This window comes from Sapajus apella, unplaced genomic scaffold (genome assembly GCF_009761245.1).
Source record: "Sapajus apella isolate SASKATOON/1434 unplaced genomic scaffold, GSC_monkey_1.0 scaffold39, whole genome shotgun sequence".
NCBI classification, from domain to species: domain Eukaryota; kingdom Metazoa; phylum Chordata; class Mammalia; order Primates; family Cebidae; genus Sapajus; species Sapajus apella.
Window position 1 is genome coordinate 4,946,885 of NW_022436979.1, and position 144,179 is coordinate 5,091,063.

Genomic DNA, 144,179 nt, shown 5'->3' on the forward strand with positions numbered 1-144,179 from the left:
CATCAACAGCACACCTCTCCTACCAGAAATGTTTAAAGAACTTATTGTAGTAGTGGTATAACCACAGCTACCCAGGTGGTTGAGATCAGAGGATAGCTGGAAACCAGTAGTTTGAGAATAGCCTGAGCAACATAGTGGCAAGACCCAATCTCTAAAAAATTTTTTAAAAAAGTAGTCAAGAGGCCCGGCAGAGTGGCTCATGTTTGTAATCTAAGCACTTTGGGAGCCTGAAGCAGGTGGATCACAAGATCAGAGGTTGGAGACCAGCTTGGCCAACACAGTGAAACCCTGCCTCTACTAACAATACAAAAATTAGCCAGGCGTGCTGGCGGGAACTTGTAATCCTAGCTACTCTGCAGGCTGAGGCAGGAGAGCCACTTGAACCTGGGAGGCAAGGGTGCAGTGAGCTGAAATCATGCCACTGCACTCCAGCCTGGGCAACAGAGCTAGGCTTCGTCTCAAAAAAAAAAAAAAAATGTAATCAGGAAATGGCACATACCTGCAGACCAGCCACTTGGGAGTCTGAGGTGGGGAGATCCTTGAGCCCAGGAGTTTGAGGTTACAGTGAGCCAGCTTGTGCCACTGGATGTCAGATTGAGTGACAAAGCAAGACTTTCTGTCTATACATATATATACTTTAATCTCTGGAATACATGGGCAGATCCTGCAGGATTGTTACACAGGCATATACATGACATGGTGGTTTGCTGCACCAATCACCACATCATCTACATTAGGTGTTTTTCCTGCTGTTATCCTTCTCCAATCCCCCCACCCCCTGCTATCCCTCCCCTAGCTCTCCCACCCCACACCAGGCCCCAGTGTGTGATGTTCCCCTCCCTGTGTCCACGTGTTCTCATGGTTCAACATCCACTTAGGAGTGAGAACATGCAGTGTTTGGTTTCCTGTTCTTGTGCCAATTTGCTGAGAATGATGATTTCCAGTTTTATCCATGTCCCTGCAAAGGGTGTCAACTCACCCTTTTTTATGGCTGCATAGTATTCCATGGTGTATATATGCCACATTTTCTTTATCTAATGTATCATTGATGGGCATTTGGGTTGGTTCCAAGACTTTGCTATTGTAAACAGTGCTGCAATGAACATATGTGTGCATGTGTCTTTATAATATAACAATTTATAATCCTTTGGGTATATACCCAGTAATGATATTGCTTGGTAAAATGATATTTCTAGTTCTAGATCCTTGAGGAATGGCCACACTGTCTACCACAATGGTTGAACTAATTTACACTCCTACCAACAGTGTAAAGTGTTTCTATTTCTCCCCATCCCCTCCAGCATGTTGACTCCAGATTTTTTAATGATCGCCATTTTAACTGGCTTGAGATAGTATCTCAGTGTGGTTTTGATTTGCATTTCTCTAATGACAGTGAAAATAAGCATTTTTTTCATATGTTTGTTGGCTGCATAAATGTCTTCTTTTGAAAAGTGCCTGTTTATATCCTTCGCCCACTTTTGGATGGGGTTGTTTGTTTTTTTCTTGTAAATTTGTTTAAGTTCTTTGTATTAGCCCTTTGTCAGATGGGCAGATTGCAAAAATTTTCCCCATTCTGTTGGTTGCCGGTTACCTCTTATGATGGTTTATGTTGCTATGCAGAAGCTCTTAAGTTTAATTAGATCCCATTTGTCTCTTTTGGCTTTTGTTGCCATTGTTTTTGGTGTCTTTTTCATGAAGTCCTTGCCTATGCATATGTCCTGACTGGTATTGCCTAGGGAATTTCTTCTAGGATTTTTATGGTGTTAGGTCTTTAATCCATCTGGAGTTAATTTTTGTGTCAGGTGTAAGGTAGGGGTCCAATTCCAGCTTTCTGGAACATGGCTAGCCAGTTTTCCAAACACCATTTATTAAACAGTAAATCATTTTCCCATTGCTTATTTTTGTCAGGTTTATTAAAGATCAGATGGTTGTAGATATGTGGCATTACTTCCAAGGCCTCTGCTCTGTTCTATTTTTCTATATCTCTGTTTTGGTACCAGTACCATGTTGTTTTGATTACTATAGCCTTGTATTATAGTTTGAAGTCAGGTAGTGTAATGCCTCCAGTTTTTTTTGTTGTTGTTGTTTTGTTTTTTTGTTTGTTTGTTTGTTTGTTTTGCTTAGGATTGTCTTGGCTATGCAGGCTCTTTTTTCATTCCATGTGAAGTTGAAGGTGGTTTTTTCCTGTTCTGTGAAGAAGGTCAATGGTAGCTTGATGGGAATAGCATTAAATCTATAAATTACTTTGGGCAGTATGGCCATTTTCACGATATTGATTCTTCCTAACCATGTGCATGCAATGTTTTTCCATCTGTTTGTGTCCTCTCTTATTTCCTTGATCAGTGGTTTGCAATTCTCCTTGAAGAGGACTTTGTTTCTTAAAAAAATAAATTTAAATTTAAAAAGTTCTTCAGCAGAAGAAAATTATATCAGATGGAAAACTGGATTCACAGAAAAGAATGCAAAGCACCATGAATGCCAAATATGCCCATAAACATAAAATACTTTTACTATTTAAAAAAAATCCTTAAATTATAATAAACTATTAAAAAACAAAAATAATAATGTATTATGAGATTTATAACATTAAAGAAGTGAAATGTGTGATAACCATAGCAGAAAACCAAGAGAAGGAAAATGGAAATATTGTATTAGAAGGTTTCTATATTATACATTGAGTGATATAATATTGTTTTAAGTAAGTTTTCAATAAGTTTTCAAACTATCATCCAAACAATGAGTTCGTGTCCTTTGTAGGGACACGGATGAACCTGGAAACCATCATTCTCAGCAAACTGACACAAGAGCAGAAAATCAAACACCACATGTTCTCACTCATAGGTGGGTGTTAAACAATGAGAACACATGGACACAGGGAGGGGAGAACTACACACTGGGGTCTGCTGGGGGGAAATAGGGGAGGGACAGCATGGGGTGGGGAGCTGGGTAGAGATACCATGGGGAGAAATGCCAGATATAGGTGATGGGGAGGAAGGCAGCAAATCAAACTGTGACGTGTGTACGTATGCAAACAATCTTGCATGTTCTTCACATGTACCCCAAAACCTAAAATGCAATCAAAAAATTGAATTAAATTAAATTAAAAATTAAAAAAAGAAGAAAAGGGGCAAGCAAAATAGCTTAATATCCCAATAAAAGAAATGAAAGGGAGTAATTTATAAATATTTAAAAAGAAGGCACAAAAGAGAGGAAAAAGGGAAAAACTGCAGATGAAACAAATGGAGAAAGAAAAGATCGAAATGGTAGTTTACATATATGTGAGTACTCCTTTTATGTATATTGTCTAAGTACTTCAAATAAAAGTCATCATTAGTCAGATTTGATTAAAAAATAAGACCCCATTATATGCTTTCTCTAAGCAGCCCACTCTAAATATAAAGACAAAAAAATACATTCGAAATAAAATAATGAACATAGACTTAGTAATGAATAGAAATCTTGTCAAAGTAGATTTCAAGCAAATATTGTTATCTAGGATAAAAAGGAACATTTTCATAATGTTGTGTCAAATTATAAAAAGGACAAAAAATCCTAAATGCTAATTCACCTAGTATAGAGCTTCAAAATACATAAAGCAAAGTCTGGGAAAACTCAAGACAAAATTACAACTATTTTCTAAGAAGCAAATAGCAGAACAATATTAAACATGTAAGAATCGTATTTGGAAAAACTTCTTTAAAAGAAATGTGCATGAGCTCAGGGAAGACTAAAAGAAGCATCAGACCTTGACTTGTGTTTGACCCTGAGTGTGGAGAATGGAATAAAGTTGTGTGAAAGCATCTTGGAATATCATGTAGCCTGGGGAAGATTCATACAGGCCATCAGACTAGTCCAATATTTTCCAGAAGTTGTAATGCTTAATATTTCTGCCACACTGCATTGGTTAGCCCATGGGGGTGTACAATAACACATTGTGTAGTTCATCAGCTGGGGCCCTTGCTTAATTAAGCTCCCTCAAGTTGGGGGTGTACAAGGTGCATTCACATTGGTTGCACACTGGTCAACCCAGTTCAGCCATTTTGCCACACAGATCTACGTATACAAAAAGACTGTGTGACAGCAACACTGTGGTTCCCGTACATACTTCATTAGGTAAAAGTAGAAAGAAGAAAGTTAGTGGAATAAACTACACCTCCATCAATACAATTGATATTGAGGTTTCTCTCTCTTTCCTTTCTCCACTATCTATTCTAAAGTTCTACTCTAAATTTCTCCTTATCCTCGGCTATTACTTGGCATGTTTTGGTGGCCTATTTTCACTTCGTGGAAGAAATTATCATTCTTTATTATCATCCACTCCTCAGTCTGTAGTACCTGCCCATAGTCATTTACATTTACAATGAGGCATGGGATTGGTAAGGAGAATCTCCTGGGTTTCACAAATGCTCTCCCTCTTCCACTCTTAAGAAAAGCCCTTCCTCTTCCTTGCCAGTTTGGCGATTCCTCTGCTCCCTGATAGTACACAGAGTTCAAAGTGCCCTGGCAGACATAACTTGTAGTTCAGTGGGCCCATTATAGTGGCACATAACAAGAATGCATCAGTGTTGAGCAGGACCTCCAGTTCTGCAGAACCCATAAAGGAGATGGGGAAAAAAATATTCCCTAGTTAGTCATTGGAGCTTTTTCCAATGGAGTAGATGGTAAGGGAGTCACTACTCTTTCCAACCATTGGTTCCCAGTTCCATGCATGTATCCTTCCTATTGGAGACTCAGTACCCTATAGTAATCTCTTCCTGATTAAATATAGTGTGCCCCAAAGAATGGCACTTCACATGTCAGAGTTTTTTCTGAGGTGATGCTTTATTTGCACCTTTAGAAAGCCTTATGTTCTCTACGACTGGCTTCTTTGGGATGGTGCAGTACTAATATGACCTGCAGGTCGTATGGGTCATACGTTTACCCCTCATGTGTTCTTCAATGTTAAGCAGCTCTCGTAGTCAGATGTCTTATTTCTTAGGATTGTCTGGCATCAGGTCTTCTTAAAGCCCTGGGATACTGTGGTTCTTCTACATAGTCTGTGTGTTAAAAAAGCAAATTCCACCTGACTTCTTTCCCTTTAAGGATAAGCCAAGTGACCTATTATGGAAAGAGAATGAGGTATCTCCTTAAAGCAGTTGAGATCTTTGAGGGATAATGTCATGTCAAGAGGTCAAAGCAAGTCTCTTGTTGGGAAGTTGGTTATTCAGTAGTAGTAGCTAATCAGCCTTGGTAAGTCTGTGCTGTCAGTCTCATAAGCAGCTTCCCTTTCTGACACCATTACGTTACATTAACGTGCCTGTTGTACCATTTCTGCAGTGACTGACAATGAAGATCAGCTTCCATATATTGGCTGAGTCATTTTGTCTACCTGGCTATTCAGTGACTTGGTCATAGTAGATATTTTCTTGTGGGAGTTAATAAGTGACACAACAAACTTTATCCTCTTCCATAGGTAAATTAGCAGGATCTAACCTAGAAGCCCTTATCTTTAACTTCCTAGTTATTTCCTGTCAGGGGTCTGCATATAAACTCAACACGGGCCATTCTTCTGCCACACAAAAGGATGAACAGGTGCAAAACTTACAGTTAGACTCATTAGAAATATTATTCTTTTCCACCCTCTTTCAAGTCTGCCCTCAAATGTAGCTGTAGTTCGGTTGTTGTCCCTCTTCAGGTTGTACCCATGTTCTGAGATAACTTGCCTATAAACCCTACTTACGCTGTTCCTCATCTTTCAGATGGTCACATAGGCCTTCCTATATAACGTATACCCAGGAAGTAGTATGCATGCAATGGGGATAAGTGACATGGAGGTCTGAGAAACCTGCTAATGCAGCTCACTCATGCTTTCTGGTCTTGCTCAGGCTTGAGGCTGAATGTAACACTTCCGTCTTACTATGGACTGCTACTGGGTTCATATGACTTTAGGAGTTGATAGGCTTGACAGAATCTAGCTCACAGTGGGAAGTTTCAGGCATAGTTACTTGGTATCCTATGGTCAAATATTTGGCCTCAGTAACACGGCAAAAGCTGTTTCTCAAAAGGTGTGTAATTATTGCATACGACATAAACCTACTCCAGAATTTCAAAGAAATGCACTCTGATTCTTTCCCGATCTTCTCATCAACCCTATCATTCACTCTTTTATCACACCTCCACTGTGACATGGTGTACTGGATTGTATATAGTCCAGACAGCAGAAATGGAAACGTGGTGACTTAGAACTTCTGCAAAAAAAATCCATTCCTACTAGAAGACACTCAAAATTGGCAGTTCTCCAAATAATTTTAGTATATGAGCCAAAGTAGTGACCCTATGTGGGAAATATGATAACTCTAACCCAATGGGCATGAGGTGCTGTTTCTTTCCTTGTAGGAGGGGATATAAGTTGCAATAGTTTTAGTTCACTTTGCATGAGGTATACTAGCATTGTCTTTGACTCCTAAAAACTTCACTAAAGTGGCTAGTACCTGAGTCTTTGTAGAGTGTATCTCTTATCTTAAGGGGGCGCATGTATTTCAGCAAGACATTTAACATACTAACCCCTTCTTGTTTTTCCTATGTAAAAAGCTCATGCTGTTGATGTAATGAATCAGTGTTATGTTCTGTGAAATGTTCAGGGTGCCCAGATCCACTTGGATTAGATTATGACAGAAGGTAGAAGACTTAACATAGTTCTAAGTCAAAACTGTAAATAAATACTGTTGTCCCTTCCATGTTAAATACAAACTGCTTCTGGTCCTCTTATATTTGAAATGGAAAAGAACGCGTTCACTGACTCGATGTCTGCATATCAGAAATATTCATTAAGAAATGATACGATGTATTGCATAGCCTGTGTAGTCAGAACTACTGCCTCGTTAGGTCCTCTGTAGGCTCTAGTCATTCTTCAGACTTCATTTGGCTTAGGCTGGCTAAACTGACATATTAAATGGAGATAAATTATAGACAACCACATCTATATCCTTTATTTCTTTAATATTGTCACATCTCCTCCACTGCCTTCCCCAAAAAGAATACGATACTGCTTTGGATTTACTATCTTGGTTTTGGGGTGGAAAGAGGAGGCAGTTTCATAGGCTTCTTTTTAATCTCCCTCTTCATGATGGCCTTTCCTCCACAGATCAGAGATCCAATGAGGCAATTACTCCGGTTACGAAGCATGTCATTTCAAAACATGTAGATTGGAACTGGGAAGAGGACCACTGGGTGGATACCCAGACCCATTGTGAGGTTGACTTTTGCCGGGACTAGTCCCAGGGAAGCCCAGTGCAGCACAGGGCTGTGATAATAGCATGAGTCCTGTGGTATTAATATCCATTTGTAATTTGTATCTAAGACTCCTTGAAATGCCTGTGTATTCCCTTTGTCTCAGTTTACCATCAGCCAAGGAAATGGTTTTAGGACACTTTGGAAAAGAAATTAGGAATTGTCACAATATATTCTGTCACTGGTGTTACAGAGCCCTGTGTTCCAGAGACCGATTCCTGCCTTTGATCAGTGAGTTCAGGAACTCAATATCATCTCAGGTCTATGATCTGAACAGAGTCATGGCTTTTTAGTTAGGCAATTACATTCAGATTCTTGATTCTCTAATCTTTTCATCATTTGTTACCTGTTAAACTATCTTGCCTCTGAGGACAATGGTATTGGTCAAATTTCCTTGGCCCCATTTCTAATTCTAGCAGTCATCATAGAAATTCCAGTCTTTTGGATGCCAGCAGTAAGGGCCACCACGAGCCTTTATTATTAATAGGCATGAAGGGATCCATGTCTTCCCAATAGATATAGATGAACTGGCTCTGTTACAACCTCAGTTTCTGTCATCCATGGTCTTCAGGGTAGACATCAAATAATTAAGTGATACTGTTGCCCCCCACCCTCTCTTCTGATAGTCTTCGTGAACTATGTAACCTCTGAGACTTTCCATGGAAACTAATCTTCTGGGGCACTTTGGGACTTACATAATACGTCCAATTTAGCATGCCCATATCTTTCAGCCTCTTCACTTCTTCCTCTACCATCTGCCATGGCACCTGAGGCATTTCCACTTGGGAGAGATTTAGACATTTTTTAATTACACTTCTAATAATTACACTCAGCAGCAAGTTTGTCATATTCTCTGGAATTCTTACTAAGATGTTAAGAATGTCATGTCAAGAGGTCAAAGCGAGTCTCTTGTTGGGAAGCACTCTCAAGTCATTACATTCTTGCTTATCTAGTCTTACACTCCAGTTCTCCTTTATCAGGCACCCTCAAAAAAAAAACAATAAATCCCAAGGTTAATCTCCCAGTGACTTAGTGTCAGCCAGCTAATTATGGCAATTATTTAATTCCAGAGTCTCTTTCCTCCTTTATGAAGCCCAACACACTGCTAGCTTGATTATGCTGAAATTTAATCTTAGGTATCAAGCTGACAATCTGGAAGTAGGTGGGGTCAGCCTCTGAAGGGTTTCATATTGCCTTGCCAGAGAAAGATTTATGCAGCAGCTTCCAGCACAGTGGAAGATTCAGCTCTTTTTAGAGAGGATAGATATTCTCTTATTATTATTTATTTATTTATATTTTTAATAGAAACAGGGTTTTGCCATGTCGGCCAGGTTGTCCTTGGACTCCTGACCTCATGATCTGCCTTCCTTGGCCTCCCAAAGTGCTGGGATTACAGGCATGAGCCGCTGCACCCGGCCATGTCTTCCTCATATATTCTGGTATCCAAGTTTTCCTTATTAGGACACACACATTCACTTATCAGACTGCCATGATTGAGTGTTCCAATATCTCTGGACTTCTATTACTTTAGAGTCTTCCACTTGCCTTTAAACACCATATACCCTTTGGTTATACACATAAAGGACACTTTGTTACCTATTAGGAGTTCTTTGACTCTCACGCAGACATAAACTGCTTAAGAGTTCTGTTATTATCCTTCTCCACGTTCTCCTACAATATAAAGGGTAACCATCAAACCTACTATCCTTGTAGAAATTATTTCCTCGTATTTTTCAGATGCCTGTGTTATTGCTCCAGTCAAAGAATCCTTCTCTACAGGTATATTTTTTCCAGGTTACCACTGGTGAAATCTTTTGCAACCGAGCCACTCCCTTGCGCTAGCGTGGGGCACTATCTGTGCCCCATAAACCAACCAAGACAATGTCTTCTTCGCTTGCCATGGGCAGGTGAGTCACTCCAAAATTCCTGCCTTACCATCTGTTTTCTTGGTACTACTTGGGCTAGTTTGGACACTGTAAGAAGAAGAATCTATGATAGGAATAAACATGAAAAACTTTAATTAGAGAAAACAGCTGTGAGAGAAAGAATGGCGCAAACAAGGAAAGGCTTCGAGAGACATTGGATCACAATGCAAATCTGAACCTGAGTGAGTGAGAGACACAAGGGAAAAAGTCTGGTGAAAGAATGTTACATTGCTGCATAATCTAAAAAAGGTCTAGCAACACTATCAGGAAGTTGTTAGCAAAACATAGAAGTCAGAGAAGGTCTTTGTCCTTCAAGAATAAGCCTCCCTTAACCTTGCTTCACCCAGCCACTGACAAGGAGCAGCCAGTGGGAATCATGGCCTTGGCACAAATGTGGAGATGGATTTTAGGGCAAAGCAGCAGCTAGGGCATCTGGTCCATTAAGTTCTCTGTGGCTGGATGTCTGTGAGGCACGTTATTGTTGCGAACATTACCGATACAGTCAAAGATTTAAACATATCTGTACATATATTAAATATAAAATATATGTATTATGTACATAATAAAGAATATAATTAAGAATATAGAACTGAAAAACACAATTGAAAGATTGAATTCATTTAAAGTGGAAAATTTGATGAGTTTTGACATATTTATTCATCTTTGAAACCGTCATCACAATCAATAATATGAATAGGTGTGTGTGACGCCCCCTCCCAAATTTTCTCATTCTTCTCTAGATTAATTTGCATTTTCTAAAATTGTAAAAAATGAAATAATAGTACAAGTGCCCTTTTATTGTTTTCACTGGCTTCGTTTCCCTCTGCATAATTATTATGAGATTCTTCCATGGAAGATACCTGTGCTCCTATGCCTCATTTATTTCCACATCCTGTTTGTGTAATGCAGTTACATGGATACATGGTCTTGAAAGTTTCTCTTTCCGTAGGAACCCAGAAAAATACTAAACATTCTTAGAAACCTAGTAAATGTTACTTACATGTGATGCCTTCCATAAAACCTTGTTCTCAAATTAAACCCCTTCTCAGTTACTCTACCTTTTATGAACTTTTATTTTAAAGTTAATGTGACTTTGTAATTAAGAGATTTATTTTTTATTCCTAAAGAGTAATCTCACTGAAGGCAGAATCCAATTGTTTTATCACGTTTCCATCCTCAGAGACTAGCATACTTCGTTTTATACAAGTAAACTCAGATGCTTTTCAAACTCAAATTGAATGAGCTGGTGTTAAAAGGATATAAAGTTTTTTTTTTTTTTTTTTTTTTCTTTTTTGTAAAGAGAGAATTATGCCCTAAATTGTGTTCTCTCAAAATTCATATTTTGGATTTCTAACCCTCTCTACCTCAGAATGTGACCATATTTGGACACAGGACCTTTAAAGAAGTAGTTAAGTTTAAAAGAGGTCATTATAAGGGGCCCTAATCTAATGTGACTGGCATCTTTATATTATAAACATATTTTTAAAATGTTTTAATTAAAATATTAAAATTTTTAATATAAAATATTTTATACATAAAATATGATATTAAAATCCATATTTTTAAAAATTCTTATTTTAAAATAGGAACACAAGTACATTCAGAAGAAAGACCACATGAAGACTCAGGGAGAAGACGGCAATCTACAAGCCAAGGCGAGAGGCCTCAGAGGAAAGGATCCCCACCGACACCTCTTTCAGGCTTCCATCCTCTAAAATGATGATAAAATGAATTTCTACTGTTTAGACTCATTTCATGTATGGTTTTTTTTGTAGAAGTCCTAGTAAACTAACACAGGAAGGATCCACTGTAGGCCACCAATCACATGATAGATTTTCTCTTTTGTCAATATTTAGCTGTGAAGAACCATCCATAGCCACAGTAAGTTTCTGCTTCCCTTTTGTGATCATCTCAGTTAGCTAGCTATAACACACTGACTTTTGCATACAAATTCTTTCATCCAATATTGCATGAAAATCTAGTGTTTCATTAAGTCTAGGTTGGAGTAATTGGAGCAATTATTATGTTTTGTAGAATAAGCTGCCCATTACAATAATTTATAAAAATATAATGCATGCTTTTGTTGCCACTTTCAAAAACACAGATAATCTCATTTATATTCAGTAGCCATGTCTGAATTAACATACCTGGTTGAATTTAGTCTCCATGCTCAAAATACTTTCTTGTGTCTCTTTAAAACTAAAGTCCGATTACTGTTTTGTGAGTTTGCTTCTAATCATATTTACTTTCTTTACCTGATCAAAATTAATCTTCAGTTAATCAAGGACAATTATTAACCATATGATTTAGAAGAACTTCATCTTGCAGATTATCATACCAATCAACTCGCACTATGAGGACAAGTACCTATGATTTATAATAACTATAAATTAATCAGTATTTACAATGAATAATTCATTCCTGGTAGAGCCCTTGGATTGGGATTCTTTCCTTTCTCTCAGTTCGGTGCTCTGAGAACCCCTGAAAAGGGATTTCACATAGCCTAGCACACCTTTGTCCCCATGAGGGAGTCAAGGTGGTCTCTCAACAGCAAAATGGCCTCAGATTGACTTGTTCTCATTTCTAGCTCCTGAATATTTATGGGAACTAATGCTTTTTCAGTGTCTCCTGTGTATGATCCACTGGCCTCCTTTGATTTAATACATGTTTAATTCATTTTTATATGTCTAATATAGAGAATTTGTATTAAATATCAACATCAGTTAAGGAGGTATAACAGAATATAAAGGAGAGAAAACTCTTCTTCTAATATTACAATGTAATAATTAATATTTATAAGTTAGTTTCTTCCTGAGAGACTTCTCCACTGACCATAACTGATACAGCTGATGGGGTAACCGAGAACATAAACCATGGCTGCTATGTTAAAACCATGACTGCTATGGTTTGAATTTTTGTCTCCTCTAAAATTCATGTTCAAACTTTATTTTCAATATGGCAGTATCGAGAGGCAGGGCATTTTAGAAGTGATTGAGTTATGTAATTTCTATCCTCATGAATGTATTGTTTCATCCCTGCATTAATGGATTAATGGGTTATAGAAGAGTGAGACTGATAGATTGGATTTCCAAGAAAAAGAAGAAGACAGACCTGAGCTAGCATGCTCAACTCCTTCACCAGGTGATACCCTGCACCATCTCAGAACTCTGCAGAGAGTGCCTGTCAGCAAGAAAGTCCTCACCAGATGTGGTTGCTCAACCTTGGACTTCTCAGCCTCCATCACTGTAAGAAATACATTCCTTTTCTTTATAAATTTTCCAGTTTAAGGTATTATGTTGTAAACAACAGAAAACAAACTAGGACAGTGACCACAGTGCAAATTATAAAGTGAGCTCAGAGAACACAAAATCTATAAATGCATCAGGAATAGGTGCCTATACACTGGGTACAGAAATAAAATCATGTGCAGGCGTTTCAAGCTAGAGCAGGAAAAAAAAAAAAAAGGAGCTATATTTATATACAGTCATAAGTATTCAGAATAACCAAGAGACCCCAGTATCGAATTCTGTATACTGTACCTGATGATCAGAACAGCCAGTGAGCAGACCAGGATAGCAGAAGTATGAGGCAGGTTTGAAGGGGGATTTAAACACAAACGGTTCCTTTCCCGAACACATTGTACTTACCACTAAGTGAACACATACTTAAATTCCAGTTAAGCAACTTGGCATGTTAGTCCATTTTCACACTGCTATAAAAACTGCCCAAGACTGGGTAATTTATAAAATAAAAAGAGGTTTAATTGACTTACAGTTCCATATGCTGGGAGGCTTCAGGAAACTTACAATCATGGCTGAAGGTAATGGGGAGGCAGACCCTATCATCACAAAAGAGTGAATGAAGAGAATGAACGAAGGAGAAACTTGCCGAACAGTCATAAAATCGTCAGATGTTGTGAGAGCTCACTCACTATCACAAAAACAGCATGCGGGAAACCACCCCATGTTCCCCTCAGGGCCCTCTCATGACAAGTGTGGATTATTGGGGATTACAATTCAAGATGAGATTTGGGTGAGGACACAGTCAAACCGTATCACTTGATAAATCCATTAAACTAAAAAGTGGAAATGCCTTCCCCAGCTTTTAGTTTTTGCTATTTTTACTATGCTACACTATATATACTCTGAATGTATTTAAAAATATTTAATGTAATGTATTTCCTAGGTGTTGCAAATACAAGAAAAGTGATAAAATAGGAGTTTTAGGGAAAATCATGGCAGATTTTTGACAGTTTTTAATTAATATGTCTAATAATTATATCTCATGATAAGATATTCTCAAGAATATTAATAAGCATTATATATATATGTTTGAGACTGAGTCTTGCTCTTCCATCTATCTCTATATATGTAGCAACAGGAAATATATATATATGGAATATCAGAAACAACAAAAATAGAAGTAAAGTTGAAGCAATTATTAAATCGTAGACACATATGTTTCTTCATAAACAAAAATATTACTTTTGAAAAGATACCTCTAACAGAACATTTTGAGTACAATAGTAAAAGTTGTTATCATAAGTGATTATTTTCTGAGACAAATTGTAGTTTCAGACATTGGTATTAACTCCTACTATGAAATATGAGGTTATATGCACTTCTGCTTTACTTATGTAAACTACAAATATTGATTGTTTATTAGAAAACAGATGTTATTTGCCTACTTTCTAGAATTATAATGCTTAGAATTTTTTCACTTTTAATCTATATTTTAAAAGTCACTGCTCAAAACCAGTGTTTTCCCCATAATTTTTCTATTCCTGAGTTTTTGCTTTGGTTCATCTCTTGATTGGCTAAGTTCATTGTTATTTTTTGCGTGCTGATAATTTTTTATATTATTTCTTTTTAAGGTCCAGGGTATATGTGTGGGATGTGCAGGTTTGTTTACGTACGTAAACATGTGCCATGGTGGTTTGCTGCACCTATCAACCCATCACCTAAATATTAAACCCAGCATCCATTAGTTATTCTTATTGATGCTCTCCCCAAGCCCGCACCCCCCACCGCAGGCCCCAATGTGTGTTACTTCCCTCCCTATGTCCATGCATTCTCATTGTTCAGCTCCCACTCGTGAATGAGAACATACGGTGTCTGGTTTTCTGTTCCTATGTTAGTTGGCTGAGGATAACAGCTAAAGGAGGATAACAGCTAAGTTGATTATCAAAACAAAAGGTTTGTGTTTTTTTTTTTTTTTTTGTTATCAAGACAAGCTTAAATATGCATTATTTCTTGGAGTATTAAAAGTCTAAATATCTGTTATCAATCTTTGCACTTGAAATAAATTTTTGGGTCATATTCTCCTTTATCTAGAATTTTGTATATACTTTTAAATAATCTTCTTTCACAAAATCTTATTAAGGGAAAATCTAGGCCAGCTCAGTTTTATTTTACTTTAGTATTTATTTTCCTGCCTAGATGTCTATATTGCTTATTCCTTATTCTATTTCAGCAGCTTCATCTCTATATATTTAGATGCCAATCATTTTGTGTCTTTTTGTCCTCATAGAATGGGTATTGTTTTGATCCACAGTTTTAAAAATTTGTTTCAGGAAATTGGAGGTAAACTTTCTTCCACAGTACTATTGACTACACTTTGTGTTGTTCTGTTCCTCTAAACATAATTTTTATGAATATCAGATCTTTCAAATCTTTCATATTTTAATCTTATTTAATTGTATCCTTTTCTGTTTTGTGTATGTATACATTAAGGTATTTCTCCATTTACTTAAATGTTTTGCTGTTCAGTATTTTAAAAATTATTTTTAACATTTTACAGCAAAAAATTCCAGCCATATACAAAGTAGAGAGTCTCGTATAATGACCCAGCCTATTTTTGAAATGTATTAGTTATTTCTTTGTGATATATTTTCCATTTATATAGTCATGAACCCCATTTGGAATATTTAGAATTAAATATATAAGTCCAGGCCAGCTCCATGAGGGTATGATCTGTGTGGCCACAAGTCTAGGTCTTTATGCTTTGAAGGACCTCACACTTGGTTGAATGCTCTGATGTCACTGTCTTGAAATTTGTAATAGTTTTCAGAGGAGAAACTCTGGAGCCAGTCTTGATCCCCATTCACTTTGATCTCAGATTCCTTGATGCTTTTAGAGCATACCAGTAACCCCAAAGTTAAAGCTAGTCCTATAAAATATACTGATAATTATATTAAGAGGGAATTAGAAAAGAATTTATAAGATTTGAATGTGTCATCTCTTACACACACCTTTAATTTTTACACACCTTTAATTTTACACATCTCTTACACAAACCTTTAATTTTTACACATCTTTAATTTTCACCCATGACCTGTAAGGAAATATAAGATTAAATATATTTGCAAATTTAAATGGGGAAAGATAATACAGTTTAAATTACATTAAGTAAGGGTCAGATACTCTAGGTTACATTGGCTTTGTTATTTACCCATGAATCTCAGAAATCATTTCCCCCTGTTTGATATTCTCTATTGAAAAGAGGGCAGCATAATTCCTAGTACATAAAAATTATTAGAAGACATTGTATAAAGTATCTTGAAAAGTGCCTCACAAGTGGTGGATGTATGAGTTTTCTTATCTCATTTTCTTGTGTTTAGTAATAGGAAATGTTGTGTGGCTTGAGTACTCTGGAGAATAAAAAGGGTAGAACTTTTCAGAAGGGTTGACCATAAAATAGATTTTGAGATGCTGTTAACTACGTGCTGTGTTAGTGATAGCAAATACTGGAAACTGGAGAAATGGAATGTGTGTTATAGAGAAATGTTCTTAGTTATTTACCTGACCTTTCCATCTCTTCCAACTTTCTAACAAAATACCGAAATGAGAAGCCAGAATAAGAAGCATTTTTTAGAAGAACAACAGAAAGATTGAAGTAAGTAATTATAAGTAAGATTTTTTAGTTACAGGAAAAAAAAGAACTTAATTTAGTTAAGTTAAGCAGAAAAAGGAATCATGATTGGAAAGACATTTGGGGGCTTATGTAATTCCTTTGGAGGCTAACAAGTTTGTCTGAGAAAACAGGCAGAAATGAAGACAGGCTTGCCAATGGCTAAGAGAAGGGCATGTTTAAGAAGAATTTGCTGAGGATGCCATTTCTAGCACATGTTGTCAACGCTAATGTTAGTTTCTTCTGTCAAGAAGCATTCAATATCTCAACCATGAACTTTGTCATAGGCATTACCAAAAATGATAAACTTTAATAAAACAGATAAAAAAATTCATATCAACCTACTTGTGTGTAAGGATGCATATATTGTGAAGAAATATATGATAGAGCATGTATCAAAACATAATTACGTTTAGTCTCAAAGTGATAGAATTTAATATTTCTTCACTATGTTTATCTGTATATTATTTATAAGAAGGTAATATAAAATTTGAATATTAATCAAATTCACTCTGTTGTAAAGAAAAATAATTTGTGGCTTTTAAATTAGCCATTTATTACAAGTACTGAACATATAAATACACGATTACATTTTGACATTTATAATTATAACCTTCTATTACATAACTCTCTAGAATTTGGGTGTTAACCGAGTGTAGGCTTACTGTGCAGATACGTTAGAATTACTAATAAATCAAGGACAAGATAGCAATGTTCTTTCCCACTGTTCCACTGTTCCCTGTGTCAGAAAATTCTGCTGGGCATGGAAAAGAAAACTGGGGACTCCAAAGGTAGGTAAAACTCTTTTCTTTTTAATTTTTAGAGATAGGATCTTGCTCTGTTGCCCAGCCAAAATGTAGTGGCACAGTAAGCTCATGACAGCCTTGAACTCATGGACTCAAGGGATCTTTTAGCCTCAAGCCCCCATGCAACTGAGACTACAAGTCCATGCCACCACACTTGGCTAGTTTCTAAAATATTTTGTAGAGACAGGGCTTGTTATGTTGCCCAGGCTGGTCTGGAACTCCTGGGCTCAAGCAATCATCCCACATTCTAAAGTACTGGGATTGTAAGTATAAACCACTGCACCTGGCCAGGTGAAATAACAGGGTATTGTAATTGAGGTTTTTTCAGCTGACACCAAAACATCTCTTCTGATTGTTATCACCTATATTTCACTTAGTACATGCCTATTTTATGATGGACTGTGGAAAGTTGACTAATAGAAGCAACAAATGGGAAGATGTAAACATTATTACCATGTGTCAGTTATTACTGAAGGAATTCACTATTGAAAACTATGATCTGAGCGTTGCATTACTTCCATTGTAGAAAAATTTTGAGAGCAGAGTATGACCACATGGGTCCAAATGGGGAGTGAAAAAGCTTTAGAAATAATCTTAGCTTAAGGATTTATTTGACCCATATGAATGCAAAGGCCACTTCCAAAATATAACCAGTGACCACCGCCTCGAGCAGCTTAGGGGAGATTCCTGCAAGATTTAGAGCCATAAACGTATTTAAAGTCATAAGTTTTATGAGATATTTTGCATTACCTCCCTGACATTAAACCCTGATGGCCAAACTCTAGAAGAAATATGGGTCACACCTAATAACCTCACAAGTAAAGAATGAGTATATCTGATGTGGGGTCATAAGTCATGTGCCATTTCTCAGGCACTTTGAAAATGATAATTTTATTATTAATTCAAAATTTGCAGAAACTTCTGCCACAGTAAGAATTTCAGGCCTCTGAAGTAAAGAAATTCAACACTACCCCAGTCATCTCCAAAGGAAAACACCGCAAAGGATCTGGGAGTTTAATTAAATGCTACGGAATATACTGTAGAAACTCTGTCCCAGAGGAAGAGGGACACGGCAACCAAGCAGAATTCCCATTGTGTGCCTTGATGGCATTAGGAATGCAGTTATTGATTTTCCTTCTTGTTTCGTGACATTTGACCAGGAGTCTAGGCTACATATTGATCACCGCTTTGAGCTGCATGAGGGAATTCAGGCATCGAGAGATTTTACTCAGTACGCAGATAACCAGAGGGGCAAGTGGTAAGAATAATTCTGGTTAGTTACTCTGGTTAAATAATGTAAAATGGAAAAAAAATGGAATAATGTCAGATTGATATTCAAAGCAGAGAAGAGAGTATCTTATTTGAGACGGTCTCCAGATTTTACCTTGGTAACCAATCACCTCAACATCTCAGCAGCCGAAAGTAACACTTATTCCCAACTCATGATACACGTCCATTGTGCCACCTGCTAATTTTGCTCTGCTCCATCTGCCTCCTGTAATTCAGGCTGAGGAAATGGCCACAGCGGAGTATACTGTCCACCTTCACTTTAGAGGGAAAGAGCGCACCAGACCTAGAAGCATTTTATACCACTTTAGCCCATATCTCACTGGTCAAACGAAGTAACAAAGCCATAACTAATCTCAACGTGTCTTGTAAGTACAATTCTGCCACATCCTAAAAGGGCAACTGGAATATTTGAAAGAGTCTTTATGATGATTGTTTCTATTACAATTGTAATTTCAATTACAATGCTGTAGGATTCAAGTAAAAGAAAGATATCTGAACATCTACTTTCTTTCTTATGTTACTAGTATACAAAATGGTAGAAAAGATTGAGACAGGCTAGTCTGCTTTCTATAGAAAAATTGATTTCCCACATATGAATTCCAAGAGGAATGTTCTTTTAATCGTCATTTATTCCATCTTGTTCAGAGAAGACGTGCCCAAGAGCAGATACAGTTGCTCAATGAGAAAGTATATGTTTTATCTCTAAATCGCCAGGAATAAAGAAAGGATTGAACAATGAGTTACTTTCTTAAAAATGGATGTTTTTGATGGCACCATGGCACACATTTACCTATGTAACAAACCTGCACATCCTCTGCATGTATCCCAGAACTTAAATTTTTTTTTAAAAGATGGGAACAACAGACACTGGGGACAAGTAGAGTACACGGCCGGGGAGTGCGGGGAGTGGAAGGGGAGCAAGGGTTTAAAAACTACCTACTGGGCACTATGCTCACTACCTGGGTGATGGATCCCTTGTACCCCAAAACTCAGCAACATACAACATACCCATGTAACAAACCTGCACATGTACCCCTTGAACCTAAAATAAAACTTGAAATAAAAATTAAAAAAAAATGGATGTGATTTTCTACTAAGTTAGGGAGAATGCTTACTTAAGCCACATGGTACATAGAAGCTCCTGCTCTGAAGAAATATATATTCCATCCAAAAAAAAGTCTTGTTTATCTTAAGCATGGTGGAGAAAAAACATGGAGTATGGCAGAAAGCTTAGTGAGAATACCAGTGCTGTAGAAGTTATAAAATGGAGTATAACAAAACTATCACTTCAATATTGTTTAAGGAGAAGGAATCATAAATCATAACATTTAACATTTCCCAAAAAGAATCAACATTGATATATCAGAAATTTAAAGAGAAAAAAAATTCTTTTTCAACTGAAATGTATTAATAGTTGACATAACAAAACCATACAGATATCAAGTTATCCATTCAATGAGTTTTGGTCATTGTTTACATCTGTATAACCATTATCCAAACAAGATATAGTATATTTCCTTCCTCCTGGAGTGTTTCCTCATACCTCTTTCTAGTAAATATCCTCCTCCGTACCCAAAGGAACAACTTACTCACTTCCATTACCACTGATTAGTATGCTTTCACATTTTTGCACCTCATCTGTGTGTATTATTTGCCTTTGGCTTCTTTAGTCAATAACATTTATTCATATTGTTTAATGTATCAGTAGTTAGTTACCTGTACCCCTGAGTAGATTTCCATTTTACCATTATGTCACAGATTTACTTGTAGCTGGACATTTGGGTTGTCTCCCCTTGGGGAACATTATGAATTAGCTGCAATGGTTATTCTCATACAAAACATTTTGTGGACTTTTTTTTTTTTTTTTTGAGACAGAATCTAGCTCTGTCACCAGGCTGGAGGGCAGTGGCGAAATCTCAGCTCACTGCAATCTCCTCTACCCTAGTTCAAGTGTTTCTCCTGCCTCAGCCTGCTGAGTAGCTGGGATTAGAGACACATGCCCCTATGCCCAGCTAATTTTTGTATTTTAGTAGAGATAGGGTTTCACCATGTTGGCCAGGATGGTCTTGATATCTTGACCTTGTGATCCACCCACCTCGGCCTGCTGAAGTGCTGGGATTATAGGCGTGAGCCTCTGTGCCTGACCTGTGGATACATCTTTTATCTTATCATGGAAATATACTTAGAATGGAATTGCTAGATCATCGTGCAGCTGCATATTTATCATTATAAGAATACTGTTGTCTTCCCTACCTTCAAAAATAGGCTCACAAATTCCATATCAATGTATATATTTTGTTTTCACAGAGTTTTGTTAAAAGAAAAAGAGCAGTCCTAGCTACTCGAGGGGCTGAGGCAGGAGAATTGTTTGAACCCAGAGGGTGGAGGTTGCAGTGAGCCAAGATCATGCCACTATACTCCAGCCTGGGCGACAAAGTGAGATTTTGTCTCAAAAAAAAAAAAAAAAAAATGCGAAAGATTTATACTGTCTTAAGAGAAACCAGAGTACAGAAAACCAAACACGGATGTTCCCACGTGTAAGTGGGAGTGGAACAATGAGAACACATGGACACAGGGAGGGGAACAACACACATCACAGCCTGTTAGAGGGTGGTGGACAAGGGGAAGGAGAGCATTAGAACAAATACTTAGTGCACACAGGGCTTAAAACCTAGATGGTGGGTTGATTTGATGGATGCAACAAACCATCATGGCACATGTATACCTATCTAACAAACCTATTTGACAAAACTGCTCTTTTTCTTTTAACAAAACTCTATGTAAACAAAATGTATACATTGATGTGGAATTTGTGAGCCTATTTTTGAAAGTAGGAAAGAAAAAAGTATTCTTATAACGATACATGTGCACATTCTGCACGTGTATCCCGGAATTTAAAGTAAAAATAAAAAAATAAAATAAAAAAAGAACAATGAATATTAAAAGGAACCCCTCCCCCAGAAAAGTAGGTTATTGTATTTCTACCTTAATAATGAGCTGGAAAGAGACTAGAGGAACATTCCATGTAGCACATTTCTGGGGACAATAGATGAGAGTCATCTGGTCTGAAAAGTGGGAAGCACTTAATGGGATTTGTCTTTAGTGGAAGTTATTAGGGCTGGAGACAGAAGAGTTTGCACTTTTTGGGGATGTATCTCATGGGAAGAATTACAGCAAGGGGTAAAACACAGGGGCACAAAATTAAACTGATGTCAGTTGACTGTTGCAAACTTGCCCAACCCATGGCCTGAGGGCTGCAATGTGGCCCAACACAAATTTGTAAACTTTCTTAAAACAAGATAAAGGTTTTTTTTCGTGATTTTTTAAAAAGCTCATCAGTTATTGTTAGTGTATTTGTCGTGTGATCCAAAACAATTCTTCTTCCAATGTGGCCCAGGGAAGACAAAAGATTAGACACCCTTGGTCTCTAGATTTTACCTGCCTAGTGAATTATACCTATCACTAAGGTGATCACTAGGTTTTTCATTCTTCTCTTTAGTGAAAGAATACACTGTCAGCAGCTTCCAATTCACACACTGCCCTAAGTCATTCAGCAGAAATGATTGTCACTTGCGTACTGAAATTTTCAGATCCCTATCCCTATTTTCCTATCTGGAGCTTCTGTCTTTCAGTGACTTGGAAATGTTTACCTGTCTAACCTTCAACATAGAAAAAGAGGTTGTGGACACTGAGAGGAGCAGTGGTGGTTTGAAAAAGGAAGTTCCCATCACTGGTGCTTAACTGGGATTACACTGTGGCACTGTGGGTAAAATGTAACCCCATTTTACCAAGCTTTCGTACTTGGCTGGTATTTCTGGGTCCTGGAAGTAAATACAAAAGGCTCTGAATGACTCTTATAACATAGCCTTTCTTAAATATTGAGTCTTCTCAGTTGCATTGCAGAGATGTGTTTTTTGCTTGGTCGATGTAGCCACTTTTGCTTTCTTTCTTTTCCATGGTACAGAGTACTCAAAAAGTATGTGTCAGCTGAAAGATGAACGTTTTTTATGGCCAACTGCAAGACTTTTGTTTAAAAAAATCTAATTACCAACTAGTTTCTCCGTATCAATTCGATAATACAGTATAGGCTAGTTTTTAATTTAGAATAGTAATTGATCTAGTCAACAACCGTTTTTGTCATTGGAAGAAGGTTCCTTTTAAACTATAAAGTTTTGGATTATGTAATACAAAGTTCCTGATATTGTAAAAATAATTCTAAAGCAAGCTAAGGCAACATTTCCTAGCTATACCTGAGAAATTAGGTATATTCATGCCACTAGTTGGCTTTTGTCAAAAGAATAAAATTCAATGAGGCATCGCTATTCACTGAGAAGGTAAGGATATTTAACACTAATGAGATCATTTAACAAGAAGCCACTCTAGCAGTTTAATCCGGCATATATGAATGGAGCTGAATGAAAACCAAAAATATCTACTATACATAGAAGACTGCAGTCATGGTTGGATTTTTATAATCATAAATAATTTTAATCTTCTTGAGATGAATTGACCCTTATCAGATTATAAATGACTTTCATACTGAAAATGTAGTGGTTATAGCTCATTATATTATTCAACTTTTTAACAGCCAAATTTGATTCAGTAGACCACTTCTTTCTAAAGTCACATTCCTCCATTTGTCTCTTTACCTCACACTCTTATCTTTTTCAGATTACTTTATTATGTCCCATGTCTTGGCCCAAGTTCTCTAGAAACAGAACCTAACACAAAGATTATTTGCTAATGTTTTATTAGGAAATAGCCTTCCAGGAAAGTAAGACTAAAGGAAATCATTATTTATTAATAAGGAAAAAGAGAAAAGCAAATACAAGTTTCTAAGCTGAACACAGTTTCTCAAGAAACATTGCTTCCTATTCCATTCCACCACCTCCAGCAAAATAACATAACACAGAAGAGTTTTATCTGAGTTTGGTACATTGTTTAGGAAAAAAAGGAGAGAGAACAATTTATCTATCAGTTTATCCCACCTATCATTGCTTAAAGTCTGCCCTAAGGCAAATTATCCTCCCCTGCACTTAGAATGTGCTAACCAGTCTTTATAGGCAGCTGTTGGAGAAGATAGAGCTGCCATGGTTACAGTCAAGTCTGAATGGACACTGGAGTTTCTGCGGTCACAAGTTTATCAAGTACAACAGAAGTCATGCTAAACCCGCACTAGACTATAAGAAAGGCCAAAGCACACTGAAGTAATATTATGACAAAAGTGGCCAGAGTTTTTCCCCTTAGGTCCAGAAGCATGGCAAACAGTTAAGAACAGATAGGTAGACTCAGGTAGTGTGGATAAAGTGAGTCATCGCTTTAGTATTCTATTTTATTTCCTTGTTGGCTTTCTAACTACCACTCATCAATTTTTTTTTTCAATAGTAGTTGATCTAGCATTTGAAATCCTCATTTGTTGCTTAATACACTCCATGTTGGTAATGCAGGCCCATAGATCTTGGCAAAGATTAAAAGTGGAGAAACTCTGACAAATTCTCATTTCTGAAGGTCAGGCATTGAGGGATTACTTAAGATTGAGTCTGGAACAAAATACAAAGGATAAGGAGAACTCTTCTGTTCTCCACAAGCCAGGCATGCAGAAACAACAGTAGACTGTCATTGAAGGAAACATCAGAATGTAGAGAGAAACCCTTTCTATGACAAATGTTTGCAAGATCTACTGAAAGCTAAAAGTGAGCAGAAAAATTGCATTAAAAACTCACCAACATTCCATGACCAACACTAAGAACAAGGCAGCATCAATTAACAGTGGAAGGGATTTGAAGATGGTAATACTAAAAGAAACCATAAAAACAAATACGCAAACCCAGCTCAACTCAATTCCCCAGCTAACAGACAACAGAAAAAGAGATACCCCAACATTCAGTCAAAAATCTTACTTACGTCTATCTCTATTGTTCTTTTACAGATAATTTCTAGGATTCAAAAAAAATTACTGGACATGCGTAAAGCAGAAAGAGGAGTTGTCCATTGTTAAATGATGAAGCAGTCAACAGAACTAGACCCGAACATGGCCTGGGTGTTGAGACTGACAAACAGATATTAAAATAACCGTCAACAGTAAATGAAATATATTGTGAAAAATGTGGACAACATTCAAATAGGTGGGAAAACTGTATCTGCAAAGCCTTACCCCTTGTGGCTAGCACCATCCCATGCTTGTCCCCACTCAAAACAGGAAAATACTCACTACACATTGCTCACCAGTGAAAGGCTTGTCTTTCTCTAGAATTCTGTTTATTAAGATTTTCTTTACCCTGGATATGTATTTATTTATTTATTTGAATTTATTTTAGCCAACCAAGAAATGAACCCCTGGCTCTCTGATAGTACTCTAGAAAACCTGGACTTTTATTGTAACTGGTTTTATCTTGTTGAGGACATGAAAACAAATAACTTTTTTATCTTTTTTCTCTGGGGCAGAGGGCTGGCCTGTCTTTGAGTTTGGGCATGACACCAATGAATAAGACCATGCTAATGAAAATGAAGCAGGGATGACCCAAAGCACCCACATGACGGACTTCTACATGTGCTGCTCCAGCTGCTCTGACTCCATCTTGAGCTTCTCCAGGATTTGTTTAGCCATAGTAAGTGAGTGTGACAGGGTCAGATTGTCTTTGATGATGCTCTGCATGGCCAGTGTCTTGAGACTCTTGGCCAGGCCTAGCACCTCCTGCACCAGTTTTTCCTGGAGTTTCTGATGTTGCAGCAGGAGAAAATCTAGTTCACCACCAAATGCTTCTACTCCGCTGCTTCTGTCCTGCCACTCCGGTCCTCTTTCTCACATTCTGCACAGGCTTTGCTGAAGAGCCAATTCTGGCAGCTCACTCCACATCTCACTGGTGTACCCCGCAGTGACCACACATGCACTATTGGTGCAGCAAGCAATCTCTCTGGGCTGTGGGCTGCACATGGCAGGGGCCAGACACTGGTTGACTGGTGCCTTCATGAAAAAAGGAGGTCAGATTCTCTGCCTGCAACACCCCCTCTGGAAAATCCACCATGTAGAGATATTAATGAGTCACCTTGGAGATTCATTTACGCCTTCAAGACCAGTACTATGTCCTTAGGGGACCCATGTTCTTTTGCAGATGACATTTGTGCAATTGCTGTTCTCTCCCAGTGCATAGTAGCCATACCAGGTTCAACCCCAGCCTGGACCCCACCATTGCCTCACATTGGTACTCCATACAGTGTGTCATTTTTTATACTAACAAAACTTGAAATTATGAACTAATTGAATCAGGAGATATACATATGAGGAATGCAGTGTTATCAGCTTCTCAATTATCTTTTGAAGTTACTTTTACATTATCTGGCCAGGTAACCTCATATAGTCATGGGGCTTGTAATTTCATATATATGTTTATTATTCCTAAATATGTTTAGGAATAATTTCATCTCTATGTTTATGACTTCATCTATATGTTTATGATCCCTAAATATCTTTTGTCCTGATTTTTCTCCTGTATCCAAGTCTTATATATCTAATTGTTTATTAAGGTCCCTCATTTAATCTTCTAAAATGCATGAAACAAATTTAATGTAGATTATAATTTTTCTTAAATAGCCCCTTAACTTGTTATTTCTTTCAAACTTTCTTACCTTAATAAATAACGCTACTTTCTGTCTAGCCATGAAACTCAAAACCAAATAATTCATTCCTGATGCTCTTTTATGCTACTTTTAATTTCATTCATCAGCATATCCTTTATATTTCAACTCTGATCATATTACAAATCCATTTTTCTGCATTTGCACTTCCAGTTTCACCTGGAGAGATGCAGTAATGGAATTTGTTTTCTTGTTTCTATTTTTGCCTCATCCCTTCCTTCTCCAAATACTTGCAAGAGTGATTTATAAAATATGTGAGTCAAATTATGTTGCTCTCCGGCTTAAAAATCCATCTTTTGCTCCCTTCTAAAATTAGGAGGAAACTGTTCATATCCAGTATCGAGACTTTACAGTGAAGATTTGAAGCCCGCTTAAGGTTCCCAACCATATGAACTTACTTGCTGCCTTCAATCCGGCCACACAAGCTATCTAGTTTCCTAAAACTACCAAGACATTTCTGGGTTCAAGCCTACTCAAGAGCTCTTTACCAACAAAGGTGTTTTCCCTATTTTCTTATTTCGATTTTTTGTTTGTTTGTTTTGTGTTTGCTTGTTTGTTTTTGTGGTTAGCTCCAGGTCTGTTGGTTGAAGCTGCTGAAAGACCTTTACTGGCCACGAAAGTAAAGCTCTTCTTTAATCACTGCTTACCTCATATATACAACCACATCATTAATACTTTGCTTTTTTGCTTTTTATCCCTATTTTACATGTTTTTAAGCATATGCATTTAATTGTTTATTGTGTGCTACCGTGCTATTGTAGGTAAGTTTTCACAAATATTAAGACCTCCTATGGCATTTTTAGGTCTGTGTCTTTTACAGGTAAGAACAGTCCCTGACGTATACTGGTTCTCAATCAATGTTTAGTTATTAAGTTTTAATTATTTGAAAATCATACAATGTGCTGGAATCTTTGAAGTAATTCTCACTTCATAAAGTTGTTCTACATTGCTTTATTCACTTACTAAATATTCCTCCAAAACACCTTTGGATTTTAAAAATAGTACAAATTTTGAAATCTTTGGAGGAGGCTCTAAGAACAAGTTATTTTCTCAACTGGACAATAACCTCCTTTACCATACAAACTGTGCATCTCTGGGAGAGGTAGAATGAAAAAATATATAAGCCTTTGGTATTTAGAAACTCACTTATTAAGCACTGTGGAATATTTATTGACATCAGTAAAAATACTTGGTTGTTAGTCTTTGACCTCACATTGAAGTGACTTTGATTCAGTGTGTTTCTATCCCAATAGCTTAAATCAAATATCCAAGCACAGACTAACATTACTGGCAAACAGTAAATTATACTAATGACAAATTTTTATAAAGACTTAGAATTAACTTCATATATTTACAATGTTAAATCAAATTAATTTTCCTTAATAAAATACGGTCCTCAATTAGAGTAACTCTGGTCTTATTTCAGCTAGAGACATAATTATTGCATTTTAATTATTATATTAGGACTCCAATTTATTACTGGAACCTAAATATCTACTTAAGTATGCACTTACTTATATTTGTTAGAGAATTAATGAGAGAAATCACTACATACCAAATAACTTCCAATAAATCCAAAAGTATACATGTCCTGGAAAAGGGATTTTTATAAAATAGTGATAGCATTGAAATGGGTTATGAAAGTCTAACTTTATTTTCCCTTTATTGTGATGTCATTGATAAAAATTATGTATATGCAAGGTATACAATGTAATGTTTTATATAGGTATACATTGTGAAATGATTACCACAAACAAGCTTATTAATATATCATCTCACACAGGTACCTTAAGTAGAATACTTAATATCTACTCTTAACAAATTTCTAGTGTACAATACATTATTATTAACTATAGGTACCATGCTGAACATTAGATCTCTAGAACTTTGCATCTTATAATTGCGGGTTTGTAACTTTGCACCAAAATCTCATTTCTCCCTCACACCTGAACCCATAACCCCTGATAGCCATCCTTCTTCTGTTACTATAAATTCAACATTTCTAGATTCTACATAGAATAAGATCATTTGGTATGTGTCTTTCTGTTTCTGATATATATCACGTAGCATAATACCCTTCACGTTCATCCATGTTGTTGCTATGGCAGAATTTTTTTCTCCCTTAAGGTCAAAAATTATTTCAATGTTTATATATACCACAGTTTCTCAATCCATTCATCATCCGTGGGCACTTAGGTTGTTTCTATGTCTTCATTGTTAGGAAAAATGATGCAATGAACATGGGAGTGCAAATATCACTTGGTGGTAATGATTCTGTTTTCTTTGGATGTACACCCAGAAGCAGATTGCTGGATCACACAGTCATTCTATTTTTAGTTTTTGAGGAAATTCCATACTGTATTTTGTAATGACTATAGCCATTTACATTCCCACTCACAAAGTAGAAGGGTCACTTTTACTCCACATCTTTGCCAACACTTGTTATCTTTTGATTTTTTTGATAATGGCCATTCTAACAGGTGTGAGGTGATATCTCATTATGGTTTCCATTTCCATTTCCCTGAGTATTGAAGTTCAGCACCTTTTCATATACCTGTTGGCCATGCCTTCTCTTAAAAAATCTGTTCAGGTCTTCTGCCCACTCTGAGCATGTGATTTGTATTTTTATTATTAACTTGTGGAAGTTCCTTATATATTTTGGACATTCACCCCTTATCGTATATAGTTTGCAAATGTTTTCTCCCATTGCATGGGTTCCTTTTTATTTTATTGATTGTTTTATTTGCTGTGCAGAACCTTGTTAGTTTTACATAGTCTCATGTATTAATTTTTGCTTTTGTTGCCTGTGAATTTGCTCTTATACCCGAAAAATCATTGCAAAGACCAGTGTCATGGAGCTTTTCCCCTATGTCTCTATGTTTTCTGCTTTTATGGTTTTCAGCCTTAGATTAAATATTTTAATCCATTATGAATTGATGTTTGTGCATGGTGTAGAATAAGGATTCAGTTTAAATAACCAGTTTTCCAAAGACCATTTATTGACAACACTCTCTTTTCCTAAGCGTGTATTCTTGGCACTTTTGTCATTGATTAGTTGATTTTATATGCATGGACTTATTTTTTAGCTCTTTCTGTTGGTCTCTGTATCTGTTTTAATGGCAGTATCATGCTGTTTTGATTACTATGGTTTTGTAATTGAATTTGAAATTACAGTGTTTGTAAACTCCAGCTTTGTTCTTCTTGCTCAAGAGGGCCTTTGCTATTCACATTCTTCTCTGGCTCCACAGTAATTCCATGAATTTGTTTTCTATTTTTTTGAAGAATGCCATTGAAATTTGGATAGAGTGGATTGACTCTGTAGATTACTTTGCATAGCATAGACATTTTGATGAAATAGTTTCTCTTGACCCATAATTTTTTGTGTCTTCTGCAATTTTTTTTTTTAATCATTGTTACACGTCTTTCAGTGTACAGGTATTTACCCACTTTGGTTAAATTTTTTCCTAATTGCTTTATTTCTTTCGATGCTATTACAATTGGGATTCTTTCTTCTTTTTTTTTTTTTTTTCTGAATAGTTAATTGTTAGAGTATAGAAACACAAGTGATTTTTGTACGTTGGTTTTGTATCTGTGACCTTACTGAATGTTTATTAGTTCTAACAGTTTTTTCTTTTTTTGTTGAGTCTTTAGTTTTGGCAGTTTTCAAAATTTTAAGGTTTTGTTTACTATATTTTCCTTCCTTATTTGGATACCTTTTATTTCTTTCTCTTGCCTAATTGCCCTGGCTAGGGCCTCCAGTATAAGGTTGAATAGAAGATGCCAGGTTGGGCATCCTAGTCTTGTTCCTCACCTTGGAGTAAAAGCTTCCAACTTTTCACAATTGTGATGTTAGCTGTGTGCTTGTGATCCATGGCTTTTATTTGAAGGCTTAATATTAAGCAGGAGAGACGGCAGTTTTTCATAACAATGGTCCACTTTCCAATATGCATATGAAAATCATTGTATAACAAGGAAACATATCTTTGATTTCTCTAGAACCTTGAGAAGACACATCTTAGTCCACAGCATACAACAAATATTTAAGTGTCAGTAATATTGCTATAGTAGCTCATACAATTTTTCTTTGTTCTCCAATTGATTTTAAATATTGGAAAGGATTTGTATATATTTAAAATATACTCAATCTACACTTATATTATCAAGAGTTTAGTTCAATTATATATATAATTTTAGTTCAGAAATTACTAAGCATATAATTGTGGATTTTAAAAAAATTAAATTCAAGAAGTTACATTTTATTCTTTCAAAAAATTCAAAATAATAAATATCTGAGAATATCTTGTCCTCTGAATACTCAGAAGACTATTAGTGATTTATGCAGTCTGCTGAGGTAATAAATATCAAACAATGGGCAAGTAGAGAATGAATTTGGTAACATGATGTAAGCACTGTGATTTTTTTTTTTTTTGCCTCAACTGTTAGGTGTTCTTTTCAAATCTTGACTATTTCCTATTCTCTAATAATATTTAATTTGTTGTTATTCTAGTTAATGCTGACACTCATCTTCTTAGCCATAACGACCATGGCTTATTCATAGCCTTTATTTTGATCAGCAACTGAAAAGCAATTGCAATATTTTGCAAATGATAGACTAACAAGAAAGGGAAATTTGCATAAGAAGGCTTTTATCCTTTTCTTAAGTCAAGGGTCTTGGAAAGGGACTTTGGAGCCTTATAAACATAATAACACACAAAATATTATTCAGATTTCCTGTAATTGTCCTTCAAATTTTATAGCTATTCTAATTAAAAAGAAATTTGAGGAAGGAAAAATAATCTCTTCATATAAGTACTGTAATAAAGGTAATAGAAAACAGGGTCTCTGCCAGCAATTTTGCTCTTTTTGAAGGTAAGGAGAGCGTACAATGCACAGTAACTTTAGGTTATCCTAGCAGTAGCTTATGAAGCCCTTGACACTAAATGCTTCATTGGCTATTTCTGTAAACCACTTTCCACCCAGCATCATGTTGTTCTCTACATCATGAAACTCTGAGTCCTTGTTCTATTTTACTACATGAGAAATTATTCAAGTGAGATAATGAGCAGAAATTTGTGCTTTCTACACAGAAAGGCCCTTTATTTAGTCACTGATGCAGCTGAATTCCATGCTCTATTTTAGTAGAGTATCCTAGGAAAAGGAAAACATTATATTGTCCAACCAATTTGCCTGAATTTTAAGGGCAAATTTTGGATGAGGTGGTAAGCCAAAGAGAGGAAACATTAGGGAAGAGAAGTGAATGGGAAACTGATAAATTTATATCCCATTGGATGTTTCAGGGCCTTCCAAAAAGGCCCTTCTCTTTTACATGTAATACCATAATAATTTTTTTTAAAAACCTGTAACCTTTAACTACAGAAGTATTTTTACAAGGACTTATACTGACTATTTCAATAGTTAATCCCACCGTTTCCTTTTACAAAAGTAAACTCTATGTTATGGATTTTATGCTTTTTACAAATTAGTTCTGTTTAAAAGCCTACAAAGGCTTATAGTGGCATTAATATGCCGCTGTTATTTGAATTATATGAGTTCATTTAACATCATTTAAATTGTCCATAAATAAATTATATGCCCAAGATATGAAACTGCATATAAAAAGGTTTAAGTACAGTGTGTATCTCACAGTGCCTCTGAAGCTCTCCCATCTGCAGGATATGAGGAATGTTGATAATGGAAAATATTTTCTATCATTTTAAAACAGCTTTCTTTCTAGAAATTGCATTGCTTCTTTATGTTTGATTTTTATAAATAATTTTAGCATAACATTTATACTCTCTCTCCCTTTTTCTGTTTTCCTTCTTTCTCTTTTTTTCTTTCTTTCTTTCATTGATAAATAATAACGTGTATATCTGTGGGGTACCCTGTGATGTTTCATTCGTGCATCTATTGTAAAAAGATGTAATTAAGCTAATTAACATATCCATTGACTTACCAACTTTTTTGGGGAGAGAATGTTAAAATTCTATTCTTTCAGCAAGTTTAAAATAGAACACATTATTTTTAACTGTGGTCACCATGCAATACAATAGCTCACTAAAACTTATTACTCTAGTCTAAGGCACTAGAAGACCTTATGCTCAGTGAAACAAGCCAGGCACAGAAAGACACATAATGTAGGGTGTAATATTACATGGTATCCATCTACCTTTTGAAATTCAGCTCAAAAAAATTGTTTCTTCCACTAAGCAACAAATTTCTAGAAATTGGAATTTCTAAAAATTGCATTGCTTCCTTATTTTTTATTTTTTATACATAATTTCAACGTAACATTTATATCCTCTCTCTTTCTCTCTATTTTTCTATTTCTTTATCTCTCTTTCCTTCCTTCCTTCCTTCCTTCCTTCCTTCCTTCCTTCCTTCTTTCCTTCCTTCCTTCCTTCTTTCACTGTATCTTATTTGGTGAATAAATGCATAAAGTTATTGATGACTTATTTATCCCTAGAATTATATAGATTTATTTTTAAATGTTTCACTGAATTAATTAAAATAGGCTTGATATTTGTTTGCATGTACAAATGTACAATTAATTGATTTTCATTAGACCGTAGTTTAAATAAATATAAAGGAATATATTGCCTATAAGATAAATAGTTACACACAGCTTATAAGCTCATAGAATAGAATTTATAAAATGATGGAGAGAGAGAGGACTTTAAAATGCCTATAAAATATGAATTATCTGTAAATATTTGGGTGAAAAGTTTCCAACCAAATTTTATCCCTCCTTTGATAAATCATGTGTTCTGACCATATTTTTATATACATGTGTGCATATAGGTACATGATTGTGAGTCTTAATATTCAAAGAACATTTTAAATATAATATTTATTTCCATTACTTCTCCATTTTGGGGGTTATTTAAAAGTGTGTGACCTCTGATTTAAACAATAGTGGAGGTGTTTTTACATAGAGTGGTTAGGAATAGTATTCTATAGATGATATTGATGATATCTTAATAAATAAAAGTCCTATAAATAAAAGTACAGTGAATTTTCATCACTTTGTCTCTCTGATTTATTTTTAACTGTAAATTACTCTAGTTTCCTATCAGAATTGAAGTTAATCCTCTTTTTATAAGGATATGTTTGAATTGGCTTATTAGAAAAATCTAATTACCTGCAATTTTTTTCAAGCATTCAAAAAAAATAACAATTATATTTTGATAATTCTATTTTATTATAAAATTTCCAATATGATATCATAGTATCCAGTATTTTCACATTGTGTATGCCTGCTAATATTTTTAGACATAAGGAAATTCAATTCTGTATAATTCCTTTAAAGAGCAATCACCTCTCTTCTCCCTTTCTGTGAATTTTCATCTCAGCCACAGCTCTAGGTTCAGTGTATACCTCAGGCTTATAAGAATTTCTAATCCTCTGGCCATTGTGTTTATTTTAAGTGTATTTTATTTGAGCTAGACAGATATCTCTTATCTGGAGCCTTTTTATCTGTGGCTGTTAGGAAGGATACCGTCACTGTTTTCTTGGGTTGCTAGCTCTATGACTAATATTAGCTGAGGAAGTCTGGTTACCATTTTCTTGAAAATAAAGCTAATACAACGAAAGGCAGAATTTACTACTGTGATCGTTGTTCCAACTGAATCCAGCTAAAACCTGGATACTCCAGGTACATGGCTCTATTGATTTCCTAAGTCTTCAGTAACAAAATGACTATCAACTGACTGCCTTAAAACAACAGAAATTTACTGTCTCAGTTTTTGGGGATTAGAAATCTGAAATTTAGCCCCCAGTTAGATTGGTGGGGTTGGCTCCTTCCAGAAACTCTGCAGGAGAATCTTTTCCATGTCTCTCTCCTAGCTTCTGGTGGTTGCTGTCGATCTTTGGCATTCTTTGGCTTGTAGACATCTCACTCCAATCTCTGCCTTCATCTACACAAGCATGGCATTCTCCCTGTGTGTGTGTTTGTGTATATCTTGCCTCATGTTTTTACATGGATGTTGGATTTAGGGCCCATTCTAACCTAGTATGGCCTCATCTTAATTTAACTAATTACCTCTGCAAAGACCGTATCTCCAAACAAGGTCACATCTACAGGTTCTACATGGACACGAAGTTTTGTAGGTATTATTCAACCCAACACATGAGCAATTGCATTTCATTCTACTTCTTCTTTTCATGTAGTTTAATTTGATGTTCTAAAATTTAAATCAGAGATTGAATCAGCCTGCATTCACAAGTGAATCTTGTATTTTGAGAAGTAGCTATATTGCATATATTTTCTATTATCTACCATACATTGTGTATAATGTTAATGCCACTTTTGATCATTCTTTGAAATCTGCTGTTTTATATATCCATATGCTTTATATTTATTATAAATCATTAAAGCAGTATTATATACCTCACAAATTGTATTACTTTATTTAATAATTATTCTAGGATCCATATTAAATAAGGTTCAATTCAATCTAAAATTAGGTGAATTTATCACAAATACAGGTGTATTCCAGTGTAATACATGACTCATTCACATTTTTTAAATAGATCTTCCAGTACAAGCTGAGAATGTCAAATAAAAAACAAAGAAGGGGAAATGTTTGTTATTCCTGTTAAACTATGCAGCTGGAGAATTTTATTCTCATAAGTGTCAATCTTAATTTGTTTGTGTTTACTTTATGTGCCCAAAATAAAATTATTACAAATGTTTAAAATATGTTTGAAGTGATTCTCATTTTTCCCAACTGCTCTGAGATCTTAATTAATTGATTCTGAGGCTATTTCCATTTTTAATTTATATTTAATAAAGAAAAAATTCAAAAGTATACTTTTGAAAATTTTTATTTTAGTTTCAAATTCTGTATATTGATTCATGGTGAATGTTAATAAAAATAAATAATTTTTAGTCATCTTACTTTGGTGTATGATAACTAATTCTATGTTTTACTGCTACCTCATAATAGAAATATAGTAGCAAGTATTAAGAATAGAAGTTACTGCGATGTAAAAACTAATTCTATTCAAGAAAGATGTAGTTGATTATAGCGAGAGCTTTCTTATTGATAAAATATATTTATTTACTTAATATATCTGTTATGTAAAAATTTTAATTTTTGTCATGTTTAACAATCGGGTGTTCAGAAATTTCATTTATACTTTCTACCATAAAAAATGTTCATAAGAAGGACACAAACACCCGTCTTTTACTTATTTTAATTTTCTCAACATAGGGAGCAGTAATTAAAGCATTAAAATATAAGGTAGTTTTTAAGGAAAAATAGCATTGTGGGAAAAATCAAGCATGGATAATGTTTACTTTTGTCCTAGAAGACATAAAAAGTATATTTGATAAAGTTTATATGTGTGGTGTTATGAAAAAAAATTGCTTAGTGGGGGAAGAAAGCAGGTGGATATTTGGAAATTTGTCCTTGCTATAGAAAGACACTGTGGAAGTAATACTATCAAGGACAAAACACCTCTATTAGACTAGTATAAATTAATTTAATCACTCTTAGACATTACAAATTTTCTGTTTAATTTACATTTTAAAACTTATGTAATTTTCTCATGATGCTATTAGATGATCACTATTGGATGTCACTGAGATGCTTTTCACCTGTGCCTTGCACGGTACACACAAACTATCAATAAGTTTTTTATCACTGAAGAATGAACAGGCACAATTAACATGTTTTAGGAAATCACATGAGAAAACCTCTTCCAGCTGAATTACATGGAAACCAAAATTATACATTTTGCATTTATCATAAAATTTCATTCACTTTGGGAGGAAAATAGAGATTTGTATTTTCTAAAAGAAAAATTCAATATTTAGGAACATTGAAAACTATAGCCAAAAGTTTCTGCTTCTGTTTGAATTACAACAGTCCGTTTATAGATACCTGTTTACCAATGCCAAAAGTGTTAGTATTTTAGTATTTTGATAACAAACTTGGATAATATTCATAATGAAATATGCTATTTCAAGTGCATTCAGTGGAGAAAAATGTTTTCAAAGAAAATGGGTAGCCATTTACCCTAATCACATACATTGTTAATTAATTCCTGATAAGATTTGCTTCCAGCTATATTATGTTTATGAACAACAAACATTCTTTCAGGCAGGTCTCATTAACATTTAATTAGTTTATAAAACACTTTGCTTTCCTGTCATTGTTATTGTGAGATTAAAGAGGATTTTAATTGGTGACAGAATTTTTTAAAAATTCAGTTAAAAAAAATACAGATATGCAAAAAAGTAAAGCAGATGAAAACAAACTAAATTAGGTGTTAATAAGACTAAAATTTTAGCAGCTTTGATTTTCCTAGGCAAAGATTCTCACTTTTCATTGTTTGTACTGGAAGTGTACCTGACAAGGAAATCAGAAGGTAATTTTGTGTATACTCTGAATTTTTATGATTGGTATTACTAAGATACAGAATAAAAATTTAAGTTTGAAATCTGAGAGGCATATTTAAAACACATAAATTTAAATACGTTTTTCTTGGTGGTGGGGCTTTTAAAGTTATTGTTGAAATTACAAAAAACATACTATAATATTATGTTAAGACTCAGCATGGTATATTGATTTCACATCATAATTATTTGGATCTTTATGTTTTACTTACACGCGAGGCTTTATGTGTAGTTGAGAAGTCTTACAGAGAGTAGTGAATTTGTTGTTTAATAATCCACAACCTTGGAAAAGTTACTTAAAATTATTAAGCCACAGAGTCATGATCTGCAATACGGAGATAATCACTACCCCACCCCACAGAGTGTGGAAAATATTGTTAACTGAAATAATGATATAATGCAAATAAAGCCAAGCCTGGCATATATTATGCTGTGGTCTAACCTGATTACACTATAAAATCACAACTGTTTCCACCATGCTCCTCCCTGCACTTCTTATTCAATAGGAATCCAAGGCATAGAGAATTTTTAGGAATAAGATCAGAAAGTTAAGATAAGCTAAGACACGAGCATGATATTTGTTCAACTTTTTCATTGACTCAACCTTTATATAAAGCAAAAGACACAACTGGGAGTATGAGAGGCTGAGATGAGGGGACAAAATTAACTTTTAGAAACTGCAGAAAGTTAAATGGCTTAGTAAACAACCAAGGGTTCTGATGCAGACGCTGGGGAACAACATCTTTGTAGTCACTAGACTTTAAAATAAGGGAAATAAGAGAAGTCCAAATAAGTTAATTTCTTGATTCAATTAAAGTGGCCTTTCTCTGGGCTTGCTTCTGCCAAAAGTAAAAGAAAACTACATCCAGAACTTCAAATTATCTTATTTCTTTTATACATAATGTCAACACCCAATTAAATGTAATCAATCACATAAGAAGATAACACTCAGTTAAAAACCAAAAGGAAAAAAAAAAAAAAAAAAAAACCAGAAAAACAGATTCACAGGATATACAGATATTGAATCCATCACATTTAAATTTTATATTAAATTAAGTAATATGCTGAAGGAATCAAATAACAATATTCAGAATTTCAGCAGAAAACTAGATACAATTATAAAGAGCAAATAAAATTTCTAAAATAAAATTACAGTAAATGAAATTAAATAATCAGTGGATATGGTTATCAGTGACTTAGGCAGAGCTGAAAACTTAATGATAGCTCAGATGATGTCTCTATATGTTGATATGGTAAGAGAAAAAGAGGGTTCTAAAAGAGAAAAAGAAAAGCATAAAAGAGTATAAGAAACACACAATGGCTAAGAATTTTCATAAGCTGATCTTTAAAAACCCATAGATTTAAGAAGTGCTACCAAGCTAAGAAAAAGATAGGAAGATATGATTGTAAAATCAGATTCATATGATCTAAGATTTTATCCATTATTCAAGTTTTAGAACTCATTTCCAAAATGCAGGCAATGGGCATGATTCTATGTTGGAAATAGATGCTCGGTGCCACAAATAAAAATCAGTACTGACACAAAGGACCTTTTAGCAACGCAATTTTTACTTCCTGGATTGCAGGAAGAGTACTCCGGGTAACCATCTTGCCATGAGAATGCAGTGAATAAAAGACACATATAAATTTATCCCTTACACATTTGGGGTTGTCCTTACCGCTGTGTCTGATCTCTGTTGGTTGGAGTCAGACCTCACAATCTAAACTAAAATCCAATTGGCTAACAATGTAAAACTTTTCTAAACCAATAAAATGGAGAACAGGGACATGCCTGTGAGCACGTCCAGCACAGATATCTTGGTTAAAGAATGTACTATCCTGTAATCCCAGCACTTTGGGAGGCCGAGGCTGGTGGATCACGAGGTCAAGAGATCGAGACCATCCTGGTCAACATGGTGAAACCCCATCTCTACTAAAAATACAAAAAATCAGCTGGGCATGGTGGCGCGTGCCTGTAATCCCATCTACACAGGAGGCTGAGGCAGGAGAATTGCCTGAACCCAGGAGGCGGATGTTGCAGTGAGCCGAGATCACGCCATTGCACTCCAGCCTGGGTAACAAGAGCGAAACTCCGTCTCAAAAAAAAAAAAAAAAGAATGTACTATGTGTCTGTAAGCATGGCATGTCTTCTAACAGCTACATAGGATAGGGCTTAACGAAGTTATTAGCACACATGGGGAATTATATAATTACAAACTTCTTTGAGATGAAATCAACTTGTTACTGTCTTTGCCATCTTTACATTCTCTCCCCTTCTTCCACATTTATTACCTGTTTTAATCCAGACATTTTCCCCATAACTGGAGTTTCTATCTCAGCATAGGTACTACATATCTAGTAAAATAACAAAGACAAATAACAACTCTCCCCCAAACAAATAACAAAACAGGTGGTAATATTTGGTAATGGAGCTGCCTTGAAGTTTCCAGGCAGTGAAGATACTGCTCACCTGCAAAATGCCTTTAAGAATACAAACAAGTGACTTCGATGTAATCAATATTGTGTCTTGAGTATTGATTTCAGCTTTTCTGATAAATGTAAATTTAATCTTGAGCATAGAACACTGGATAAAACAAAAATAGTTATGGGTGTAGAATGCACAGTTTGGGAATTACATTTCCATTCGTCACTTTCTGTTCCTAGAAACACTTCCACTGTGTAACAAATATTTTAATTATTCATTCTATTTTTCAGTGATGCTCATGTTCTGAGGTGGCTAAGTAAAATTTATACAATATTGTTTCTCTACTTTTTCTCTATTTTTTCTCTATTTTCTACTTTCAAAATGGTGCCATCAATACTGTACCTTGATCAGGAGAAAAATATCCAGATAAGCTGAATTCTTAGAAAATTCTTTATTTGAAATATTTATTTGTCTACATGGAGTTGCTCCAGACAAGGTGAGTGAACTCGAGAGGAAAACAGGGCTTGATCCCAGTTAATACTCACATGTCGTATTTTCTGTCTACTGATAGAGGTGTACAGGTGTCCATTAGTACAATCTGGTTTGACCAACGCCCAGTAAGACTCTAGCCATGTTTTACTTTTGACTTTTAACAGCAGCTTCCTCAGGCAGTTTTGGAATGAAAATACTAAGAGGTATTCACTGAGGATCCCGTTTCAATATATACCGCAGATGCTGGTCTACAATGCTGCAATTCCAGATACCTCTAATGTCAACTAAACAATTGAATCTCTGAGCTTCTTGTTGATTGGCAGAATTTGTGCAAAAGAACAATGTATTCTTCACAAATTGAAGACCATGGCTGGTTGATCCAGTCCACTTAGTCCTAAGAAAGTCCACAGATTTGATCAGGCCTTGGATTTTGGCTGTATTCATTGACCAGGTTGTATTATTCATATGGATAATGATAGTTCTTAACTCTTCTTGAACTGACCGAGCCCTGTCATAAATGGGTTTCTGTTCCACACAAATGAAAATTGTGCTTGGCTGTACTCCTGCCTAACAATGGAAGAGAAGGTGTTATCAAGGTTTTCAAGGGCATGCAAGTTCCCCTTGACCTACTATTCCTTCATAGACTCTACTGCATCAAATACAACAGAAGCAATCAGAGGAAACATAGTGTTTCATCTTTAATAGTCTATCACATCCCAAGAAACATGTCCCTTATGCACTGGCCAGAAGAAGTTATTTATATGGGAAGTCAGGGAAAATCAAACTCCTGATTTACCCATTCCCTTAAACAGAGCAGTGATCTTTTATTATTCTCTTGAAATTCTGTTGTGTGTGTTTAATATTTACTTCTTTAGAGGGCACAGGTAGTTTTCGCTTAACATATCTAATTAAAACTGTAAGACATGTTTATGTAATCATCATTTGCCATAAATTAGTTAATTGAATTTGAGTAAGTTGTCCAAACACTACCCTGGAGCAGAGGTGTCTTGCCCTTTATGTATGCTATGAGAATGATCATACCTCATAAATAGAGCTTCTTCTCCCTGGTTCCCTGCATGTGAAGACCCAAAGCTGCCACCTGACACAGAGTCATAGCTTATCTACAGCCTGTCTGTAATGTGAGCAACACATATGACTTTCTGTTGAAAGCTACTGAGATACTGGGGCCATTTGTTGCTACAGTGGCATTGATTAACACGCCATCTTATAATAAATCTCAACAAATAAAGATAACAACAGCACACATTTCCTGGAAACCAGCAGTTTCCTTGGAGTATTCTAAATATATTGATTGCATTGATGAATCGCATGTCTCATCTTCCTTGGTATGGTGATGCTAAATTTTCTATTACTTGCTATAAGAGATTACCACAAGTTTGGCAACTTAAGAAAACTCCACAAATTTATTATTTCACAGTTCTGTAGATTGGAAGTCCAACAGGGATCTCACTTGGCTAAGATAATTATATCAGCAGGTTGCATTACTTTCTGAAGACTAGGAGAAAATCCATTTCGTTGCGTTTTTCCATCTTCTAAAGGTGGTTCTTGACTTGTCTCTTGGCCTTCTTCTTCCATCTTCAAAACCAGGAAAATGGGGCTGGATACTTATGCTGCTGTCTCTCTGTTCTTGATCTCTGTCTTCAACTTTTGCATTCTAATTTCAAGAGCTTTTATGATTACATTATACCTATAAGGATAAATCAAGATAATCTCAATGTCTTTTACTTAATCACAGCTGCAACACCCTTTTGTCATGTAAGGTAACATATTCACAGGTTCCAGAAAGTAGGATGTGGACATAATTGAAGCATCACTATTCTGCCTATTACAATACCATTGTCTCACGTTTTGTCCTTCATTGGAGCAAAATGGTTATTAATATAGGGTCCCCAAGTCAACTGGAGTATCAGTAATATGTGTGTAGAAAGACCTTGAAATTTGACCTCCTACACAAAATGTTCTCCATATTTGTCATAACTTCTAAAAGATCTAATGAGTTAATCTAGTTCGTTCTCTAGCTGGTTGACCCATTCTGACTCACATTTGCTTGATTTTGTATTTTAAACATCTTTTAATAATGAATTGCCTTTAACTGTACCGATCCAAATTTCAAATCTTTAGGAATATAAAATTTAATTTTCTCATAAAAATCTCATTCTTTTCATGAGTCTACAATAAATATAAATATTATTGGCCAGGCGAGGTGGCTTACTCCTGTAATCCCAAGCACTTTGGGAGGCCGAGGCGGGTGGATCACAAGGTCAAGAGATCGAGGCCATCCTGGTCAACATGGTGAAACCCTGTCTCTACTAAAAATACAAAAATTAGCTGGACATGGTGGTATGTGCCTGTACTCCCAGCTACTTGGGAGGCTGAGGCAGGAGAATTGCTTGAACCCAGGAGGTGGAGGTTGCAGTGAGCTGAGATCGTGCCATTGCACCCCAGCCTGGGTAAAAAGAGTGAAACTTCATCAAAAAAAAAAAAAAAAAATTATTAGTGCTAACTGAACTCTGAAGTTCTAATGTTTTATATAAGTAAATGTATTAGACATCCTTCCTAAATATCCATCATTCTCTGCTACTAAAAGACTTTGTGTTGCCTCTCCAGCCTGAGCCTCAGTGATAACAAACCCCGGTGGATTCATCCTGCAGTTTACTCAGCCAGTGTCTTTGACATTGATGACTTACCGGTCAGCACAGGGAAACGACTGACAAGCTTATACACAAGCAGAATGTGATGGATACAGCGCATGCCACAAAAGTGAACGCTGTTAAGAAACTTGGCATTATGCAGTAATGTGCAAATCTACATATCGCAACATAGTATTAAACATTTTGGATTGAGACAGAGGCTGCTGATGCTGGAGGAATTGGCTTGAGAAATTCATTGAAATTAGAAGGCTTAAATACTAATTACTGGAAGAAAATGAAATAGATTCATTATAATCACTTGCTGGTACTCATATTAACTATACTGTCTTTTTCCTTCAATGCTAATCCTTATTTATTTACAATATAAATGTATGCTTTTATGTACCCTAAGAATTATCCAATTATTTGTAAATAAAACTCTAACTTTTCCTCAGTGCCCTTTTGGAAAACTGATTGTTGTATATTACATTAGCTGACCTCTCAAATATTGAGTCTTAAATCAATTCTAGTTATTATCATTACTCTCTTATCTTCTGTTTCTAGGATATTATTGTACTAATTTGATTGCTTGTTTTCATGTTAACGCTGTAATCACCTAAATGCTTTTCCTCCTCCCTATAAATATCCTATTGTTTCTTTAATGAAAATGAGATGAACAAAAAACAAAGAAATACTTCTACTTGTGTCCATTAAAGATTAGCTGTTAGGAAATCTGCCTTTTTGCCACAAACAACAGGAGAGAACAAACAAAAACTTAAACAAGAGTTTTCAGACATTGACCAACAGGCGGTGCAGGGCTATAATCCCTGACAAAAAGAATACAAGAAAGTGAGCCCTATTACGTTACCGGATTTCTTCCCAGCTTCATTTTCCAAGGGTTAGCTCAGGGCTGGGGAATGAATCACAACAGCTTGGGGAACTTGCTAAATCAAGCAAATGGGAAACAGAGTTTGAGAGACTGATACAGAATTCCTGACACAAGGTTTGGAAAGGATGGAGCTTCATACAGAGAAAAAAAAAAGTGCTCTGGAGACTTAGATTGAATCTTTGGATGCTGAAAACTGCAAATGTGAGAGGACAGGAAAGAACTGCTGGAAACAGCTGGCCAAATAATCCACACTGGGCTGGAAGTTACCTTCTCAGCAGCAAGGTTGGAGAGTTCTATATTGCACAGAGATTGCTCAGAGTCCTCACAGTTGTAAGATAGCTCTGGGCCTGCATAGAAAAGAGCCCAAAAGGCGGCCTCCGAAGACAAAGTTGATCCTCAAATTGCATAACAGTATGCCAGATCAAAATTCAAAAGTATTTAAATACAGTTCAAAAAAATGCATGATTCAACAACCAAAATCCACAATATGAGATGTTAAGTCAAAAATTATTCCTTAATCAACTTAACATAAAAAGTACTAACCTGTCAAATAGGTAGAAATATATAACGTATTTTATCAGAAGAAAAGTCAGTCAATAGAAGTACAGTAGATGCAAGACTAATGGAGATTTTAACATAAATAGATCATGTTCTTAAAACGACCATTATAGGTTTTGTAAGTTCAAGAAGGTAGAGGAATACTTGGACATGGCGAATAGAAAAATGAATAATGTATTAATATCCTGTGGCTCCTATGACAAGTTACTACAAACTTGGTGGCTTAATACAACAGAAATTTATTCCCTTGCCGTTCTGGAGGATAGAGTGTGAAATCACTTTCACTGAGCCAAATTCATGGTGGGGCTATCCTCCCACAAGACCTTTAGAGGACAATCTGTTTCTTCCCCTTTCCCGTATCTGATGACTGCTGGCTTTTATTTTATTTTATTTTATTTTAATTTCTGAGATGGTGTCTAGCTCTGTCGCCCAGGCTGGAGTGCAGTGGTGAGATCTCAGCTCACTGCAACCTCTACCTCTCTGATTCAACCAATTCTCTTGCATCAGCCTCCAGAGTAGCTGGGATTACAGGTACACACTACCACGCCCAGCTAATTTTTGTATTTGTAGTACAGACGGGGTTTCATCATGTTGACCAGGCTGGTCTGAAACTTCTAACCTCAGAAGATCCTCCCGCCTCAGTCTCCCGAAGTGCTGGGATTACAGATGTGAGCCACTGCGCCTGCTGACTGCTGGCGTTTCTTTCCTGGCAGCCACATCAGCTTAATTCTGCCTCTGCAGCCACATCCCCTACTCCTCTTCTGTGCAGGTATCAAATTTCCATCTACCTCTCTCTTACGAGACGAGACACTTGTGATTGCCAGAATAATCCTGATAAACCAAAATACTTGCCCCACCTTAACATCTTAATTAGATCACCAAAATTTCTTCTGCTTTATGAGGTACTATTCGTTGATAGCAGGAAATAGGACACGATATCTTTGGAGGCCCTACTAAGTCTATTGAAGATAATATACTTAAGAACAGCACGACACGTCTAGAAATCAAAAATTAAATGTATACAGTAAAAAATACACTGGAAATAAAAGCAGATTGTAACTAACCGAAGAAAACTTTCACTTGAAAATGTAACAATAAAACATTCAAAATGACAAATGGAAGGGACAGAATGAGAGAAGTAAACACTGGGCTAACCCTTGGTAAACATTGAGCAATATAATTCAGTCTAAAATATATGTTATTAGAGTCTCACAGATTGAAAGGTGGGTAGACAGAAAAAAAGGTTAAAGAAGTAACGCCTCTAAATTTACAAATTTATCAAAACTGTGAACCTAGATGTCCAAAAAGCTCAATGAAATTTAAGCAGACCTAATTTTTCTTTTTAAAAAAGATTGACCCCATATGAAATTTTTGAAAATCAGTTATAAAGAGAAAAACTTAAAAATGCAGCGAAGTAGATATACAAATGAGCAATAATAAAGGTAGAAGAAACATTTTTGGGAGGCCAAGGCAGACAGTTAGCTTAAGTCCAGGAGTTGAAGACCAGACTGGGCAACATGGTAAAACCCAGTCTCTACTAAAAACACAAAAAATTAGCCATGCATGATGGCATGTGTCCCAGGAGTCCCAGCTACTTCGTAGGCTGAGGTGGGAGGATCACCTGAAACAGAAAGGTCCAGGCTGCAGGGAGCCAAGGTCACACCACTGCACACTCTAGCCTGGGCACCCAGAACCTGTCTTAAAAAAAAAAAAAAAAAAAAAAAGCTATTGCTTAAAAGCGTGCTGCTGCAGGTAACTCACAGCTGCATCCAATCCTGTTACTTCAATAGCTGCTTATTGTTCAATCCATAGAGTAAAATCTCCTAATCTGTGGCGGACCCGTCACAATGTGGCCTGAATCTATTTTCAAAATTTCATATGTCAGTTCATCCTCTGCTGAAGTGAGAGTGTTCTGATTTTTGTGTGTGGTTATATACGTTTGCTGTGTTTTCCCCAAGCGTCATCCATTAACTCACTGCTTAGTCACTGATATTCTGTTTTCTGCACAGATATACAAATATCAGTGACTATCAATTTCTAAGCATCCTTTACTCATCTTTGCACAGCTGCATTAACCTCTTTTTACTTGGACTCATTACGGATTCCTGTCTGTATCTCCACTAGGGTATGATCACCTGCTGATTTAATTATAATTAGGGGATCTTTCTCAACTTTACATAATAATTAATTCTGTGTATGTATGTGGATATCTATAAGTTACACTGAGAGACTGAATAAAAGAATTACTTTCTAAAACACTATTCAAAAATTTAATTTACATTTATAGATAAGTTATCAGGATTATTCATTTTATCAGGAAATATTGTCTGCTTTTTTCTCATCATTTCTAGTTAATAGAACACAGTTTTTCATTTGAACGCAGGTGAAAGACTGTGTATACATATCCTACATATTCTTTCCCTACAATATCCTATTTATTTGATTTATGCAACTTTTTTCTAGCTTAATTTCCTTAATCATAAATATCAGAGAAATAGGGTTCATGCTTTTATAAAATAGGTCATTCATAAGGTGTTATGTAATTATTTTTAGGCAGTTATATGATTTAATTTAAATGATGTAATATATGTGTATAAATAAAATATTTAATACTTTTAATTTTTTAAATTTATTTTAATTTTAGGTAAATTTTATTTACAGTGATTATTATACTTCAAAGAAAGCAATCAGAATTTTTAAAGTTTTCTTGAAAACTTAAAAATAACTTGCTGGGCGCGGTGGCTCACACCAGCAATCCCTGCACTTTGGGAAGTTGAGGTGGGCAGATCACCTGAGGTCAGGAGATGGACACCAACCTGGCCAACATGGTGAAACCCCGTCTCTACTAAAATACAAAAATTAGCCAGGCGTGGTGGCATATGCCTGTAATCCCAGCTACTCTGATGGCGGAGGTAGGAGAATTACTTGAACCTAGGAGGCGGAGGATGCAGTGAGCTGAGATCGCGCCACTGCACTCTAGCCTGGGAGGCTGAGACTCCTTCTCAAAAACAAAACAAAAACCCTCTAAACTTCCAGTAGTTTTCTAAATAAAATTGTTTAATTTTTTGTACTCTATATCTTTTGGATAAATGTTGTATGATCGAATGTTATTGAAGAAAAGCTATTAAACTACAGGAAGACTATAAAAATATTAGTATTAGTTACAACATTTACAGTTGTTGAAATGTAGTGTCAAATCCTGACACTTATTGTAATCACTAAGGATATCAATTTCTATGAGCATTTTATTTAATAATTTCATGCCATCTTTAAAAAGTCAGTTGGCAGAGATTAATTAAAAACCCATAAATAGAGAATACACTACAATGGGCATATATGATATGCAGGGATATTACATAATTAGCATTCACAAGAAATTAATTCTAAAAAAAATTTAAATTACATCTAGTATTCCACATAGATGTTATCATTAAATGTAATACACTTATTATATAATATGTTTCTAAATCTGATATGTGGAGGAAACAACCATATGCCTTATTAGCACTTGGAAATGTGACTTCTTTCTTTCTTCCTGGAAACTGTAAAATCAGAAACAGGGCCTGACAAATCTGATTTTAAAATTATAAAATAAGACTAAAATATGAAATATTCACATCTAACTGGCATTAATAGGCCCTAAGGAAAGTAATGGTATCATATATTAAGAAAATCTCTCTATGACATAGTTTGAATTAAAATGAAAGGGTCTGAATTGAGTAGTGGTCATCTAAACACCCTCCAACACAGAGAAGGATTTCAATGCTTACAGATTTTCAGATGCAAATTCCAGGACAAATATGTCCCTTTCATGAAGATTGTATTTACAAGTTTTATAGTATATTGTTATTAAATTTTGAGACAGTAATCTGTATTCAGTAGAATAAAATTTCTTTACAGGCAAGATATTTGTGCTATGTTAATTGCCTTTGTAAATATTTTAATTTAGTTGATAATAATTTTTTTAATACTTCTCAAGACCATGACAGCTGAAAAAGATGGCAAAGAAATATGTTATTCAATATATGCTAAGCTGATGTTAAACAGCTATATAGGCTATTTCTTTTAAACTTTCAGAAACCTATAGTTTAATCCCTAAGCAATTGCAAAGCTATGGAAAATACCAAAATCTTTCAAGGCTCAGCCTTATAATGAAAGAAATGTAAACCTATCTGAATGGGTACTATTTTTCAGGTATTATTTTATCAAATATTTTCAAAATTTATAATAGCCAGCATTGGTGAGGGTGGAAGAAAAGTCTCTTATGAATGTTTATGGGAACAACTTCTTGTATATCAGTTTGACAATAATTTTTTACATTTAAATATATATTCAGTATTTAAAATACACATATACATATATGTACATATTTGAACTTATATATATATCTACATATATATATACTGATCCAGAAATCAGCATCAAAAATTTGTTCTATAATGTGTATCCACACGTTTGTCATAATACACACTCACAGACACACACATACACACACACACACACTCACACACACTAAGGTAGTAACTGCAGCATGTTCATTACATCAAAGTTTGTAACAAATTCAATAATGATTTCAAATGTATTGGCTACATAATGTATATAATGATTCTGGAAGAAAATATTGCAGAAAATATGTATGTAGTTACCTGGTAAGTAAACATAGCAAGTTCCAGGAATATATGTGATATATTCCTTGTAGGAAAAAAAAAATGTGTACATGCATAAATACAGGCACACTAATATATAATATGTATATGAGTATATTTACATGCATTATATATTATTCATATTTATATATGAATGTATGAAATACATATGCACATACATATATGTGTAATATGTAATATACATAAATACATGTTAGTGTGTGTGTATTTGTGTGTTTGTGTTTATTTACATAGACACTCCTTGGAGTGGTTGTTTGTGGTAGGTTAAATGAGGAAAGATCAACATATGTTTATATAAACAAAATCCCAGTTATAAATTAAATACTTTTAGCAAAAAGGAAATTTGCCTTGAACATGAAGCCCGTTTATAAAAATCAGACTAAGGAAAATGCAATATTGATTTATCAATGATTTGATTATTTTACCAAGGCTGGTTGGCTCTACCTTATACAGAGTTTTTCTTATTTCAAAATAATTTCAAGTTTATAGAAAAATTGAAAGTATGGTGAAAATAACCCTCTTCTGAATCACTTGTAACTTTCTTCTTCGGAAACACTTAAGAGTTACTTGATTGCCTGATATCTCATTTTTACTCTATTTCAGTATTTGTTGAAAACAAGGACATTTATTTATAAAACCAAAAAGTACTATAAAAATTAGCTAATTAACATAGATTCTATTTAATCCTGGGATGGATCTATAGTACATGTATGTGTGTGTTTGTGTATTTTAAATGCAATATATCAGTAGGTCTTTTGGAACAAAATATTCCAGCTGAGGACCCAAGCGTGCATTGTTTTGGTATCATCTTAGTTTTATTCAGTCTAATAAGTTCCTCAGTCTTCTTTTGATTTTTGTGATCTTGTTATTTTGACGACTACAGGCTACTTACTTGTAAAATGTCCCTCAGTTCACATTTGTCCAGTGTTACATTATGACTAAAGTCATGCATTTTAGGCAGTATTATCAGAGAAAGTCCATTCCAAACATTGCTGCATGCTCATTGCATCCTATGTGGGTTGGCAAAATATTTCACTTTGCCCTGTTACTGAGAATGTTTACCTTGCTCTCTTTATTCACGTATTTACTGTCTGCCAGATGTCTTCACTATAAATTTAAGCCTCTGTCCATAATTAATAAGCATTATTCTGGGAGATACATTGTAATTATGCAATTCCCAATATCTAATTAAAATTTTAATTTACTCATTTATTTATATCTGTTTGAAGCTGAGATCTCCTGTTTAATGAGTTATATTTTATATTATTATCATTATTTATTTTGATGCTCCATTGCCCCAGTTTTGATTATAGAAATTTCACTTAGACCAGCTTTTGCGTCCTTTTTCATATTCCCTTGATTCATTAAGTATTGCTTTTCTTTTTGGTACAAAATAGTTGCATGTTTGTTTGTATTTTCTTTGGCCCGGTTTAAGAATCAACTATTTCTCCAAGGCTATTTGTTTTTAATAAAAAATGTTAAGTGGAGGTGAAGTACAGCTATCAAACATACTGGATTTTATTCTGTGCCCCAGCCATCTCAGTGGGCATAATTAGGCTGCGCATGTGAATTCTTACACATGTATTCCTAAACACGCATGGCCATGTTAATATGTATATTTATAGCTATCTCTCTATATTAAAAGCCACACATTCTATCCTGGGTCTAAATGACCACCTGAGTAGCCAAGTGCCCTTAAAGACTCAGTCTAAAAGATTACTTTTTGAAGCCCCCCTTGACCCTCACCTTCCCTCGTGAATTTTTTTATTTTGGCCCCTCCAGTTTAATTTGACTGTATCTTCCTTTCCCAGGTGTTAACCACTCAGCCCATCACCTAAATACTTTCTTAGTTGTTTCTATTTCCTATTACTCTGAAATCTCCTTGAAATTCAAGACTGCCTCTTAGGCATCTGTGAATCCTCTGTGTTTAGCATAATGCCTAACAAATAGTATCTATTTATAATCCTCATTTAATGATAAAGCAAATGAAGAGTGAGGAGAAGAGTGAACAAGAATACCAAGGGGGAGAAGTATTTTTAAAAAGTAGAAAAATAGGAAAAACTGGGGAAAGAAAAGAGTACAATAAAAATGTTTTGAATTTTCAAAAGAAAAAGCCATGCATTTATACTCAATATCCCATTTTTACCCAAACTACAATATTGATTCTAGGTTTTCCTTTCTGCACTTATCCTTCTCCCCAATGCAGATTTTCCTCACTGCACCTAGGCTCTAGCACTTCATGGCAGGATGACCTTCTCTCCCTGCTTGGCCCTGGCATCCTACAACAGAGTACCCGCTATGTGAAAGCCTTCCTGAAATAGCTTGGCCTCCAACACTCCACCCCAGGCCACTCACAGGCACACTCGACCCTCTCAGGGCGATCATTCTCTGGCCGCCCCCATTCACGGCTGCTCTCCTCATCCCAGGGGCACTCTTTGCCTCCTGTGTGAACCCCTCCTCTCCATTTATTTCTCTTTACTCCACTTACTCTCTAGCATCCGTGCTGAGCCATCCTAGTGCCTGGATGTCCCGCTTATCTTTTTGGGGAGCCATGATTCTAAATGCCCACTCTACATGTAATGACCGCCTCTGAAGATGAGCAAGCCCCGCTCCTTAATCAGGTTGCAAGCACTCCCGTCAGCCTGCTTCTCTGTGAGTGTGTCTATTCCACCTTCTTTGACTGTGCCTCCCATGCCTGGCCTTCCCTACCCTCATGGAAACCTCCTCAGTCCAGCTGGGCTCCGACAGAACCCAGCCTGTGCTCCCCACCTGCACTCCACAGTGGCTGCCTATCTTGCTTTATCTACCTAATAGCTTATGCCTGACATTTTCAGAAAAGGAAGGTAATACAGCAGAGTCAAAGAAGGGGAAAAATGAAGAGAAAGATGTGTTTTTGAATCCCAAATTCATTGTTCTTTGTGCTACCATTTCTATAAATTGATAGAGTCTCCCCAGTTTTTCAGGGTTCCAGGTATCTGTTTGGTAAATACACTGACTCTGTATTACTTGCACAGCATTGTAGGTGTTTACTTTAAAATCATATATCTATTCATTTGAACAAAGGAAACTATTTCCCTCAGATCAAAATTTAGTATCTCTTGTCAATCTGCAAAATTCAGTAAATAATGTAGCCAGATTAGGTCTTAACATTTCATTACTATCAAATCACCATGAATTCAATTAACATCTATTCATTTTATTATCTGTTGCTTGTACTTACCTGTAGGACATTGGTTGTTAAAAAACTTGAGTAAATTGTGAGCTATAACTGATTTCAAATAATATGAATTTCTATGTATTCTTTCATTGAATCACTATGTCTTTTAGCTTAAAATTAACTCTGAGTATCATGATACACCCACACACATAAACATACACATGTATATATGCATATATGTAGACAATCTGTAAACCTGTACAGCAGAATAGTCTTTCTGTAAAAATTCTTAGCCGCTTAGTTAAAATGTTTATTCCACAATAAATATTGCTGATATACTTTAGATTACCTGTAACTACAATGGGTAAATGTGTTTCTTTGTTTGGCTCACATATTCTAAATATTCTTTATCTGGGGAACATGGTCCCTTTCAGTAGGCTAGTGTTTTAAAGTGAGAAAGGAAACCTGTAGGTAAATAAGTTTATGTGTACTGTCCAATACAAAATAATTTATTTTGTGTGACAAATTTTAATGCAAAGCTAAGTAACTGATGAACACAGTGAAATCACTATACATTTATGTCTGTTTTCACTCTAGAATGATCAACTGGCCCTTTGCTTGTGAACACAATCTAAAATTTGGGAAGAGAGTACCAGTGTACAGTTCAGAAAAAATATTCCAGAATAAACAGTGAAAAAATTGGTAATCTAAGACCTTTGTGATCGAGAAGAAAAGCCCCCATTTTATCGCATATGTCTGAGAGGAATTATTAATATTAGTTTCATAACCTAGATTACAAATTTTTAACAAGTCTGTAGAAATGGCAGGATATCTCTTTCCATGCAATTTTTCAAATATGTATAGAAAATATGACAATAAGATTGATAGAAATTCAGTGCACAGTAATTTCTATTCTATATGCATAGGATGCCATAGATGGTAGTTAATATATTTGACATTTTTGTTTTCTATATGTCACTGGATTTTCAACTGAACATTATCTTTACTTCTGCTTCTCAACTATATTCTGTTTTCAAATTTACTTTTCCTTCTTAAGTAATAAATGCTGTTCACTGATGCTTTGCCTTAAAATGGCAATGATATGTTAGCAAAACGAGTCTCTGTGTGTATAACTGCATAACATGAAGGTACTTCATTTATACTGCGTACATAGAGACAGGACTTTTAAATGCCTTGCCATTGATTTTAGGGTTATGAGAATCATATTTTTATATTTTAACATAAGTAAGATGTTAGCTACAATGGCCCTGGAGGTAGAGCTGTCCAGTGTATACCTATGTAACTATGACTTATTAGAGTAAAAGTGATATTTATATGAATCTCTCTTGACAGATTATGTAAAATATTTCATAGATGTGAATATATGTACTACATTATAAAAATAATTGAATGCCAGAAAGACATTTAGAACAGTAGTTCTCAAATTGTGATATTTGCACCAGCAGTTATTGGTATAAGCGATGTGCTCATTAGAAAGGCAAGTTCTTGGGCCTTGCTAATCCCAAAAGACTGAATTAGTATTTCTAAGAATGGAGCCTAAGGAAACTGCTTTAATAAGTTTTCCATGTGATTCTGATAAATGTTTAAGAACCAACAGTGAAAAATCTCTGTCTATTATACCTACCCATCTAATCTAATATTGATTAAACAATAGTCAAAATAGGGAAGTGCATTTTAATATATAAATAATATTTGTTTATAAAAATGTTTCAGCAGTATATATTAATACATGCCTCCACAGAGCTCCAGATGCTGGGTGTTGTGCCTGCTCCACATAGCATAAGCATAACTGAAACCTCTCGAGGAAGTAAGAAAGACAGCGGTGGGTCATGTTGGAGAAAATATGGAAGATGTCACGCACCTCTCATGCCCAGGAGTGTGAAAGGAGAATGACTGCGAGAGGCTTTGAAAAATTCAGTATCTTACAGTATTGGAGATGAATTCTCATTTATTCAAATGGATCACGTGTAAGAGTTGCCCTATGTTACAAATCCATTCTTCTGTAATTATTGTCAAAAAGACTCAGCAAAGACTGACACATATACACATATATGCACAGACACACACAGGCCCCTACATATACATATGTACTTTTAGTTGAGTTTAACAAAAGCTTCTAAAACAACCACTTAAACTTTTAAAGGTTAATCATATTTATATTACTTTAGCTATGTTCAAAGCATTCACAAAATTTTAGAAAACTTTTTTGTTTTATTTTGGAAAATATAGCATTTTCAAGAGAATTGGAAAAAAGTGAAAAATGTTCCCATGTGAACTTCACTCTTGACTGATTCTCTGGGTAGGATTTCTAGTACTACCTTGAATAAAGTGATGAGAGTGGATATCGGTGCTTTGTTCTTGATCTTGGAAGAAGAGCTTTTTGTTTTTCATCTTCAAGATAATGAGAACTGTGGGCTGTTTACATATGACCGAGGTAATTTTCTTCTATTCCTAGCATGTTGAGAATTTTTATCACAAAAAGGCGTTGAATTTTGTCAAATGCTTTTTCTGCATCTGTTGAAATGATTACGTGATTCTTATTTTTCATTCTGTTAATGTAGTATAACAAATTAGCATATATAAGAATACAACGGGGTGCATCTTGGTCATGATCACCTTTTAAATAATTGTTTATATATAGATGTGAAGCCTGAACATTGAACTTAACTCACTCTGCTAAGAACCATGTCCACCTGATGGAATCTACCTGCAAGGGCAGCCAAGTAATAAAAGGGTAATTGCTACCTCATAGACTGTCCTTACTACCTATTTAACCTTGCTAAAAGTCCTATGCAGTACACAGTGCTACCTTTTCCTTTTACAGGATAAGGAGGATATGAGGCAGGGAAGTTAACAACTAACACTGGTGTCTATGGGACTAGATTCCTTTCAGTGAAATCCTGCATCTACACCTATAACCTCTGTGCTACATTTTTTCTATCAGTGTAATATGGAAACCTCTTAAGGGCTTTCTCCTCTTTATAATTCTCAATAAGGGAAAGCACATACATTTTTACAAAGAGGTTATTTTCAACTCATATTCTAGTCCACTTTAGAGGTAATAAACTTGTATTGAAACTTTCCACATATCAACTGATTGTTTAAGGCTTGAAGAAACCTTACAGAATTCAGAGATATATTGTCTTTATAGTGAGAATGAGAGTTATGTAAACAAATACTGTAAAGTTCAAATATAAGTCCTACATTTTGTACCTAGAGAATTTCAGGCTTAGAACACAAAATCTGAAACACGTTTTACTTCATCTTATTTATTTATTTGTTTTCGGACTTTTAAAAAAGAACAGTTAAAAATAGTGCATTTAAAATCTGGGAGACTTTTTAGTTCTTTTTTCTTTTCTCAGTAATTAAAAATATGGTGCCAGTCTAGATGCCTAATCTCCCAGAATCTCTTGATAATTCGAACACAGATGGAAGGGAATATCTTTTGCTAGATGTCTTATTTAACAAAAAGATTCTATTCCACTATACTTGGTTTTTACAGCATCTGTTTCTTCAGAATGAGTAATAAGCTTCTTATGACTATTTCTGTACGTTGAGATGAAATTATTTCGAGTCAGAAAATTTTAAATGAAATATATTTGACAGGCAAATTTACTAATAATGGCTCTCTGACTCACACACACCTGATTTATTAGTGTCCTATATGTATGCAGATGACTTTAGCGTGACACTGACAATTACTCTAAGTCTTTTTACATTGATTCCCATGAAATTTCCTAAATAATGGTAATAAGTTGGAGGGAAATGTCTTATTTAAATAAGGGAAGTGTCTTATTTACCACCTCCTATTATTTCTTTCTGATCTTCTCAGTCTATGACTGTCAGGTATAAAACTTTATTCTAAGCAAATAAACAAAAATCATGTTTGCTAATTAGTTATGTGTATTCAAAGTAGGTTAACCAAAAGCAAAAATGTGATAGATGCAAGTAAAATTTAAAACATTGTAAAAATTTTAAATAAAACTGATAAAAGTTTACAATTCAAGGAAGTGATGTATGTGAAGTATGACTTGAATAAATATATGATTTATACCAATGGAATCCATTTAATTAAAAGAAGGCAGGCTTTTATCTAGGACTTGAGTGAAAATCCTAAACAAGTCACAGTCTTTATCTAAAGAAATGGTCAACTGATTGGAAGACATGGAGACAGAAACAGAAATATTAAATTCTAAATGTATTAGTTTCTGGTTGAGAGATGTATGTAGAGCCCTAATCAAAGTTAGTTACCAGATCCAGAAACTGAAGAATAAATAGAAGTTAAAGGTGAGTGAGAAGAGCATGCCAGAAAAAAAAATATGTACAAAAGCCGGCCGGGCACGGTGGCTCACGCCTGTAATCCCAGCGCTTTGGGAGGCCGAGGCGGGTGGATAACGAGGTCAAGAGGTCGAGGCCATCCTGGTCAACATGGTGAAACCCCGTCTCTACTAAAAATACAAAAAATTAGCTGGACATGGTGGTATGTGCCTGTAATCCCAGCTACTCAGGAGGCTGAGGCAGGAGAATTGCCTGAACCCAGGAGGCGGAGGTTGCGGTGAGCCGAGATCGCGCCATTGCACTCCAGCCTGGGTAACATGAATGAAACTCCGTCTCAAAAAAAAAAAAAAAAACATGTACAAAAGCCAACATGTTAATGAGAACATACTATATTCAGCTAACTGAAATAAGGTTTTTACTATTTCAGGACATTGAGTGCAAGATTTCATTGTGAAGAAATAAGGCTGGTGGGTAGGGTATAAATAATTAGACAAAAATGCCAAGAAGTGTACACTTTATTCTTGGAATATTTAATTTTGACATCTGAAAGGTAACATGATTCAACAGGTAATTTAGCAAAACTGCTGGCTGAGGAGTCCAAAATATAAAAAACAGAGAGAAGAACAAAGTTTGTTGCAATAAACAATCATCTTTCAGGTTATAAAGATAGCAATTAGGAATCAGATTAGCCTTAGATTCCTCAACAGAAATATTAGAAGATAAAAGCAAATAGAAGAATTTTATTAAAATTCTAAGGGAAATTTTTTTTTAACCCACGATTATATGTTATGCTAAATTTCAACTATGTGTTAGGTATTTTTTTTTTTCCAAAACTGGGATGCCTCAAAAATCTATGCTTCATATGTCAGAATATCACCATAATATATGTCCCCAAAAATGATAAATTAAACAGGGAGGAAGGAATGGTGGAAGAAAGGAAAGTAATGGAGGGAAGGAGGGAAAGTTTAGAAGGGAGGAAAGAAGAAAGACATGAAAACTAGGAAAGAGATTTTACCAAGGAGAGAAATAAAGAAGTTCCCACTCTTAAGAACCAAGAAAATGACCCCATATGAGAAAGGGGAAGTCCATACAATTACAGTAAGAAGGTTATGAGTTTCTCAAGAGATTTATATAGGAAAAAAGAAATGGATCCATTACCTCATGTACCTGATCATATTAGGAGAAACTTTTTATATTTTCATATTCATTGATAGGTAGTTATGTAACATAAAGGAAAATAATTCTTTCTGCCAAAGAGACACCTGCACTGCTATGTTCATCGCAGCAGTATTCACAGTATCAAAGGCATGGAATCAACACTGCTGCCCAAGAGCAGTGGATTTGATGAAGAAAATATGGTGCATTTATACCATTAAATACTATGTAGCCATAAAAAATACAATGTGTCTTCAGCAGCAACATGGATACATCTGGAGGCCAAAATCTTAAGTGAATTCATGCAGAAACAGAGAACCAAATGTGACATCTTCTCACTTATAAGTGAGAGCTAAACATTGGGCATACCAGGCACAAAGAGGGGATCAAGAGACACTGGAGACTCCTAAAGAGCACAGGGAGGGAGAGGGACAAGAGTTGAGAAACTACTCATTGGGTAATTTGTTTGCTACTTGGATGATGGGATCTTTAGAAGCCCAAACCTCAGCAGTATCCTGCAGTATAACCATGTAACAAACCTGCACATGTATTGCCTGACTTTTTTTCTTTTAATGAGGTAATTAGTAACTTCAGAAAAAAATTATGGGCAAAAAGAAAAGTTTAATCATCTTGTTCAATATAAATCTGCATTGAACATTATTTATTAGTAAAATAATGCACATACTGAATAATAATTTAATAGTATATTTTTATCTAACATAACAAGGAGAACAAAGGGACCATATGTTTTAGGGGAAAAGGAACGCTAATATAAGAGAGATATATATTACTGTTTTGGATTTGGATGATACTAGATGTTGTCTAATACTAGAAAATCAAGTAATATTTATTATGTGACATTAATAAGTACATAGGGAAAGTAAGTATAGCGGGAAACGTGGTTGACTACAGATGGTGGAATTTGTAGGTGGAAGTTTTGGAGTAAAGCATTGATTATGTTTAAATCTTAAGCTACATAGAGCTTTGTGACTTTTTGATCTAGATATTAAAAAGCAATTAAACATAGAGGAATTAGAGGCATAAATGATAACTTTCATTCTAAAAGTTTAGCAGCAAAGCAATGGAAATGAAAAAAAAAATAGCTTGAACTAGCCTCAGATGCTAAAAATAATTATTTTTTAAGATTTGAATGTCAGCATATTTGGAAGCAGAGGAAAAGAAACAATGGAGTTGAAACTGTTAAGATAGAAATTGTCCTGCTAATTGATTGAGAAAGTTCCCTGGAAGGCAGATAAGATTAGAACATGCTTATGTATCACTGGAATGATAGTTTTCTTTGGTTTCTGTTGACTATTGTTTAATAATAGTAGAGAAAAATCTGCCTTCTTCCTTTTTTCCCAATCTACTTATGTCTATAAATTAACACCTTTAAGGATGACATCGATTTCAATGCAGTGCCAGGTTTTTATCTAGCAAAAGAAAAGTTACTGGTTGAAGTGATAGTAGTTACGAGAACCAGCATCAGAATTTGATGTATGTAAAAAGACTTAGGAAGACACATCTAAATGCAGTGTCTAGGGTGAATATGAAAGAGAAAAATAGTTCAAAGAATTTAGTTTGACTCCTGGGGAGAAGGCTTTCACTGAAATCATTGAGGAGGAGAAGCTTGGAGAAACGAAGGGAAACAGATAATACCTGCATATTATTGGAGAAAGATAAAAGATTGAAGGAAATAAAGGAACTTTCTCAAAAGAAAGTTTATGCTGTATTTTTCTTTTCTACATTCATAGAATCTTTAGTGTTCCTCAAAGCCTTCATATTTTGGTTATAAAAAGAGTTCCCATGAGGATCTGCTGTTCAGTTTTCCTGTGGAAGCTCTTGATTTTTTGAAACTCAGGAAGATAGAATGTTTTGCATATCCTCTTCTTTATCAACCTCCCTGAAGAAAACCACCTCTTACCCTCTCTTTTCTCAGGAGTACTAACAAGGCTACTCCTTGCCTGTCTGGTGCTTTCTTTCAATTAAACTAAAACTGACCTCCCCCAACACCATTCTCAGAAAACAAACCAAAAGGAAAGAAAAGTGGTGGGGGGTGGGGTGGGAAGCAACAATAAAAAATAAATAAACATAAATGGGTGTCAAAATAAACCTCACTTATTTCTTTTAGGAACTTCACCAGTAATTAATCTATTAGCTATTTTTTCTAATCCCAGTATTTGGATATCTAAACAAAAAAGTTATTATTCCCTGTTACCTATGTATTTAATCAGAATTAAGGAAATACAATTTTGTTTTGTTTTTCCTGCCAGAAGATTTCTATTGAATAAACTAGAACAGATTCATCCTGTATATTTTTTTGAGTGTTGGTAACTGAGTTGCCACATACAGGTTTGTGGACATGGAGAGATCTGGGCTTCATCTTGGCCTTCTCATTTATTGAATGTGGCCTCAGGGGTATCATTTATTTTCTATGAGGATATATTATGATCTGTCCATAGAAACATTGTGAAGACTGTGTTTTCCCTGGTGTCTCATGTGGAGTTCATCTTATTCATTTTTGTTTATTTATTTATTTATTTTATTGCATTTTAGGTTTGGGGGTACATGTGAAGAACATGCAAGATTGTTGCATAGTTACACACATGGCAGTGTGATTTGCCGCCTTCCTCCCCATCACCTATATCTGGCATTTCTCCCCATGCTATCTCTCCCCAACTCCCCAACCCCCGCTGTCCCTCCCCTATTTCCCCCCAACAGACCCCAGTGTGTGATGCTCCCCTCCCTGTGTCCATATGTTCTCATTGTTCAACACCTGCCTATGAGTGAGAACATGTGTTGTTTGATTTTCTGTTCTTGTGTCAGTTTGCTGAGAATAATGGTCTCCAGGTTCATCCATGTCCCTACAAAGGACACAAACTCCTGGTTTTTATGGCTGCATAGTATTCCATGGTGTATATGTGCCACATTTTCCCTGTCCAGTCTATCATCGATGGGCACTTGTGTTGGTTCCAAGTCTTTGCTATTGTAAACAGTGCTGCAATGAACATTAGTGTGCATATGTCCTCATAGTAGAATAATTTTTGTTTGTTTATTTATTTATTCTGTGCCTAACATGACACTTCATGCCTATTAGGTAATTCAACACATGGCTTCTACCCTGAGCCAGCTGACCATGACTGTGGTGTGCAGAGCGTGACATCTGGCACTAGTTAGAGGTTTCATGAGAAGTATGCCTTCCTATTCCTCCAGAATCATCTATGAAAAGTCTACTGACTAGTTCACTAAATTTTGTCTCTTTAAAAAATATATGTTTTCCCTTTTGGCCAGCCTAACAAATTTCTTAGATGTGTATGATTTCTGTTAAGAAGGAAAATAGATTTCAAAGTGTTGTCTTATATTTTTTTCAAAAAGAGATGACTCCATTTATAAGCTGGAGATGGCTCATTATGAATAAGCACAGAAATGTTCTTTTCCCTCGACGTTTTATATTATACACATATAAGGGAATCTTGTACAGAAGAGAGATTTAAAGTTATGCTTTCAGAGATCTATAAAGCAAAACCAATCTTTCTTCCAAAGCCCCAGCTCATGCCAAGGCAAAAGAAGTGGACAAGAATGATCAAGGTTTGTGCAAACTCGGAAAATCGCATCTTGTATTTCTGCAGTGTAATATGCTAAGCTAGCAGCAAACAAAGGCAAAACGGTGTGGAAGAGACTGTGGCATATTTGTGAAGTTAAGAGACTGTGGTCTGAGAAGGGGAATTAAAAACAGATAATTAGAATGACGAATATGGATAGAGTTTGTTTTTAAATTCTTGAATACTTGTTCTGTGATGGGCATGATGTTGGTTTAGACAAAAAAGCCACTCTTTGCTTTAATGAGATCACATCTAGTAAGAGGAGAGAGGAATCAGGACAATACATTATGATAAATACCGTTGTAAAAAATATGAAAAGTGCTATGTCAGAAAATCCTTAGTCTCAATCAATAAAACAGAGCCCCACTAAGTGACAAGAGCAAACAGAATCCCTGAAGAAGAAATAAGCCTTGCAGAAGATAAGCAAGAAATACAAGAAATGTTTGGATGACAGGGGAGGTAGTTTGGATATTTGTCTGTATCCAGATGTCATGTTGAATTGTAATCTCCAATGAAGGTGGTAGGGCCTGGTGGGAGGTGTTTGGGTAATGGGGCGGATTCCTCATAGCTTGGTGCTATCCTTACAATAGTGAGTACTCATGAGATCTGAATGTGTAAATGTGTGTGGCACCTCCCCCCACCTTGTCCCTGGTCCCACCATTGGATGAGCCTGCTCCCTTTTTGCCTTCCATTATGATTGCAAGCTTCCTGAGGCCTCCCCATAAACAGATGCCAACATTATGCTTCCTGTTCAGTCTGTAGAACCATGAGCCAATTAAACCCCTTTTCTTATAAATTCCCCATTGTCAGGTATTCCTTTACAGCAATGCAAGAATAGCTTAACACAGAAAACAAGTGACTCTATATGCCATGCAAAATGTTTTGCATTCTAACTTACTGAAATGGGATTGTAGGTCAATTTATTATTTTCCTTTTAGAAATAACACTTTGAGGCCAGGCGTGGTGACTCACACCTGTAATCCCTGCACTTTGGGAGGCCGAGATGGGCGGATCACGAGGTCAAGAGATCAAGACCATCCTGGCCAACATGGTGAAACTCCGTCTCTACTAAAAATACAAAAATTAGCTGGGCATGGTGGCACGCACCTGTAGTCCCAGCTACTCGGGAGGCTGAGGCAGGAGATTTGCTTGAACCCGGGAGGCAGAGGTTGCAGTCAGCCGAGATTCCACCTCTGCACTTCAGCCTCGTGCCTGGCAATAAAACGAGACTCTGTCTCAAAAAAAAAAAAAAAAAAAAAAAAAAAAAAAAAAAAAAAAAAAAAAAGAAAAAGAAAGAAAGAAAGAAAAAGAAAAGAAATAACACTTTGAAAGAAATGCAGGCTGCATGTGGTGGCTCATGCCTGTCTGTAATCCCAGCAATCTGGGAGGTCGAGGTGGGTGGATTACCTGAGGTCAGGAGTTTGAGACCAGCCTGGCCAACATGGTGAAGCTTCATCTCTACTAAAAATACAAAAAATTAGCCAGACAAGGTGGTACCTGCCTGCAGTCCTATCGACTCATGAGGTTAGGGCAGGAGAATCACTTAAACACGGGAGTTGGAAGTTGCAGTGAGCTAAGTTCACATCATTGCACTCCAGCCTAGCCAACAGAGCAAGACTCCATCTCAAAAAAAAAAAAAAAAAGAAAAAGAAAAAGAAAAGGAAGAAATGTGATTCATTGATTTGTGGGAGGTAAGACTAGAGCTATGGAGATGTATCACACAGATTTATTATTATTAATTAACTCCTTTTCATCAAATATTTATTTAGTGCTTACAATGTGTTAGGAGCCAGGTGAGGTTAAAAGGACAATTTTTACAAAGACATTGATAAAACCAGTAAAAGTAAATCACAAGATTACCAGATATTTGAATGTATAATTAATAATACAGTGTTTTCATTTGTATACAGGGTTTGTAGGAGGAGGACTAGATTTCTAAAGATGCGTGATTGTCTAGTTAGGATGATGGTACTGGTCCTGGGGAGATCCAGAACTCAGCATCTCAAATCTTAGGTTAATTCTGAGAAAGGAGTCTGGTCCTGTCTAAGCAAGACAGGATGTATAGGTAAGGAATACAACCAGGATATTAGGCCAGAAAAAAAAAAAAAATATATATATATATATACACACACACACACATACATACACACACACACACATACATACATACATACATACATATATACATATAAAAAATAGAACACAACTTTCTTTTTGAGCATCTGTATTAATTTGTTCTCACATTGTTATAATGAAATACTTAAGCCTGGGTAATTTATAAAGAAAAAAAGATTTAATTAGCTCATGGTGCTGCAGACTGCAGGAAGCATGGCGACATCTGCTCCTCTTTCGGGAAGGTCTCAGGAAACTTACAGTCATGGAAGAAGGCAAACGGGGAGAGAGCTAACTCACATGATGGGAGGAGAAGATGAGCAAGAGTAGGGAGGTGCTGTCCACTTTTAAACTACTAGATCTCATGAGAACTTACGATCATGAACAAAGGGGATGATGCTAAACTATTTATGAGAAGCTGCCCTCATGCTCCAGTCACCTCCCACCAGAACCCACTTCCAATAGGGGATTACAATTGAACATGAGATTTGGCTGGGAACACAGATCTTCAATATCAGCATCCTTTCTTGAGGAGATGATGGAGAACTGACTTGTGTGCAGTTGTTATGTATGTGCGTGTGTATGTGCGTGTGTGCATGTGTGCGCACATGCGTGGGGATACATGTGTAAGCATGACAAAGCAGACCCAAATACCTAAGCCAGCTACGATGTGGATGTTGTTCTTTCACTGTCAGTCCACAGTGGAACAGTGCAAAGGATGCTGCTCAGAAGATAGAAGAAAAAATCTGGCAAGGGCGTTCCCTTGATGTGCACAATAAGCCTTGGTCCCAGCTGCCAACTTTTCCATTAATCTTTGTCTTCAGTTTGAGGCTGGAGTTTCTGGGCCTGACCATCTGCTTGCATTTCTATTGTGTGGAGAAGTTGAAAAAACTTTGAGTCTAGAAGAACTTTTTGTATGACCTTCTTTAGTAAAAATATTGAAAGATTTTAAATTTTGTGGGAGTGAGGTAGCCACAGATGTGAATTGCATCTGTGACCATTGAGTACTTACTGGGTGATTTTCATTTTCTCTCTCCTTTTACCCTCACTCCCTGTCTTTCTGCCTGCCTAACTCATTAACTGAACTCCTCTTTTTTTTCATTTTTTACAAGATATGTTTCTCCCCTGAGCTAGCACAATATTAAGAATATCAGGCTAAATATGCCCCTAACTTTAGGAAATTCTCAGACTTGTGGGAAAATAATGGCTATGTAAATAACATGGAAATACCAAAGAAAAGAAGGGACGTATCACATGATGATTGACAGTGACGTGAAGGATTTTCCAAAAGAAATAAGGTAGTACATGACTGAGAATTCTTTAGTAGTGTTTTTCACACTAAGGAGGGAGAGAAAAATATCTTGGCCAGTGGGCAACATGAAAGAGAAGTGTGAAAATATGCTTTTAAAATTAATTTGCTAGTTTGTGGTGTTGGAACATAGAATGTTGGAATGTGATTTGAGAGGATGTTATAGGTTATTCCCCAGATTGTGACTGGCCTCCATTTACCACATAAGGTAGCTGATATTTTATACTTTAAATAACAAGGAGCTTGCAGACCACTTTTACAGTGGGGTAACATGATTCAACTCTGAGCATATAATTTTGTTTCATTTTTTTTCTGAACACCGGTATTTAGATTTGATGGCACCTCCAAACAGCATGGCCAGGGATTTACAAGATGATGAACGTGGAGAATGTCTGGATAAGTGTATCTTAAGGAAAATGGCCAGGAATCGAACCGGTACAAGATGTGAGGAAGGAAAATTTGAATATCTAGGTAGACTAATCACTTAATTTGCATGTTATTTCAATAATTTTTAACTCACTGTTTACTAAGTGACAGGAGTTAAATAAGACTCTGGCAATGAAATGCTGAATAAGAAGCAATACTAGCCAATTAATAAGGCAATGTGAAAACCTTGATAAATTAAAATTTATAAGTCATAAATTATGTAATTATATACACAACCAGTAAAGGCCTTTCTAGATGCATTGAATGCTCTTGGTGCTTTTACTCACATACTTTTGACCTCATGTAATTTTAGAAAAGATTGAAGGGGATGGTTTTTAGGCATCTCACTTCAAGCATATTCTACGTGTAATTACACCTTGTCTTCTAAGGCACCTTGTATGGTGCAAATGTGTGCACAAGTCTCTCATCAGACCTGCAAGTGCAGAACAAAATGATGAAGACGTAAATGATCCCAAAGACAATCATCGACCAGTAATGGTAACTTCTTTTTAGACAATTATTTGAAGTATTTTATCAACTGCCCAGAAACTCCCAAGCAGGTTTATTTGCCCTCAGCAGCGTCCTTAATAGCACACCCAAGTCCCTTAGTAGTGCTTCATGGTAATATCTGCATAAAAATCTGTGTTGCAGACTTTATTTTCAGGTCGTACGTGTTCCTGTAGTGTACGTATAACACACAGGCTGAAAAGCTAAAGATCCTGCCAATATATGCTGGAGGAAAACTTATGGGAGTGGAACTTGAGGGTGTTGAACCAGGGTTAAAAGAAAAATGTAAGGCTCAATAGGAGATAATTTGTTGATGTAGGTTTTGCACCTCATGATTTGGGGTTTAATATCTTAGCATCTTAAGTCATTCTCGATTTGTTGTTAAGAGGCTCTTTGAAACATAAACTTGCCGAAGACCTACAGTGAATGAGACACTTGTACTATCTGAGGAAGGAGTCAAAAGGATGATGAATTTGGGAATTTTATAATAGAGTTGTTTTGTGAGACTGGAAAACCCACCACTTTGATACATTCTCTGAAAAGACTCAGGTAACTCTTGCTTCACTAAAGCCATAAGAAATGCATTGGTAAGGGGGTTGCTGGCATCTGTAGGACAGTCAGTGTTGGATGACTGTTGTAGTGCAGGCTAATAGTAGGACACGCTGTTATAAAACTTCACACACACATATATATATATATATATATATATATATATATACATACATATACATATACACACATATACATATACATATACATATACATACACATACACATACACATACACATACACATATACATATACATGGTGGATAAGATTCTGGAGTGGCCGAGGCTATGGGGTGACACTTAATCGTTAGAAGAAAGATAGTAAAGAATAATTTATGTGGTGCATATCAGCCAAACTGTCTCCTTTGCCAAGGATGGAGACTATGTGTGTGTCCAAGAGTACAGGCTCCATTGCATCTATAAACTGGCTGAATGCCCAGTTTTCTGATAGTAAAGCCCATTGACAAACTCTCAATGTAGATCCACCTTTTGTGAAAATAAGCTATCAGTTTGCGAAAGTTGATTATAACCATGTTCAAAAATGAGGGTGAAAGGCACTAATTCATTCTATCCGGAATTAGCACTTACACTGGATATGGTTTTAACTCCTCAGCTCACAGTTAAGGAGGGCTAACAGACATGGGATCTTATATAACCTTGCCTCAGCCTAAGAGGCTTCTTTAAAGGCAAGGAGGTAAGATAATGGGCATCACAGGGTCCACTAATCCTGTCTCATATTCCATCATCTGGCAGTGGCTGCTGTAATATAGTAATGTTTTGGTTTATTAAAAGATCATTTAGTTGCTACTCAGTTTTAAAGTTCAGTTGGGGGCATTGTCCTGTTTGGGGTGCAATATATGCACTGAACCATAGCCATGTATCTCAAAGCTAAAATGCTATAGTGTAAATTAAGCAGAGGAAGTAGTATTGACCATCTCACCATCATCTCTAGGGACCAATTGAAAATTCTTCCTCCTGTGTTTCCAGCCCTTGATTCTGCTGGATTGGAAGATCTGATTCTTCCAGGTGATTTATTAAGATTTCCATGTAACTTGAAATGACAAATACTGCCCTTTCCCTTTTTCTCTCCATGCCACCAGAAGAGATGACAAAGACAGGAGTTACAATATGGCAATGGCCATTGGCACTGATTATCATGAAGGGATGAAACTGCTTCTATATCATAGGAAGAAGTATCAGTATTTCTTGAACTTGAGAAATTTATCTGAGTCTGTCCTGGTGCTTTTATACTTACTCATCATATTAGTATATACTTAATACTTATTATGCTAACAATATTAATAGGTATGTATTCAACAAGTATTAATACGTCCACTTATTCATATATTAATAGTTATTATTACATTAATTAATACTTATATTTATTCGTACATTGGTATGCTTAAGAGTAATAATGGAGAAAAGTCGGTTGCAGTAACTGTGGCCTTAAAGGGCCTCAGTCACCTCAAACATGAAGTTCTGGGTCACTCCCAGCAAGCAAGTAACCAAAATCGGCTGAGGTGCTTATTGAAGGTAGGGAAAATCTTGAATGAGTGGTGGAAGGTGAGGATGATGAATGTCAAAGATAACTTTGAGACCAGGAGCAGCAGGATTATCTCACTAACCTTCCAATACTCAATGTTCTATAGAAATCGTGTCCTGCCTCTTCCCTGCACTTTGGTCCTGCACCCGAATGCTGGAGTTAATGCCACTAAAGGCACATCTCAACCAGAAAGAAGTCGATCTAGAGATATTTCTCAAGGTCAATCGTAATTCTCACAAACATCGTCTTTTCCTCAGACTCTCCTGAGCAGGAAGGAGCTCCAGTTGCTTTCAGCTAGACTTCAGTAATAACACTTCAAATAATGTTCCTTTCGTCCTTTATTGACTTTCTTCATTTATTTTCAGGTTCTGCTTTCAGATGAATGCCTAAAAAATGCCTGTGATAAAAATTAATATTTATATTGAACCCCCAAATGCTGCAAAGGTTACAGACAATACCGAAAGGTGGGGATTTTGGAAAGTCAAGGTAGCAGTGTCTGTAATTGCCAGCTGTTTTGGTTACCAGGGCAAGATTGCTCCCATGGGCTTATCTTTGAATACCTTATAATTCAGAATATTTATATTTCCAGTTTCCTTCTTTTTTCAATTGTATATCTTGAATAGTTTTTCCTACCAAAAGTACATATTCTGAACAAACTATTTAATTGATTTATTTGCAAGTCATTTTTGTGACCTTGTGTTATATCAATAACACGATTTTTCATTAGACTAGTTGAACTAGAAAAAGTGCCTTGTCAAATCTGCAACTTCTGACAGTCAACCTTTCCCCACTATGAATTACATGACAACAACTTCATAAAGAATTTTTCCAAGTATGAATATTTCTTTAGAACTGTTTAAGAGATGTGAGAATCAAAAATGTATTTAGGTACATATTTCCTCATATTGGGCCTTCTTCATAAGCCTCTACCATTTAACAGTGATGTCAAATTATACTTCAGGAGAATTCGTGGTTTAAATATTACAGCAACTGAGCAACTCTTAAATTAATTGGGTTATATTTGTTTTCTTACTTTTTTGTCTTAGAGTACTTCAGAGACTGGATGAAAAGAGAAAAGCTGACATGTTCATGAATTTCTGTTGTTGAAGAAAATAATGGTATTACAGACCATACATTTTTTTTAATTGGGTGATTCTTATGGTTATACTTCATAATATCTGACAGCTGAATTATAACATAGTGAATTCCATGGAAAATGTGTTGAGTTGTAACACAGGCTGTACATGGACCATATTTAGCAAGCAAGACAATCATCTTAGTCATATTTTCATATTGCACATATTCTATTATGCTTTGAAAGCAACATTTAAAATGCAGAGCAGAAAAGTGACATAATATTTAGAAGCGGTACAAAGCCTTCATGCAATTCAGTCATTATATTTCTAGTCATATTAAAAGGGACATACTATATTCTATAATAAGAATTTTCACTTTCAGTATAACTTAACAGCAGCCAAATCTATGTCATTTATTGGTCAAAACTCTATCAATTTAAGTAGAATAAAAATCTAAGAAAGCACAAAAATTACATATGGATTTGATTGGGTGTGAGAATGTTAAGGTTTACCTAGCATTTGGCTCTCTGCTTGTCCATTGTTTGTGTATGTGAATGCCACAAGCATCTCCTGAGATTTTGCTGAAGTTGCTTATCAGCTTAAGGAGTTTTGGGGCTGATATGATAGGGTTTTCTAGATATCAGATCATGTCATCTGTAAACAGAGACAATTTGACTTCCTCTCTTCCTATTTCAATACGTTTAAATTTCATATGGAGCCAAAAAAGAGCCTGCATAGCCAAGACAATCCTAAGAAAAATGAACAAAGCTGGAGGCACCACTCCACCTGACTTCAAATTACACCACAAGGCTACAGTAACCAAAACAGCAGGGTACTGATAACAAAACAGACATATAGACCAATGGAAAAAACCAGGAACCTCAGAAATAACAACACACATCTACAATCATCTGATTTTCAAGAAACGTGACAAAAACAAGCAAAGGGGAAAGATTCCATAGTTAATAAATGGTGCTGGGAAGATTGGCTAGCCATAGACAGAAAACTGAAACTGGACCCCTTCCCTACACTTTATACAAAAATTAACTCAAGATGGATTAAAGACTTCAATGTAAAACACAAAACTATAAAAACCCTAGAAGAAAAGCTAGACAATACCATTCAGGACATGGGCATGGGCAAAGACTTCATGATGAAAATACCAAAAGCAATTGTAATAAAAGCCAAAATTGACAAATGAGATTTAATTAAACTAAAGAGCTTCTGCACAGCCAAAGAAATTAGCATCAGAATGAACAGGCAATCTACTGAATGGGAGAAAATTTTTGCAATCTATCCATCTAACAAAAGTCTCATATTCAGAATCTACAAGCCACTTAAACAAATTTACAAGGAAAAAAACAACCCCATCAAAAAGTGGGTAAAGGATATGAACAGACATTTCTCAAAAGAAGTCATGTATGTGACCAAGAGACATATGAAAAAAATCTCATCATCACTGATCATTAGATAAATGCAAATCAAAACCCCAATGAGATATCATCTCATGCCAGTCAGAATGTCAATTATTAAAAGTCAAGAAATAATAGATGCTGCTGAGGCTGTGGAGAAATAAGAATGCTTTTACACTGTTGGTGGGAAAGTAAATTCGTTTATTCATTGTGGAAGACAGTGTGGCAATTCAAAATACCATTTGACCCAGCAATTCCATTACTGTTTTTTACCCAAACGAATATAAATCATTCTACTATAAAGACACATGCACATGTGTGTTTATTGCAGCACTAGTTACAATAGCAAAGATATGGAACCAACCTAAATGCTCATCAATGATAGACTGGACAAAACCACATTGAGATACCATCTCACACCAGTTAGAATGGTGATCATTAAAAAATCTGGAGACAAGAGATGCTGATGAGGATGTAGAGAAACAGGAACATTTTTATACTGTTGGTGGGAGTGTAAATTAATTCAGCCTTTGTGGAAGACAGTGTGACAATTTCTCAAGGATCTAGAAATAGAAATTCCATTTGACCCAGCAATCCCATTAGTGGGTATATACCCAAAGGATTATAAATCGTTCTGTTATAAAGACACATACACATGCATGTTCATTGCGGCACTGTTCACAATAACAAAGACCTGGAACCAACCCAAATGCCCATCGATGATAGACTGGACAAGGAAAATGCGGCACATATACACCATGGAATACTCTATAGCCATAAAAAAGGATGAGTTCCTGCCTTTGTAGGGACATGGATGAATCTGGAAACCATCATTGTCAGCAAACTGACACAAGAACAGAAAATCAAACACTGCATGCTCTCATTCATAGGCAGGTGTTGAACAATGAGAACACATGGACACAGGGATGGGAGCATCACACACTGGGGTCTGTTGTGGGGGTCTGGGGAGGGACAGTGGGGGGTGGGGAGGTTGGGGAGTGATAACATGGGGAGAAATGCCAGATATAGATGATGGGGGGATGGAGGCAGCAAACCACCTTGCCATGTATGTTCTTATGCAACAATCCTGCATGATCTGCACATGTATCCTAGAACCTAAAGTACAATTAAAAAAAGAAGAAAAGATATACCTTATATACTACCAAAAAATTCTAATTAAAAATTCACATTAAAAATAAAAAAAAAAGAAAATGCGGTACCTATTCACCAAGAAATACTCTGCAGCCATAAAATAGAATGAGATCATGTCCTTCACAGGGACGTGGATGAAGCTGGAAGCCACCATCCTCAGGAAACTTACACAGGAACAGCAAACCAAACACTGAATGTCCTCATTCATAAGTGGGAGTTGAAAATGAGAACACATGGACACAGGGAAGGGAACAACAAACACTGGGGCTGACTGCAGGATTGGGGAGCAAAAGGAGAGAGGGCATTAGGATGAATATGCAGGGCTTAAATAATGCATGCAGGGCTTAAAACCTAGATAATGGGTTGATGGGTGCAACAAACCACCATGGCACATGTATACCTGTGTAATGAACCTGTGCTTTTTACACATGTATCCCATAACTTAGAGTAAAAATAATAAATAAAATAAAATTGAAATATATAATTTATCTCTGATTTGCAGTATTCTAAAAAAGTATTCAATATCTAATCTATTTGCAAATGCTGCAAACTCACAAATATATCTGAAATCACTTATTCCTCCAGGCCCTTGTAACTATCGCTCTAGCTGATGTCTCTGGCTTGAACTACTACAACAGCCTTCTAATGATTTTCTCTTCTCTAATTAATTTGTTTGAAACTAGGAAAAGTTGATCCTTTTAAAAACATAAACTACATCATTACATACTTTTTCTTAAAAATATTCAATGTTTACCATCAACATTGAAATCGAATGGAAACTTATTACTGTGGCAAATTAACTCCAATTGATCTATTCCTAGCATACCAAATCAATTTCCTTCCCTATCATCATGCTTCACATCCACTAGTGTATAGAATTACTTGCCTTTTATTTCCTTAAACTTGCTGTTCATTCCCAACCAATGCTTTTCTATCTTCGGTTTCTTATTACTAGACTATTATTATCCCTGATTTCTAATGTCTCGCTTTCTCTTGGGTGCCATTTTCTCTTATCATTCATTTGGTAGGAGTCAGATTCTTACTAAGTAGATAAATCACTTTAAAAAACTTCATGTTATACTTTTTTGAATAGATGTGAATAGATGTATCCCAATTTTCACTGTCTAATCTAGTTAGTGAGCTAGGCATCATCTACCTGTCATTCATTTGTTAGGCAAGAAACCTGAGAAAAGATACTTGTTTCTTATAAAGCAATGTATCTCAGAACACAGTGTCTATAAGTATTTGTAGGTTGATTTTAGAATACATTTCATTATAGCTCTTATCACTACGAAAGTCCTTTGTCATTGGAAAACAAAGCACTTCTATTAAGTCCCACGATGTGGAAAACAGTTCATTCAGAAGTATCAATTTTTGGTATTCCTGTTATCCCAGGTGATGCTCAGTATATTAAGGGACACAATAATATATGTTTTTAAAGGTAATTAAATTTAAAGCCAATTAATCTAGCTTAATATAGGTGATCAACATACCACTAGTAAATCATTGCTTTCATATGTTTATATCCATGACAAATATTATAAAACTAGTGTTTTGAGACGCAAAAGACAATATTCTCTTATAAGATTTTTGAGTTCGTTAAGCTAGTTATAATTAAAATACATGTCTATATCCATAAAATTCATGTTCATAATTTATGTATTCAAGTCAAAATTCCAATTCAAATGTATATGTTTATATAGATTTATAAGGCATTTACTTAATGCTTTTTCATAATTCAGACTAAGATCTGATTCTAATATTAGATAAGATCACAGACAATAGAAGGCTAGACTCCCCATCAGTAGAGCAAAGGCGTTATTTGCCTGATCACTGCCTTCGTCAGGAAGACTATGAATATTCCTTTCTATATTGCAGAAACTGAGAGTTCAGCAGGTTGGTTTATATATGAAATTACCAAAAATTCACAAAATGAATTAATTGCTGAAAATACTAGCTTGAGGATTGAAGAAAATTAACATGTATTTTATAATTTTATGTAAGATTTTGCTATTTACAGATCTTAAGACACACATGAAGACTTTCTGTTCTGTTCCTTATCACAGATTTCTGACATAACCATAGCATTTTCCCCTCAAATTTACATCTTTGTTTACATAGAGAATGGGGTGTTGTTAATTCAGAATGAATTCTTCCATAATTGAAAACGTTTTTAACAATACATAAAATACAAATGAGGCAAGGAATAAGATGAAATTAAGACTATAACAGAATTATAAAACCTCTTACATTTTAATGTAATTGTTGAAATTAAAATTTTCTAGGAATGTTTTTACAAGCAAATACTTGGTGTGAAGTTTGAGTTTCATAGAATATTAATGTTATTTAATATCTAAATCCATTTGTTAGGAGTAATTCACATGCCATTTATTCATTGTACGATAATGAATGCTTTTCAAGTAAAATACTTAAAACACCAAAATGAGAAGTGACTTTGAATTTGGATACAAAGATAGACGAAAAGAAGACAAAGCCAGAAAACACCATTCAGGGTTCAAATGCTATTGAAACAGGCAATGGTGGAACATGAGGACATTATGATAAAGGAACCATTCATGATTTTTTTACACTTGCCATGCAGTGTTTCCTTAATTCAGGATTTCTAATTTCTAATCGAAGACTTTCAATCCTATGACATCACAGACATTTTATTTTTTTATTTTATTTTATTATTTATTTATTTATTTATTTATTTATTTATTTTTAAGAGGCGGGGTCTTGCTACATTGCCCAGGCTGGAGTGCAGTGGCTATTCACCATCGCCATCCCTCTACTGATCAGCACGGGAGTTTTGACCTGCTCCATTTCCGACCTGGGCCGGTTCACCCCTCCTTAGGCAACCTGATTGTCCCCAGCTCCCGGGAGGTCACCATATAGATGCCAAACTTAGTGCGGACACCTGATCGGCATAGCACACTACAGCCCAGAACTCCTGGACTCAAGTGATCCTCCCACCTCAGCCTCCAGAGTAGCTGGGACTACAGGCATGTGCCACCGTGCCCGGCATCATAGATATTTTGTATGGATTCTTATGACTTTGTACAAAGCATTACATAGCATCATAAATTAAATGACAGTAATATGCTGTGATATTGGTAATAAAATCTGTAAAAATAAGATATGTTGATATTTCTTTCTCTGAATTTTTAATAACCAAATAAATGGGCAAATTTCCTTCTAGTCCTGCTTCATAAATTTTATTTTTCAAAACTGTCTGAAACAGAATACATTTTTAAATCCTCGTACCAGACTAATTATTGGGCTACTTTTCTGGCAATACACTTTCTTTTGTGTTTATTTATTTTGGAATTCTCTCTCAATTAGGTTTGAAACCAGTTAATGTCTTAATTTTAAGCATTTCCCCCTCATTATTATAGAACTCCATGTTTAGTAATTGCATATATATTTTATTCAATCATTTCAATTAAAGACCCCAACATATAAGAATTGTAAACAATGTAAATATATTAACATTTTCATTAGCTACTTTGCCTAGGTATTGATGACTACACAAAGATATTGTCATAATTACAACTGTCTCTTAAACAGCTATCATTCTGATTTTAATTGGTATGAAAACTGTAAACAACACACAAACCTATTTGTTATATAACAGTATTATTTACATCTTTTTAAATTAAAGTTGAATTAGGATGTTTATAAAGTGATATTTAGATTTATTTTCATTTAATTAACAAAATATCATCAATTAAGTTATAATCTATTAAAGGCAATTAAAGTAAAATAAGACAACTGAAATATATAAATTACTTAAAAACATAAGAAAAAGAGTACGTTAAAACTTAAGGAAGACCAAAAAAATTTGGATGACAATTTATTATTTTCTACACGTTACAGTATATCCATGCTATGCTCTAGGTTTACTGTAGGAAGGGCAAGTAAAATTAAAGCTATGAAATGACAGTTGATCAAATCTTCTGCTGTAAGACCTAATCTTTCATCAATCCTTTCAACAAAAATGAAAGCTAATATTAAGAAATATTGAGAGAGTATCCCTGAGAAATAATAAGCTAAAGTTGATACCAAAATCTGTCAGCCACTAAACTATGATTAAATATATTAGGTCAAGCACTGTTTTATTAGCCATATTACAAGGGAGATGACATATTGAAAATCTTTAACACCAGTTTCCTGTCAGTAGTGAAAAATCTTAGGTTAACCTGAAATGAACTTCTGCCTTCCAAGAATTATTTCTCACATAGAATAGATTGAAGTTGGTGACCAGATGCCCAGTAGGGTAGATTGATTTTGGCAGAATACTGCCTGGATAAAAAGTGAGGCAGATAAAGTGGACTGGCACCTAGCTAGGCTGAATCCTGGTTTAAGAAACTGGGAATTTTTAGCCACCTAGAGAGAATGCAGTGTGAAATTATTTGGGGATTGCCATAAAATGTTGTGCACTTTCTTAGTGGACAAAGGCAGCCAGCTAGTGGGATAAGAAAAACCCTAAAGTGCTGAAATCCCTGAACTCATTCTAGGCACAAGCCCTTAGTACATAGTTTCCACTATAAACGTGTGTGTGTGTGTGTGTGTGTGTGTGTGTGTGTGTGTGTTCCTTTAACCAAATGTACATGGATGGAAAAGAAAAGCTCTGAGAGAAGAACAATGTCCTGCTTTAAATCCCCTTTATAATACCAGTCCAAGGCGAATTAACAAATGCAAATCATGATTTCTGTTCTATAGTTCACTCACAATTATATCTATTATGGACATCACTTATCAAAAATGCTAAGGAGAATCGTTTGCTGAGTGGTTCTGCTTTATGAGTCTATTCATTTTAAAGTCCAGTTTTCAAGTGGTAAATGCATACTGTAAATTCTGAGCAGTTTTTTTTTTTTTTAATTAGAACTGCTCCTGATTGCATTTTGATAGTATTTTATCTGATCTGTAGAATTATTATGTATGTCTATATTTAGTTTTTTATATTTTTGAATAAACCTCTAAATTTGTGGAGAAGTCAGTGTAGAAGTTCTGTCAACATTCCTTTGCCAAATAAATAAATGTGAGTCTAAAATCACAGAGACTTTGGAAGCTAAATACTAAGGATTGTTTGCCTGATTGTTACAATCGCTGTGCAAAAGCTGATGACGTTGTATAGCTTCAGTTGTTAACAATCACACTGACCTTTTTAGTATTCTGATTAATCGTTTCCCATAATCTGGAAATAGAATTGTTCACAGCTTCACAGGTGGGAATGTCCAAATTTTGGTTATTTGCATGGTTGGGTTCTGGTAGTAAAGGAAAGCTTTCTGGTTTGGGAAAGGCCTCCTTCTCACCATCTCTTCACATAGTGGAGGGAGACAGAAAGAACAAGCTCTCCTTTTATAAGGGAACAAATTCTACCATGAGGGCCCCAGCCTCGTGACTGCATCTAAACCTAACTTCTTCCCAAAGGCCTCCACTCCTAACATCATCACCATGGGGGTTAGGGCTTCAACATATGAATTTGCGTTGGAGCACATTTCAGTCCTTAGCTATACCTGTATATGTTTACATTTACGTATATATGATGTTTTTTAATGTAGCAGCCTATCTTCCTCTCTTTTCAAAGCATCACTAATTTAAAATTGAATTTATCTCTTCCAGTAGACGGAATAAGAGATGAATATTTTTGGACTGATTTCTTCAAAGTTTTAGGACAGATGTTTCCAGAAATCTGACTTTTAACAATTTTTTGGAACCTTCTGGGATTTAAGTCTGTGGGAGTGTAGCTATGGGCCAAATAATCTGAGCTGCCTTTCTCAGTTTATTTCTTAGCTGCGGAAAAGGAAGATTTAGAAACTTGCTGTGCGTGTTCATGGTGTGAACGGGTTTGTGTTGTAATTTTCTTTTGCTTCAAACTCATTTGAATTATGTCATTTTGTTTAAAATGGCCTTTAGATTACTTCAAAACCAGAACCATTTTTCATGATTACCAGGCCGATTGTAGTAACCGAGAAAGAAAAATCCGTCCCACACTGATTTTACTTTGAATAAAGGGTGTGTTAGGTTGAAGAAGAAATTAAGAAAACAGTTTCTCTGTGCAAGGATAGATTAAGTTGACTTCCATGCTGAAGTCCTTTCTTAACTGTTTCCAGAAATGTCACATAAAAATTTAGTCACTTAGATAAGTGACTTCTCATGAATTATGTCCCTTATAGGGACATAATTCATGAGAAGGCGTTACTGTTTTTTTGTCTTGAAGTAGTTTATACTTTGTTTCTAATTTAATTCAAAAATGAAAAGTAGCTTATAAGGCTTATCAGAGCACATTACAAGCATGTCCCTCATATGATCTGAAATGTGAATAATGAGCTGCTATAATTACCCTGTCATGGCTTCATAAGCTTAATCAGAATCCTCTCGAACCTGGAATATGTTGGCTGCTTCAATGCTGCTGCTGCTAGCAGTTTTCTGGACAGGCTATCTCTCAGTGAAGTTAGACTCTTCTCTTCACAGTGTGGGTCACATGTATATTAGCAGAATGGTTAAAGTTCAAAGTGAGATGACAGCTGCCAAACTTAGGGAGTTGAGATTTTATTTTCCTTACCATTAGATGAACTGTTCCCTGGGTCTCTTGTTAAGGTCATCCTGACTCAGTAGCCTCTAACCTCCTTGAAGCCAATCTACTTCCTCTCCTTTTTTTCCTGTCTTTTTAATTGCTATTGTCTGTTAACCAGGTGAGTGCCATAAACTATTTTTTTTTTTGGTAGGGACAGGTATCAGAATTTAATCCTATGTAGTATTTCTACATATTTTAAAATTAAAATTGTGTTGCAAATAGTAATTTCTTTTGATTTTCTGGAGTATAGTATCTAGGTCATTTATAGAGAATTCTTAATAGTTCAAACACATTAAATGAAAGAGCAAGTGAATGTTTTCCAAATCTATTTTATTTCCTTTTACGATACATCATACCAGGCTTGAGATCCTACGTAGAAATAACAAAATGTCCACAGGCACATGGCGTTGAAAAGAACCCCTTCCACTCCAAAATTTTCTTTTTGAAGATCTAGATTTAATGAAAAGGGAAGCTCCAAATTTTGAAAGTCTGACAGCAATAAGAGAGAACAGAATGGGAAATAGCAGAATACATGGAATTTAGAAAACTGCTCAATGCAGGAGTCTATTATGTTAATTTTCATTACAGAAATATGACATTCAAGTTTCTTTTGATTTTCATTTGGTTCCCTTTTCTTCCATGTCAAACGAAGAAAAGAGATTCGGCTCTTTAGTGAATGAAGAGATTTATAATCAGAAACAAAGAGAGAGGAATTCTTTGAAAAGACTAAGAGAACAAATAAAGAATGTGTTTTATTTAGTTCTGTCACTTAAATTGGAGTACTTGCTAATTTTGCGGTACATTAAAAAATCTCTAAGGCCGGGAGCGGTGGCTCAAGCCTGTAATCCCAGCCCTTTGGGAGGTGGAGGCGGGTGGATCACGAGGTCAAGAGATCGAGACCATCCTGGTCAACACGGTGAAACCCCGTCGCTACTAAAAATACAAAAAATCAGCTGGGCATGGTGACGCATGCCTGTAATCCCAGCTACTCAGGAGGCTGAGGCAGGAGAATTGCCTGAACCCAGGAGACGGAGGTTGCGGTGAGCCGAGATCGCGCCATTGCACTCCAGCCTGGGTAACAAGAGCGAAACTCCGTCCCAAAAAAAAAAAAAAAAAATCTAGAAGCAGAATCATGTATTCTTTTCCTCCAAGTAACCAGTATCCTGACCAAAATAAATCAATAAATCATGCACATTAAAACTTATTTTTAATTACTAAGACTTGCACTTCCTCCTTGTTCTGCAGGACAAGGAGAACTACTTGTAGTCTTAGGAAATTTTGCTATATTTGTTTGCTGAAGCAGTTCTTTTAGAACACATTTTTTAAAGAGAATTATAAGAATGTAGATAGTAAGTTATACTTTTCATGTAGAGAAGGAAGATGAATTTAGTAGTATGGAGAACATGTTTTAGATAAAAGCAAATTCAAATCTGTCATTAACTCATTATAATCTTCAAAAGACAAGTTACATAAAATCTCTGATACTTAATTTTCAGGCACAGAAAACAAAGATTAAAATTACCATATAGTACTTAGAATTAAATTAGATAATTTTACCAATATTCCATATTAGCCATCACTACCAATTATTGTCATGATTTATAGGTTGCTCTCAAGCTTCTAATGCATTACAAATATAATATTTTGCTGATATGACAGACTTACTAGTCAATATAGGGAAAAACAGTTAATATGAAAAGAGTTATTGAAGGTACTTGCCTGATTCTGGCTGAAATAAAAGTTGTTTTGAGAGAATCATACATTTTGTTTTTCCAAAAGAATTATACAAATAAATAGAAAAGCATTCACTTTAAATATATTTTTAAATACTTTCAGTATCCCTGCACTGCTGAAAACGCATGGATTCTTTATATATCTACTGTAACTGCCCAATGGATTCTCCTTGCCCACTGCCGAGACAGCTGATTTATCAAGAGGGGGATTGCAGTAGATAAATAATTTAATTTATGCAGAGCTGACTGTATGGAAGACCAGAGTTTTATCGTTATTCGAATCAGTCTCCTTGAAAACCTGGGGATCAGCATTCTTAAGGACAATTCTGTGGGTATGGTGTCTGAATGTGAAAAGAGATGATTGGTTGATTCAGAGATGAAAGAATAAAGAGTCGAAGCTCTTTTCTTGCACTGAGCCTGTTCCTGGGTGAGGGTCACAGATCAGATTAGGTAGTTTATCTGTCTGAATGGTGCCAACTTATCCATTGAGTGCAGCGTCTGCAAAACATCTCAAGCACTGGTCTTAGATTTTCAAAAGTGATGTTTTCCCCAGGAGCATATTGGAGAGGCTCAGAATCTTGCAGCCTTCAGCTTTATGACTCCTAAACCATAATTTCTAATCTTGTGGCGAATTTGTTAGTCCTGCAAAGACAGTCTAGTCCCTAGGCAGAAAGAGGGTTTGTTTTGGGAAAGGACTGTTATTGTCCTTGTTTCAAAGTCAAACTATAAATTAAGTTCTTCCAAACGTTAGTTCGTCCTAAGCTCAGGAATGAACACACAGGTTGGAGGTTAGAAGCAAAATGGAGGCAGTTGGATCAGATCTCTTTTACTGTCATAATTTTCTGCTATAATTTTTGCAAAGGTCATTTCACTATTCAGCTGAGGTCAATACAGATTTGTTATAATTACAGTAGTCATATTCAGGAAAAGTTATCTGAGAATAAGTGTCAGTATCTTAATTACATTTTGGAGATGCCCATCTTCTTAAGCTATTCATATGTATACCATGGTAGCATAAGTAGCTTACTTACAATTTATTAATAATGATTATTTATTGCAACCCATAACCAAATATATCTAGTCATGTTTTTCATTTTCTTAGATTTCATTTCAGAAAGTGTCAATTTCTGTATCCGGTCTAAGCTAAATGTTAATTTATTCAAAATCTCATATTTAGTAAGTACAACCTGAAATTAGGGAATTGTAATTTTGGGAGGGTTTATTATTTTCAACTAATTAGTTTTCTTTGAGAAGGCCGGGAAGTTCTCAGAATTAGTTGAAAATACTTACATTAAAATTGCAATATAATTTAAAAAGTAAAATTTAATGCACTCTGCTTGTATTAAGAAAACCTATAGTCAAAAGAAATCCTGTGAATTTAAAATTAACCAATGAGTGTTAGAAATCAACTTTTAATGAAAGAACAATAAAATTGTCACTTTCAAAAAATGTTGCCAGAGCAATGGGGCTAAACATTTAGTAGAGATTGACTTTATTTTTTATTTCCACTTTTCTCTGAAAGAAACCAATGTTAATGGAAAAATTTTTCTAAGAAATGAAAAAGGTAGATTGTTTTGCAGAAGAATATTTTCTTTGCCACTTATAATTGATTTGGAGTTTTAATCTACCTTTAGATTAATATAAGCAATAAAAAAGACGTCAATATATGTAATAACAATAATATAATTTTTTTTTAATTTTAATAACTAAAAGAAATTGTTAAACAACATAATAAATTATATAATAAAGGACACTATAAGAAAAAACAATGTTCCTTATAACTGGAAAAGTTAATTTTTCAGTGAAAAGTAATTTAATTTATAATATAAAAATGTTTACTTTTGGGTTCTTTCTTATTTCTCTTTCTGGCATCTGAAAATCCCTCTGTGCCTGCCTTATGAAGTCCAAGAAAGTCCAAGAAATAAATGTTAAAATATACTTAAATAAAAGCCCACTGGTTATTTAAAATTTGCAAGATGATGGAACACAAATCTCCAAATTAAGATAAAATGAGAAATCTTTTGTCTTCAAAATATTTTATAATAGTTGTCTTAAAATTATGTATATATATAAAATGTGTGTGTGTGTATATATATATGTATATATATATTTATATATTTTAATATATAAATATAATTTTAAGACAGCTATTATAAAAATCTTCCAAAGGCAATTACAAACATTTGAAACACAGAAAAAAGCTATCAAAATGAGCTATGAATTACCAGCATAGAAATGGAATACCCAAAGAAGAGGCAAACATAAATTTTAGTATTGAAAAACAAAATAATTGATATTTTAAAACTCAATGGATATCAACAGAAGAATGAAGAAGACAAATAAAATAAACAGTGATGTTAGGTTTTATGTTTAAATATTTAATCCATCTGGAGTTACTTTTATTGTAAGTTATAAGGAAGGCGTCCAGTTTTAGCTTTCTGCATATTGTTAGCCAGTTTTCCCAACACCATTTATTAAACAGGGAATCCTTTCCCCATTGCTTGTTTTTGTCAGGTTTATGTTCATCATCACTGGTCATTAGAGAAATGCAAATCAAAACTACATTGAGATACCATCTCACACCAGCTAGAATGACAATCATTAAAAAATCTGGAGACAAGAGATGCTGATGAGGATGTGGAGAAATAGGAACACTTTTACACTTTTCGTGGGAGTGTAATTAGTTCAGCCATTGTGGAAGACTGTGTGACAATTCCTCAAGGATCTAGAAATAGAAATTCCATTTGACCCAGCAATCCCATTAGTGGGTATATACCCAAAGGATTATAAATCATTCTATTATAAAGCCACATGCACATGTATGTTCATTGTGGCACTGTTTACAATAGCTAAGACCTGGAATCAATCCAAATGCCCATCATGATAGACTAGACAGAAAATGTGGCACATATACACCATGGAATACTATGCAGCCATAAAAAAGGATGAGTTAATGTTCTTTGTAGGGACTTGGATGAATCTGAAAACCATCATTCTCAGCAAACTGACACAAGAACAGAAAACCAAACACTGCATGTTCTCACTCATAGGTGGGTGTTTAACAGTGAGAGCACATGGACACAGGGAGGGGAGCATCACACACTGGGGTCTGTTGAGGGAGGGCTAGGGGAGGGAGAGCAGGGTGTGGGGAGGTTGGGGATAGATAACATGGGGAGAAATGCCTGATGCAGGTGAAGAGGGGATGGAGGCAACAAACCACATTGCCATGTATGTACCTATGCAACAATCCTGCATGATCTGCACATGTACCCCAGAACCTGAAGTACAATTAAAAAAAAAAGAAAAGCAATAGTGAACTGAAAGATGTGGCAATAGAAATTACACAGTCTGAGTATAAGAGAAAATATATTTTAAAAAATTGAACAGACCCTGAGAGACATGTAAGACAATAATAAAAGACAGTAATATTCACATCATTCTGATGATGTGAATCTCTTAGAAGTAGGGCCTAAAGAGTACTTGAAAAACTAATAGTTTAAAACCTCCCAAATTTGAAAACAATATGAATCTACAGTCAAGAAGCTAGGTAAATCCCAAACAAATGAAAAATCCAAAAAGAAATCTTCAGAGTCTGGTGATTTTACTGGAGAATTGTACTGAAAATTTAAGGGAGACATCTCACTAAATCTAGACAATCTTTCCAGAAAATATAAGATGAGGGTATACTTTCCTATTTATTTTATGAAGCGAGTATTGTCCTGAAACCAAAATCAGACAAAGATTGTAAGAAAAAAGAAAATTCTAGAACAATATCTCCATGTTGAAAATTTATACATCATAGAAAGGGGTTTATTTTAGGGACCTCAAACAAGTTCAATATCAAAAAATCAGCATATTAACAGGCTAAAAGAGAAAAATCAAGTGGTCAAATCAATGCAAACAAAACAAAACACAAAATGCATTTGACAAAATTCAACATTTCTTTATAATAAAACCTATCAAAAAAACTGGTAATATAAGGGATTTTCTTCAACTTGATAAAGAGCATATGGAATTATATTGGTTGCTAAATGCCAAATGCTTAACCCCTGAAACTAGGAGTAGGGAAAGAATGTTCATTTTCCCTACTTTTATTAAACAGAGTGCTAAAAAATAATTATGACTGCTACCATAAGGAAATAAAAGACAACATTTTTGAAAGAAAGAAACAAAGTAGTTCCCATTTGTGGATGACATAATGGCCTACATAGAAAATCCCAAATGAAATATTTTGTTAAAATCATCTAGAACTACGAAGTGAATTTAACATGCTCACAAGTTACATGATAAGCAATAAACAGTAGTACATATTTCTACATACTAACAATGAACAGTGTACACTGAAATTAAAAATACAACACTATTTACAACCCTTCAAAAATGAAATACTTGAGGTAATATCTAACAAAAGGCACACAGGACAAAAATCTAAAAATTACAATAATTTGATGGAAGAAATCAGAATATATCTTGGAAAACAGTGAAAGACTCCATATTTATCAATTGGAAGGCTCAATATAGTAAAACTCTCAAATGTCCCCAAATTAATATAGGTAATGCAATTCCTATGAAAATTCCAGGAAAGATTTTTTGTAACAAAGACAAGATTGTTGTTAAAAGTAAAATTTTCATTTGAAAAATGAGAAAACAATGTTCCCAATTACCAGGTTATTATATAATTATAGTAGTCAAAATTGTGTGGTTTGATAGGGGAATAAATGAATAGATCAATGGAACAGAATACAGAACCCAGAAATAAATTCACACATCATGTCTGACTGATTTGTGGCAAGCAAGTCAATGGAAGACACAACAGTAACAACAGAAACCATAAAAAAAAAAAAACATAAAAATAGTTAACTGAAAATGGATCACAGACTTACATGTAAAATTTGAAACTATTAAATATTTAGAAAACAAATTAAGAGGAAATATTCAGGGGCTAAGGTAAAGAGTTCTTGAACTTGACACTGAAGTCATGATCCATGGAAGAAAAAAATTGTGATAGGTTGAACTTCATTAAAATTAAAATTTTTCTTGCATGAAAGACCAACCTTATTGACAACAAAAAAGCAAGCTCCAGGATGATGGAAACTATTTGCAAAACAAATATTGGACAAAATATTACTATTTTGAATACATTAAAAATCTACCAAAATGAAATTTTTTAAAAATCAAATTAGAAATGGGCAAGACATAAAGACATTCTACTCAAGTGAATATACAGATGGCAAGTAAGTACATATAGAAATTTAACATTCTTATTCATTAGGAAAATGCAAACTGAAACCACAATGGAATATCATGTTATACCTATCAGAATCACTTTTAAAAAGTAGTTATAATATCAAATGCTAGTTAGAATGCAGAAAGTCCTGATCATTCATACGTTGCTGGTAAAAATGTAAAGTTGCAAAACCACCGTGAGAATTCCGTTGGCATTTTAAAAAATGTAAACATGTAACTTACATACGTTTTAGGAATTGCATTCCTAGTCATTCTCCCCATAGAAATGAAGACATATGTCTCTGCAGAAACTTGCACTCAATGTTTATGCAGTTTCCATTTGTAATAGCCAAAACTGAAGACAGCCCAGATTGTGTTTCAGTGCGTGAACAGTTAAAGATATTCATCCCATGAATATTCATATCAAGATATTCATACCATGAAATATTGCTTAGCAATGAAAAAGAACAAATTACTGCCTTACACAAAAACCTGCTTAAATTTCCAGAGTTATGTTGACTGAAAAATGCCAGTCACAAGATAATACATACCATATGATTCCATTTAAATAATATTATTGAAATGACTATATTATAAGAATATAGCAGAGATCAGTGATGCTAGGAGTTGATCAGGAATTTAGAGAGGCAGGGTGGTGGACAAGGATATACACATAGCGAAAGGAAGACTTTTGAGAGTGAAAATATTCTGCATTTTGATTGTACCAATGTAAACATTCTGGTGTCATATTGTGCTATAGTTTTGCCAGATATCATTATTGGGGAAAACTTTAGTTCATCTCTATGTATCATTTTCTACAGTAAACAACATATAAACCTACAATTCTCTCTAACTAAAAAGTTTAAATAAAATTTACAATTAAACTCAGGCATAAAGTACATTTAATGTTTCCTTCTAGGATATTGCTGTGAATTTTGAGTTGTTTCTAGCTCTATTTTGGGATGCACTGGACTGATTGAATTGAGGAAAAGTCATTGCAACTCTAAGGCAAGTTACCTCAGTGAGGTCACAGCTGACTGAACTGGTGGATATTTATAGCAGAACCATAATCTTTGATTGTCCATGTTTCTTGCATAAATTTTAATAACTTTGCCTGGCTTTGCTTTTAGCACTTATTCAGTATTAAACACTGAATATCCTGCATACAAATACTTAAATTGTCTGTTCATCTTTAAGAATCATTGGGTTCCACTTGGAGCTCATGAAGATATATTTGAAGGTATTATGGTACAAGAGAATAGAAAGTAATCTATTTGCAACCAGATGTCGTTGGTTAATGCGCTACTTCTAACATGAATTGGGGTTTGGAAATCACTTCCACCTGATGACTGATGAGGCATGGAGGAGGAAGTAGTGAAGTCCTAAGGTAGTGGGTAAAGTGACACGTATGAAGTTTGAACTTCCACTTTTGGCTCATCACTGGATCTAATGTTTGCATGCTTTATCTCAGACAATATTTGCAGCAACGGTATGTATTGAATAGGAGACAGGAATATGTAGGTAGACTCATTCACCAAATAAAACAAATGCTGGAGCAACAGAAAACAAAAGGCTAATCTACTCATCAACATAATCATATCAAGTTTTGTTGCAACAGGTTGCCATAATGATCTGGGCATTTCCTCTTTTCCTTAAACATGCAGTAGATATCTTAAGATGTTAACATTTTTTACTAATGGGCTGTACTTCAAAAAGACGTAATTTTGTAGTTAGACATTTTGAAAGCATTGGCACATAGAGAAAAGGTTATAATTGTTAGATTGGTTTTAGGACTTACTGCCAAAATGAAATTAACCTTTAATAATACTGAATTTTAATAATTTTACAGATCAAGCAGAGGTGCTTGGAGCAGAAGTTAATAGAAAAAAAATCTCATTATATTTTATAGCATGCACTTTGGCATACAACTTGAAAGATGTAAATTTTGTTGTTTCTATTCATCATTTCAATTTTTGTAATATTTTACACAAATTAGGAAATTTATTTGTAAGTCATTAGCTGGTCGTGATTTCTGCTTTAAACCATCAATGACTCTTCCATGTCTGAAAGTGTTCTGTTCTTACCATTAGAAAGGATTAGTTCCTACCACCAAATGTCCTCCATTCCTCCAAAGAATCCATGCTCACATGTAATGTAACAAAATAATGGACTCACATTCAGACCTGTGGACTGAGAATTACTTGCTACACATCACCAGATCAATTTAATATATTTTTCTTGTAAAACTAAGTTGAGATGCAGTAAAATTCATGGATTTTAAATGTACAATTTGATGTGCTTTATAGCTGTATGCAGCCATATAATCAATCAAATAAAGTAATAAAATACTTTCATTATCCCAATAAGTTATCTCTTGTTCAACATAGGTAATCCTTCTAACCCAAGAAGTCTCCTTGGCCCCAAACCTGGAGGGAACCACTGTTACTAGATAGAAATATCATGGTAGGTTAAGATATTGGGTTGGATTTTATATTAATATCATGCTACACATTAATGGAATCATCTTTTGTTCCTTTTGCAGAAAATAATCTTTTAGGAATGTATTTATGTTGTTATGTGTATCAGTGTTTTATTCTTTCAAATTGTAGGCCATGTATGAATACATGACAACTTATTTATCAATTTTTATGTAGATGAACATTCAGGTCATTTCCTGTTTTAAGCTATCGTACATAAAGGTGCTTTGAAAATAAATATATTAAAGTATTTAAGAGAAAATGTTCCTTCATTTACTGTGGTAAACTCTAAGATCTACGGCTAGGTAAATGGAGGTCTAGCTTCTAAGAAACTGCTGGCTGGGCACAGTGGCTCACGCCTTATTCCCAGCACTTTTTGAGGCTGAGGAGGGCAGATCTCTAGTTCCAGAGATCGAGATCACCCTGGCCAAGAGGGTGAAGCCCCGTTTCTACTAAAAGTACAAACATTAGCTGGGAGTAGTGGCTCACGCCTGTAGTCTGAGCTACTCGGGAGCCTAAGGCAGGAGAATCGCTTGAACTGGGAAGGCGGAGGTTGCAGTGAGCCGAGATCCCACCACTGCACTCCAGCCTGGGTAACAGAGTGAGACTTTGTCTTAAAAATAAATAAATAAATAAAATAATAAAATAAAATAAAAAGATGAAACAATTTTCAAAGTAGTGTATCATTACACTGCACTTTTGCCAACACGTGATACTGCCAATCTATTCAATTTTAGTCATTTTAGTGAGTGTACAGTTTTGTGTTATAAGGGTATTAATTCTGTTAGTATGTTTCTCTTGTTCAAGTCACTGCTGACTTTTATTGGTTTGTCTTATTATTACTGCCTTTTTGACGTTCCTTATATTTTCTTGATAAAATCCCTGTGTCAGATATATGAATATTGGCATCTTAATTATACTGAGTCTTTCAACTCACAAACCTGGAATATTAATAGATTTATGCATTTTTCTTTCACCTTCTTCAACACAGTTTTGTCTTTCTTAGTATACAGATATTCAGCATGGTTCGTTAATGTTTTTTCTAATTTTCTAAATGTTTGAGCCTGTTCTACATAGTCTTACTTTTAAATTTTATTCCCAAATGTTTACCTCTTATATACACAAATTCAGTTAATTTTGGTTTTCGATCTTCTATTCTTTGGCCTCTCTAAATGTACCTATTAGCTGTAGTAGGATTTTTGAAACAGAATTATTTAGAATATTTATGTACACAGCCATATTGTATGTGAATAAGGAGCATTTTATTTCTACCACATTTTTTCTTGCCGTATTGAACTAAGACTTCCTCTACAATGGTCAGTAGGAATGGTGCAAAAAGATAATCTTGACGTTAGCTTTAATTGATTTTAAATGTTCGTTATCAGATTAAGAAGGCTTTATTTACAGATTATTGATGTTTTCTTTTTTATTAAGAAAGGATTGTTTAATTTTGTAAATATATTTTATCTGTGTTCTTTAAAAAGTTGATACAATTTTCCTCTATTATTCTGATAAGTTGGTGAATTATGTTATTTAATTTTTAATGTATTATTTTGAAGTAATTTTGGGCTTACAGAAAAGTTACAAAATTTGTAATGATAATTTTATATATTTCTTTAGTATTACTATCTTACAAAATCATAGTACAGCTATCATAACCAGGAATTGAACATTAGTATAATACAATAATCATAATACTCTACTATTAACTGAACAAAATACCTTGTTTAATTTTATGTTTTCCTACAATGCATTGATCAGGAAACCATGCATTGTCCATTATTTTCTTTGTTTATTATTATTATTATTATTATTTTTTTTTTTTTTCCTGAATTGTTGCAGGTAAGACATGTTGACGTCTAATGAAACAAATAACATAAGCTTGAAAAAAACTAATTTGCATAGTCTTAAAATATCTTCCACAAAATATTTGTTAACTGCAAATGGAATGAGAGTAACTTTATGAGTAAACCCTACAGAGACCACTTTAGCCAAGTCAACATCACCAGCAATAAGCCATATCAACTATATAAGCCATGTGGCGTTACGTAGAAGAATAGCACTTCATTTTGGTAGCCTTCTTACAAAGATACATTATGTCTCCCCAATCATGAGATGACAGCTGACAAACATAAATCAGGGAACATTAAAAAAAAAAAGTGGTAAATACTCTTCAAAAGTGTTAATGTCATAGAAGACTAGACAAAACTGAGGATTTATTATTTGTTTGTTCTAGTTTTAAATACATTATTCATTCCTGCAATAAACCTACCATGAGCTATCATTTGTTTATGGCATTATATTTGACTTGCAGATATTTTGTTAAGGGTTTTCACACTCATTTGCATTTTCATTTAATTTTTTTCTTATAATGTCATTTCATTTCCTGGTGTTGAGATAATTCTGGCTTCAAAAAAATGGGAAAATGTTTCCTTTTAGAAAGGCTGTACGTGGTTGTTATTATTTGTTGTGTAAATATTAGGTAAAAAGCAGATGGGAAACTAGCAGAGATTCCTACGTGGAAAGGTTTTAAAATATTACTTCAATTTCTTTAGAAATGTTAGACTATTCCGCTTATCTGTTTCATTTGGAGTCAGTTTTGGCAAATTCAATTTTTCAGATATTTTTCTGTCTCATTTGTCTCATTTATTGGCAAAGAAAAAGTTGTTCTTATAATCGTTTTTGTCATTACAAAGTACACAGAACATGTAATGATTTCTTTATTGTCACTCCTGACATCAATGACATTTTCTCTTGATATTTGTTGCTGTTGATTGTCACAGTTAGAGATATACAACCATCTCTTTAAGATATCAAATATTAGCATTTTAAATTTTACATTGTTTGTTGATTTTTATTCCTTAGCTTTATTGTTTCTTTTTTCTTAATTTATTTTTAATTAGCTCTTTTTCTAGGTCTTCAGGTAGCATTTTAGATCACTGTTCTTAATGATGTATATTTATTAACTAACTTTATATATATATATATATATATATAATGTCCTCTTTGTGTTCCAGGATCTCATCCAGACACCACATTACACCCAGGCACCATGTCTCATCTGCTCTTCTTGACTGTACCAGTTTCTTAGATCTTTCTAGTTTTTAGATATTTCTAATTTTTGATGGGCTTTCCAATTTTTAGGAGTACTGATCAGGCATTTTGTAAATTATTCCTCTATTTGAATTTTCCCTGATGATTTTTGTCATAATTAGATGATAGTTATAAATTTTGGGGAGAAAGATATACAGCTAAAGTGACATTTTCAATACATGCTATCAAGGATGCACACTATCAGTATGACTTATCACTGTTGGTATCAAGTTTGATCCACCTATCTTTTGTTAAGTTAGATTTCTCCACTGTAAAGCGATTTCTTGCTGTTTATATATTATATTTTTTGGAAGGAAGTCCTCATGCAAAGCCCACACTTAAGGAGTGTGGAGTTATGCTCTGTCTACTTGAGGAAAAAACATCCATATCAATTATTAGGAATTCTACTGCATGGGAGAATTATATACTCTCCCTCATTTATTTATTTTCAGTCATTCATTTATGTCAGTGTGGATTTATGCATATTACTTTATAAAATTATTTTTTATCTAGTACTATTTCATTTATTCTGATTCTCAAGTGTTATAGCTTTGGCCATTCAGATATTTTTTATAACTGAATATAAAAATATATTTTTTATATTTGAATATAAATAAAAAGGCTCCTAGGCCCTGTTGATATTTCCCCATTAATTTAAAAATTGCTTACTTTCTGACACTACAAGTGCTCACACTAATTTTGTGTATTTCCTGTTTCAATACAAGAACCATCCATTTTCCCACTGAACCCTATTTGAAGATGTATTTGATAGGAAGACCTGCGGGTGTTTTTTGCTACTCTTTGTCATTGTTTCTAAAGTGCATCAGCTGACAGTAGAAAAATATGTATGCATATGCAAACCCATGCATATACACATATCTATAAATGTTTCTACATTTAATCCTCTGTATCTATACTGAGCTATATAAGAGTTTATATTGATACCTCTATTATCATATGCACCATCCTAGGCCACTCACCTTGCTAATTTATAAATTTGCACTCCAATAGTGAAAACCCAGCTCCCACCAGCCATCGTACATTTACTTAGTTCAGCATATATATATATATATATATATATATGCATACATATAATACACACACACACGTATATAAATTTATATATATATATATATGTGTTGAGAGATATAGATAGATGTTAGATGATAGATAGATAAATAGATAGATAGATAGATAGATAGATAGACAGATAGATAGATAGATATATCAGAATTACACTCCCATGGGAAATGATCTTACTAGTGAGAGCAAAGTGATTTGTATACTTCCTTGTGCCTTTCTCTTATAGACCCCTCTCATGCTTTCCAAAGTACCTTTTTATTCCAACCCTTTCAGTGAGGTTGCTTTATTCAGTACATTTACACAGTTCGATTATTTTTGCACATTTGTCTTTGGATCAGAGGATCTCCAAACCTGCTAAGTTACTTTTAAATTTTTTTGTATATTAATGCTCACTCTTAGTGCTGTAAAGTTCCAAGAGTTTGATGAGATATTTGCTATTAACATATTTGGAAAGAAGTTTTACTAGCCAAGAGAAAGAGAAAGCTTTGTGCTTAATCATCTTTATCATCTATATAGTTTTGCTTTTAATATTATATAATTGGAATTACCCAGTATTAAGCTTATCCTATTTGCATACTTCACATAGAAATATGCATTTAAGATTCAAGTACACATATTCTTGAGGCTTAATGTCTCATTTCTTTTTGTTTCTGGGTAATATTTCACTGTATAGATATGTCACAATTTGTTTATTTACTCCACTATAAAAGCATATCTTGGTTGCTTCCATATTTTACAGTTACAATTAAACTGCTGCAAGTATTCACCCACAATATTTTGAGTGGATGTAAATTTTCAGATTTGTTAGGAAAAGACTTAGCATGATTGTTGCTGGATCCTATGGCAAAACTATGCTTAGCTTTGCAAGAAAGTAACAAAATGCCTTTCAGAATGGTCCTGTCATTTGAATTCCCAGCTCTTTATTGTTGAATATGCTTTGGTATTTTCTATGTATTCAGTCATTTCATTTGGAAATAAACAGTGATTTCATTTTTTTCAACTTGTATATTTTCTTTTCTTATTATAGTACCTAGGACTTCTCATGACATTGAGTAGAAATGGTGAGAAAGGATTTTCTTTCCTTATTCTCAATGTTAGGAGGAAAGTATCTGTTTTCTCACCTAAATGATGATGCTAACTGTTCCAATGTTAGATGTGAGGTTTTTTTGGCATATATTTTGTAACAAGTTGAGGTAGTTACCCTATAATCCTACATGCTAAGGAGTTTATTTTTATGAATGGATCTTTGATTTTTGTCAAACGAACTTTCTATTTCGACTTATCATGCTATGATTTTTCTTCTGTTACCTGGAATTTGGTAGACTACATTGGTAAATTTTTATGTTTAACTAGATTTTTGTACCAGGATTAAATATCGCCTTGCTATGGTTGATAATTATTTTTTGTGTTGTGAATTTTATTTTCTAAATTTTGTTGGAAAATTTTTGCATCTATTATCATGAGATCTATTGGTCTGTAGTTTTTATTCATTGTAATGTATTTATCAGACTCTGTTACTTTGCTAATGCTAGCCTTATGGAAGAAATCAAGAGGAAAATCAGGAGCAGTGGCTCATGCCTGTAATCCTAGCACTTTGGGAGGCTGAGGTGGGTGGATCATTTGAGATCAAGAGTTCAAGGCCAGCCTGGCCAATATAGTGAAACCCCATCTCTACTAAAAATATTAGCTAAACATGGTGGCATACACCTGTAATGCTAGCTACTCAGAAGGCTGAGGCAAGAGAATCACTTGAATCCAGAAGGCTGGGTTACAGTAAGCCAAGATTGTGCCACTGCACATTTACATTTAGGTCTATGATTCATTTTGAATTAATTTTCATAAAACGTGTAAGGTCCGTTTCTACACTCATTTTTTTTTGTACATGGATGTGCAGTGGTTCCAGCACTATTTGTTGAAAAGACAATAATTATTTATTGTCATTAAATATTTGAAATATTTGAAAATTTCATCAGCCTGTATATTGAGCTGCAATTGAGAAATGCCAGATATAGGTGATGGGGAGGAAGGCAGCAAATCACACTGACATGTGTGTACCTATGCAACAATCCTTCATGTTCTTCACATGTACCCCAAAACCTAAAACACAATAAAATACATATTTCTAAAAAAGCAAGAAGTTTGTTAAAATTTAAGGCAAAAATTGCCAAATGTGGGTGATGATATGGACCTTTGGAAACTTTCGGACAGTGCTAATGAGAGTTTAAATTTAACCTTAACTTTGGAAAACTGGCAAAATTTACTAAATGTAAATTTAGTAGATTCATATACATGCTTACTATAGTACTGAAATTTTATTGTTTGGTGAAAGCACAATGGAAATGTGTATAAATATCTACCAAAAGCCATGTCAGAGAGAATTGATATCAGCATTATTTATAATCATCCGTATTACAAACAATAAAAGTTTCCATCAAAAGAGAATCGCAAGCCACGTCATGATGCTAATTTAGAAAACCATATAATTTGGAATAACAAAGATTAATTTTGCAAGTACAATAAGAGAAAAAATGTTTCTGTATATAAAATTATATGATGTTTAGAGAACTGGCTTTATTTGCAACCTGTGCAGTTACACAGGATCCCAACTTTGTTTAATCTTCTATAATCACCCTCTCAAAATTAATGACCTTTGAATGACTGCCTCAGCATTTTAATTTGCATGTGGCCTTTCCTCACCAATTCTGTAGACAATTCTGTTTCTATTTACATACATGTTAAAAAAAAAGAGGCCAAATTTATACATAGATTATGTCAGGAAAATGATTACACAGAAGAAAGAGTGGATGATTTAGGGGAAATATCTCTGGATACAAATATTAAAATGTTATTTATCTAGATCTTGTTGCCAGTTACATGGGTGAGCTCACTTGTTGAAAATTCACGGAACACTTTTCTGCTCATATATTTCAAGTTAAAAACATTTTAGGAAAGATTTACTTTATGCTGATTTTTACGATAGAATTCAGGTGTCTTAAAAGTATTTTTTATATTATTATTATACTTTAAGTTCTGGGGTTCATGTGCAAAACGTGCAGGTTAGTTACATAGGTATACACATGCCATGGTGGTTTGCTGCATCTATCACCCCGTCATCTGCATTAGGTATTTGTCCTAATGCTATCCTTCCCCTAACCCCTACAGGCTGACAGACCCTAGAGCGTGATGTTCCCCATCCTGAGTCCATGTTTTCTTATTGTTCAACACCCACTTATGAGTGAGAACATGCAGCGTTTGGTTTTCTCTTCTTGTGTCGGTTTGCTGAGAATGACGTATACTATGCAGCCATGAAAAAGGATGAGTTCGTATCTTTTGCAGGGACATGGATGAAGCTGGAAGCCCTCATTCTCAGCAAAAGTATTTTTTAATACCATTAGCTTTGTGGTCCAGGACTTTGATACCAACAAGCTTGTGGTTTAATTTTCTGCACTCAGTAGAAAATAAAATAAGTGGAAGCCTGACCATTACATTATCTATATTCATTATCTATATATCTATATTTCACTAAACTATAGTTTTAGCGTTGGTTATTTTTAATTACTCTAAGTTTAGAAGACAAGTATATTGACTACTCATTACATTGGCAGGTTGAAATACTTAGGAATTACTAAAGTAAATGGGAATTTGTTTGAATCCTCTGCCATGATATTATGCATGCCCCTTAAGTTATGCGAGAGATTCAAGTAAGCCAGTAACATACAATATTCAAAGGAAACAAAATAGTGTCTTACTCCAGTCAGGGAAAGCAATTCTGCCTAATGACCCTAAAGAAAGTACTTGAATGTCTTGCAGTGGGACTTGAGTTAGGTACTGTTCTTGATGCCCCTTTGAAAGTTAGTGTATCATCCCGGGGAATCTTAAATGACGCAATATTGCCACACAGATTTTTTACAGATGAGGTCATTTCACATAAATGTCTCATATTGTATGCTTTGAATTTTGGTTTTGTAGCACATCGTAGGTTTATTTTTTAGAAATGGCTACAGTTGAGGAAGGATATTTTAATGGATAAATCAGTAAAACTAGATTAATTTCAATCAATGAAAACATGCTGGTCTTTTCAAACTTTGTCTGCCAGTCATTATCAGATACATCAAAATCCAACTGCTAAAATGTTTTTTTTTAATTTCTATTAAGCTTTTTTAAAAATTGTTTTCCTGTTTTATGTCTATACGAATCTTCTCTATATAAATGATATGCAGTCTATATTGAGAATAGACTGTAGCTTGTTTTATGAATAATTTTACAGAAATATATTTCTTTTCCTTAACTTGAATCAAATAGAAAGTGAATATAACTAAGGGGTGCCTGCTGATTTTTGTTTTGTTTAAATTTTCACCTTTGAACAAATAGTGGCCAAACTTGTACACAGATTACATCAGGAAAACAATTACACAGAAATCATTATTTTGCGCATAGAAATAGCTGACACAGTTATCAAATTATCTGTAATGACATCCTTAGATTTGATATGGTGGCCAGTGCTGGTAGCATCTGACAGTCTTTGAAATCTTGCCTTTCTCCTTCGCAATCAGCCTGTGGCTGTACATCAAAAATAGCCATGTTATCTCTGATTGCAGTAGCTGAGACTCTATCATTAATGTTCTGGCTTCCCAGCAGGGCCATACTGTTGGAATTTCTGCTTCAGGGTGTCTTTCTTATTATTTTTTTCTACTCATGCACACTTCTCATGACTGACCCACTTCAGTTTGCAGTGTAAGAGTTGTTTCCCAGTCGTGAGCCAGATGGCTGGAGGATTGCCTTTTTATTACTAGACGTTGGTGGTCTCCAGCCCCACACACCTATTCCTGGAGCAAAGTGAGAAAGAAGTAGCTTGATCCCAGTGGAAGAAAACAAGGATTTCGTGCTTTGCTTTTTCTCAAAAGAAAGCTGTTCTATCTACTTCCCTAAACCAAAGGAAATATAAACCAAATGTGGATTATAGAGCATTGCATGCCTCAGGGTGTGCCATACTAAGGAATTAGCTGCAACGTGAAAGTGTACAGGAGATATTGGTTCTAGGCTCCCAAACCCATCCCAGAATCCATGCACACTAAAATCTCTTGAGTAGGCCTCGTGGAAACAGCTGTAGGAAACGTCAGCCCTTTCTATCCACGGGTTTTGCATTTCGTGAATACTGTATTTTTGATCTGCACTTGGTTGAAAAAACCTGCCCATAAAGCCGAAGCGGGAGGATCACTTAAGTCCAGTAGTTGAAGGCTACAGTGAGCTATGATCACACCACTGTATTTTAGCCTGTGTGACAGAGCAAGGCAGGGACTCTTAAAAATATTGCTCAAAAGTAGGTCCACTGGTTTGTTTTTGAACAACACAGTTTACACCTGTGTTGTTCAAGGGCCAATGGTAAAAACCATTTGCTTAAAACCCAGGGAGGCACTGCAGCAAAACAATGACACCAGGGGGGACTTCAGGTCAAAGATGAATGAACAGAACAAAGGACGGAAGTCCCCTTCATCAAAGCCAAGAACATGGATCAAAAATATGTATACATGAGGAAAGAACAGAGAGCAAGAGAGACAAAGAGAGAGCGCACGCGCATGAGAGAGAGAGAGAGAAAGAGAGAGAGAGAGAGAGAGAGAGAGAGAGAGAAACACTATTAAAAATGTACAGTAAGGTTTATATCCAAGAAATTCTTGATTGAAAGAACAAAGAGTATCATTTAAGGAAGAGCTAATCTGTAAATTTGGCTACCTCGAGACTTTCAGAGGAGAAATGAAAGCATATTGTTGGTATAAAACCAAGAAAATAAAGATGCAGGAAAGAGAATGCCTCCCTGCTGTGTGCTTCCCAGGCAGAAGAATTCTCAAGGATATTCTTAAAAGCATGAGCCTCAGGGTTTTTTATTTCAGTTTCATTTGCAATCACGAAAGACCAGTGACAAATTGGAATTCCTGCACATTCTTAATTACACTGTCAAATCCTCTGTTAAATTTTTGTGGTAGGCTAGGGAGGAATAAGAAACCAGACAAAGAAAATCACTAGGTTCGATTAAGAAATATTTCTTTTCTAACTATTCTTGTATTCCTCACTCTTCATTTCTACATCAAATATTTTCTTCTATCTATAGAAAAAGTGAGATTAAATGAGTTAGGCAAGTCTCACTGTCGATACTGGATTTCTGTGGGTATGAAATATGACTACATCATCTCTCTAAATAGAATGGATCTTATCCCACCTACCAGGAGCTGGACACAAGGCTAGAGTATAAAGAGGGCTGTGAGTTTTGAAAACTTCTAATCTAGCTGAAGATTGAGCAAGGTAATTTCTGTGGCTCTACCTTTTGCCTTTGTGGACATTCTACCCCTGGAAAAGCTACATGCCTACTGTTCATATAAACCATCAGATACACATACGCCATTGGCACATTAGTTCTTCTAGAGAAAACATGCATTCTGCTTATATCTTATCCATTAGAATGATCTCAATGATCTGTAAGATAAAAATCATTCTTTTATTTTAGCCTCCTGTAGTTCAAATAAACATATTTTAAAATTCAAGTTGAAATTTTCTTAAAGTTCTGCCAAGTTTTGTGGCTGTCACTCCTTCTAGTTTGCCCCTGCTGTGTGTATCTTATGGATCACAGATAAGCTGAAAAGAAGTCCATTAAAAAGAATCGTTTATGTTTTACATGAATAGCCCATCTTAGCTAGATGACAAATTTATGAAATTATATTCAGAACAAAAGTAACTTATTTCATACCCATTGAAGATGAAAAATATCACTGCAATGATTTGCAGAAACCACAGTAATATCCACAGCATGAAATATTGAAGTAATTATAGTCATCATTTAAAAGTGATGAATTTCTTAATGATTACTGTAATTGATTGAAGTGAGAGCATTTTCTTTGTACCCTCAGTAGCTTGAACATATAAAGAAGCATTATACTAAGAAGTAGTCATGGAGGGAAACAATTTCTCACTGTAGAAAATAAGGCTGTATTATGAAACTCATATGAGATACTGAAAGAGCCTCTCTTCCAGTAATATGATTGTTAATCAATTTCTGGTAACAGGATGGATTAACATTAGTTGCTTTCATTCTTTTTCTCACTTGTTTCTGGATGGTTTAAAGCACTTGGAATTCATTTTCTCTATTTTAAAATGTCATCTGAGTATTGGCTTACCCATCCGATTCACAGAGTGCGGGCTGCCAAAGAAGTGCCACTATTGTTCTTTAAGATACTCCAGAGAAGTGAGTTTTTCTTTCTCTCTAGTCTCCTATTAAATTGTTATATGCGGTGTTATATTATAAAAAAAATGTTTAGATTGAATACATGAACACTACCTCTAAGTGCTTTTTGACTGGAACTTATAGGAAAACTTAAAAGTAGGACTGGGTGTAGAATTACAACCAAAGTTGGATATTTTAGCTCACCCCATTCCGCAAATATCTTCACACATCTGCCTTGGAGGAAGCCCCTTCACCTTCAGTTTTCTATGGTTTCATCATCTTTCTTCTCCCCCATCCAAAAACATATACTTAAAATGGTACTCGAAATTCAAGTAGCATAATATAGTATCTATTACCTAATAATAGCACAGATATATGAAAAAAATAACATTTTTTTTCTGATTCTTTTAAAATGAATGGATTGAACTAGATAAAAGTTAAGTATGAGTAGGGCAAATGATAGATTTCGAAGCAATCATTAAAGGATACTTGTATTTTATTTTAACAATGACATCACCCAGAGAGATGTCACCAAGTTTACATTCTGCATTCTAGTGAGTAGTTGGGTTTGAATTTGTATAGCTGACTATAGTGAAGTCCCCAAAACTGTGACTTTTGATTAGGGGGATAGATGATGGAGATGTGGTGATATGTATGGTTTATATTTATCTACCTGATCTAACAGGTTTTTCAGATTTGAATACAATATGGTACCAAGTGTTTTTGGCAACTTAGTAGTTTAGACTGGCTCTCTACATAAACACATTAATAGTGGCAGTAAAGACTGAATGTCAAGTCATCTTCTGAAGCCAGAATATATCTCTTAGGATAATTAGAAACCAATAATTCATATGCATATGACAGCATGTCATAACTGTTTATCATAACTGATCCTGAGTCTCAGGATGTTTAAACATTCGTTCATTCATTAACACAGATACAAAAATTGGTTTTGCAAGACACAGCATTAGGTATGCAGTAGAAACACCGGTCCTGCATTAATGGGGTTTTTTTGCTAACAGTGAGGGCATACATTAAGTAAAGACTACAGAATTAATGGAGAGTGGTGCTATAAAGTAAAATACAGAGTGCTATGACAATAATATTTATTAATGTTACCTACACAGGATTCTTCAGATTGTATTGATAATGATGAATAAGTAGGATTCTGTCGTTAAAGACAGCTGAGGTGCAGAGCCTACATGCAGGCTTTACTATCATCCTTGACAGTGGTTCATCGATAGAATAAAAAAATGCAACAAAATGTAGTATTTGGAAACCTCCAAAGTGAATTTGTTCCTGAAATTTATCAGTGACATTTATACTAGGGTAATGCTCAACAAAAGGTTTTTTAAGTCAATATCACATTATTTAGTTATTTATCTTATACACTATACCTCATTTATTTACTTCTCACATTTCTTTAAGGCTGGTCTTATGGAATTATAATCCCATATTAATCTTGTCATTTTGTGTAATTGTAGATCCGAAATAATGAGAATTACTTAAAACAAGAATTTTAGGTCTTACATTTTTCCTTGTTCCCTTCCAATTCATCTATCTTGCTGCAGTGCTTAAGAAAGAAAGCATGTAAAACCAAGAGAAAGACACTTAGAGATTGTTTCATTGTTATTCTTAACTATAATAGAAAGGCTATAATCTAAAATTCGTGTTATTTTTATTTGCAAGAGCTGGACGCTTTAGAGAAATAATGTATTTATTTATTTTTATATTTGCAAATCGATTAATTTTTTCACAGCGATGCTGTGTACAGAGGTCAACTAAATTAGTAACATAATATACAACAATCATTAATTTGCCCAGCGATCTAATGGTTTTTCAGAGACTGGAAGATTTAGAATATTCTTGGGCTTGTTGGTTCATTTACCCTAAGCTAAACTCACTGACACATATTCAAATTAGAAGGAGACCTCCAGTTCTGATCTGGTCACAGTACTGCTGCATTCATCATGCACACACACACAAACACACACAAACACACCAACAGTCTCAGTGATATGCAACTGAAAGCTTTTATTTAGCTCATACTTCTGAGTTTCTGAGTGTTAGATGGAGGTCAGCAGATATACACTGAGGATAGGTATAGGTAGGGGCATTTATCTGTGACAGCTTTGCTTTGTGTTTCCCTCTTCCATCCTCTAATACTATCAGCTTTCACTGAATCTGTAGATTGCTTTGGGTAATATCTTAACAATATTGTCTTTCTATTCTTGAACATAGACAATATTTTAATTTATGTATGCTTGATAGTTTTATTGTACATGTCTCTCACCATTTTGGTTAGGGAAATTCCTAATTATACTTTTTATACTATTATATACGACATTGTTTTGATAACTTTTTAATGTTTATTATTGGTATATAAAGATGCAAATGGCATATGCATGTTGACTTTGCATCCTGCTACATTGCTGAATTCGTTTATTAGTGTTAATAGGTTTTCTGTGAAATCTTTAAGATTTTCTAAATACTAGATTGTACAAACAGATTATTTTACTTTCCATTTACAGTTAGGATGCCTTTTATTTCCTTTTCTTGCCTAATTGCTCTGGCCGTAACTTCCACCACTATGTTTAATATAAGTGGCAAAATTGTGCACCCTTGCCTTGCTCTTGATGTTGGAGGAAAAGCTTTCAGTCTTTGACCATGGAGTATAATATTTTCTATGGTCTTTTTAGATATGACATATATGTTGAGGTAGTTTTCTTCTACTCCAATTTTTGAAGTATTTTTTATTCTGAAAGGATTTTAAATTTTACCATATGTATTTTCTCCATCAATTGAGATAACTTTTTTCTTTTCTCTTCATTCCGCTATCTGTATATTACATTGTTTGATATTTCCATTTTGAGACATCCTTGCACTCCAGGAATACATCCCATTTAACAATGGTGAATAATTTAATCCATTTAGATTTGAAGTAATTACTGAAGAGGGATTTACCTCTGCAATTTTGTTATTATCTATATACCTTATAGTTTTTTTGTTTTTAGCTGCTTTTTGTGCTGAAATGTGTGACTTCCCTTCACATTTCTTTTTTATATATAGGTAGTCTTTAATTTATGTCTGGACTTATAATTTTTCAATATACAGTAAGATTTTCAGAATGTATCTCTATTATATATCAAGAAGCATCTGTATTATATAACTATTTTTTGTGGTTACCATGGAAATTACATTTAACAACTTAAAGTTATAACACTCTAAGTTTATATCAACTTAAAATATAAAAACTCTAACTTACACTTATGTCGCACAATTTTTAGTTACTGATGTCACAGAATTATGTCTTTGTACATTACGCATCGAAAAACAAGAATTACTATATTTAATGCATTTGTTTTTTAAATTACACAAAAGCAGAAATGTAAATTTACAAAACTTTAATACTACTAACTTTTTGACTAATGATTTTTTGTTAAATTGTTAGTCTCTTAAATCATGTAGAAAACAAAAAAAGTGGAGTTACAAACCAAAGTTCAAATAATACTAGCTTTGATACTTGCCCAATATATTTAACACCTTTATTGAGATATTTATTTATTCATATGACTTTAGGATATTCCATAGTATCCTTTCGTTACAATCTGCAGAATTCCCTTAACTGTTTCTTGCTGGACAGCTCTGGGGTAATGAGCTACTTCAGTTTTAGTTTAACTGGAAACATCTTAATTTCTCCCTTACTTTTGAAAAACGATTTTGACACATTATTTTATTTCATTTTATTTTTAAGCGAATGTATTAGTTCAATGCTAGCTGGCCTCCAAAATTTCTGATGACAACTCTGCCAATAATCTTATTGAGGATCCCTTTTATGTGACAAGTTGCTTCTCCCTTGCTACTTTTAAAATTCTCTCTTTTTCTTTGACTTTTGACATTTTGATTACAGTGAGTTTTAATGTGAATCTTTTTAAGATCATCATACCATTATTTCTTCAAATATTCTCTCTGTTCTTTCTCACTTTTTTTTTTTTTTTCTGAGACTCTCACAATACATTTTAGTCAGTTTGATTGCGTCCCTGTCCCACAGGTTTTTTAGACTCTTCACTTTGGTTTCCTTCTTTCTGTTCCTTAAACTCAATAATCTCAATTGTTCTGTCTTCAACTTCACTGTTTATTTCTTTTGCCTGTTCAAATCTGCCTTTGAATCCCTGATAATTTTTTTTTTCCAATTTCTAGAATTTATTGTATTTTTCAGCTCTAGAATTTTTTTGTGTTAGTTTTTAGGTTTACTATTTTTACATTGATATTTTCATTCTGTTTATATATAATTTTCTGGTCTTTTTCCACGTCTTCCATCAGTTTTTTGACTATCTTTAAGACTTTTTTTTTTTTTTTGAGGTGGAGTCTCATTCTGTCACCTATTCTGGCGTGCAATGGTACGGTCTCTGCTCACTGCAAGCTCTGCCTCCTGAGTTCAAGCGATTCTCCCGTCTCAGCTTCCTAAGTAGCTGGGACTACAGGCATGCACTACCATGACTGGCTACATTTACAGCGTTTTACTATATTGAACAGTCTGTCTCGAACTCCTGACCTTGTGATCCACCTGCCTCAACTTCGCAAAGTGCTGGGATTGCATGTGTGAGCCACCACACTCGGCCACTGTAAAGTCTTTGTTTAATACACTATCATCTTTTTCAGGGATAGTTGTTTTATTTCTTTTAATTGGCCATACTTCCCTGTTTCTTTTTATGTCTTACAAATTTTGTTTTTGTTTTATAAACCAGACATTTAAAACTAATATAGTAGCAATCCTGGAAAGTGAATTCTACCCCTCCCCCATAGTTTGTTGTTTTTGTTTTGTTTGTTGTGCTTTGTATTATTTATGCTGTCTCAGGATCAGCCTGAGGGGTTAAAACTTAATGTCACTTCAGGTCTTTTTTCAGTCTTTGACTTTTCCTGGTATGTATGATATCTTTCTAATTTTACTCTTATATGCATTTTCTTTGAGTATCCTAGTCTTTATTTCATGGGTATCAATAACGAGAAAACAGAAAAATGAATGTGGGAGGGAAGAAAGCACACTTGCCTTTTAAATCTCTCTGGGGAGGTTGCAGGAATAAAGGGTGTGCAACAATGGCTATTACCTTTGCATTTACATCCCGTTGAATAGAAGCAGCAATTAGTAATCCAAATATAGATCTCTGATATTTGTAGAATAGGATCTTTATTGCCTCAATGGCTCCCATAAGCTGTGCGAGCTTCTCCAGGAATGTGTGCAGGCTGCTTACCAAGGGTCTGGGATAGATGAATGGATAGCTGCTGCTGAGCTATGAGCTACAATCTACTGAAACTAACTACAATTTGCCATCCAATTCTTGTGCTGGAAGTTTCAAGCTTTCAATAGACCTGAGCTTCATAATTGTCACATCAGAGAGATTCTGCTATTGCATTGTTGTCTAGGTAGGAAGACAGCTTCCTGGTGTTTAAAAAAATTTTTTTTTATTATTATTGCACTTTAAGCTCTGGGGTGCATGGGCAGATCTTGCAGGATTGTTACATAGGTATACACATGCCATGGTGGTTTGCTGCATCCATTCCCCCGTCATCTACATTAGATGTTTCTCCTGTTATCCCTCCCCAATCCCCCTACCACCTGCTATCCCTCCCCTAGCTCCCCAACCCCACAACAGGCCCCAGTATGTTATATTCCCCTCTTTGTGCCCATGTGTTATCATTGTTCAGCACCCACTTATGAGTGAGAACATGTAGTTTTGGTTATCTGTTCTTGTGTCAGTTTGCTGAGAATGATGGTTTCCAGCTTCATCCATGTCCCTTCAAAAGACAGGAGCTCATCCTTTTATATGGCTACATAGTATTCCATGGTGTATATGTGCCACATTTTCTTCATCTAGTCTATCATCCCAGAATCATCTCTTCAGGCTTAATTATTTTTTGTTTTCTTTTGTTTGTTTTGATTCTGGAAAAAATAAATACTTTGTAAATCAATAGTTAATTCCCAATGTTTTCAAAGTTTATCACAATTATAATATAATTTGGAAAAAAAGTTTGGTGATAATAGAGCAATTTTCCTAATACAAAAAGAAAAGCTAATATTCCTTTCTAGGAAGGGATGATGAGTTTGGATATTCGTAAAAAGAAAAGAGAGAATTGTTACAGAAATGAGAGTCTCTGATTATTGTTTCCCTTTTTATGATTAAAATGTGTACTGGAAATGATAAATTACCTAGACAGGTAATATTGTGAATTTTAATAAAGAGTTTTTTTTCTCACTTATATGAGTCTATTGAAGAAGGCAACCTAGGTCACTGTCCTTCCCTAAAATGAGGCAGTCAACCACAGTAGAGTAAGAATAACTACCTTGCAGATTTAGGCAGATATAGAGCTATGTGGTCTTCACCATAGTTGTCCACAGATCAATAAAGGGATGAAGAGAGCAATAGACTTGCCTGTATTCAAGAAGACTCCAAAGGTAGTCAAGAATTAAGAACCTGTGTGCTTACTCCATGGATATTGTGTTGCAAGCAAGGAAAACTCATACTAGAGACCACACTGTGAACAGATCAGCTTAGAGGCAGCTAAAGAAAGCATCTGAGCCTCTGAGGCCCACTAGTGCCAGTAAGATCTGACATAGGGCTGATTCAGCAGGAGGAAACCACCAACTCCCCTCAGGCACCCACTTCGCATTGTTTGTGCCATGAAAATAGAAAAGAAGAAAGACCACAAATATAAAAAAAAGTAGGGGGAAAATTCACCTTAGCTTTGATTCCTTTCTCTCAATATAAGAAGTATATATGAGGTCCTGTGGAACTCAGATCTTTTCTGGGAAAAGAAGAAAGAAATTGCAGGCAGAGAAATGCTTGGTGGAGGTAAGAGTGTGCTTAACTAGGAGTTAAACAAGAGATTGAGCTTAAAACTAGAAATAAATTGTGTAGTAAAAATACATTTTTGGCTATCATCTTAAGAAATAGAAAACTAAAGCAACTTTTATCTCTATATATGCAATTTTGATCTTATGTTGAAAAGTGGACTTTCTTCTTTTCTTTTTGCTTTCCTCACCTTTTCCTCCCCTCCTCCTCCTCTTCTCCTCCTCCTCTTTCTTTCTCTTTATTAGCTCTCTCTCCCAGTTATCTATCAAACTGTGTATATATTATACATTCATATGCATGTTTCCCTCCCCCTCATCTATCATGCTGTGTATATATTGTACATCCATATATGCATGTGTAATATGCATGTGCATAACCTAGTTCAGTATCTCTCTATGTATAATTATATATAAAATGTATAATACATATGATTTTATTAATATACAAGTGATTTTTTTTAAGTGATTGTTAATAATTAACAAATAATGATATTCATTATATAGTAAGTTACATGTGTGTTTGTGTACATATATGTGTATATGTGTGTATATCTATGTATATTCTTAATATACATATTTATATACCTTTATGTATGTATATATAATTTTTATATTTCTATGTTGTATGCATACATATATATTCCTGAAAACAGGGTTGATGTAGTATTTCAGTTTTTACCCAAAATGAAAGCAAGCACTCTGAGATACCAACATATTCAGGCTTTGTCCTATTTTAAGATGTAAGCCTATTACTTTGAAATCCTTTTCACCCTATCTGTGCTATGTGGTAAAAGTGTCACTAACTTCTGCCTCTTCTTTTGATAAAATCCCATCTTTTAACTCATTGTCTATTTTTAACCCGTAAAGTTTGGCTCTGAGAAGCACTGTTGTGTAATCTTTACTCAGCACACATTGTGCTCATGGGTTTACTGCTGCCTGTCCTTTCCACAGCTCTTCTCGTTCTCCCCCACACTCAGGCCTGCCTTCAACCCTGGGACTCTTCCCGCCTAACAATCTGCGGCTGTTGTTTTATCTGTAGCCTCCTCCACCAATCTAAAAGAGGGTCAGAGCTCATGAGAATATGCACCTCTGCTCTTCAGGCACAAACAGCAGCCGGGCAAGGCACACCAAGCAGGCTATGGGAGGCTCACTCTATCGTACATTTGCCTATAATATGCTCTTCTGTTCTGAACCCTGAAGAATTCATTGTTGTCATTTTCTTATGTGCTTTCAAGTACTTTTGCTAGAGAGAAAGTTAATTATGGGTTTGTAATATTATTTTGCCAGAGTGAGAATTAGGATTTCTATGAAGATTTTTCAAGTCGAAACTGCTGTAAGCTTTCTGTTATACCAACATCTTTCCTGCAAGAAGCTGCGAGGGTTTTCATTTTGAAGTTAATCTTATCTTAGCCTCAGATGCTCTCAATTAGCTACTGTCTTTGTTTCATGAGAAATTGCTTGTGATTAGCAGATTTCTTTGTTTACATGGCTGCTCAGACCATATTGCCACAGAACAGCTGATTTGCTACCCAACTGTTTCTCTCCTACATTAAAGATGGCTGGAGTATTACAGAGAATTTTGCCTATATTTAAGTTGTACAAAGTAAAATATGCCTAATGTTTTATCAGATAGAGATTATTCTTTTATAACTGAATCACATCTTTATATAAGCTTAAATTCGGTCACCATTTCTTAAAATAGGGCGAAAAAGTAAGAACTTTTTGTAACATCAATTATAGCTATAACATTGAACATTAAAATACCATATTTTAAAATATTTGTAAATTCTAAGTATCAGCCTCCTACCTTTAGGCTATTGGAGAAATGGACTCCCCATTAGGAATCTTTTATTCTCCTAACGATATTTATGATTCAGAAGCAGTGGTCAAATATGAATAAATGACATCACAAACAAGAGTTTGTCCTATGACAAACAAAAAAAATGCCATCAGGCAAGACAAAATAGATCATGCTTAAACATTTATTATACACCAATGTTTCTGCAAGTGCAAATATAAAAACAATAACGCCTTCTTAAATTAAGAGTCCAATTGGTATATTTCTGAAATCGTCTCTCTGATCATTTATTTGCATACTAATGAGTAATATACATATGTCTCAGGTTTTAGAGTTATTTATTTTGCATGTGTGGTGCTCTAAATTTTTGCATTAATATTATTTTTAATTGATAAATTATAGTTGTATACATTATGGGGTACAAGGTGATGATTTGTTATACGTGAACAATGGGGGTGACAAAGTCAAGCTAATTAACATATATATCACCTCACTTCATCTTTTTGTGGTGAAGCATTTGAAATTTAGTATCTCAGTTATTTTGAAATAACTACATTATTTTTGACCAGAGTCACTTGGCTCTGCAATATATCTCAAGCTTTTAAGCCAGTGGAACTTATTAACATTTTCCCTCTGGGTATTTATTTATTTTTCCCTATTTTTTCATAAGTTAGATCACCCCTATCTATTTCAATCTGTAAGAAAATGTCAACCATTTATGTTAAACATCTCATTAAATAGCATGGTATTTAAAGGGTCTTTCTTTCCTCCATGTTTACCTTCCTTTTCCTTCTTTCCTCCCTCTTTCTCTGTCCCTTCCTTCCTTTCCCACTTTCTATCTCTCTTTCTCTTTCTCTTTCTTTCTTTCTCTTCCCAAAAGAGTAGACAAGCAATCTTAGTATTACATTTATTAATTTCTATTGTATACTCATTACTGAAAATATAAAATTCAAGGGAAATAGCTTCTGAAGAAATCAAGCTGAGTTCTGAGGTATGGGTACACTTTAGCTCAGACATTCTAATCAGCTAGTTAAATTCCTTTTTCATAAATGAGATATTTTAAGACATTCATGCACTCTATTGCATTTTTATATGCAAAATTATCTAACAAAAAAATCTTTGCCCATATGTATCTAGAAAAAACATAGATTGCAACATAGAGAAAACCAGTCTGAGCACAGTTAATGAAACTGAGTGGAAAATTCTGCATTGGAATTGTTGGGGAACTAAAATTAATAAAAATAAATAGTTCATTTCATAATAAATAGTTCAATAGATCTTTGAATGTGATGCCCCAACATAAGAAATACTTTAAGATGTCTGTAATAGTGAATGTACTTCTGGATAATATAAATTGATTTTAAAGGAATATATATATATATATGTATTTATATGTATATGTATACATATATACATATAAACACATATACATATTTGCAAGGTTTGAGGATTTGTGGTTGAAAATCCATCTGTATTACAGCTCTTCTTTGATTAGCATATGCAACTTACATTACAATGAGAAAATACCCTCTTTCAATCCCACTGTGTTTTCAACAAAGAAAAAGTTGATTGTTTTGATATATTCCCAGTGAATCACCTTTTAAATCATTGAGAATAATAACTATAAATTTAAACTTCCAATTGAAAAGCACTTTAAACTTTACTTACGAATATAAATTATTCATCCTTAAATTGAGCTGAAAATTTATCTGTATAGATAACATGAGTTTTGTCATTGCAAAGTCTAAGCAAAATTGAAAGAACATGAAGTTTTTTCTTTTCTTCTCTCTTTTCTGTATTTCTTGAGATCCTAATTCCTGTATTCGCTGTATTCTATTCTACATTTTTAGTAGCATTACCCTCCCGATATTTAATGTGGAATTTTAAATGCTCAAAAGAACAAAAAATCAATTATGTAATTTTAAGCACCAATAACCAATCTAGGTAAAGGACATTTGATATTTGAGTTGGGGTCTTGTGCCTTCAATAAGACAGGAAGGGTTGTGTGTAGTGTTCAATTATAAGGCTAAACTTGGTCTTTGATTTAACCTTTATTATATCTCACATATATGTGGACTGAAGAAAGAAAAGAAAGAATATTAACAATAACATTAAAATAAAGAAAATAAAAATTAAAAATATGATTTAATCTCTCCACCTAGGGTAAATAGTTAAAAATTTGGTGTGTAAACTTTGCATATTTTTCCAATAACACACAAACACCCACTCAGACAAATATTTATGGTAAAACGAGTTTCAAGGTTGTTATCTGTATGTCCAACACTGCACATTTAACAAGATAACATAAGTCAGCTTTAGGCTAGTAAATATTCGTCAACTGTATTTTACCTTAAAACACTATGTTATTATTTGGATGTACTTTAATTTATCTAACAAAGTCCCTAGAACTGTACTTCTTATTAGTACAAAAATCCTATTATTCTATACATTGCTGCTAAGAGTGTCTTTACAGCTTATTCATGGTCCACTCCTTTCACATATTTACTTCAGAAAAATTTGCAAAGTTGAAAATACAGTTGTAAATCAATATTAAACCTATCTTTTTATCCGTTTGTAAATTATTTTGGGGATGATTTGAAGATAATTGCACTTTCTTATTATAAAGTCAGAATTTCTCAACTGAAATAATACAGTTTACCCTTTAAGTTTTGGTCATTTAGTACATGGGTATTTTTAAAAAGAGATTATGAAAGTAATTGCTGTATTTTGATAAAAGCATAATTCCTACTCCATGGTACAAAGTCCCAGCCTTGAGTAAGATTTTCTTCTTTCAATATGCACTTTCCTTCTCCAGAATATATGCTGTTAAACCTTTCTTTTTCATCAATAGGAACAGGAATAGATTACTTAGAAAAGAATTGTTTAATTTTATTTTACCTCTTGTGAATCCATTCGTATTCTTAACATCAATTATAAGGAACTCATTTTTAAAAACATTACATCTGGGTATAAAATCCTAACCCAGAGGTAAAGAATTTTCATTTTAGTTCACATAGTATCTTTTGCTTATATCTAAACTAACACACAGGTTGAGCTGTGTTGAACAAATCAACATTATTCAGATTAAAAAATCATTAGAAGACAATCACTTCATTTTAAATAACTGAGCAATTCTCTTTGGTTGTGAATGTGTGTGTATGAGAGTTCCTAGAGAGATAAAAAGGAGTGTGGAGGCTAGAAAGAGACAGAGAGAAAGTTAGTAATACCACACATGAATTAAAAGTGTGTGTGTGTGTGGTGGGGTAAATTATTGAGTGTTTATACTCAATAATTAGAAACATATAAATTTAAGTGAAAAGTAAAGATTTAAATATGTTTTAGGTTAATAAATGTAATGATTAAGAAAAAAATAGAAGCTGATTAAAATTCAATGTTGTATAATGAAAAGAAAAACAATAAAATAAATTAGTTCACAAAGCTGCCTGTACATTTCAAAGTTGCATTAGATTCCATGTGCAGTTTTCTTGAATGCTTATATTATGTCTGCACTCCCCATCTCCCTCACGAAATCACATACGATGATCACTATATCTCTTATTCCAAGAGAAGAAAGATTTGATTCCTTAATAAATTAAACCAATTCCAAAAATGAATCTTACCTCCATTACAGAGCAATGAATATAACAAGAGAGCTCTAAGGCAGCAACTGCCTTGATCTAAGTTGGGGGCTTGACCAAACCTTGGGCTGAATGAGAGAAGGCAAGTTTCCCTGAGACAAAATTGAATAAATGTTACCCTGAGAAACTGGAATAAATATTGAAAAACAGAACAAAAGAAATCTACAAACAAACAAACCAAAAAAATCAAAATTAATACAACCAGAAAAAAAGAAACAAATTATATGTTATTTTCTTGTGGAGTATATTTATTGAACAAATGGAAATGAGTGAAACATTGATTACATAGGAACTGTAGCTTCTTCTTGATAAATGTGGAACCAAACAAACAAAAACATCACGATCCCAAAGTTGCAAACCACTACCAGGAGGCTGTACCTGGAATGCTTTGACTTTTAGGGACATTGTTGTAATAGAGGCTAGAAGACTATGAGATACGTGAATGAACATGGAACTGTTTTCCCAGAGGTGAAACCCACTACCAAGATTTTTTTATTTTTTGAGAAAGAGTTTTACTCTTTTTGCCCAGGCTGGAGTGCAATGGTGCCATCTCAGCTCACTGTTACCTCTGCCTCCTGGGTTCAAGCAATTTTCCCTTCCTGAGCCTCCCAAGTAGCTGAGATTACAGGCACACACCACCACACCCAGCTACACTGTCAAGATTTAATAAGAAAAGAGGTGAATATTTTATTTGTTTTTCTATCAAAGAGCATGCTGAAGGGTCCCAACAGGTTTAACAAAGGAGGTCAGCAAAAGAATCTGAGTACCTGTGGATTCGTTAGTAAGATACTATCTTAACCCACCTTGAGACTGTAACTCAAATCTCCCAAAAGAGAAACTGTGTTTATAAAATGGTTGAATTATACTCTGAAGGCTCCTGGGCTTAGAAAATTATTCTTGGCAAGAAGTTGAAAATAAGCAAATAAAACAAGAAGGCAAGAGAAACGTAGGCAGATCTTACAGCAGACATATGGGAGATCTGCATAAGATAGAGGCATTTGTAAATTGAGAAAAAGGAAGGGCACAGGCTATGAAGAAGTAAAAATGCCTGGGGGCTGGGGAATGTATAGGTTAAGACTGAAATGGTAAAAGAAGATATGGGACAGCGAAGAGGAGCCAAGCAGGATCACACTGAGTCCAAAGCTAATTTAGATGGCGGAGTAACTGTGAGAAGATACATTCTGGAAGGATCTATTCTGTCATCAAAATCAGATGTCTACTTGTAAAAATATGACAATAGGTGAATTACTCCCCAAACCACACTGCCTTTTCCTTATATTTAAATCTATTAATTTTATTTTCTTTTTGTCCCTATGTTCCTGACTCGATAATGCTGAGCTAGATGTGACCTCAACATTGAGTACCCTCTACTTTTTTATGAACAGTGATCCTTTCTTGATAATTTCTTGAAAGAAAAAATTTATTGAAAGTGATAATTTCTTGAAAGATGACAATATTTTTATAAGTCTAAGTTAGAATATATACCAGAGTCTCCACGGCCGCTGTGTCATACAGAGGGGTTTCTTAAACCTTCACTGAGAAGTGAACACCCAACTATTCATCTCTCTCTTTATTCCCTTTGTTCCTTTGGTAGAGATTGGCATAATGCCTCCAGCTTGAACGTGATCTTGTATATTTGATCATCTCTTCTTTTGTTCTTACTCTTATGTGTCATCTAAGCAGTCTAAACAATTCTGAACTCAGATTTTAGCATGGGGGAAGAGGGGGTGAAAACGAAAATATCCCATGCTTATGGTTTTGTCAACTAAAAGCACGTATGGCAAACGGTGCCATTTTTGACCTAATCCAGTGTCTCCAGAGCAGTCTGCAGTAAGAATTCGGGCAGAAGCCACACTTGTCAATAAAATAACTTCTTTTATACTACCTGACAACTCTGTTATCTTTGTATTTTCCCAAAGTTTTTCATAGAAAGCGATGTTTGTGGTCTAACGTAAGATTTAATGTTTTTTGCTCTTCTCACTATAGGAATATGGCTACTTTACTATAATTGCTCATTTATTTTTCTACATTTAACCTCCTGATTTATTTCTTCTCCAAGAATCCTTCAAAAGTGACTGAAATTTGATTAATTGTCTTAATCTAAATTTCCTTTAGAACCATAGGACTGCATAATATTCCATAGTGTATATGTGCCACATTTTCCCTGTCCAGTCTATCATCGATGGGCATTTGGATTTGTTCCAGGTCTTTGCTATTGTAAACAGTGCTGCAGTGAACGTTCGTGTGCACGTGTCCTTATAGTAGAATGATTTATAATCCTTTGGATATATACCCAGTAATCAAAAAGGTTGAGTTTGTGTCCTTTGTAGGGACATGGATGAACCTGGAAACCATCATTCTCAGCAAACTGACAGAAGAGCAGAAGATCAAACGCCACATGTTCTCACTCATAGGTGGGTGCTGAACAATGAGAACACATGGACACAGGGAGGGGAGCACTACACACTGGGGTCAGTTGGGGGGAAATAGGGGAGGGACTGTGGGGGGTGGGGAGCTGGGGAGAGATAGCAAGGGGAGAGATGCCAGATGTAGGTGATGGGGAGGAAGGCAGCAAATCACACTGCCACGTGTGTACCTATGCAACAATTTTGCATTTTCTTCACATGTACCCCAAAACCTAAAATGCAATAAAATAAATAAATGGGAAAAAAAAGAACCATAGGACTAAATTAAACTTAGTCATGATATTTGAGCCCCGTTTGTAGGTCCTCATTTTACTTGTCACTTTTAGATTGTCTTTCCCTATAATAAATGTGAACTTGCCCAGTTCAGATGTAAATTTAAAAAATTTCATGTATTATCATAAAGTTCAGTCTTAAAATGGCAAAGTAAATATAAAATAAGTATATTTGATACTAAAATAAATCAGATTTCTAAAAAATGATAAACTTGAATATAATAGCCCTACTGAATTTGACTAAAAATAACGTGTCTTTAACAGAGAGCATTTAATTAAGTTTTCAAAATAATAAATTACAGTTGAAAGGCTTTCAGTCACAAGTAGCTTTTAAATAGAAAAACAAAACTAGATAGCAAACATGAAAACATGCCAAACATTACCAGTAAACAAATTGGCAAAAAATTAAAGTTACCAATGTGATGTATATAAGCTAGGCAAATTTTTGTATGATTATTGCTATGTCAAAGACAAAATCTATAAATTGGATACTAAAAACTAAAACTGCAAAAGTGTACATTAAACTAGCACTGATTATTCTATTTGGTGATGGAAAGCTTGGTGATGTATTTTCTTCTCCTTCTCTTTTTCTTTCTTCTTCTGCTTCTTCTTCACCTCTTTCTCCTTTATTCCCCTTCTATTTTTAAATTTATAATAGTATGAATTATTTTAGTGGTTTAAAAATATACACTTTATGCCAGGTGCGATGGCTCACGCCTGTAATTCCAGCACTGTGGGAGGCTGAGGTGGGTGGATCACAAGATCAGGAGCTCAAGACCAGCCTGGCCAAGATGATAAAATCCCATCTCTACAAAAAATACAAAGATTAGCTGGGCACGATGGCAGGTGGCTATAATATCAGCTACTCAGGAGGCTGAGAAAGGAGAATAATTTCAACCTGGGAGGCTGAAGTTGTGGTGAGCCGAGATTGAGCCACTGCACTCCATCCAGCCTGGGTGACAGAGTGAGACTCCATCTCAAAAAAAAATACATATATATATGTGTGTGTGTGTGTGTGTGTGTGTGTACGCATGTGTATTTATGCATTCTCTTTTTGTCTCTGTATATTATGTAAAAATATATGTTTAATATATATTATATAAATATATATATAATATGCATATATATGTACATTTGAACATCAAGAAAGACAAACTAACAGACAAACTAACAAAAATTATCCCGTTACCTTTGTACAACAGAAGAAAATTGGGGATATTACCATGGTATTTAGTTGCTTTTTCTAGGTTTGGTAAAATTCTTAAAACTTGTGTGCCTGGCCTTTCTTCCTGCTTTAAGGTGTGAAGTGTTTTAATTGATCAAAGAAGAGAAGTAAAAAAAAAATCTCTCAGTCCATGGCTTTTATAAATAAAATCAAAATAATGATAGCTCAATCTATGCATTTGTTTATTTTTTCTCAAATTTACTACTTGTATGTCAGGTGCTATACTAGGCTCCTGGAATTCAAAAAGTTATAGTTATATCCCTGCTGAAAGATCAGGTCCAACCAGCCTCTTGGATGTCTTACTACTCAACAATAAACACATTACTTTCATCAGCAGTGTATTTGTCTTTGTTAATAAAAACAGGCTTCCTTTTTTTCTCTGCTATATTTTTTTGGAGAAAGTATACAAGTTCTCCATTTTTATTTAAAAGCAAGTTTTTAACTTTTTTTTTTTTTTACCATAGATACTATGTTTTCTTTAATTATGCTAACTTATTATGTCATTAAGCATAAATTTGAATTTAAACCATAGATCAGGATACAATTTTGAACATCAGCATAAATCTTCTTCCCATTGTTTTTCTACCTTTCCCTTTCCCTCATTCAAGCAGATAATCAATCATTGCCTAAATCAAGAAGTATGTAGGCCAGCCTTTCTGGATTTTGTGTTTCTAAGCACAAACGATTAGGATTCTAGAAGAGATGTATAGTTAAGTACACGACGTGTTTCAAGGCCATGAAAATGTCTTGGCCAAAATGAATAAAGAACATAGCTTTATCTCTGATGTGTGAGATTTCCCAAAAAATGGGAAACGAATGAGGAGACAAGCTTGGGCTGAGAGTAATACCGGCAGGAGTTTAATACTGAAATTAACTTTATTGTTTTAAATCGTCAGCCTCCAGCTCCCCTACCTTGATTCCTTTCACTAATTGATATCTATAACTCTCATTGCACATACTGTACATGGGAGGACACCAACCCAAATCTAGAAATGGACACAGGACCAAAATCAGTCCATTGTGCATTTGTAGTTCCACTGATTGGCTCAGAAATGGTTATGATCTCAGCTAGGTGAATAACTTAACTACCAAGGACCTTTATTAAAACAATTATGAAAGAGACTTTCTCTCTCCATCAGGGTAACTTTAGGAAACATAAGGAGAAAAAATCTACTCACGGATTCAGCCCAACTAGAGGAGAGCATATCTGAGATAGTAAAGGAAAGATAATCAATCTTGTAATATTTTCTGATTCAGTCACACCTATGGGAGAGAAACCAGTTTTATGCACTAGTAGCAGTGAGAAAGCAAAAACCTGGAGAGAAGATAACTCTGTTCTGTATGTATTCTGGCAATTAGGATGTGAAAAAGGTAAGTAAACACACAGAGAACCATAGAGCCAAAAATGTAATGCCATCTATTAAAATGAGCATGTCAACAGACTCCTGTTCAAATCTAAAATGTCTGTGCAATAAATTCACAACTCTGGGAAAATGTAATGACAACAATGGATGTTAGCTGGAAATGAAAAATAAGTTATAGGAGAAATAGTTTACCGTTCTTGTACATGTGAATTGACCTACTAAGATTCATACACAATACATATTGTGTAGCCTATCAGGTTGAATGAAATTCTGAAATATTTAAAAAGTTTAAGAAATATTTCTCTGGAGGCATTTAGCATTTCACATAGTTTCAATAAAGTTCTTTCTTGGGGTGAGAAACAGACTAAATGTTATTTTGAGATTCTTTTCAGATTAATGGTTCAATAGTATTTGCTTTTATGTTCAGTGTAAAAGTTAGTGTTTATACTTCTAAACCAGTGGTCTTTATGATTTTTAAAATTTTGTGACAGTATTATTATCTATATAGGAAAGAATTTGAATCTCCTTAAGCACAGCATAATAAAGATTATGTAGTATAGAATAATTAAATTTTCTTTTTCATCTTAGGTCACTTTTGTTTTAGTTAGCATGGCATACTTGTTTATAGCTCATCCAAAGCAAACTTCTGTAGCAAGTAAAATCGGTAAGCTTTTGATGAATCTCTTTGTTTAAACAACAACTAGGCATCTATAAACACCACGGTGACTTTTGGCTCTCTTCATTCTGACAAGGACATGTGACATATTACATCACAGTTAGGAGTCTGAAAAGACACTAAAAAGGCAGGATAACAGCTCATTCCTCTAGTTATTAGCTGTGTGGCCGGGAAAATTATTAACTCTGAAATTCTATTTCCTCAAAAGGAAATTTACATGAGGGTTATTTCATTAAATAAAGTAAAAATATGTAAACTAGACCCAAATGTTAGGCCCCTTTTAATTTCAGATACCTCTTAATCAAAATTTGCTGAACTGAAACTAATTCATTGTATTTGATATTTGATTAAAATAAAATCCCAAACCAAATCTTTTTAAAGTAAACCTAATATATTTTGTCATCAAAATGTTTCAGAACAATAACATAATGTTAGATGTTTTTTAATTACATTTAACCCTCATAACAATTTCTCATGAGTTAGAATCATTATTTCTGTTTTCCGCATGAGAAAACTAGAGCACAGTAAATTTAAGTAACTTTGCTTAAGGTAACACATTTTGGAAGTACCCAAAATAAAATCTAAACACAGGTCTGAGTAAATCTAACATTAATTCTCGACTATACTTTGCTATAGTCGTATTTCTACTCATAGTTGATGTGACATTGAGATGAACCATGTATTTTCTCCCTGCCTCAAAATTGTTTCCTGTAATTTAAGGGACTGGGACAGGTAATCTCTAAAATACCTTCTGGTTCAAGAATTTCATTCTATGAGACAAGAATTAAGCATGTGAATGGTTCATTAAATATTTATTCTTGCTCTCCCTCGCTCTCTCAGCCAAGCCATAGTTTCTACATAAAAGACATAGAATCTACTGTGCTTCACTAATTCAAGTCTGTCTTTTCTGTTTCAAGAGTCACTATACTCTTCACTATTTAGAAGAAAAGGTGATTTTCCTAAAGTCTGTTGCTGAATCCGTTCTCTGTATAACAGGTTTTCAGCCAATTACCTCTTTCTCGACAATACTCTCTTTTCCACATTTGTTCTTTCAGTTCTTTTACTGCTGGCGGCCACATGAATCTGGGCACGAACATCCCACCTTTCCTGCAAGGTGCTCTTGGTCCTAATGAGCTCAGGGAAGGTTGATGTAGACAGTGATGGGAAGTGAAGAGCTGGCAAGTTAAGGGGAAGCGCCACCTCTTCACTTCCAACCACATAAGCCTCTGGTCTGGGCGAGAAAATGTACTGACTGTTACAGATATTAAGAGGGTTTGTACCACAGGGAGTGCTGTGAACTGACTTGGGTCAATTGTGAACAGACAAATTGTTCACACTTTGTTTTAATGGAACTCAATAGATTCATAATTAGAGTTAGGGAGTCCTGTAGCCTCCTCCCTTCTCCCCACCCCCCACACACTCATAATCAAATAAAATTTTATAAAAGAAAATTACTTCACCATAAATAACATTTTTATGAAATGAGCTCCAAATATTCATTTTTTTTTTCATTCTGTGCCATTGAAACTTTAACTCCCTGTTGTTTTCTGTTTGTTTGTTTGTTTTGGTGCTAGACAACAACCTCACATGAAACAAGCACTTGGAAAAATGGTTGTAATACTTAATTGACTAATTCAGCTAACTTGTTTTGATATTTGACAACACAGTCTTCCAAAGGTCCCCCTGGGCTATGAATTGAAATTCAAATGATGTAAGTTGCAAAGTCCCCCAAATTCTGATACTCTTGCATATTCAAGCATCAAAGTGTTAGTATATTTCTAAGCAATTGGTACATCTGAGAGCATTACTTCTTCCTCAATAAAAAAATAATTTCTCATACATTTTTGCTAATTAACAGTTCCTTTGTGCATATGAGGGTAATGCAGCTTTCGATATTTAGGATCTTCTAAATAACCTAACTACCTCTGGAGTATGTACTGCTGATTAGAGACTGCAACAGATGTTAGCAAACAACAAACATTTGGCAGAGGCTTTGAAGTTTTATGTTTTGTCTATATCTTGAGTCTGGTCTAGTTGTCATAAGATTCCCTCACTAGCCTATTCTTTAATTAAGAAGAGTCACAGATAACTGTATCATCTCTCTTTACAGAGCATATTTCAAGATAAGAAGTAGGGACAGTTGTTCTTTTTTCTTAACTTGAATTTGTTTATGACATAATAAAGTAGATAAATGCATGTAGATAAACTACAAAAGACCTTTACATGAACTATATAATTAACACAACGGGACTTTAGTCATGATAACATGGACAAACTGTGAAAGTCTAAAGTCACAGATGTTGAGGAATTGAAGAGCTCTGAATTAAGAAAAACATTGAAAAATCAGATAAAATTTAGGTGTTGAAAATTACGTTTATAAACAAGAATAACTTACTCGATATAGTTCTTTATGTGCTCTATGTAACTTATAAAAATATAATTTTGAGAGATTAAAATCATTTTTAAAATTATATCAAGTATTTATCTAAACCCATCAGCCAAGCACACTGGAGACACAGCTATAGTTAAATAAATCATTTTTATTTAACCTGATTAATCATTTATTTATTAATTTATTTATTTGATAGTTAAATAAGTTATTTTATTGTATTTAGCATTTCAGAAGACATTTTAGAAATATCTCAGAAAGTGGAGTGAGGAGACAGTTTTATTGGATTTAGTCTTGTAGCAAATGATTCTATGGAAGGTAAAGTGAAGACCAGATATGGATTAGATGTTATCAAGCAAACAGGGCATTTAGCAATTAGATAGTTCAGGAACATTTATTCAGAAGATGAGATCGATGAAGTTAGACCAAAGTGTCATTGGTCAGTAAAAAAAGGAGCAATAACTTCAAAGGAGGGACTGTTATTCATTTTACAGCCATGGAGTGTTCATTGGAAAAGCATTGTTTGTATAGCCTTGTTGATGTCTCATGGTTAACATTTATGTCCTGTTAGGAATAGCACAGTATGTTTACCAATAGGGGTGGCTTTTACTTCTGAATGTTTATGCTTCTCTCTCAATGATCAGGATGGCCAACTCTTTACTCATTCTAAAATTGTTTTCTACAAACCTACTACATGTTAGAATCTGAGTAAGATATAAATCCTGCTCTTCAAAGGATCTTTAGTCTACTGGGGAGGAGAAAGGTATTGATGGCAATTATTGTAGCATATTGGCAATGGGAGTATTATTTAACATCATTTCTACTAATGAATAAACTCAGGTGCGAAATTTAGTAGCCAAATTTAAACAATAGATTGCATTAATTACATTGATTATGACTCTATTGATTCATGATTGGAGTAAGCATAACACTATTAGAAGCATTGGTTCCTGATTTTGTTACCCTACCTACTAACCATGCCTAGGTTCTAGATTACAGGAAACATATATACACACACATATATATCTGTAAAGCACACATATATACACGCTTAGTCACATGTACATGTGCATATATACATGTATACACACATACACAAATACGCACATACATATACATATACACACACATATATACACATTATTATTTCTTTCTTACCTGTGAGAAAGTTGAGGCATAGTAAATTTAAGCAACTTCACTTAAGGTGACACGTTTTGGAAGTAGCCAAAATAGGCTCTAAACACAGATCCGAATAGGTCCAAACATTAATTCTCAAATAAGTGCTTTGCTTTAGCTGTGGTCATAGTCATGTATACATGTATGTGTGTATAAATACATATATATGTCTATACATGTGTGTATATGTATATATGTGTGTTTTTATATATACAAATGTACATATATTTGTATATATGTATATATGCTATACATGTGTGTTTATGTGTATAAATGTGTGCATCTACTTATAAAATATATGTATATATATGATGTATACACATATAGACATATATAAACATACATATACACAGAAATATACATATATACATGTATACATATAAACAAGCACTATAACTGTATACATGCATATGTATATACATGTATATACATAAATAAGCACTAAAAACAAGTCTCTTCACAACTTACATTATCTTATCTAAGACTACTTGTGTTAGATAGTCTCATCTTAGATGTCTTTGATACTTTTCCAAGTTTTCAAATAGATATTGACCTTAGTTTCAAAATCCCAGGAAAAGCCTCACCACAGGTAGGCTCCTTCTTCTAGTCTTTGAAATCTCTTATTCTATTTTCTATTGAATTTTCTCTTTCCTTCATTTGACCTTTTCTTCAGCAAAGCTTAAGAGAGAACCAATTGCCTTCAACATCGTCAAAAAACTACTCCATGTAGTTGGTGCCAATCAACGATTGTTAGAAATTAAGATGAAACTCATTTTGATCATTGGTGAACCTGATAAGATCAAATATGTAATATTTCTAAAATGTTTGTAAAGTGATTCTTGGAGATATTAAACTTTAATCCACTTGTGTAGCCTAAAATACAGTTTCAGTGTGCCAGTGTATTAGGGAGCTTTAGAAAACACAGACCCTGAGCTTCCTTTGTAAAAAGCAAGCCAAACGTGCTCCTCAATGAGGAGCAAGTTCTAAGAAATCTAAAACTTATCCCACATAAACCTTTTAAGTAAAAACCTGTAAGGGATATTTTCCCAAAGTTCTTTTTGCTTTTTGTGAGTTTCCACTGCCTTTTATGTTTGACACATTTTCACTATGTGTTTGCTAAGTTGTGCTTTGAAATGTTATAGATTCATCCATTCAGCTTCCAGTATGGGCTGCCTTTAAAAACAGCTGTGCTTCATCATCCTTTCTTTTGTCCAGAGAATACTAAGTGGTAACCTGCTGTCACGCGGCTGCCAGAGCAAATTAGATGCTGTGATTCCTGTGTAGTGCCCCAATTACAAGTAAGGAGGGCACTTACCGTGCAGAACTTGTCTTGATGTAAGGGAGTCATAGATTTCAACTGAAAAATAATTGTCCCTAAGAAAGACTCTCGTGTCTGCCTACATATATTAGGTACCATTTTGAAATTAGAAAACAGAAGTTTTTTTTTTTTTTTTTTTTTTTTTTAAAGTGCTAGCCTTTTGTAAATGTCAGTGCATGTAAGTGATCAAAATACCAATTACAGGAAAGAAGTTTGTATATTTTAAATTAATTTAACTGTGACCTAGAAAGAATATTTTACACTTGGATCTTTACATAGATTTTAGGGAATGACCTGGATAATTCTGCTAAAAATATTTTAAAATATATATTTACTTGCATGACACATATTAAGATATTTATATACATAGATACTTGATAAAATCATATGTAATATATGCTAGTACACATGCCTGCATTTTAGATTTTGGACAGATACTTTTACCTGTTTCCTGTTGTCGTGAAAACATTTAAATAATATATTTCTACTCTTGCAGAAATTACCTATCAATTCAAATCCACTGCTTCCTTTTTGACCTTTAAAAGATATTTTCTTCAAGTTCTTTTTGCTTTATGTGAGTTTCTACTGCCTTTTATGCTTGACACATTTTCACTATGTGTTTGCTAAGTTGTGCTTTGAAATTTTATACATTCATCCATCCACTGGCTGTTTTGTTTTACATTATTTGTTTTTGTTGTTTTGTTTTATCTTAGAATGGCAGTAAATGAATAGTTAATGGCTATAAAATATGCACCAGGAACTATTATAAGGACTCTTACAAGGACCTTTATATGCATATTTAAAATTTTATTTTCCAGATAACTCTAAGATTGTGCTTACTTTTCTTTTACAGACAAAAATGAGGATGGGCAGGTGAGATTACTGGTACAGGATGGAGTAAAATAAATCAGAATTTTAGAACCATGATACATAATCCTGCCTGTCTGCTTTCTGATGACATCTCCTTGTACAGCACCTAAAGAAATGGGAGAACAGGGACATTTTCTGATTCACCTTCAACCTGATGCTAGTTGATAGAGAAGGAACACGTGATACCTCCTACACGTCGTCTAACTTCACACCGTGATCTATTCCATGCTGCATTCTCTTTCTGTCCTTTTGTTCCTGCCTTTGCTCTTTCCCTTCCCCAATCCTAGCCTCTCCATTTGATGCCCATTCTTTAGTTATTTACTCCAAGGCCTCTTTTCTGAGTTAAAAGCCCCATGATTGTTTCAGACTACTTGGATCTCAAACTTTCCAAGCTCCTTTGCTCTTAATGACTGAAACACTCAGGCAGCAATTAGAAAAATGCCACCTGTATTTTTAAAAACAATTTCAACTGTTATTATAGATTAAGGGGTACATATGTGGGTTCGTTACATGGGTATATTGTGTGATACACAAGGCATGAGGCACAAATGACCCTATTACCGAGGTAGTGAACATAGTACCTAGTACTATTCACCTTTCTGTTAAAATGTATGTTAATTTAGGATTTTACTTTTTGTGCTCTGTGGCTATGAAGTAAAACGCACATTTTCTCCATCTATATTGTAGAATTAGTCTTCTCAGTCTTTATTCAGTATTACTTATATGGGGATTTTTTTGCCTCCTCTTCTAGACAATAATTTTGTGAGTAAAGATTATATCCTCCACATCTTTTTAATGCCACAGAGTTTTTGTCCAACAAAAGCATCATAAAAACTGTCCAAAAGTATTTGATGGATTGAGGCAAAAGGAGTACTCAGTAACCTTAGGGCCAGTCTGGTGCTCTAGACACTAGATTGCCCTATTTGTTATGCCACAAGGATTGACGTTAAACTTTGCAAGCATGTACATGAGCAGTTCAAAATAATTCCCACTATAACTCAGTTCTGATGACATTTGGTACTACTGCACTTTCCAGAAATTGATGGAAAATGTCAATTCTTCCCTGTGGTAGTTTTGCCAATTTCACCTAAAGTGAGAAGTAGATGTGTTGCTGGGCAAAGACTAATTTCTTCCAGAAAAACAAATGGGCTAATGAAGAAGGTGGTTTGCTTCCAAAAAACATCCACCCTCAAAGGGAGTATAATACTGATATTAGTATGTTTGAGCATGTAAACATTGAAATATTTTCATTCATTAATTACCAGGATGAATTCAGTAACTTTGATCAATTTAGGATGCTACAACTTGTTCGGGTGTAAAGTAGAGTGGTTTCGTTAAATTTAGGGGAAGAGGTCAAAAAATAATTTATCCCACAAACCAGTAACCTTTGAATGTCTATTATATGACAATCAATCCTTACGCTAGAAACAGGGGATTTAAATGTGATAAAGAACTAGTACCTGCAATTAAGGCAGTGATGATCCCATAGAGATAAATAAGTACAGTTAATTGTGATTATTGGTAAAATAGGAGAATTTGTGACCTGCACGAAGCTCGAAGTTCTAATGTTGATCTTGGAGTTCAAAGAAGGCTAAAGAATTGTGAGTTAAAGGTTTGAAGGATAGAGACAGAGGAAGCTTATTATTTCAGCTTTGATATCACTACTCCTATGAAAATAATACATACTGTGGAAAGATAGGTTACATAAATGGAAGTAGAAAGGAAATAGATTTTGTAAGACTTGGTGTGGAGAGATAGATAGTTTGAGTATCTTAGATAAACTTTTAAGGAATTTCTTCAGAAAAGTAAGAGATATTCCTGTTTTGTTGTTGTTGTTTTTTAGAGACAAGTCCTGCTCTGTCACCCAAGCTGGAATGCAGTGGCACCATCTCGGCTCACTGCAAACTCTGCCTCCCGGGTTCAGGTGATTCTCCTGCTTCAGCCTCCCAAGTAACTGTGATTACAGGTGCACACTGCCACGCCCTGCTAATTTTCTGTATTTTAGTAGAGATGGGGTTTCACCATGTTGCCCGGGCTGGTCTTGAACTCCTGAGCTCAGGCAATCCACCAGCCTCGGACTTCCGAAGTGCTAGGGTTACAGGCATGAGCCACCGCACCTGGCCTGTTCTTGTATTTTAAACAGAACTTCCAGCAGGAATGGTGGTGGAGTGGAATTGTTGGGCACTACAATCAGGAAGAATAGTGAGAAGACATTTCTATCAGGAGATACCATTGGCTACAGATAATGAATATTAGATTAGAAGGATCAAGATTGAATGACCTCAAATAATTTTATTGTTGCCCTTCCCCCTTTTAAAACTCCAGAACTTCAACATTTATGCTGTATACAAGAAATTAGATAATTAAAATATGGCTAATGGAAAGAGATTAAGCTTGTAGCAGAATGTTCTCTCAGGACATTCCAGTAAGAAATACTTTCTAGGAAGTTAAATTATGAGCAAAGGAGACATTTTTTTTTTTTAAATGTGTTTGCCGAAGTGATTATACCTGTATTTCCAGTCCTGCTCAAAGCTCTAAGATACTGAGAGGTTCTGCAGTCAACGAAGTCTGGAAAAAAAATTTTGCTGCATTTCCCACTACTTTCCATGTACCTGTGGAGATGAGTTATATTAAGAATAACTTAATTTAATTCTCTATGCAGAGAGAATGAGAGCAGGACACTGATTTTAACGTTTTAGGCCAGACTGCCTTGCAGGCAACTCCTCCAGCATTTGCTCTGGATTCAGTGTGAGTCGAAAGATGTTATTTGCAGTCCAGTTCTCCAGGTTAGCTTTGCACTGCCTCAATTCGCCCATCTTTCTCACTTGTAGTTTTCAGGAATACTCGTAGGATGTGCTGGGAATACAACATCCTGAGATAAAAGGATATTGAAGAGAACGGCCTGGCTTTTTTCCAGTCCTCTCAGAAATAGGATACCCTTGAACACTTTAACCCAGTGCTTCACAGGACCCCAGGGTGTAAAACCCTCGGTGGGCTGTTATTTGCGGTTCCTCAGCTGTGGTGCAAGTGGGGCATGCACATAGGAGGCTCCATTGACCCCAGGAGGAATTCCTGAGTCTTGAAGGTTCAGCTCACAATGAATGTTAATTATAATCATCTGACTGAGTTAGCATTTATCAGTTTTCTCTGTTGTAAAAGTACTCTTCCCTTTCTTTTTCCAAAAGTACCCTTGAGAAAAAAAAGTACTATGTATAGCCCAAATCCTTGGGCTAGTATCTACCTAAATTATTCCAAATTCTTCTGCATGGAAGATTTGTCTTTTGTGATCATCTATTTATCTATTTGCTTATTATTTATGTCGGTATGGACTCCAGTATGTATTTTAATATTTTATGTTGTAATATAATAATTTATTATTTATTTTGTTGCTCAAATTGTTTCAAGTTTGGCCATTGGGATCTCTTTTAACTTGATGTCTTTCTCCCTTTGATATTCCTTCAATTACGGTATATGTGTGTGTAGCTGTGTGCATTTTCTTACTGGAGCTGCAAGATGATTCTGACTCATCAAGTTTATCCCCTATCCCAGCTGTTGACTCAACCACGTCCACAAGGATCCTTGTTTTCTTTATTAGAGAATCACATTAGAAATCAAAATGCTACATACTGAATGACAAATGGATTTTAACTTTCCAGAGTATAATAATTTATTGGCGTGATGTCAGATTAGATATGAAAAATCATCTTTCAAAAAGCACTACATGACATTAGCCAAAATGGTGGGAGAAAAAACTCTAAATTTAGGCTCTTCCTGAAAAGAGTGGAAAACACACAAACAAAAACAAAAACTAGCAGAAACAATAAGAACCAATTTTCTGGGAATTTAAAAAACACTCATAGCAAAGAAGTCCAGGACCATATGGCTTCACCGGTACATTCTGCCAAATATTTGAAGAATTAACACTAATCTTTCTCCAAGTCTTCCAAAAATAGAAACGAGAAAACATTTTCTAACTGATTTTTATTGGGCCAGTATTACTTTAACACCAAATTCTGAGTAAGTCATCAGAAGAAAAAAAATTACAGGAAAAAAAAATTATGATGCAAAAAAAAATTTTTACATCATAAATAATGATAAGAACACTCAGCACTCCAGAAATAGAAGGAGATGTCCTCAAAACATTAAAGGCTGTGTCTAAAAACAAAAACAAAAACAAAACCCCCACATCACCATCACATTTACTGGTGAAGGACTGAAACCTTTCCTTTTAAAATGAAGAACAAGAAAAGGATGCCCACTTCCATCACTGCTGTTTAACATTTTAATAAACTGTCTAGAACAATTAGAAGAGAAAAAAGAATTAAAGGACATTCAAATTGGAAAGGAAAAAGTACAACTATCTTTTCAGAAGACATGAAGCAATCTATGTAGAAAATAATAAAGAACACACAAAAAAATTAATTAAAAATTTATTACATAATAACACTAAATGAACTAATGTTCCAGGATACAAGATCAACACACAAAAATGAGTTGTTTTCCTTTAAACTACCAGCAAGTACTCCAAAAAGAAAATTAGTAAGCAGACCGGGCGAGGTGGCACACACCTGTAATTCCAGTACTTTGGGAGGTCCAGGTGGATGGATAACTTAAGGTTCGGAGTTCAAGACCACCCTGGCTAACATAGTAAAACTCTGTCTCTACTACAAATACAAAAGTTAGCCGGACATGGTGGCAGGTGCCTATAATCCTAGCTACTTGGGAAGCTGAGGCAGGAGAATCGTTTGAACCCAGGATGGGGAGATCGCAGTGAGCCGATTGTACCACTGCACTCCAGCCTAGGTGACAGAGGAAAACTCCATGAAAACAGAAAAACGAAACAATTCAATTTATAGTAGGTTTCAACAGAATCATATACCTAGAAATAAATTTGTCCAAAAAAGTAAAACTGTGGAATATAAACCAGAAAGCATTGCTTAAGGAAGACCTTAATAAGTGGAAATAAATCCAGTGTTCTGGATAGGAAGACATTATTATTTACATGCCAATACTTCCTAAGCAATCTGCAGGCTGAAAGCAATCTCCGTCAAAACAGCAATTAAGTCTTCTTTTGTTGAAAAAATTGGAAAAACCTATTCTTAAATTCATCATGAATTGCAAGTGGTCCTGTGTAGCCAAAACAACCTTTAAAAATAATAACTTTGGAGGACTTATATTTTCTGATTTCAAAAAGGGTCAATAACATAAATGTAACATCAAAAGCACTGGGAACAAAATTTTTAAAAACAGAAAAATTTGACTTTACCAAAATAAAAAATGTTTTGCATGAAAAGACATTGTAAAGAAAGTAAAAACACAACACACAATGAGAAAAAACATTTGCAAATCACCTTTCTGAATATATATTATCCAGAATATATAAGTAGTTCTTGCAACTGAACAACAAAAATACAAACAGTCCAGTTAAAAAATGAGCAAAGAACTTGAATAGACATCCCTTCAAAGAGTATAAAGAAATAGACAAAAAACATAGTAAATAATTCTCAATCCCATTGGTCTCACTGGGAAAACGTAAATTTAATTCACAGTGAGGTACTACTTCATACTTATTAGGATGGATCTAATTATTTTTAAAAGGAAAATAATAAGTATTGGTGAAAATGTATAGAAATATGTAAAATTGTTCAGGCACTATAGAAAACAATTTGGTGGCTTCATAAAAAATTAATCCCAGAATTAACAATTAACCCAGTACTTCCACTTCTAGGTACATACCCAAAAATTGAAAACAGATACTCAAACAAATACTTGTATATGTATGTTCACAGTTTACATTGCACTAGTCACAATAGCCAAAAGATGGAAATGACTCAAGTGTCCATCAGCAGATTAATGGGAAAACAAATTGTAATATATAATCGTAATGGCATTTTATTCAGCCATAAGAATAAAGGAAGTAGTAATAGATAAAACAGTGTGGGTGAACCTCAAAAACATCTTGCTTAGTGAAGGAAACCAGGCAGTAAGATCACATATTGTCAGATATGACTTACTTGAAATATCCAGAACAGGTACATGTGTAGGGACAAACACTGATGTTTGCCAGTAACTGGAACAGAGATTGGAGTGCAGGGTAATTGCTTAATGAATGAAGAATTTTCTTTGGGGTGATGAAAATGTTCTGGCACTATATAGAGGTGACAGTGATATAACATTGTGTATGTTCTAAATACTTTTGTGCGCATTAAAATGATCAATTTTATGTTATATTAACTTTATCTGAAGAAAATCCTACTTTATCTCAATAAAATAACCAAGTGTAATAATGCACAAAACTTTTGAAGACAATTTATGGAATATATATATTGAAATATATTTATTTTATGAAATATAAATATATTTTCCATTTATAGATATACATGTGAATGGAAAATATATACGTGGTAATATGTAATATTAATTATCAGATAAGTGCAGATAAAAGTCACAATAAGATATAATTATGCATTTGCTAGAATACCTTTAAAAATTGACAATAATTAGTATCTACAGTGCAGCATCTGGAATTCTCATAGATTGTACAAAGAAAACATGGTACGCCAGTTTGGAAAATAGTTTGGCAATTTTATAGAAAGTTAAAACACATGGCATCACAATTCTAGTCTAGTATTTACACAAGTGACATGAAAACTTGTATTCTCAAAAAACCTACCTGTATTTGAACGGTTCCAGTTGATTTTTCAAATAATTACTCCAAACTAGAAACAACCCAAATGTTCAAATGGTGAGCTAGTAAACAAAGTACAATGTATTTATACGAGACAATAATACTCCAAAAAGAAAGAAAAAAAATCATACATGAAAGAATCTGAAATTTATTAGGTTAAGTGGACGTAGACAGTTCCAGAGTTTAGTAAGATTGTATTTCTTTGACATCACGGAATAGGCAGGAGTATAGAGATAGAAAACATGGCAGCGGCTAACAACGATTGAGAGCGTGGGGGATCGCTTCTGGGCCTTTTGGCTAAGATCAAGTGAGAGTGTGGGGGAGGAGTTGCCTACAAAAGTCATGCAGGAATTTGGGAGTTAGAACCACTTTTAATTTTCATTATGGTGTTGGTTACACTACTATATGCATGTATCTGTACTCATAGAACTACATTAAGAGCGAATTTTATTTGCATGTAAATTATGCTTTTAAAAACTGACTTAGAAATTAAAAAAAAAATTTATTTAATATACATACTCATCAATTGTTTAGAATCTCCCCACCAACACCCAAATCTGGATTCCATTTCCTTTCCTGTTCTACAAATCCTGCATCTTCCTTATCAAGTTGAATCAGAATGGCCTCTCTCAAGCATTTCTGTCTATTACAGAGGGTGACTTGAATTTATTGCAGTCACTGTCAAGAATTCTCACTCATTTGAGTGTCAATATTCAGCAAGTATTAAACAACTAGCAAGAACCATGTGAAGTCATATAAAGATTAAAAAAAAAAAAAAAAATTTAGTCACACACCCCTCTAAACGGCTCAGTCCCCTGTTTGAAGGCATACAAGTAACTAGGAAACTTCTGTGTGGTCAGTGGTACCATTGATGTTTAAGTTGTGAGCAGATGCTACAGAAATGTAAAACATAAAAAGGTGGGATAAGGCACACCATCCACATTAGATGTGGTAGGAAGGGTGAGTTCTGACAGATGTATTAAAGAACATGTAATTTACATGACTAGAATAGATTTACCGTTGTCTGTAATCCTCATGCCTACATTAAGTATACTTACATGTGGGTCCCACAAATTCAAAAGACAAGCTGCCTGTGGGTTTCCTAATCGAGAGACATTCTCAGACAGCTACCTTAGTGAATTAGGTGATTGGTCTTCTTTGTGATCCTGCGGTTAGGTTTTGATAACCTTCCAATTTATTTCATTAATGTAAACACTTCAGAGACTAATATATCTTCTTAAATAAACACATATCACTCATTGACATATCAAAACTTACATTCACTAATTTGAATCGCTTTTTATTTCTGTCTTGATCACTTACAGATTTCTTACGTGTACCACATGCTCCTGTTGGAATAAGTTGGTCTGGTTTCGGAAATGAGTTCTGTGAAATGAGGTTTTGCCACCTCATTTTCTCTAATTTATTTACATGATATATATTTTTTGTTTTCTTTAGATAAATATCTTATTTGTTTAACTACCATTTTTGACATTGTGCTGTGTTCTAGCTCAGGGTAAGAAGTCACGAAGCATACTTTCCACGTGTGCCTTGGACTGTGAGGTATCGAATTTGATCACTTAGTTCACTGAATAAATGATAAAGTAACCAAAAGAGAGAATGTGGAAAAAGAAGTCATTGAATATTAAAATTATTATTAGGCTTCTAAATATATCAATTGTCATTTTGTGAGCTATTTAAATAGAGCTATTCAGTGTAAAGCTAGATTTATGGACTGAATTAATACTATGTGTAAGCCTCATGAATTATTGGCATATGGTTGAAGGCATGGAGTGATTCGATAATACAAAGAGAGAATTTATAGAGCTGAGAGAAGAAAACAAGACTTCGGAAAAAACATGATGTTGGTAAAGGAGAAGCAGTAAAACAGAGGCAAGGAATGAATGGTAACAGAAATGGAGGCTGAGTAAGGACAGGGCTCATAATAAAGTTCAAGTGAAAATGATCTCGATGTGAACAATGTTCAATGTGAACAATGATTTCAATAATTCTTGTTACATTTTATTTTTTTGTTATCATTAGTAGTAATTAGTAGTAATGACAATACAAAAAAACAAAATGTAACAAGAATTTTAAAGGAGCCATGGGCATTGACAACCAGCCTTTCTGGACCTTAGCAGGAAGGATTTCAATAGAGGGGTTGCATCAAATTGTTGGAATGAATGAATAAGTCTAAGTTTGTCAAAGGCATATACTCCACGAATGTGTAAAATTATATAAAGAACCACACCAAGATGAAATTACTTGATTTATAAGAACATGAATCAACATAAAAATCATAAATTTCCCTTTAAACAAGCAGATGTGAAATCATGGTAAAAGGTGAGGTCCAGCATTTGTTCGTTATTTCATTAAAAACAACATATCCCTGCTTTTTAAAGCTCTTCTCTTTCCCCATGGAGGTACAGAGCCTGGAAACTTAATTTTCCCAACTCTCCTAGCAGGAGAGTGTTTGTCAGATTTCATCAATGAATAGCCAAATGTAGACTAGGATGGAAAAGAAAGAAGCATTATTCTTCCATGGCAGCTTTGGGAAGTCCTGTGGAAAACAGCAGATATCAGACATTATGGTTTATCTGCAGCTTTTTCATGGTGTCCTGAGAATAACTCACATTGGTACTGTTGGCAGCAGATGTCCTCAGTGGTGGCTTCTAACAATTCTGAACTTTCCCCCGGAAAATGCTCTACTGGGTGCTAGAGACCTTTGAGTCCATCCCTGACCTTCCTGCAATTCCAGATTCTCTGTCCTGTATTGCTTTCGCTTCCAACTGTTTTATCCTCAATTTTCCTATTTTAAGCTACTTTCTTCTCAAAACACCTAAGAAGCTTTTGTTTTCCTGAATAAACACTCGCTGATAAAATATGTATAAAGTAATATTGTTACATTTAGTGAACAAAAATGCTCCAAATTTCAGGAATAAGTTTCTTATTTAGGTAAGACAAAAGAGTGTTTACTTGTACTATTCAAATTATCACAATGACTGTGCCCTTCAATGAATTCTCTCCCATAGAAATAGAGAAAATACAGCTGAACTGAAAGCATTCTCTATTTTCTTTTTTCATGAGAAACTCCCTTTTTAATTTCCAAATTTGTTTTCACAATCTGTATTTTCCTGCAATTGTTCCTGATACACTTACAGCAGCTTGCTGCTTTGTTTATACTTAATGTCCTCCATGCATTGGGACTAGATAAAAAAAGCTGTAAAATCTTACTGATGAACATACCTAAAAGTTGGTTCATGAAAACTCAATGGGTCTTTGTTGCTTAATGCCTAGTAAAGTAGGCATTAGTTAATTTAGAAAGACCATAGCATCTGTAATTTTTTTACTTTTTTGAACTCCAATGAAAAGTCATTTAATAGTTACTGCTTACTTTCCTTTTACAAGAAGATTAAAAATAATGTGGCAATTAATTGATTATACTTGGAATTCAATAACTACTACTACATGCATGGATACCTAGTGTAAAATAACCATTAGTGAATTAAAATGTGCTACACTTTCACTTTTCTGAGGTTGTTCAGTCATTGGCCATTATTCTCAACTCTCAAAAAACCATTTCTGGCAGCGAATACTTTATTTTATCACTGTTTCATTACTTTGGATATGATTCCCTAGATAATTCTCATTGATTTTGTTTTCTGGTATTATTGTTTCTTAATAAATATATATTATGATGGCTGGTAGTTGACTTTATAAAACCTTCGGCTATTTACTACAATTGAAACCTATTGGAATATTAAATATTCTAATGGATGAAATTTTATTTTCTTTAGTAACAGATAAAAATGATGATGTAGCCTGTTAGTTTCTAAAAGCAGAGGACTATATTGTGTTCCCCTTGTACATTTAATGACAAAAATGGTGAATTCCAAGGAATTCCTTGTTAAATGCTGTCATATGAATGGATAACTGATTTTCAAATTTTTAGTCAATTAAACAAGTGATAAGAACATTTATTTTCCATTTTAATTATGTTTTCTAGATTAATTAGGCCCATGTTATACAAATTCATAAATTACATGCTGCTTCCTCTGGATTTGCCATTACTAATGCTGAGCAATCTCCACAGACTCCGTAAGAATATATGTTAGAATTGAAGAAAATCCTAAAGTCTCCCCAATAAACATGGGTAAAAAGCTTTAGCCCTCATATTATATAGGTAAACTTAACTTGTTCTATCTTCCAGAAATACAATTGATATAAGAAAAGTAGGGCAAAGAAAAGAGGAGAGTCTTCTATTTTGACTGTAAGCTGTAAGGTCTCCATGTGTGTCTGTCTGTGTGTTTATGTATATACGTACGTAAGCATGTTATGCACACGTGATACTTAGCTAACTCTGAATGACATTAAAATTAATTTATAAAATACCTTTAAAAAGTTCTATTCAAATTGATTTGGAGAAAAATAAGTACCTATATAAATTAAATATTTCTAAAACTCCCAGAAACATAGAAAGTAACCCATATACTTATTTAGTTCATGTATTTGAGTAAATCTTTAATGACTAATTTCGTATTGTTGGTTTAATAAAAACAGCCATGTCTTCCAAGATATTAGCATTAGTACAATATAAGCATATATCGTTGTTCTGCTTGACTTTACAAGCCAAAATCATGAATCCATCCTAAAAAAAAAATACAAGTAAAGGTGCAGTAAAAATGAATTGCTTGAAATCCATTATTTTATGAATATTAAACATATAGTAAAACAATTGAAAAAACTTAGGCATTTAACTTTTTGTAGTTGGTGTGTATGTTTTATAACTGTCTAACATGCATGTACTATAAAAATAGTCAACAGGAAAAAAAACTAGAGATGATAGCTATCTTTGATTTACATTATATGTCTGTCTAAAAAAATTTGCAGAATATTTCTGAGTAAGATAAACAACTGAAACCATGATTATTAAACATAAGGTTCAATTTATATTCTTTTAGTTCTTATTTTTATACAGTATAAAGAAAGGTATTAAAGATATTTGGATCTGGTAATAAATGTGTACTTTTGGACATAATAAAAAACTATACTGTGAGAAAATCCATACCAATAAAATTGTCAGATAGTATAATCATAAAGTTTTCTAATTATCTACAGAACTCTGGTAAGCAACAGACAACTTACAAATGTCTATTGCCTAGCTCTCTCTATTAAGGAAAGATTACTAATGGTTAAAATTATAATCAACATATGAAAATAAAACTACTAAATATACAAAGGCAACAACTTAGTATACAAAGTATGACAGGAATGTGAAAATGGTTTTGACAGGAAAAAGTGTACAAGGTATGAAGAATGTGTTTTTGTTGAGGAAATAAGACAATAATTTGTCCTAAACTAAAAATCACTTGTTCCAGAATGAGAAGAAAGAAAAATACAGGACAAAAATTAAATATATATAGAAAGTTATAGAAGTTTTGTCAAAAACTAATATATATTTGTTTGGCCAAATTGACAAAGATTGAACTAATTCATTTACAAGATTTTTTAAAATCATTTATTATCAAAAGTAGATTGATACAAAACTAAAATTTGTCTTTTTTTTCTGTTAAAATGATAGTTTTATTGGATTGTTTTGATTGCAGTATTATCAAAATGAGAGATTGTGAATGTTTTTATTTACCATTTAATTAATCTGCATAGGAAACCAAGATTTCTGTTCTATCAGATAAATTTCCTGTGCCTTATGTTAACTTTTATCATGTTCTTAAAAGCATGCAGACTTCACTTTTCAAAGAACTGATTTTTCAATTTTTTTTTTTTACAATTTTACCCTTCCAAAATCAAATGTTGAATGAAATATTCTTGTTCTCAAACTGACATTGAGATTCCCCAGAGGTCGCTGAATAACCTCAAGGAATTTGCTCTTCTGTCGTGTAAAAGAGAGATGTTACAAATAATTTGGTTTATTTGATCTGTTAAATTGCATGAAAAGTGTTGTCAAATAAAAAAGATATCCATCCTACTCTACATGATATTTGTCTGGGTAAATATTATTAATACAGTCATTTCAGAAATTATACCAAGTTCATAGAAATTTGTTAATACTAAAGCTAGCCATGACATGTCAGTAGTATAATGTTACCAGTTATAATTTCAATTGTTATGCCACAGAAATAAATAGGAATATAACCTGTGATATCACAAACCAAATGTTTTGTCAAATAAACTCTCATCATATCTTTAGCCATGGCAGTGTAAAGCTATTTGTCATCAAGAAATAAGTTTTGTTTTATTCTGATTAAAAGTTCTTGTAATTAACTATAAGCCAAGTGCTTTATTTACAACAAAATGTGATGGTCTCAGAAACCCATAGACAGAACTATGACAGTTAATCTGGAGTACAGGCTTCTGATGGCATTGCTGTAATAACTTTGAGAACACACCACTAGCCTGTGTACAGACTTCTAGAACCATAGTGGAGAAATCAATTGATTTGTCCAGCAGTTAACCCAAGGTAAAGCAGAACAAGAACTACTTACATGGGACTGAATAAACTTGTGAAAAATGATTGTGATTTTTATCCTTCTTTGGTATATAGCTGGTTCTTTAAAGATCTATTTTCTAAATATAATAGACTCTTTTTGCTATATTTATGAGTACCAGATAATTATGTATTCTAGACATACTACATGTCCTTAGCCAGCAAAGCTTCAAGGAACTGTGAGAGTTAATTCAGTTTGTCAACTGAGAATGCTGTGGACTTGCAGCTAGAATTCAAATTTGAATGTCATCACTTACCTTAAGGACTGCTGAGCTGGAAATATGTAAACATTCTGTTTCAGAATGGCGATATGATAAGCATTTACTCCAAAGAATTTACAAGTTATGTTTCACTACAGTCTTTATTCTCTTTTTCATATATTCTTTTAATTCTGTTTGATTAAGGAAATATCACAGTGCTATTTGAAGTCTCTAATTGTGTAAGAAGTTGATAGAGATGCTCAGTCAGCATGCCATTGTTGCAGAGAAATATATTTTAAGCCTCTAAGAGGCCAGCAAATACCGGATACTCTCATTTTGTATGTAATTTTCAGTTTCTGCAAGACTCTGACCCATCTAGGCAAAAAAAGCTTGCTTACTAGAATAACTATAAAGAAACTAAATATCTGTGTGTATCTAATTTACAAAAGGAGAGTGGGTGAAACTAGTTAAATATTATCTCATATGAATTTGAATCTTATTATAATGTTTATTTGCGACATATTGTCAGTGATGTCGTGTTTCATTAACTTGGTGCCAATTTTCTACCTCTAATATCTCTGAAATCTTCATACAGTGATAGCATGTAAAAATAAAATTGGAAGTGTTACTCTTTCTTAGTCTTACATAAAGCAATAGTGCATTTAAAACTCAATGACATCTTAAAGTTGGTGAAGTATGCTATTCTTTGGAGTCTGTTCAGGGATAATTGCTATAATATTAATAACAATAATTTTTAAAACTTCACTGAGTTTTGGAGATGAATCTTCTGTTTCCAGCCATGATGGGTTCATAGAGACTTGATTTATCCTTCTGCTTCAAACAGTTAAACACAGAATAAAGTATATGTGGCAAGTGTTTGTAGACATTGGAGAGAAAACAGCACAAGTCAGTTACCTCTTCAGTGAAGTATGAGCTAAGGCCCACAGTTGTTCCATTTTACTGCATGGAGAGAGTTCACAGCACACAGCATAGAGAGAGTGAACACAAACATATATCCTGCAGGCTCCTCAGTTGAGGATATAGAGTTGAGAATTTGGGGAGGACACAGCAGCTGGAATGCACAAGCCAGAGAAAAGGAAAGCAGAAAAGAAAGGCATGAACAGGAGAAAGCTAGAGACAGAGGTCCAGAGGTTACCTACCTATTCTTCAGCTGATTGGTAATCCACACATGTGTTCACTGAGATGCCTGGTTGTCAATGTTGGCCACTGGAGTCCAAGGAGGCCAATTTACCATTGCGGGAAAGGGTGAAGGCAAATCCTCGAGTCTCAAAGCTAGGAATATTGCTCACAGTGGAGCAGGGGGCTAGTCAATAAAACATTTAGTGGCAGGGAAAGCCATAAGGTCCTTGATGGAATATTGCTTTTTAGAAAATGAGATTCTGAACTGGTATCATGTGCTCAATTTAAAAAAAAATGTTGTATGTTACAGTAGTTTTGGGACACAGCGTTTGACTCTTAGAAGATACATACAATGGCATGTAGTATGGTAGCCTGGCAACAATGAGCAACAGTGGGTGGCTGTGGATTCATGAAAATGTCTAGATCTCCTAGATCTCGACAATTGGTTTCAGGTACCTTCTGGTAATTGCAGTGGATGGTGTGATCAGTGATGCTAGATGAATGGATAAAAGGCCCCCAGAAATAAGTGAAAATGATGTAACTAGTTAGCACCTTGATGTGTTCAAGCACATCATCACAGCTACGGGTGTACTCCTAGATTTGAGTGGTATTACATTAGATAATTTCTTTGGCTGACCTTATGAGAGTAAGAATTGAAACTTTTTATAGGTATAATTAGTTTTTTTTAAAAAAACTTTGATTTTAAATTTAGGGGTATAAGTACAAGATATGCAGTCTTCTTACATAAGTAAACATGTGTCATTGGGTTTATTGTACAGATTATTCATCACTTTGGTATTAAGCCTACTTATTTTTGTTGATCCTCTCCCTCCCTCCACCCCCCACCCTCCAGTAGGCCCCAGTGTCCGTTGTTCCCTCCTTCGTGTCCTAGAGTTCTCATCATTTAGTTCCTACTTGTAAGTGAGAACAGGCAGTATATAGTTTTCTGTTCCTGCATTAGTTTGCTAAGGACAATGGCCTCCAGCTCCAACCATGTCCCTGCAAAGGACCTGATCTCATTATTTTTTATGGCTGCCTATTATTCTATGGTGTATATGTATCACGTTTTTTAAAAATCAAGTCTACCATTGATGGGCATTTGGGTTGATTCTATGTCTTTGCCATTGTAAGTAGTGCTGCAGTAAACATAAGCATGCGTATGTCTTTAAAACATAACAATTTATATTCCTGTGGGTACGTACTCAGTAATGGGATTGCTGGGTTAAATGGTATTTCTGCCTCTGGGTCCTTGAGGAATCTCCACACTGTCTTCAACGGTGATTGAACTAATTTACACTCCCACCAACAGTGTATAAGGCTCCTTTTTCTTCACAACCTCACCAGCATCTGTTATTTTTTGAATTTTTAATAATAGCCATTCTGACTGGTGTGAGATGGTACCTCATTGTGGTTTTGATTTGCATTTTTCTAATGATTAGTGATTTTGAGCTCTTTTTAATATGCTTGGTGGCTGCACGTATGTCTTCCTTTGAGAAGCGTCCGTTCTTGTCCATTGCCCACTTTTTAATGGAGTTGTTTTCTTCTTTTTATTATGAATTCGTTTAAGTCGCTTATAGATGCTGGATATAAACCTCTGTCAGAGTCAGAGTTTGCAAAATTTTTCTACCACTCTGCAGGTTGTCAGCTTACTCTGTTGATAGTAACTTTCAATGTAAAGAAGATCTTTAGTTTAATTAGATCTGATTTTTCAATTTTGCTGTTGTTGCAATTGCTTTTGGCATTTTCATTATGACATCTTTCCCCATGCCTATGTCCTGAATGGTATTGCCTGAATTGTCTTCTAGGGGTTTTATAGTTTTGAGTTTTTACGTTTAAATCTTTAATACATCTTGAGTTAATTTTTGTATATCATGTAAGTAAAGGGTCGAGTTTCAATGCTCTGCACATGGCTAGTGGTACCACAGCACAGCATAGCTCTTTTAAGGAAACGTGGCCAGACTGCTTCCTCAAACAGGTCCTCAATCTGTTCCTCCTCACTGGGACCCCCAGTCACTCCTGTGGTTGGTCTCTGGCTAACAAGGATTTGCAAACTTCCTGGGACAGAGCTCCTAGAAGAAGAGGCAGGCCTCCACCTTTGCTGTTTCAGCAACTTAACCATTTCAGCCTCCAGGCTTTGGAGTGCTCAAACCAACTGAAGGCAGAAGCAATACCCCAGCACAGCCCAGCTGCTCTGCAAAATCATGACTAGACTACTTTTTATAAAAGGACCCCCAATCCTGTTCCTCCTGACAAGTGAGACCTCTCAACCAGGGTCCCTAGCCGGCTCCTACAGGTGAGTTCAGGCTGCCAGCAGGTCTGTACCCCATTGTGATGGAGGTCCCAGAAGAAGGATAAGGCTGACATTTTTGCTGCTTTGCAGGGTTCTCCAGGGATACCACCAGGTACTGGAAAATCAGAGGCAACTAGGGACTAGAATAGGCACACAGTAAACTGCAGCAGTCCTCCAGAAAGGTAGCCAGACTGTTAAAAGAAAACAAAACAAAAACGAAAGTCTATCCAAAGGTCAGAAACCTCGAAGACTGAAGGAGGATAAGCGCACAAAGATGAAAAAGGATCAGCACAAGAACACGGAAAACACAAAAAGGCAGAATGTCCTCTCTTTCCTCCAAACGACTGCATCTCCTCTCCAGAAAGCATTTAGAACTGGGCTCAGGCTGAGATGTCTGAAATGACAAAAGTAGTCTTCAGAATATGAATAAAAACAATCTTCAGTGAGCTAAAGGAGTACATTGTAACTCAACGCATGGAAGCTAAAAATCATCATAAAACATGGCAGGAGCCGACAGACAAAATAGCCAGTACAGAGAAGGACATGACTGAGCTGATAAGACCTCCATAACATAGTACGTGAACTTCAGAATGCAATCACAATTGCAAGTATTGATAGTGGAATAAATTGAGCAGAGAAAAGAATCTCAGAGCTTGAAGACTGTCTTTCCGAAATAAGATAGGCAGACAAGAATAGAGAAAAAAGAATGAAAAGGAATGAACAAAACCTCTAGTAAATATAGCATTATGTAAAGAGACTGAATCTACGACTGGTTGGTATACTTGAAAGAGACAGGGAGAATGGAACTAATTTGGAAAACATATTTCAGGATATAATCCATGAAAACTTCTCCAGCCTACAACCCAGTAATAATTTTTATTGAGATTTTGGTGTGTATTACTATCTAAATCCATATTTCTTACTTTGTTCTTGCTGTTGAAGCATCATATTAACTCCTCATTATCAGCCAAGAGTTCATACAATTAAGAAAATCAAAGTGGATTTTGAGGGATAGGGTCTGATTTTACACAAATAGGTTAGAGTTACCAGCTAAAATGATGAGTATATTTATTACTTTACAACATTTTGATAATAAGGAAGAGTGCTGGAAAAGAGAATTTGCTACATTACATTATTCCTAAGATAATTTATTCACTTCAGCTGTCACATTATCTTTATTTTCCTGTCACAGATGTCTTTTAAAAAATGTTGCCTGGGCCAGGCATGGTGGCTCACGCCTATAATCCCAGCACTTTGGGAGGCCAAGGTGGGTGGATCACGAGGTCAAGAGATGGAGACCATCCTGGTCAACATGGTGAAACCCCGACTCTACTAAAAATACAAAAAAAAAAAAATTAGCTGGAAGTGGTGGGACACACCTGTAGTCCCAGCTACTCGGGAGGCTGAGGCAGGAGAATTGCTTGAACCCGGGAGGCGGAGGTTGCAGCGAGCTGTGATTGCGTCATTGCACTCCAGCCTGGGTAACAAGAGTGAAACTCCGTTTCAAAAAAAAAAAAAAAAAAGTCTGTTCGCAATCTTATATTTCCTCACCTAAAATTCATTCTACAACATAGATACATGCTTGCATTTTTCAAAAATAGCATTACTAAGGATAATTTACTTAAAAATTATCATATAACTCACCCTTGAAAGTGTTCAATGATTCATATTTAATGATTTTTAGTGAATTCATAGAGAAGTGCAACTTCACCAACTTCCCATTTTAAAGCGTTCGTATTGCCACAGATATTTCCTTGAGTCATTTGAAGTCAATACCCATTACCACACTCTGCCCCAAACACTTGTTCATCAACATACTCTTTCTATAAATTTTCCTATTCTGCAAGCTTCATGGAAGTGAAAATATGCAATAATTTTATTTTTGTATTTAGCATTTTCACTTAACATAATTTTTTAAAGATTCATTGACCTTGTACATTGTATCAGTAGTTTGGTTTTTTATATTACTGAATAATATTCCATTGTATTGAGAAATTTTGTTTATTGCCAACTCTTATATATTTGAATTTTTTCCACCTTTGGAATATTTTAAATAATGCTTCTATGAACACTTGTGTGCAATTATTTTTGTGGAAATGTTATCATTTCTTTTAGATCTATCCATGCTAATGCAACAGTTGGGTAATATGAGAAGTTTGTATTTAAGTTTTTAAGAAAATACCCTCGCATCTGTAATCTCAGTGCTTTGGGAAGCTGAGGCAGGCAGATCACTTGAGGTCAAGAGTCAGTCTGGGCAACATGGTTGAACCCCATTTCTACTGAAAAAAATAAAAGTAGCTGGGTATGGTGGCACACACTTGTAATTTCAACTACTGCAAAAGCTGAGATCGGAGAATCACTTGAACCTGGGAGGTGGAGATTGCAGTGAGCTGAGACGGTGCCACTGCACTCCAGCCTGGGCAATGGAGTAAGACTCCGCCTCAAAAAATAAAAAAGGAAAATGCCAAAGAGTTTACCCAAATGTCTATACTATTTTACATTCCATATTAAAGTAGGAGGAGCTCTAGTTTCTCACCATAATAACCAATACTTGGTATTGTCTTTTTTTGTTGTTGTTGTTACAGTCATTCCAGGGGTGTGTAGTTCTATGTGACTGATTTTTTAGTTTACATTTCTCTAGTGACCAATGATCTATCTTTGCCTTTCCACCATGCGATGCTTCCTGCCATGTTACGATGCAGTAAGAAGGCCCTCACAAGATACCATGACCCTAGTCTTGAACTTCTCAGCCTCCATAGCTATAAGCTACCAAAATTCTGTTCATTATACATGTACCCAGTCTCAGATAATTTTAATAACCGCACAAACAGACTAAAACACATGAATATTTATTTTACAATTTAATTTGTAATTCAATACAATTTAATGTATTTTTTGGTCTAATTATTTCAGGGTTGGTCATTAGCATATCCTTTACTTAGCTTCTTTGCCTCTTTGATATATTCCCATTGATTTTTTTTTCCATCCTTACTGTTGGTAAATACAAGATATTTCAGACTCATTCTGTTCATCTCCTGGTCCAGTCCTAGCATCAGACGTTTATCCACAGAGCCCTGGCTAACTTTATTGGAGAATAGTATTAGAAACCAAAACCATGGCAACAGCGATGCCCAGATCTCTATATATTTCTATATTAACCATCTGTATCTGTATTAAGCCAAATATTAGTTTACACTGATATCTCTAACTTGGATTCACTTACACATGAATCATTTTAGACTTGTCTTTTGTTATTTGTATCTTCCCACTTTAGCAGAAAAAAAAAGGCTCCCAACTTTCAACATCCATTTACTTAATTGTTCAGTTCAGACTTGCTAAACTATACGCCCATAGGAAGCACATTTACCAACTGGAGTGTAGCTCTTATATGCATTTCCATTTGCATTCAGTCTACAAACATTTCCAAAGTTACTTATGTCTCTACCATTTACCCCTAGCCCCTTCAGAGAGAATGTTTCTCATGTTAGTGATATAGTTAGATTCTTCAGTTACAAACATTATTTATTCCTCATATGCCTCAACCTCCTAAATGATTTTTTGTTACATACATTAAGTTTCAGTCTTTGTGCTGTAAAATTCAATTGGTTTTAACACATGCTTCATGTTATGAATCTACTGTTAACAGTATCACACTGAACACTATATACATACAGAAGAGTTTTCCTGCCCTAAAAAACCTCAGTCTCATGCTTCATCTTCTCAGCCCTACCACCCTTTCCCTAAACCCTTGACAACCACTAATATCTTTTTACCGTTCTTATATTTTGTCTTTACCAGAATATTATATATTGGGAATCATCCAATGTGCAGTTTTTTTTCAGGTTAATGCATTTCATTAGGTCGTATTTATTTAAAATTCATGTACATTTTGTGATGGCTTGATAGTTTATTTCTTTTTAGTAATGTGTATAATATCCCATGGTATGGCTACAGCAAAATTTGCTTATCCATTTACTCATTGGAGGTTATACTAGCTGGTTCCAGTACTTGGACATTCTGAATAAAGCTTCTAAAAATATTGACTTACAGCACGCTGTGTGGACATAAGTTTTCAAGCCAGTGAGGTAAATACCTAGATGGGTAATTGCTGAGTTCTATGGTAAGGCTATGTTTGGCTTAAAAGAAACTGTCAGTGTCTTCCAAAGTGGCTGTACTGGTTTGCATTCCCAATAGAAGAAATGCTAGCTATTGTTGTACCATATCCTCACCAAGACTTAAATCAGTTTTCCTTAAAAATAAATAAATAAATAAATAAATAAAATATTATAAATAAAATAAAACTTTCATGTAAGCATACCCAAAGAAAAATTACCATGCAGAGACCATGGGGTCTGACAGAATTTGGAGTTCAAAAAGAATTCAACATTGGAGTTGTAACTTAAACAAATGGTTTTTTTTTGTGGCGATATCTGAATCGTTTTCATTTGCAATTCCCTAGTAATAAATTATCCTGAGCATCTTTTCATAGGCTTATTTTCTATCTACACATTTTCTTTAGTGTCTATTTAGATCTATTCCCTCTTATTGACTTGATATTTTGTTTTCTTATTGGTAAATTTTAAGCCATTTTTCATTTTAGATTTGTCTTTATTAGATATGTGTTTGTGCAAATATTTTTTTTCTAAAGTATGCCTTGTTTTCTGATTATCTTAACAAAACTTGTACAGACTGGACATTTTTAATTTTAATGACTGCCAAGTTATTTTTTCGTAAATCATGTTTTTAATGTTATATCTAAAATTTGATTGCCATTTTTAACAATTTGAATGAGACGGTAGCATAAACCTATTCATAAATAAGCTAAGCATTGTGTTGTTTTAGGGTTTAAAAAGCAAATAGAAACAATACAAATTAAAGTTTGAATCTCATCTAAAGTCAAATACATGATAAAAGAAAATCCATGTGAAAAAATTCTTAATATTTTGAATACCAGGTACAATTTATTAAAACTAATGTTAAAGCAAAACATGTTGTCAGAGGATCTTGTTCTGCCAAAAGAAGCAACATAGACCTGGGAGTATTAGACAGATCAAACGTAATAATGGGCTTGGTTCTTTCCTTCCATTCTTCTTTTTAGGACATCTCATTCAGAGCTATGACTTTAAATAGTATTTTTAGACTGGTGATCCCTAAGTTACAACTCGAGTGTTGAATTCTTTTTGAACTCCAAATTCTGCAAGACTCTGTGGGTATCTGTATGGCAATTTTTCTTTGGGTATGATTACATAACTAGTATCATTTCATAAATATTATCAAGTGGCACCCTCATGATTTGCCAAGGTTAGCATCTACATGAAAATCTGAGACATGTAAGAGTTTTTTTTAAAAAAAACTCGTGTACACATAAACTTGGCAGTCATTCTGTTTTCTCATTAAAAAAACATAGAATAAAAAAAAATCTAGATTTACAACCATAAGTTAAGTTCCAGTTCCAATTACAATAATAAGTAAGTCTTTTAGTATGCTAATAGAGATATTCCATTAGAGATATTTGGTCAAAATAGTATTTGAAGAAAGAAATTTTTAGAACCTCTCTGAGCAGTTATCTGGAAAATGAAGAAATAGATGGACAACAAAGGATTCTAGATTGTGGTGATTCTTATGGTGTTTATATTTTTTTTCTGTTTTTCAGCACTAAAGAAATTTTCACAAACCCACCTCTACCCTTACATTGACATTTTTTATTTTTGGAGATATATATATATATATGTATA